The 115871-nt window shown below is 42.4% G+C and overlaps 4 protein-coding genes across 7 annotated transcripts; 1 reads left to right on the forward strand and 3 right to left on the reverse strand.

Moving 5' to 3' along the window:
- The first annotated feature begins 30116 nt into the window (after positions 1-30116).
- Positions 30117-39654, forward strand: dph5 (diphthamide biosynthesis 5). 3 transcript variants are annotated; one of them, XM_090235327.1, is made up of 7 exons: positions 30117-30290; positions 31698-31822; positions 34387-34495; positions 35872-35992; positions 37703-37742; positions 38966-39069; positions 39147-39654. In XM_090235327.1, exons 2-7 carry the CDS (start codon positions 31740-31742, stop codon positions 39380-39382), a joined length of 693 nt encoding a protein of 230 aa, XP_090091453.1. In that variant the 5' UTR covers positions 30117-30290; positions 31698-31739; the 3' UTR covers positions 39383-39654. The 3 variants fall into 3 exon arrangements, with proteins under 3 accessions (XP_090091453.1, XP_090091454.1, XP_021459118.3); XM_021603443.3 differs by lacking the exon at positions 30117-30290 and adding an exon at positions 30497-31226; XM_090235328.1 differs by lacking the exon at positions 31698-31822 and having other exon boundaries at positions 30128-30290.
- A 531-nt stretch (positions 39655-40185) lies between these two features.
- Positions 40186-67711, reverse strand: LOC110524101 (zinc transporter 7). Its single transcript, XM_021603442.3, has 11 exons — positions 67476-67711; positions 66795-66896; positions 66147-66260; positions 63011-63098; positions 62678-62810; positions 58735-58923; positions 57903-57950; positions 54336-54471; positions 43222-43312; positions 42956-43105; positions 40186-41597 (listed from the first exon to the last, which is right to left on the reverse strand). The coding sequence occupies exons 1-11, from the start codon at positions 67553-67555 to the stop codon at positions 41550-41552; spliced, it is 1179 nt and encodes a 392-aa protein (XP_021459117.2). The 5' UTR covers positions 67556-67711; the 3' UTR covers positions 40186-41549.
- A 22852-nt stretch (positions 67712-90563) lies between these two features.
- LOC100136253 (vascular cell adhesion molecule-like protein) lies at positions 90564-99330 on the reverse strand. 2 transcript variants are annotated; one of them, XM_090233546.1, is made up of 10 exons: positions 98992-99330; positions 98355-98630; positions 97718-98008; positions 97236-97496; positions 96725-97000; positions 95404-95673; positions 94134-94445; positions 93479-93754; positions 92600-92860; positions 90564-92295 (listed from the first exon to the last, which is right to left on the reverse strand). In XM_090233546.1, exons 1-10 carry the CDS (start codon positions 99032-99034, stop codon positions 92135-92137), a joined length of 2427 nt encoding a protein of 808 aa, XP_090089672.1. In that variant the 5' UTR covers positions 99035-99330; the 3' UTR covers positions 90564-92134.
- A 13301-nt stretch (positions 99331-112631) lies between these two features.
- Positions 112632-115188, reverse strand: LOC110524105 (G protein-coupled receptor 88). Its single transcript, XM_021603451.3, has one exon. The coding sequence runs from the start codon at positions 114060-114062 to the stop codon at positions 113016-113018; it is 1047 nt and encodes a 348-aa protein (XP_021459126.2). The 5' UTR covers positions 114063-115188; the 3' UTR covers positions 112632-113015.
- Positions 115189-115871: the final 683 nt, after the last annotated feature.

Consider the following 115871-nt stretch of genomic DNA (forward strand, 5'->3'; position numbering starts at 1 on the left):
CTTTTACAAACAAAGATAAATGCAGAGTGAAAAAAACTTAGGCTATCAATTTTGTCATGTTGACGTAAATATACAGTGCATTCGGAAAGTATTCACATTGGCGATTTTAGCATGTACATCTTGGTGGGGCAAACACTTTTTTTTAAAATTCGGAGCATGCCAGCAAAGCCACTACACAACACAACACTAAACAATACATTAATTGCACTATAACGGTGAAAGCCAGTGCCCACAAAATGTTAGGGCCTACATAAAGGAGTCCCAACAGCAGTCCCAACACCTTAGCACTGCTTCACCTGGCTATCAGCCAATTCCTTGTCTAGCTGCGAAACAGTTCATTCAGCATCATTTACATTTACTTATAAGAGGCAATCCGTAATTTCGATTAAGACATTAATGAGCGAGCTAGGACAGATGTAGTCAATATAACTATTTGTTCAGCACTTCAGAACATTTCAGAACATGTGCCGTTCTTACAGTGTTCTCCCTGTACACCAAGTCAGAACCGTACGATAAATAAAGGGGGCATATAAGTAGACAATAAAAGCGCCTACAATATTCGCTGATTACATTTCTCTAAAACAGGTTATAGGCCACATGTGCACCACCAAGTCAGAACAGTAGGCAAAATTAAGAAGGGAAAATAGACCAAATTATGAGGGTGAGGCAGATGTGCTACTAACAGCTTACTACACCACATACACTTAGTAGTACTTTCTTAGCTACAGTATACATAGCTCCCTGGCATATTACATAGTTTATGCAGCAGCATACAAGACATTTTTGGACTCACCTTGTTGTGCTATCCACACTTGAACAGGAAGGTGGTGCGGCAGTCCTTCGTGGGCAAATTTTGTGATCAAACCTTGTCATCAAAGTCTGGCATTCTCTGGATTTATGGTGCTTTCAAGACAACTGGGAACTCAGAAAAAAACAAGGTTGAATCATGATGACGTCAGTGATCTTCAGGTAGTAGCTTTAGAAAGAGGCCCAAGTTTCCAACCTACAATTCCGAGTTGGATGACCGTTCATAACGTATTTTCCTAGTCGGAGCTAATTTTTTCCCGAATTCCCAGTTGTCTTGAACTCACTGAAGTCAGATTTCCCAATTCCAAGTTAACAGTTGTTTTGAGTGCGGCAGAAATCATTCTGGATTGACAGCATGGTCAATGTTGAATGTTTATAATTTTAAGATTGGAAAAGAGACCCTTAAACCCAGACTTTGGACCACACAGCCACTCCACTGAATAGCAGGCTAGTGATGGCTTTGCAATGCTTGCAGTTATCCACTGATTCCTTCCAAAGCACTCATTGTTGAATTTGCGATTTCCAACTTGTTGTGTAATGTTTATGGCCAATGAGCACCGACACATTTGATCTATAATTTCTCTTCATTGTTTTTCTTCATGTGATTAAAAAGGATTTGCCAGTAGATTGTCGACTTGATACATGATGATGACTGCTGGCTAAGATTTTGAAAGTATTATGTTGACATGATCAGTCTAATCAAAGCTACTGTAGATATAACTTTATTTGACTTCCTTTTATCTGTGGCCAATGACCTTGAGCTTTCTTGGATGGGCACTTCTAATATAACTCTATGGCAGCACCCAAGGGGCATGAATTTTCCAGCTCTACCCTTAGATTTGGCAGTAACGTAGTGTCCCCATGAGTGACAGAACACTTAGCCAATCACGGCGCAACTAGAGAACATTACCAACTCCGTATTTTCCGCTGGCTGCCCCACCACCACAGAAAACCCTGAGCTAGGCTGAAACACCTGCAGTTTGGAGCTGCCTTACTCAAGAAAGCAAAAAAGAGACCATGTCTGTATGCGAACTGATGTGACACGTATTAACGCCAAAATAACATGGAAAAGAGGCAACCCCCCCCCAAAAAAAATATATACACTATATTACATTTTTTGGGAAGATTTTTTGGGGCTCAAACAGGCCCTAAATGATGGGTCGCCACTGAGTATTCAGAACATTTGACTCTTTACACATTTTGTTACGTTACAGCCTTATTCTGATATTGTTTTTTTTAAATCCCTCATCAATCTACACACAATACCCCATAATGACAAAGCAAAAACTGTTTTTTAGACATTTTTGATAGTTTCCTACAAAAAAATTTTACTAAAAAAAAAAGACATTTACATAAGTATTCAGACCCTTTAGTCAGTACTTTGTTGAAGCACCCTTGACAGTGATTACAGCTTTGAATCTTCTTGGGTATGACGCTTCAAGCTTGGCACACCTGTATTTTGGGAGTTTCTCTCATTCTTCTCTGCAGATCCTCTCAATTTCTGTCAGGTTGGAGGGGAGCATTGCAGCACAACTATTTACAGGTCTCCCCAGAGATATTAGATCGGGTTAAAGTCCGGCACTCCTGCTTTGTCTTGGCTGTCTGCTTAGGGTTGTTGTCCTGTTGGAAGGTGAACCTTCACCCCAGTCTGAGGTCCTGAGCTCAGACTGGGGTGAAGCTGGTTTTCATCAAGGATCTCTCTGTACTTTGCTCCGTTCATCTTTGCCTCGATCCTAGTCTCCCATGACGTTTCCACCACAATACTTTGCGGTAGGGATGGTGCCCGGTTTCCTACAGACGTGATACTTGGCATTCAGACCAAATAGTTCAATCTTAGTTTCATCAGACCAGAGAATCTTGTTTCTCATGGTCAGAGTCTTTAGGTGACTTTTGGAAAACTGAAAGCAGGCTTTCATGTGCCTTTTATTGAGGAGTGGCTTCCATCTGCCCACTCTACCATTAAGGCCTGATTGGTGGAGTGCTGCAGAGATGGTTGTCCTTCTGGAAGGTTCTCCCGTCTCTATAGAGAAACTCTAGAGCTTTGTCAGATTGATCATCAGGTTCTTGGTCACCTCACTGACCAAGGCCCTTCTCCCCAGATTGCTCAGTTTGGCCGTACGGCAAGCTCTAGGAAGAGTCTTGGTGGTTCCAAACTTCTTCCATTTAAAACAGATGGAGGCCACTGTGTTCTTGGGGACCTTCAATGCTGCAGACATTTTTTGTACTCTTCCCCAGATCTGTGCCTCGACACAATCCTGTCTCGGTGCTCTACACACAATTCCTTTGACCTCATGGCTTGGGTTTTGCTCTGACATGCACTGTCAACTGTGGAACCTTATATAGACAGGTGTGTGCCTTTCCAAATCATGTTCAATCAATTGAATTTACCACAGGTGGACTGCAATCAAGTTGTATAAACATCTCAAGTATAATCAATGGAAACAGGATGCAGCTGAGCTGTCTCATTGCAAATGGTCTGAATACTTATGTAAATAAAGTATTTCTGTTTTAATACATTTGCAAAAATGTCAAAAAAATCTGTTTTCGCTTTGTCATTATGTGGTATTGTGTGTACATTGCTGAGGAAAATGTTTAATTCAATCAATTTTTGAATAAGGCTGTAACGTAACAAAATGTGGAAAAAGTCAAGGGGTCTGAATACTTTCTGAAGGCACTGTATATCTCTAATTTTAAGTTTTGTTGAATCTTTAGTAGTAAATATTGAATCTTTAGTGTTAAGTAGGTTATACATTTCACAATATTTCTTACAGAATATTTTTTAGAATAGACACACACACACACACACACACACACACACACACACACACACACACACACACACGCACAAAGTGTAAGCAGAGTACAGCCTGAGCTATGTCGACAGCTGGCCTTGGCTTTCCTGGGAAACAGGTGCCCGGTGAGACTAACCTTTCAGACTGAGTCGGACGTTAAAGTGTATATTGTGTATGGCGGTGATTGACAGTAGGGTAATAATAACAGTATGTAAATACAGCCAATTTCTTTTTTATGAGAGGCGGGGGGTTCCATTGTAAGAGTGTTGCATTGTATTTCTTTCAACAAGGCCTCAAATGTCACATTCATAAACCGGGGAGATGTTTATGGTCTTCAAGTTCTTTTCAGCCCGGGTGAGAACAATGCAAGAGCTGTCGACCAGCTGAGGTGTCTTCAGGATGAGAGCAAAAAAAACAAACCTATTGAACAATAACAACAACTGCCCTTTCATATGGTGTGTCCTGCACTTTGAGGGGCACAAAGCTGTTACTGGTTGTAGTACAGTATTTCTGCTCTTTTTCCAATAGAAATTTGTACAATGACTGTTTTCACAGCTGGACCTTGTGTTTTGTGTGAGAATGAGAAGAGAACAACGGAGAACGTGCGCAAACGTATTGTCTCCTGTATCACCGCCATTCTCCATTAGCAGGCACTCTACAACATGCCATGTTTAATAGAATGGCAACACTGTGAAATGACACTTAACGGTATGTCTCACACATCGGAAAGAATTCTTAACTGATCAGATCATGCTTGTTCTGTCAATGAAAAAAACAGATTTCTATCTGAACGTTGTTTCCCCCTAGTAGTTCTTGCAACAAAACGTTTTTTCACCTCCACTATCTTTCTGTCCCCTTAATCCTATCTACCAGACCGGAATCAATTTGTACATTAGGCTAGATGACAGATGACAAATCATTTTACAAAATACCCATGCGTTGCTCTGGGTTCAGTGCTATGACCTCTGCTGTTCTACAGTATGTTACCTCTTGGAAATGTAATACTCAAAAATGTCTCCAAATACCCTTTCAGTTGATACAATGACAACCTTATTAGTGCACTTTGGTATACAGATATCTTGCCTCTTGCTTAACCCAAATATATAGAATGGCTAAACAATTACTACCTCATTTTAGATATCCCACTGTCTTTTACGATCACATTTTATCTCTTGATCTCCCACATAATCTAGATTCTAGATTTTTCCACCTTCCGGCTCAGGCAGGACCTGGAAACAATGTCAGCTGAGACAACTAGAATCCATCTCTTCCAGATTAGGTTTGCACTATGTATGGAGATGGGAAAAGAACTCGACCAAAAATTGGACAGGAACTTTTGGATTCTCTTGTTGTTTTGTCTAGCTGTAACATTTTTGATCCTCAAAAATGTTGTGCTTCAGAAAGTATTCACACCCCTTGACTTGTCCCATATTATGTTGTGTTACAGCCTGAATTTAAAATGTATAACATTTTGATTTTGTGACTGATCAACACACAATAAACCAACATTTCAAAGTGGAATTAAGTTTTTAGAAATTTGTACAAATGAATAAAAAAATAAAAATATGAAATGTCTTGAATTAATAAGTATGGCAAGCCTTTGTTATGGCAAGTCTAAATAACTACAGGAGAAGAAATGTGCTTAACAAGTCAGATAATGGGCTAACTATGTATGCAATTTAATGCAATTTTATTTTATTTTTTTCTTGGGTCCAAACAGGGAACAAAACAACAAAAAATACATAATATACAGTACATAACACCACATAATACAATCCACAATACAATACAAAATATATAAAAATGTCTGTCTCCTCACAGTCCCCGACGCGTTCTTTTATCTGGTTTTTTTTTATCTGGTTTTATTGCTACCTTGAGTTACCTGGGGTGGCAGAGAGTTCCATGGACAGTGCCTTCAGAAAGAATTCACGCCCCTTGACTTTTTCCACATTTTGTTGTGTTCAATTTTTTATTTATTACATTGAGATTTTTTTGGCACTGGCCCAATAATACCCAATAATGTCAAAGGGAATTTTGATTTTTTACATGTTTTAAAATAAATTAATAATGAAGGGCTGAAATATCAAGTCAATAAGTATTCAACCCCTTTGTTATGGCAAGCCTAAATAAGTTCAGGACAAAACATTAGCTTAACAAGTAACATAATACGTTGTATGGACTCACTCTGTGTGAAATAATAGTGTTTAACATGATTTTTGAAGGACTACCTCATCTTTGTACCCCACACATACAATTATCTGTTAGGTCCCTCAGTCGAGCAGTGAATTTCTAACACAGATTCAACAACAAAGGCCAGGGAGATTTTCCAGATGGGTAAAAATACAAAAAGAAGACACTGAATATCCCTTTGAGCATGGTGAAGTTATTAATTACAATACCCTTTGGATGGTGTCTCAATACACCAAGTCACAACAAAGATACAGGTGCCCTTCCGAACTCAGTTGCTGGAAAGGAAGGAAACCGCTCAGGGATTGGCCATGAGGCCAATGGTGACTTTAAACCAGTTACGGAGTTTAATGGCTGTGATAACAGACTTCTGGATGGATCAAAAACATTGTGGTTATGCCACAATACTAACTGTACAGAATACAACTATTCCAAAACATGCATCCTGTTTGCAATAAGGCACTAAAGTAATGCTGCAAAAAATGTGGCAAAGCAATTAACTGTTTGTCCTGAATACAAAGTGTAATGTTTGGGGCAAATCCAATACAACACATTACAGGTAGTGGGTAAGAGCATTGGGCCAATAACCGAAAGGCAAATCCAATACAACATATTACTGAGGACAACTCTCCATATTTTCAAGCATAGTGGTGGTTGCATCATGTTATGGGTTTTCTTGTAATCTTTTAAGATTCTTTTTTTTTCAGCTTTAAAAAATAAACAAATGGAGTTAAGTACAGGCAAAATCATAGAGGAAAACCTGGTTCAGTTTGCTTTCCACCAGACAATGGGAGATGAATTCACCTTTCAGCAGGACAATAACCTAAAACGCAAGGCGAAATATACACTGGAGTTACTTACCAAGACAACATTGAATGTTCCTCAGTTTTGACTTAAATCATTCGGAACAATCAACTACCAACTTGAAATAAACTTTTTTTCAAGAATAATGGGCAAATATTGTTCAATTTGCGAAGGTCTTTAATTGCTGCCAAATGGGATTCTAAAATATATTGAGTCAGGGGGTGTCACGCCCTGACCATAGTAAGCTGTTTTTTCTCTGTGTTGGTTGGGGCGTGATAGTGTCTAGGGTGGGTCATCTAGGGTTTTTTGTATGTCTATGTTGGCCTGATATGGTTCCCAATCAGAGAGAGCTGTTTATCGTTGTCTCTGATTGGGGATCATATTTAGGTAGCCATTTCCCTTTTATGTTTTGGGATCTTGTCTACAGATAGTTGCCTGTGTGGCACCAGCAGCTTCATGTTTCATATGTGCTTGTTTGTTTTGTTTAGCTGAGTATCGGTTTATTAAAAATATGTGGAACTCAACTCACTTGGTCTATTCATTACGACGAGCGTGACAGGGGGTTGAATACTTATCTAATCAAAATATATATTGTTTTATTTTCCATTAATTAATAATGTTTGGAACATTTAAGATAGCAAATTTCAATTTACAAAAAAAACAGACATTTTCGTATTTTGAGCTTCTAGTCATGAAATCTATGCAGCCTACTCAATCACTTTTTATAGCTACTGTTTACAGGCCTCCTGGGCCATATACAGCATCCTCACTGAGTTCCCTGAATTCCTATTGGACCTTGGAGTCACACGTTTTTGGTGACTTTAATATTTACATGGAAAAGTCCACAGACACACTCCAAAAGGCTTTCGGAGCCATCATCGACTCAGTGGGTTTTGTCCAACATGTCTCCAGACCTACTCACTGCCACAGTCATACTCTGGACCTAGTTTTGTTCCGTGGAATAAATGTTGTGAATCTTAATGTTTTTCCACATAATCCTGGACTATCGGACCACCATTTTATTATGTTTGCAATCGCAAGAAATAATCTGCTCAGACCCCAACCAAGGATCATCAAAAGCCGTGCTATTAATTCTCGGACAACCCAAAGATTCCTAGATGCCCTTCCAGACTCCCTCCCCCTACCCAAGGACGTCAGAGTACAAAAATCAGTTAACCACCTAACTGAGGAACTCAATTTAACCTTGGGCAATACCGTAGATGCAGTCGCACCCCTAAAAACAAAAAACATTTGTCATAAGAAACTAGCTCCTTGGTATACAGAAAATACCCAAGCTCTGAAGGAAGCATCCAGAAAATTGGAACGGAAATGGTGCTACACCAAACTGGAAGCCTTCCGACTAGCTTGGAAAGACAGTACCGTGCAGTATCGAAGAGCCCTCACTTCTGCTTGACCATCCTATTTTTCCAACTTAATTGAGGAAAATAAGAACAATCCAAAATTTATTTTTGATACTGTCGCAAAGCTAACTAAAAAGCAGCATTCGCTAAGAGAGGATAGCTTTCACTTCAGCAGTGATAAATTCATTAACTTCTTTGAGGAAAAGATCATGATCATTAGAAAGCAAATTACGGACTCCTCTTGAAATCTGCGTATTCCTCCAAAGCTCAGTTGTCCTGAGTCTGCACAACTCTGCCAGGACCTAGGATCAAGGGAGACACTCATGTTTTTTAATACTATATCTCTTGACACATTGATGAAAATAATCATGGCCTCTAAACCTTCAAGCTGCATACTGGAACCTATTCCAACTAAACTACTGAAAGAGCTGCTTCCTGAGATTGGTCGTCCTATGTTGAACATAATAAACAGCTCTCTATCCCCTGGATGTGTACCAAACTCACTTAAATTGGCAGTAATAAAGCCTATCTTGAAAAAGTCAAACCGTGACCCAGAAACTATTAAAAAAAACTATCGGCCTATATTGAGTCTCCCATTCCTCAACCAAATTGTATAAAAAGCTGTTGCACAGCAACTCACTGCCTTCCTGAAGACAAACAATGTACAAAAAACGCTTCAGTCGGGTTTTAGACCCCATCATAGCACTGAGACTACACTTGTGAAGGTGGTAAATTACTTTTTAATGGCGTCAGACCTAGGGTCTGCATCTATCCTCGTGCTCCTAGAACTTAGCGCTGCTTTTGATACCATCAATCACCACATTCTTTTTGAGAGATTGGAAACCCAAATTGGTGCACACGGACAAGTTCTGGCATGGTTTAGATCTTATCTATCGGAAAGATATCAGTTTGTCTCTGTGGATGGTTTGTTCTCTGACAAATCAACTGTAAATTTCGGTGTTCCTCAAGGCTTCGTTTTAGGACCACTATTGTTTTCACTGTATATTTTACCTCTTAGTGATGTCATTGGGAAACATAATGTTAACTTTCACTGCTATGCAGACGATACACAGCTGTACATTTCGATGAAACAAGGTGAAGCCCCAAAATGTCCTATCCTGGAAGCCTGTGTTTCAGACATAAGGAAGTGGATGGCGGCAAATGCGGACAAAATAGAGATGCTAGTTCTAGGTCCCAAGAAACAAAGAGATCTGCTGTTGAATCTTGATGGTTGTACATTCGTCTCAAATAAAACTGTAAAAGACCTCGGCATTACTCTGGACCCTGATCTCTCTTTTGATGAACATATCAAGACTGTTTCAAGGACAGCTTTTTTCCATCTACAGTTGAAGTCGGAAGTTTACATACACCTTAGCCAAATACATTTAAACTCAGTTTTTTAACAATTCCTGACATTTAATCCTAGTAAATATTCCCTGTTTTAGGTCAGGTTGGATCATCACTTTATTTTAAGAATGTGAAATGTCAGAATAATAGCAGAGAGAGTGATTTATTTCAGCTTTTATTTCTTTCATCACATTCCCAGTGGGTCAGAAGTTTACATGCACTCAATTAGTATTTGGTAGCATTGCCTTTAAATTGTTTAACTTGGGTTAAACGTTTCTGGTAGCCTTTTACAAACTTCCCACAATAAATTGGGCCATTCCTCCTGACAGAGATGGTGTAACTGAGTCAGGATTGTAGGATCCTTGCTCGCACATGCTTTTTCAGTTCTGCCCACACATTTTTCATAGGATTGAGGTCAGGGCTTTGTGATGGCCACTCCAATATCTTGACTTTGTTGTCCTTAAGCCATTTTGCCACAGCGTTGGAAGTATGCTTGGGGTCATTGTCCATTTGGAAGACCCATTTGCGACCAAGCTTTAACTTCTTGACTGATGTCTTGAGATGTTGCTTCAATATATCCACATAATTGTACTTCCTCATGATGCCATCTATTTTGTGAAGTGCACCAGTCCCTCCTGCAGCAAAGCACCCCCACAACATGATGCTGCCATCCCCGTGCTTCACGGTTGGGATGGTGTTCTTCGGCATGCAAGCCTCCCCCTTTTTGCTCCAAACAAACATAACGATTGTCATTATGGCCAAACAGTTCTATTTGTGTTTCATCAGACCAGAGGACATTTCTCCCCAAAGTACGATCTTTGTCCACATGTGCAGTTGCAAACCGTAGTCTGGCTTTTTTTGTGGCGGTTTTTGAGCAGTGGCTTCTTCCATGCTGAGCGACCTTTCAGGTTAAGTCGATATAGGACTAATTTAACTGTGGATATAGATACTTTTGTACCTGTTTCCTCCAGCATCTTCACAAGGTCCTTTGCTGGGATTGATTTGCACTTCTTGCACCAAAGTACGTTCATCTCTAGGAGACATAATGCGTCTCCTTCTTGAGCGGTATGACGGCTGCGTGGTCCATGGTGTTTATACTTGCGTACTATTGTTTGTACAGATGAACGTGGTACCTTCAGGCGTTTGGAAATTGCTCCCAAAGATGAACCAGACTCGTGGAGGTCTAAAAAAAAGTCTGAGGTCTTGGCTGATTTCCCCATGATGTCAAGCAAAGTGGCACTGAGTTTGAAGGTAGGCCTTGAAATACATCCACAGGTACACGTCCAATTGACTCAATGATGTCAATTAGCCTATCAGAAGCTTCTAAAGCCATAACATCATTTTCTGGAAATTTCCAAACTGTTTAGGCACAGTCAAGTTAGTGTATGTAAACTTCTGACCCACTGGAATTGTGGTACAGTGAATTATAAGTGAAATAATCTGTCTGTAAACAATTGTTGGAAAAATGACTTGTGTCATGTACCGACTTGCCAAAACTATAGTTTGTTAACAAGACATTTGTGGAGTGGTTGAAAAACGTGTTTTAAGGACTCTGACCTAAGTGTATGTAAACTTCCGACTTCAACAGTACGTAACATTGCAATAACCAGGAACGTTCTGTCCAAAAATGATGCAGAAAAATTAATCCATGCTATTGTCACTTCTAGGTTAGACTACTGCAATGCTCTACTTTCCGGCTACCTGAATAAAGCAATAAATAAACTTCAGTTAGTGCTAAACACTGCTGCTAGAATCTTGACTAGAAACAAAAAATTTGATCACATTACTCCAGTGCTAGCCTCTCAACACTGGCTTCCTGTTAAGGCTAGGGCTGATTTCAAGGTTTTATTGCTAACCTACAAAGCATTACATGGGCTTGCTCCTACCTATCTCTCTGATTTGGTCCTGCCGTACATACCTACACGTACGCTACGGTCACAAGACGCAGGTCTCCTTATTGTCCCTAGAATTTCTAAGCAAACAACTGGAGGGAGGGCTTTCTCCTATAGAGCTCCATTTGTATGGAATGGTCTGCCTATCCATGTGAGAGACGCAGACTCGGTCTCAACCTTTAAGTCTTTATTGAAGACTCATCTCTTCAGTAGGTCCTATGATTGAGTGTAGTCTGGCCCAGGAGTGTGAAGGTGAATGGAAAGGCACTGGAGAAACAAACTGCCCTTACTTTTTCTGCCTGGCTGGTTCCCTTCTCTCCACTGGAATTTTCTGCCTCTGACCCTATTACAGGGGCTGAGTCACTGGCTTACTGGTGCTCTTCCATGCCATCCCTATGAGGGGTGCGTCACTTGAGTGGGTTGAGTCACTGACGTGATCTTCCTGTCCGGGCTGGCACCCCCTCTTGTTTTGTGCCGTGGGGGAGATCTTCGTGGGCTATCTCGGCCTTGTCTCAGGATGGTAGGTTGGTGGTTAGAGACTTCCCTCTAGTGGTGTGGGGGCTGTGCTTTGGGAAAATTGGTGGGGTTATATCCTGCCTGTTTGGCCCTGTCCGGGGGTATCGTCGGACGGGGTCACAGTGTCTCCCAACCCCTCCTGTCTCAGCCTCCAGTATTTATGCTGCAATAGTTTGTGTCGGGGGGCTGGGGTCAGTCTGTTATATCTGGAGTATTTCTCCTGTCTTATCCAGTATCCTGTGTGAATTTAAGTATGCTCTCTCTAATTCTCTCTCTCTTTTTCTTCCTTCCTTCCTTCCTTCCTTCCTTCCTTCCTTCCTTCCTTCCTTCCTTCCTTCCTTCCTTCCTTCCTTCCTTCCTTCCTTCCTTCTTTCCTTCCTTCCTTCCTTCCTTCCTTCCTTCCTTCCTTCCTTCCTTCCTTCCTTCCTTCCTTTCTTTCTCTCTCTCTCTCGGAAGACCTGAGCCCTAGGACCATGCCTCAGGACTACCTGGCCTGATGACTCCTTGCTGTCCCCAGTCCACCTGGTCATGCTGCTGCTCCAGTTTCAACTGTTCTGCCTGCAGCTATGGAACCCTGACCTGTTCACGAGATGTGCAACCTGTCCCAGACCTGCTGTTTTCAACTCTCTAGAGACAGCAGGAGCGGTAGAGATTCTCTGAATGGTAAGCTATAAAAAGCCAACTGACAATTACTCCTGAGGTGCTGACCTGTTGCACCCTCTACAACCACTGTGATTATTATTATTTGACACTGCTGGTCATCTATGAACATTTGAACATCTTGGCCATGTTCTGTTATAATCTCCACCCAGCACAGCCAGAAGAGGACAGGCCACCCCTCATAGCCTGGTTCCTCTCTAGGTTTCTTCCTAGGTTCTGGCCTTTCTAGGGAGTTTTTCATAGCCACCGTGCTTCTACACCTGCATTGCTTGCTGTTTGGGGTTATAGGCTGGGTTTCTGTACAGCACATTGTGACATCAGCTGATGTAAGAAGGGCTTTATAAATACATTTGTTTGATTGATTGATTGATTGATTGGTGTGCAGGGCCGGATTAAGAAATCATAGGACCCGGGGCTTTGTTTAAAAAAAAATAGAGAACGGGCTCTTGTGGTTGGATAAAAATGTTAAATAAAAACTTGGGCCCAGCCCCTGACTCACACAATTTACCAGTAACATGTATTTATTATTTTTAATTAATCAGTTACACAATCAAGACAGGGCCCCCAGTTACCCACGTGTGTTCCCTGCCTCCTCCCCCCATCTGAAGATTAGCGGAGCGGTAGCAGCAGGCTGTCTACACTCATTGAGAGCGGTTTTCTGAATCCTCCTGTGGTTGGCAGTGTTCATTAAAAAATAAAATATATACAGTTTCCAGTCAAAAGTTTGGACATACCTACTGATTCAAAGGTTTTCCTTGATTTTTACTATGTTCTACTTTGTAGAATAATAGTGAAGACATAAAACTATGAAATAATACATATGGAATCATGTAGTAGCCAAAGTGTTAAACAAATCAAAATATATTTTATATTTGAGATTCTTCAAAGCAGCCACCCTTTGCCTTGATGACAGCTTTGCACACTCTAGGCATTCTCTCAACCAGCTTCACGAGGTAGTCACCTGGAATGTATTTCAATTAACAGTTGTGCCTTGTTAAAAGTAAATTTTCTGAATTTCTTTCCTTCTAAATGCGTTCGAGCTAACCAGTTGTCTTGTGACAAGATAGCTGTATACAGAAGATATCCCTTTTTGGTAAAAGACCAAGTCCATATTATGGCAAGAACAGCTCAAATAAGCAAATAGCAATGACAGTCCATCATTACTTTGTGAAATAAAGGTCAGTCAATCTGGAAAATTTCAAGAGCGTTGAAAGTTTCTTCAAGTGCAGTCGCAAAAAATATCAAGCACTATGATGAAATTGGCTGTCATGAGGACCGCCACAGGAAAGAAAGACCCAAAGTTATCTCTGCTGCAGAGGATAAGTTCATTAGAGTTAACTGCACCTGAGATTGCAGCCCAAATAAATGCTTCACAGAGTTCAAGTAACAGACACATCTCAACATCAACTGTTCAGAGGAGAATGCGTGAATCAGGGCTAAAGGACACCAATAATAAGAAGAGACTTACTTGGGCCAATAAACACCAGCAATTGACATTAGACTGGTGGAATCTGTCCTTTGTGAGATGCAGAGCAGGTGAACGGAGGATCTCCGCATGTGTGGTTCCCACCGTGAAGCATGGAGGAGGTGGGATGGTGTGGGGGTGCTTTGCTGTTGACACTGTCAGTGATTTATTTAGAATTCAAGGCACACTTAACCAGCATGGCTACAACAGCATTCTGCAGTGATATGCCATCCCATCTGGTTTGCGCTTGTGGGACTATAATTTGTTTTTCAACAGGCCAATGACCCAAAACACACCTCCAGGCTGTGTAAAGGCTATTGACCAAGAAGGAGAGTGATGGAGTGCTGCATCAGATGACCTGGGCTCCAAAATCACCCGACCTCAACCCAATTGAGATGGTTTGGGATGAGTTGGACCGCAGAGTGAAGGAAAAGCAGCCAAAAAGTGCTCAGCATATGTGGGAACTCCTTCAAGACTATTGGAAAAACATTATTCATGAAGCTGGTTGAAAGAATGCCAAGAGTTTGCAAAGCTGTCATCAAGGCAAAGGGTAGCTACTGTGAAGAATCTCAAATATATGTTCATTTGTTTAACCCTTTTTTGGTTACTACATGATTCCATACGTGTTATTTCATAATTTTGATGTCTAAACTATTATTCTACAATGTAGAAAATAGTAAATAATAAAGAAAAATCCTTGAATGAGTAGGCGTGTCCAAACTCTTATCTTGTACAGTACATTTCCTTATTTATGTTTTTGCTGCCTCTTGGGCCCCCCACGGGCCTTGGCCCAGGGGCTTTAGCTTCGGTAAACCCCTGCATTAATCCAGCCCTCGGGGTGGGAATACTTCTGAAGGCACTGTACCTGCAAATACCTGCAGTATTTGGCAGCTAGAGAAACAGGTTCACAAGTGCTCAAAGGAAACAATGGACTTTCTAAGAGGATTTTCCATGAAAACACAAGTCAATCCTAGACGTTTGTGCTCAAAGTTTGCTTATACTGTACAGTATTTATGCAACAAGTTACACGACTGTCAGGAAAGGAGTGTGGAGAGCGTAATGAGAATGACAGTAGTGACGAGAGATGAAGGGAAGGAGATAGTGGGAAAGAGAGGGAGAAGAGGAGGACCAGCACTTCTTTGTTAGCCTCAACAGAACGATCCCCAATTACTGCACAAAGGGGGCTCATTCAAGCCCCATGGTCTTGAACACTGGGGCTTTGCATTTGTAATGAGTGCTCCAGTGAATGCTAAGAATACCCCGAGAGAAGGAGATGGCCATTCAACTGGGTTGCACCTACACACTGGGGCCTCTGCTCTGCTCCAGCACAACCATACTGGCTCATTTACCACATAGGGCCAGATTTACTAGATGCTTTTTGTCACTGCAAGGTTTGCACGTTGGCTAGTTGAAGCTTTTAAATCAATCTGAATCTTTTTTAACTTGGTTTTACGTTTCCACGTTTCTTTTACTCCTCATATACTTCTGTAGTTGGGAATTTTGTGTGGCCTCGAAAACATTTCCAAGTGCCCCATACTGTAGAGTTGTCCTTTTGTTTTCAGGAGATCCAGGTCTAGAAACATCTGGTCATAACATTTAAAAACCCTACTAAGGGATGTATGATTGGATGCTATTATTCAACAGCAGATACATTGAGTAAGGCTACAGAGAAGTTATGACCTTAGCTACCTCTGTCATATTCACCTTCCTGCACTTTATTCTCCTCTATCCCTCATCTTTTTGCCCAGAGAACATCCGACTGTTACCAAAAGTCATATTTCGGATGTCACATTTCACAATTGCAAACTCACCTCTTCAACTTTTCTGAGTTGGTGTGTAATACATGGGATAGGTACAGTGAAATATGTTATTTTACAGGGTCAGTCATAGTAGCACGATGCCCTTGGAGCAAATTCGGCGTAAAGTGCCTTGTTCAAGGGCACATGGGTAGACTTTCACCTTGTCAGCTCAGGTATTCGAACCAGCAACTTTCGGTTACTGGCTGAATTTTTTTAGGAAGGATGTGTGTATCGCTTTGGGGTGCTGAGGACACACTAGTGACAGGAAGCCTGGATGTCACCAGGAAATGAGCCATTCTCGCCTGTGCATCCCATTTCTGAAAACAAATTGAATTCTTCTCGCAGTGTCAGGGTTGCAATCGCAGAGTTGTTTTCTCCTGTTAGTCATCCACACAGTGAACAGCTATGTCAGCTCTCACATTGACCTTCCATTGTTTGTACGTTGGTTTTATCCGTCGTTAGGATATGTGTTGTTGTTATGATATGTGTGTAAGTACCTTTCCAAGTCCAACAATTACGTCTCCGCTGAAACATGACTATCCTGCCACGACAATCTTGCTTGTCAGCTCAGTCAGTGTGACGCAATTGGGAGAAATAATCGTTGTCTCATGCTTCACTCGGTTGAATTCCCCATACACGTCAGACTAATTAATAATACATTGTGAAGTCCGAGACAAAAAATGTTGTCTACATGGCTCCAGTGACAAACGTCAACTGTGCTCTTCTTCTACACTAATTCCAATCGTACAATACCACCTCTCCACCGTGTGAGCCTTGGGGGTTGTTGAGGGCATCGGGGGCTATGGAAACAGACCAGTTTCCAAAAAAAGACATTCTTGACAATTCCCCTGACATGTCTGGTTCACAGTCAGCAACAACAACCTGATATAGGGGACTGGTGACTTCCCCACTGTAAGCCGTGGGAGAGGTCTGACTGCAGCCAGTGAATGAAACAAATCACTTCATGCCCAGATTGGAGCATAGGAACACAAGGCAGCCAGTCCGCTGTTTATTTCCTTAAGTGGATTTAACTCTTTATTACTCTATTTGTTGTGGGTGCTGCTGTTTATATGGGTTGCGTTCAGTTTGTGTACTGCGTTATGCTCTCAGTCGAGCTGCAAAATTTGGTTATACTAATACTAATTTTGTTATACTGCACTACACAGGTAGCTGGTGGCACCTTGATGGGGAGGACGGGCTCATTGTAATGGCTGGAACGCAATTAATGGAATGGTATCAAACACATGGTTTCCATATGCTTTAATTCCATTCCATTCACTCCATTCCAGCCATTGTTGTCACAAAGTGCTAATACAGAAACCAAACCTAAAACACCAAACAGCAAGCAATGCAGATGTAGAAGCACGGTGGCTAGGAAAAACTCCCTAGAAAAGCAGGAACCTAGGAAGAAACCTAGAGAAGAACCTGTGCTGGGTGGAGATTATAAGAGTACATGATTATTAAGGCCAGATCATTCTTCAAGATGTTCATAGATGACCAGCAGGTTTGAATAATAATCACAGTGGTTGTGAGGGTGAACATGTCAGGGTTCAATGGCCACAGGCAAAACAGCAGAAACTGGATCAGCAGCACGACCAGGTGGACTGGGGACAGCCAGGAGTCAACAGGTCAAGTAGTCCTGAGGCATGGTCCTAGGGCTCAAGTTGAGAGAGAGAAAGAGAGAAAGAGAGCGAAATTCTTTAAGTACACACAGGACACCAGAAAAGATAGGAGAATTTCACCAGATAGGATAGACTGACCCTAGCCCCCCGGCACATAGACTATTGCAGCATAGATACTGGAGGCTGAGACGGGGGTGGTCGGGGGACACTGTGGCCCTGTCTGACGATACACCTGGACAGGGCCAACCAGGCAGGATATAACCCCAACCACTTTGCCAAAGCACAAACCCCACACCAACAGACCACCAACTTACTACCATGAGACATGTCTGAGTATAGCCCACGAAGATCTCTTCCACCACACAAGCCCAAGGGGGCACAGAACGGGACAGGAAGAACATGTCAGTGGCTCAACTCACTCAAGTCAAGTAGTATTTTTTTTTTAAAGCCTTGCATAATGTGACACACTCCTCCTACGGACAGTATGGAAGAGCACTCAGCCCCAGCAATAGAGTCAGAGGCAGAGAATCCCATTGGAGAGATGGGAGCCAGCCAGGTATACATAGCAAGGGCGGATCATCACTCCAGTGCCTTGCCATTCACCTTCGTATTCCTGAGCCAGACTACACTCAATCATAAGACCTACTGAAGTGATGAGTCTTCAGTAAAGACTTAAAGGTTGAGACCAAGTCTGCGTATCTCCTATGGATAGGCAAACCATTCCATAAAAATTGAGCTCTATAGGAGAAAGCCCTGCCTCCAGCTATTTGCTTAGGAATTCAAGGGACAATAAGGATGCCTGCATCTTGTGACCGTAGCGTACGTGTAGGTATGTACGGCAGGACCAAATCAGAGCGATAGATAGGAGCAAGTCCATGTTATGCTTTGTAGGTTAGCAGTAAAACCTTGAAATCAGCCTTAGCCTTCACAGGATACCAGTGTTGAGAGGCTAGCACTGGAGTTATATGATAATTATAGCAGCAGTATTTAGTACTAACTGAAGTTTATTTTGTGGTTTATCCGGGTAGCCGGAGAGTAGAGCATTGCAGCAGTCTGATCTAGAAGTGACAAAAGCATGGATTAGCTTCTGCATAATTTTTGCACAAAAAAAATCTGATTTTGGCAATGTTACGAAGATGGAAAAAAGCTGTCATTGAAACAGTCTTGATATGTTCGTCAAAAGAGAGATCAGGGTCCAGAGTAACGCCGAGGTCCTTCACAGTTTTATTTAAGACGACTGTACAACCATCAAGATTAATTGTCAGATCAAACAGCAGATCTCTTTGTTTCTTGGGACCTAGAACTAGCATCTCTATTTTGTCCGAGTTTAAAAGTAAAACATTTGCCGCCATCCACTTCCTTATGTCTGAAACACAGACTTCCAGGGTAGGCAATTTCAGAGTTTCACTATGTTTCATCGAAATATACAGCTGTGTGCCGTCAGCATTGCAGTGAAAGTTGACATTGTGTGTCCGAATTACATCACCAAGAGGTAGAATATATAGTGAAAGCAATATAGTGGTTCTACAACAGAACCTTGAGGAACACCGATATTTACAATTGATTTGTCATAGGACACACCATCCACAGAGACTAACTGATATAATTCTGACAGATAAGATTTAAACCAGGCAAGATCTTGTCCGTGTAGACCAATTAGGCTTTCCAATCTCTCCAAAAGAATGTGGTGACCGATGGTGTCAAAGGCGGCACTAAGGTCTAGAACCACGAGGACAGATGCAGGGCCTTGGTCTGAAGCCTTAAAAGGTAATTTACCACCTTCACGAGTGCAGTCTCAGCAGTATGATTGGGTCTAAAACCAGATTGGAGCGTTTCATATATATTATTTGTCTTCTTGAAGGCAGTGAGTTGCTGAGCAACAGAGGGATCACATAGAAATGTATGCAATAATTTAATTGTAAGTGGCTTTGGATAAAAGCATCTACCAAGTGGCATATATTATATTAACATGGTAAAATACAGTAAGATAGGGAACTTATTTCAATTCAATTTTTTAAATTCGCTACATTCAAAAACTTACATATTCCCCACTCTCTTTTAGTTCACACTACCTTACTTTTTCTATACATCTTTCCCCATCCCCCTCTGCCTACCATTATTTTTGGCATACAATACAAGTTGCTTCTTTACTCTGAAAGCCCCCCTCTATGCTGGGTTAAAGTTCATTTAACCAAGGAGCTGAGGACTGGGAAATAGTTAGTTTGTGTGTGGGAGGAGGACACTCACCACAGTACCGTCCAACCGTATTGCCCCTTACTGCAGGGACAATTTGCTACTGGCTGACTGGACTCAAACAAAATGGAAGAGAAAAGGGACCAGGGGACAAAGAGAGACGCCAGTGGAAGCTGGCACTCCTCCCCATGGCAAGCTTAATCACCTCACAGAGGAGCACAGAATGCCATTACATAATCAGCCACTAAAACAACAACCACTGCCATTAATTGGGCTGCAATTTAAAGTTTGGGGAGGAGTGTCCCAGAGATTAAGCTTGGCTGTTTTCCACTTAAAGGGTTAATCAGAGAGACATACATGTGCAATAGTAGGTGAATTACAGAGAGCTGATAGTTTGATAAGCCTAGATACCCAATATTATAGTGAGAAAGGGAGAAGTGTCACACTTCAAAAGTTTATCATATCATCTACCCATTTTGTAATCAAAAACTTTTCAGGTACAATTATATGGGGAGACAAAGGAATACATCTAATATACCCTAATATACTTCATAAGGAAACGATCAATAGATCTAATGTACTTCATAAGGAAAATATCAATAGATCTAATGTACTTCATAAGGAAAATATCAATAGATCTAATATACTTCATAAAGAAAATATCAATAGAGCTAATGTACTTCTTAAAGGAAATATCAATAGATCAAATATACTTCATTAGGAAAATATCAATAGATCTAATATACTTCATAAGGAAAAGATCAATAGATCTAATGTACTTCATAAGGAAATTATCAATACATCTAATGTACTTCATAAGGAAAATATCAATACATCTAATGTACTTCATTAGGAAAAGATAAATAGGAATGTCAGAGGATGTGAGCTGAGACGCATCAAAAGACCTACTCTTAATAGAAAAATAAAACCTTGACCCAGACATTTGGGCCATAAACTTTAGCTTCAATTAAACCATCAGCTTCATTTGTTAAAATACTGTACATAAACAGGGCATTCAATGTTGAGTGTCCAAGGAGCAGAACTCCAACCCCCCCCCCCCATTTTCCCACACCGCATGTGTGAAGTAAATTCTCATTAAGAACCTAATTGTTTTCAGATGCTGGCCTGGCTGAGTTTCCCTGGAAACGTCTGGGAGTAGGCTGGCGTGGCAGGCAGTGTTGGAATGGGCAGAGGGAGAAAGAGAGAGATCCGGGCATGGTGCAAATCCCATTTCCAGGGTTCAGTGAGCCCATTTTGCCACGCACAATGTCCACCGACGGGCTCTTTTTGGCCCTTTACAAATGGCAAGGAAGAATCACTGGCAAGCCCTTGGATAAGTCATTTTCTTTCATTTATATTATAAAATATATTTAATTAATCAACTTTAGGGTTAGGGTTATACTCTTTGAAATAAAACCAATTATTCTGGTGCCATACTGGAAACAAAGTAACAACAAAATGGAATAAAATAAAACATGTTTGAATTAACTTTATTTCCATGTAGAAGGACCCATGAGCACCAACATGTGAAGTTCATATAAGCATGTCAAAGTGGGTGTCAAATGACATGGATTTCTTGTCAAACAGATGGAAAATGAATCTTAAAAATCATCTACTAGAAAACGTCTTAAAAGATATTAGAAATACATCAAACACAATAATGTTGAAGACCCTCGCCAACTAATATCAACATTTATATTTAGTTTAAATCAATAAAAGTTCTGCTTTCTGTATGTTTAAGAAACACTTCTGTTACCAAAAATTTTAAGATATTTTCTCATTTCTCTCCCTCATGAGGGGGATAACAAAAGTTCACAGAAGTAACAAGTAAAGGTAGACCTATCAACACCATACCTACTGTGAAGCATGGGGGTGGAAACATCATGCTTTGGGGCTGTTTTTCTGCAAAGGGACCAGGACGACTGATCCGTGTAAAGGAAAAATGAATGGGGCCATGTATCGTGAGATTTTGAGTGAAAACTTCCTTCCATCAGCAAAGGCATTGAAGATGAAATGTGTCTGGGTCTTTCAGCATGACAATGATCCCAAACACACCGCCCGTGCAACGAAGGAATGGCTTCGTAAGAAGCATTTCAAGGTCCTGGAGTGGCCTAGCCAGTCTCCAGATCTCAACCCCATAGAAAATCTTTGGAGGGAGTTGAAAGTCCGTGTTGCCCAGCAACAGCCCCAAAACATCACTGCTCTAGATGAGATCTGCATGGAGGAATGGGCCAAAATACCAGCAACAGTGTGTGAAAACCTTGTGAAGACTTACAGAAAACGTTTGACCTCTGTTATTGCCAATAAAGGGTATATAACAAAGTATTGAGATAAACTTTTGTTATTAACCAAATACTTATTTAATTTGAAAATAAATTCATTAAAAATTCTACAATGTGATTTTCTGGATTTTTTATCCTAATTTTGTCTGTCATAGTTGAAGTGTACCTATGATGAAAATTACAGGCCTCTCTCATCTTTTTAAGTGGGAGAACTTGCACAATTGGTGGCTGACTAAATACATTTTTGCCCCACTTTATATATTTTTTCACCTATATTTAACCAGGTAGACCAGTTGAGAACAAGTTCTCATTTACAACTGCGACCTGGCCAAGATAGGGCAAAGCAGTGTGACACAAACAACACAGAGTTACACATGGGATAATCAAACGTACAGTCAATAACGCAATAGAAAAGTCTATATACAGTGTGTGCAAATGTAGTAAGAGTTAGGGAGGTAAGGCAATAAATAGGCCATAGTGGCGAAATAATTACGATTTAGCAATTAAACACTGGAGTGATAGATGTGCAGAAGATGAATGTGCAAGTAGAGATACTGGGGTGCAAAGGAGCAAAAACAATATGGGGATGAGGCAGTTGAGTGGGCTATTTACAGATGGGCTATGTACAGGTGCATCGATCGGTAAGCTGCTCTGACAGCTGATGCTTAAAGTTAGTGAGGGAGATATAAGTCTCCAGCTTCAGTGATTTTTGGCAGCAGAGAACTGAAAGGAAAGGCGGCCAAAGGAGGAGTTGGATTTGGGGGTGACCAGTGAAATATACCTGCTGGAGCGTGTGCTATGGGTGGTGCTGCTATGGTGACCAGTGAGCTGAGATAAGGCAGGGTTTTACCTAGCAAAGACTTATAGATGACCTGGAGCCAGTGGGTTTGGCAAAGAATATGAAGCGAGGGCCAGCCAACGAGAGCATACAGGTCGCAGTGGTGGGTAGTATATGGGGCTTTGGTGACAAAACGGATGGCACTGTGATAGACTACATCATATTTGCTGAGTAGAGTGTTGGAGGCTATTTTGTAAATGACATCGCCGAAGTCAAGGATCGGTAGGATAGTCAGTTTTACGAGGGTATGTTTGGCAGCATGAGTGAAGGATGCTTTGTTGCGAAATAGGAAGCCGGATCTAGATTCAATTTGGGATTAGAGATGCTTAATGTGAGTCTGGAAGGAGAGTTTACAGTCTAACCAGACACCTAGGTATTTGTAGTTGCCCGTAAATTCTAAGTCAGAACCATCCAGAGTAGTGATGCTAGACGGGCGGACGAGTGTGGGCAGCGATCGGTTGAAGAGTATGCATTTAGTTTTGCTTGCATTTAAGAGCAGTTGGAGGCCACGGAAGGAGTGTTGTATGGCATTGAAGCTCGTCCAAAGAAGGGCCAGATGTATACAGAATGGTGTTGTCATGACGTTGGCCTGGGGGTAGGTTTATGACAGTCATAAATACCTCTCCCCCCTTTTTTCTCTCTCTACCTTACTGATGTGACATTTGATAAACCTTTGGTTAACATAGAGACTCTGGGAACATCAGAAGGTGGGGGGAAATGAACTATATTCTGGTAATCCGACCAATTGAACATATGCGGTCGTACTTAATGAATATGATGTCAGTTCGATTGTCATCTGAGACATTCTCATCAATGATAGGATGACATAAACTCTACAGTGGAAAGTCTACACATTGTAGTAATCGGATTCACATGGAATTGTTGTTCAATTTAAATGTTTGAATATAAAATGATTGGTGAAGAGATTAAATGTAATTTTCGCTTCCAAATGAGAGATTTGGGTTTTCATAAGATTAGGGCTTTGCTCAATCAGTGGCCCGCCCCTGTGAAGAGACATGGGTTATAAAACTTTTCAAACACACCCTTCTCACTCCACTATATAAAGCCTTGAAGAAAATGTAACCTCCTGTTCCGAGGATGTGAGGATGACGGTCCGATGTCAAAATGGTTCAGATAATAACTACAGAACGAAGCCAACCTCAGCGTGAGCTTTGGTTGTGAATGGTATGAACTTTGAACTCTTATTAAATACAGAAGGGATACCTCCTAGCCGTTGAGTTAGCAACAGCAGCTGCAAATGTGGGCTAGGAAAGAACAGACAGAGTATCCCGTCTACCACACAATGACGTTACTACAACGTATTCAATTTACCAGCAGAGACATTCTTCAAAGGACACGGCTTTTCATCTACCACCAACCTACCGAAGCGCAGCTCAGAGTAAATATGTATTGCATTTTCCTTTTCCAAATGGGCGGTAATTTGGAATGCATAAGATACTATATTTACAATAGAGACATCGCTTCTCCCTTCGTTCCTCAGTCTTCCCGCTCTTTCACTCAAACCCTTTTCTTTGGGTAGCCAGCTGTCATATCTGTTCCGCCCGCTAGGGACGTTTTCCTTTATGACGAAATGTGTAATGAATGTATAATTAATTCTGTGTATATGTAATTCTGTGTGATTAGTTAGGTATTTAGTAAATAAATAATTAAACCCAATTTTGTATTGCTGATTCAACTTGTTAGCCAGGGTTCGTGAAGATAACCAAGAATGTACAACTTTCAGATGAGACTGAAATAAGGTGACGATTAATATTGACTGCTATTGATGTAAAATATGACTAGGTCTTTAAGAGTTTATTTGGAAGATAACTGCTCTATAAATATTATTTTGTGGTGCCCCGACTTTCTAGTTAATTACATTTACATGATTAGCTCAATCAGGTAATATTAATTACAGAGAAAGGATTTTATAGAATAGCATGTCATATCACTTAATCCGGCATAGCCAAAGAATCACCAGGAGCAAGAGCGACATCATTGATGTATACAGAGAAAAGAGTCAGCCCAAGAATTGAACCCTGTGAAACCCCCATAGAGACTGCCATAGGTCCGGACAACAGGCCCACCGATTTGACACTCTGAACTCTATCTGAGAAGTAGTTGGTGAAGCAGTCGAGGCAGTAATTTCAGAAACCAAGGCTGTTGAGTCTGCCGATAAGAATGTGGTGATTTACAGATTTGAAAGCCTTGGCCAGGTCAATGAATACGGCTGCATTGTATTGTCTTTTATCGATTGTGGCTATGATATCGTTCAGGACGTTGAGCATGGCTGAGGTTCACCCATGACCAGCTCGGAAACCATATTGCATAGCGGAGAAGGTACAGTGGGATTCGAAATGGTCTGTGATCTGTTGGGTTAACTTGGCTTTCGAAGACTTTAGAAAGGCAGAGTAGTATAGATATGGGTCTGTAACAGTTTGGGTCTAGAGTGTCATCCCCTTTGAAGAGGGGGATGACCGTGGCAGCTTTCCAATCTTTAGGGACCTCAGACAATATGAAAGAGAGGTTGAACAGGCTAGTAATAGGGGTTGCAACAATTGTGGCGGATAATTTTTAGAAAGAGAGGATCCAGATTGTCTAGCCCAGCTGATATGTAGGGGTCCAGATTTTGCAGCTCTTTCATAACATCAGCTATCTGGATTTGGGTGAAGGAGAAATGGGGAGGCTTGGGAAAGTAGCTGTGGGGGGGTGCAGAGCTGTTGACCGGGTTAGGGATAGCCAGGTGGAAAGCATGGCCAGCCGTAGAAAAATGCTTATTGAAATTCTCGATTATCGTAGATTTATCGGTGGTGACAGTGTTTCCTAGCCTCAGTGCAGTGGGCAGCTGGGAGGAGGTGCTCTTATTCTCCATGGACTTTACAGTGTCCCAGATCTTTTTGGAGTTTGTGCTACAGGATGCAAATTTCTGTTTGAAAAAGCTAGCCTTTGCTTTCCTAACTGCCTGTGTATATTGGTTCCTAACTTCCCTGAAAGTTGCATATCACGGGGGCTACTCGATGCTAATGCAGTACGCCACAGGATGTTTTTGTGCTGGTCAAGGGCAGTCAGGTCTGGAGTGAACCAAGGGCTATATCTGTTCTTAGTTTTTTTTTTTTTTTAATGGGGCATGCTTATTTCAGTGGTGAGGAAAGCACTTTAAATAATAACCAGGCATCCTCTACTGACGGAATGAGGTCAATATCCTTCCAGGATACCTGAGCCAGGTCGATTAGAAAGGCCTGCTCGCTGAAGTGTTTTAGGGAGAGTTTGACAGTGATGAGGGGTGGTTGTTTGACCGCGGACCCATTACGGACGCAGGCAATGAGGCAATGATCGCTGAGATCCTATTTGAAGAGAGCAGAGTTGTATTTAAAGGGCAGGTTGGTCAGGATGATATCTATGAGGGTGCCCATGTTTACAGATTTAGGGTTGTTGCTGGTAGGTTCCTTGATAGTTTGTGTGAGATTGAGGGCATCTAGCTTAGATTGTAGGACGGCCGGGGTGTTAAGCATATCCCAGTTTAGGTCACCTAACAGTACAAACTCTGAAGATAAATGGGGGGAAATTAATTCACATATGGTGTCTAGGGCACAGCTGGGGGCTGAGGGGGGTCTATAACAAGCGGCAACAGTGAGAGACTTATTACTAGAAAGGCAGATTTTTTCAAGTAGAAGCTCTTACTATTTGGGCACAGACCTGGATAGCATGGAAGAACTCTACAGGCTATCTCTGCAGTAGATTGCAACTCCACCCCCTTTGGCAGTTTTATCTTGGCGGAAAATGTTGTAGTTGGGGATGGAAAATTCAGAATTTTTGGTGGCCTTCCTAAGCCAGGATTCAGACACGGCTAGGACATCAGGGTTGGCAGAGTGTTCTAAAGCAGTGAATAAAACAAACTTAGGGAGGAGGCTTCAGATGTTAACATGCATGAAACCAAGGCTTTTACGGTTACAGAAGTCAACAAATGATAGCGCCTGGGGTATAGGAGGGGATCTAGGGGCTACAGGGCCTGGGTTAACCTCTACATCACCAGAGGAACCGAGGAGAAGTAGGATAAGGGTACGGCTAAAGGCTATAAGAACTGGTCGTCTAGTGCGTTGGGGACAGAGAATGAAAGGAGCAGATTTCTGGGCGTGGTTGAATAGATTCAAGGCATAATGTACAGACAAGGGTAAGGTAGGATGTGAGTACAGTGGAGGTAAACCTAGGCGTTGAATGACGATGAGAGAGGTTTCGTCTCTAGAGGGACAAGTTAAGCCAGGTGAGGTCTCTGCATGTGTGTGGGGTGGGACGAAAGAGCTATCTAAGGCATTTTGAGCGGGACTGAAGGCTCTACGGTGAAATAAAACAGTAAAAACTAGCCAAGACAGCAGTAGACAAGGCATATTGACATTAGAGAGAGGCATAAAGCAATCACAGGTGTTGATCGGGAGAGCTAAGACAACAACGGGTAAATGGCGATGTTATTGAAACAGTCCAGGGGGAATCAGCTGTGGAGCCGAGTGATCATAGGGTCAAAAGAGCAGCAGTAGGTGAGTCAGAGTGCTGTTCGGTAGTCACTACTACACTAGAGCGAGCAGGTGACACAGTGTTCAGAAAAGCTAGCGGGACGGGGCTAGTAACTGGTTCTTCAGGGACATATGTTACCAAATTGGTAACAGAATTTCCAAGAAACGGTAACAGAATTTCTGCAATTAAATTGGCTACAATGGGAATTCCCAGTAGTCACAAACCACAGTTGGGTCACCTGCTACTGTCCTTCCTCCCTTCCACTGACATAATGTTATGTTCAGCTCATAACTATTTTCTTTCTCTTTCTGTCATCTGGTGGTCAAAGCAAGAGTGTGAAAAGTCTGGACAACCCCTCCCTCTCTCTCTCTTTTCTCTCTCTCTCCAATTAATGACACCTCTCCCCACTCTTTCCATTTACCAAAACAAGCATCCTCACCCACTGAGCAACGACCGACACCGGAAGTCCATGGACGTTGAAAAGAAGTAGACATTTTGTCAGTCCGCCCTGGCCTTGAATTGAATGCCCACAGACGCTGTTTTTCGGTCCGTTTCGGACAAGCCTTGTTTCATTGTCCACAGACGTCTGGACCGGCATTCACCTGGCCCAAACATAGACGTTCATGATTGGTTCAGATTTGGTCCGGTCCGAAGTTCAGTTCAGTACAGAACAGTACAGAGAAGTAGAGTATGGTTCAGTACGCAGTAGAGCACACTAGACTCGAGTACACGAATGTACTGTAGTGAACTCTATTGCACTGTACTGAGCTCTACTGTGCTGGACTTTGATGTGTAAACCTGTGAAACATGAACATCTATGATTGGTTCAGATTTAGTCCAGTCTTGGTTGTGGAGCTCAATAAATAATAGCCAGTGTGTAGAAAAATACCCAAAATACCTTTATGTATCCATTTAGGGTACATCACCATGAAAGGAATGACATTCATATGCATAATTATGCAATTCCGTTACCAGAACTATGTTACCAGTGTAAATCCTCTTCACTTACTGTAGTTGAATAACCATAAGAGATTTCTTTCTAACTCAAGGCTTCATGTCATAGCTGACACACACATTTTTTTCTGCAGACATCTTTGAATCTTAATCTCTTAGTTAGGAGCAGATATTTAACAAAGTTCTTGGAAAATGTGGTCACATAAAAAAACTGGAGGAAGATTTTACCGACATTGCAAACTTTGTATTTGCACAGTTCTTCCAGTAAATGTGTTTTTGTGTCAAATTTTCGGTGAATTTTTTTCAAAAGTAGTGCATAAATCAATGTTTTTTGTTTGGCATACATTTTAAATCCGCTATTGTGGAATTGCCCTTTATTTAAAGAGAATAAAATATTGACAACCATGTTTCAATTAGTAACTTATCAAACCTCATGAAGAAACAGATCATTTGATACGCTATTCAAATAATAACCTTTTGCCAAGTGGTTCAGTGGTGGAGAGTGGACAAGATGGTTAATATGTCTTAGACTTATGTGTTCCAATTCTTTCAACTCTCACTTCAATTGGTGTTGAAGACCACCTTGGTCTTGAAAGATGTACATTTGGATACGTGTCCTCAGCAAAACAATGCCTGCTGATAATTTCCTTTAGGCGGGTGCTCATTTAATTTCCAACACAGAACTCTTCCCCAGACAATTCTGCTAATACTTTCTATTTGTTTTTGCACACCATGGCAGGCTATCAGCTCTAGACAATCTTTCCAGTCCGTTGTACAGTATGTCTGCCCTCTGTTGCACTTCCTCTTTTACCCACAGCTCCCTCGACAGGTAGGATTAGAGCCATTAGCAATCTCATATCAGATTTCATATCTGTCTTGAAATTATTATAAAAGTAGCCTTAATTACCTCTAGCTCCTCTTGGTATCAGTGATATCACACTCTGATCTTGTGAGAGAGAACTTCTGTTTATTGAAATTTTCATCACTTTCATGGATTATGTGTTAGCTGAAACTCTGACAAATGAGTACAAGACTCCAGGTTTAATAGGTGAGAGGAAAAGGCATGTCTTATTTTGTTTTGTTTTCTGTAGGTGATGGTGGGAGGGAAGAGGAGGAAACACACACACACACACACACACACACACACATACACACACACACACACACACACACACATACACACACACACACACACACACACACACACACACACACACACACACACACACACACACACACACATACACACACACACACACACACACACACACACACACACACACATACACACACACACACACATACACACACACACACACACACACACATACACACACACACACACACACACACATACACACACACACACACACACACACACACACACACACACACACACACACACACACACATACACACACACACACACACACACACACACACACACACACACACACACACACACACACACACACACATACACACACACACACACACACACACACACACACACACACACACACACACACTGCTTCCCCATCTCAGCACAATGGCAGTGCCTCCCTCACACTGTCCATTCGAAGCAGTTCTTTGAAAGAGCTGTAGAGACAAGCAGAGGCCCACAAAGCCCCTCACTGTTGGCCTCTACCCTCAAACCCTAACTATAAATCAAAGTTCCCATTGCCCAAGTTCTCCATTTGGTGACAAAATGCTGCATATTTCTGAACATTATATTGATATAATGAAACCTGGTCAGATAATGTTGAATACATTATTGAAGGGAAGGAAGTTGTTTAACAGATGTCTACTCCACATTATCTTGGCAACTTTGTGAACAATGTACACTGATGAGGTAATAAACTGCACTCAAAACCAGGCCTTCACATTAATGCATTTTGGTGCTAAAACACCCACATTCCTTCCCATTAACATGCAAGTGCTTGGGTATTGCCCAAACCAGCTCCATGAAAAGTGTTGCTCCCTGTGGATTGTTTTAAAATACATGTAACGAATCAGCTAGAATCAAAACTCTAAACGCATTCCATTCAGATTAGAGAAACTGTGGGGTCGAGTTCCGGGGCAATGCCTGTAACCTTGACAACAGTATCCATTCAATAAACAGGACAATCAGCGCAAAACACAACCCCATGATCTCCTCTGCCTAAATAAATACTGATAGGGAGTCTAGTAAATGCGTAGAAAGAGTGACATTAGACAGTGAAAATGTGTGTTGGTGAACTGTGATGGCATGCCCTCTGCATTGTGAGTATGATCTTCATGCTTAATTTTTTTAAATGTGTCTTTATTTAACCTTTATTTAACTAGACAAGTCAGGTAAGAACAAATTCTTATTTTACAATGAGGCCTACCCCGGCCAAACCCTCCCCTAACCCGGACGACGCTGGGACAATTGTGCGCCGCCCTACGGGACTCCCGATCACGGACGTTGTGATAAAGCCAGGGTCTGTAGTGACGCCTCTAGCACTTAGAGGCAGTGCATTAGAACGCTGCGCCACTCGGGAACATGCACTTAACTATGCAATCACATTATGATTTTATATATTTTTTCACTTTTACTTTGTAAAAACGTTAAAGTCACAAGGAAATTGAAAAAAAGTCCAACTTTATAAATAATCCGAAAGTAGCCTACCTGATGCTCCACCCACGAATGCACTCCCACTGTTCTAATACCGGGCTGGAACGGACCCACATTGCAGGAAGACATGCAACTGTGTCGTAAAATCATGAGTATTTTGCGTCAAGACGTATGTGAAATCGTATAGTGTTTACACGTGCGTTTAGTGACAAGTGGATTCAAGTTCCAAACTGTAGTAGCGGCGTATATTCACGAGGGAATCTGATAATAAATGCAAGCGTATTCTAGGTACCAGTTTAGATATGTTATGTCATAACTAACGGAACATTTTAAAACGGCCGCGGTCTGTTTTCTGCTAGGTTTAGCAATTAGCTAGCCTTAGCCAGCTATTAAGACAGTTGTGATGACGTGTGGTGTTAGCCACCAATATAGCTAACTCATAAAAAGTGTGGTATTTCTACGTTGCAATGCTGTACTTTATTGGGCTTGGGTTGGGAGATGCAAAGGACATCACCGTAAAGGGGTTAGAAATTGTAAAGCAATGCAGTCGTGTCTACTTGGAAGCCTACACGTCCATATTGACAGTTGGGAAAGATGCATTGGTAGGTTGAATATTATGTAGCACTATGGCATGCATATGGTGAAATTGTGCATGTCTGTGCTACAACAATCCCTCCCATTTCGAAGTCGGCACTGATGCAGTCCAGAGCATGTGATAAAACTGCATCAGGGTACAATACCTCTTGAAGTGCGTGTTGTCTTTGCTTCTAGTTAAAGATATTATAGACTTTTCCATGACATTAAAGTTGCATTAGTTGAAATGACCAATGAGTGGCTGGAAATCGTATAGACTGTGTGGCGTTGACACTTCCTACTCATGGTGTTTTCTTAAAATTGAGTAAAAGTCACATGTTCTCAAGTTTATAGACAGTGCACGTTCATTAAACAGAGCTCAAGCTGGCAGGATGGAGATCAAGGTTTTATCGTTGCCACCAGATAAAGTCCATCCACCGTTTTTAAAGCAAGTTCAAAAGGCAGTATGTGCCGTGAATAAGTGTGATCTATGACCTTAGGAGGAGTACTATGGACGGGAGCTGATACTGGCCGACAGAGACATGGTGGAACAGGAGGCTGATGAGATCCTGAAAGGGGCTGACGTCAGTGATGTGGCATTTCTTGTGGTGGGAGATCCATTTGGGTAATTGATTAATGTACTTGTTTTTCATGCTTGAAAAGTAATTCATTACGTATGACTATTACTGGCAGGCTAGTTTTAAAAGATGTTGCCGTGAACAATAGAAGTGCAGGCCCTTGCTAACCACTGCTCCAATAGGATTGAAGGACTTCTGGGAGGTCGTAAGGCGCATAGGAATGCGATACAAATCGGTAACACTTCACACAAAGTTTTGTTCATGACGCGTCATAACAATGTCATAAGCGGCATCGTAAAGTGTCCTAACACATGACACGTGACCTTTATTTTATGAATGCTTATGACAGCTGGAATGAGCTATATATTTATTTGCATTATGACAGGTGTGTGTGATTGATCAGACACGCTAAGGAGAGATCTCCATCTGTTAAGTTCATGATTACCTCCACTGACGCACACACGTCATATCACTTCCCCTGTTTGCACTGCTCTAATGTATGTACAGTGTGATAATGAGTGAGGTGTTATATCACACATACTGTACACGCACCTTAGTAAGTATGTCATGAAAATGAAAGTCCCAACCCATTTTGAGGGAGTGTATACAACAACAATTACAAACAGGATTGATGGATGATAACGTCATTAACAAACCGGTTGATAAAATGTCATTACAAACAGGTTGAAATAATGTCATTACAGACAGGTTGATAAAACGTCATTACAGACAGGTTGAAATAACGTCATTACAGACAGGTTGATAAAACGTCATTACAGACAGGTTGATAAAACGTCATTACAGACAGGTTGATAAAACGTCATTACAGACAGGTTGATAAAACGTCATTACAGACAGGTTGATAAAACGTCATTACAGACAGGTTGATAAAACGTCATTACAGACCGGTTGATAAAACGTCATTACAGACCGGTTGAAATAACGTCATCACAGACAGGATTGAAAATAACGTCATCACAAACAGGTTGAAATAACGTCATTACAGACAGGTTGATAAAACGTCATTACAAACAGGTTGAAATAACGTCATTACAAACAGGTTGAAATAACGTCATTACAAACAGGTTGAAATAACGTCATTACAAACAGGTTGAAAATAACGTCATTACAGACAGGTTGATAAAACGTCATTACAAACAGGTTGAAATAACGTCATTACAAACAGGTTGAAATAACGTCATTACAAACAGGTTGAAATAACGTCATTACAAACAGGTTGAAAATAACGTCATTACAGACAGGTTGATAAAACGTCATTACAAACAGGTTGAAATAACGTCATTACAGACAGGTTGAAATAACGTCATTACAGACAGGTTGATATCTGGTTGAAATGACAGCGTTGCATTCAGTTTTTCTCTGAGGGAGGCACACAAGTAGGAATGAGTAAATCAGTAAGACATAGCCCTATCTGATTAGGGAGTACCATTGTAAACAACGCTCATCAATACCACTCACTCACTCCTTAATTTCGCTATTTGAGTTGTAAACAAATGGATAGGCTACATTTTTTTTGACATTTACAAAACATGGTTTCATTAAATCAATAACTAAAGAGAACCCTGAACCTTCAGTGGAGAATGTTGCTTTGGTGATCACACTGTTTTTCTTCTTTGCCATTTGAAAGCCTGCTGGAAGTTGATGCTTGTCATCATTTGAACAACATCCCTTGCCGCAAAAATATTGAAAGTCTCATGACCTTGGTATGCTTCAGTCCGCAATGACTATCATCTGCAGTTTCCATTTGCTTCCCATACAAATGGAAACTGAACTAATTGCTACAAAAATACTATCTCACAAAATCGTTTGGTATGACATCGATGCTCAACGGAGCACCACATGATTAAGAAAAGTGTTTTTGCAGCTATATGCTCTCTGAGCCGGTGGGGAAACGTTCTGCGGAGGGAGTAGTTGGACCAAACTGCTATGTGAACACTGCAACGTCTCTGGAAAGAGCCACTCATTCATTGTACTGCACTCCCATTTGCTAGCGCTACTAATAGTGCTTAACGGGCATGGGGGTGGCAGGTAGCCTAGTGGTTAGAGCGTTGGACTAGTAACCGAAAAGGTTCTAAGATCAAATCCCCAAGCTGACAAGGTAAAAATCTGTCATTCTGCCCCTGAACAAGGCAGTTAACCCACTGTTCCTAGGCCATCATTGAAAATAAAAACTTGTTTTTAACTGACTTGCCTAGTTAAATCAAAGATTTATTTTTTTAAATGGTGAAGAATGTTTTGGCTCTGCTCTTTTTCCATCCAAAACCACTGACCAGGAGGAGGGGAGGTTCAGTCAAATTCTCCACTCTACATCACGGTCACGATTTGCTCCAAGAAATGTTGGGATTTAATAAAGTTAATGACATCTAAAACCAAGGATTCGGTTTGGGGCCAAGTGTGGCCTTTGAAATAAATAAATCAGGCAGTCGAATAATGACCATAACCATCCTTACTGTAGCAAATTGCCAGTTGGTTTGGAATGGAAATGGAGCAGCAATGTGACATTTTTGGTCAAAGCTTGGACTTTGTTGTCAGGTTTCTAAAGGCAGCATCATGCCATGTTCTTAACACTTGATGTATCTTTTCCTTATAGCGCCACCACCCACAGTGACTTGGTCCTGAGAGCAGTGAATGCTGGGATACAATACAGGGTCATCCATAACGCCTCTATCATGAACGCAGTTGGATGCTGCGGCCTCCAGGTACGTCCACTTGAAGTCCTATTGGAAACCGAAACACACAGATTAGCAGAAACGTTGTCTACTTTGCTATATATATATACAAAAAAAAGAGCTTATAACATCTGGTCTTCAATGCCCCATCATCTTAACCATTCTGTAGCAACGTCCTATGAAGGCAATCAAAGAGCATAATTGCCATTGGGAAAGAAAATCCATGTGGAGTCTATGGACTGAAATGGCAGAGCAGCACCAATGTCTTTTAATACACAGCTCAGCCCAGGACATCCATAATGTGGCCTTGCATTGACCTGTCAGGGGGAGCATTGTGAGCATGGGGGCATCCAGCTGTCCCACCCTGCCTCTGATGTGGTGGTGGTGGGGGGGATTAGTGTTGCTAACGTCAGTGTTAGCGCATCAGGGTTGTCATTAGTGGGTAGTGACGCTCCTTTGGGCGTGCATCAGACGCACTAGTTGGAAGTGATCTGGCAACTCAAAGCCACTGCCAGTGAGCAATGACAGGAGAGAAGGAGGCTTTGCTATTCTAATGAAGGACGTGCCCATCACAGGGATCAAGGTTGTGTGTGCTCCCTGCCTGTCAACCTAGTGTGCTTCACCATATCCCTCTGGGGAGGGGTGTTCTATACTATATGTGCCTGTATAATTTACCTTTCAATTGGTTGTGCATTTTAATTGTCTTCCCTGTTACCCTACCAATTTCTTTTTAAATAAAATGACCAACTTGAGTTCAGATGACTGGGAATATGTGGGTGGAGAATTAGCATGTTTTGCCAAACATCAGCATATCAATTTGACATTGGTTTCAAATGAGATTAAAAAATAGATGGCTAAAATGAGGTATTACAATCACTCTCTAACTCAGAATTTTAAATGGTAAGAAATGTTTTAGAAAATACATTCAGACCAGCCGTATCAAGTGTTTTGTCTAGCTCAAGTCAACAGTGTATTGGTCTTGCACTGCAGTGCTCTTGTTAGTGTATTGGGGGAAGGGGGGAGTTAGGTAGGGTCCCAATACATGTTTTGGGTCGCCGTGCTGTATCAAGCATGCCGCGGCTCAGAGTGCCATGTGATTTTTCACACACTGAATAACAGGAAGCACCTTGGGACACTTAGTGCAATCCAGTCTGCTGCAGCAATCACGGCCTGCTCACGAGACATAATTTTGCTCAACACACACACACACACAAATATCAATCGATAAGCTCACAGGAGCTGTCAGCAAGTGAACCAGAACCACAAACTCTTTATTTGAGAAACTGACCATTCACACCCAATGCTGCTGTCCTAAGATACTTTCAATGAACCCTGAGTAGAAGACAAGTCTAACTCTGAGTAGAAGACAAGTCTTAAATCACATTATGTACATTACCTTTGGACAGCTGTACAACTTTGGAGAGACGGTGTCCATTGTGTTCTGGACAGATACGTGGAGACCGGAAAGCTTCTACGATAAAATCAAGAAGAACAGGGACCTGGGGATGCACACACTATGTTTGCTTGGTGAGTCCTACAGTTTCATCTCTTTTAGTAACCAACCATCCAGTGACGCGGTGTCCATATTAGGAGTCAAGTGACTGTCCTAATATGGACCGTGAAAAAAATACAAAGTGGAAAATCTGTACAGAATAGTAGGGCTGAGACGATACCCGTATTGCAATATTTTTTTCCCCATGGCAAAAATTAAAACACAAAGCTGTAAAAACTATTTGGTCATTTAAAAACCAGCTGTTTGTAAAATAGTGTGCTGTAGCTTGGAAAATACATAAATGTGACTCTGGATGACAACATAATGATGTTTGTTCCCAACATTAGGGCCGTTTTCATCAAGAAGTTAAATCCGCTTTGTTTCTTTTGCCACTATACTAACGAGTGTCGCGATACTGGTATCATCCCTACAGAATAGCATACATACAGTATGGCCGTAACCATTATGGACCGCTCACGCTACGTAGTATCATTGGGTCTGGTCATACCCGAGCACATGGTGAGGAAACATGGGAGGTCACATCCGTGCACACGTGTGTCTGAGTGATTCTCCAGGCAGTCCCTCAGAGCTCATATTCTTCCAGACCTACTTCCAGTCAAGGTGCTGGTCTGCCTTCCAGGTGGAGGAAAGGAGCGAGGATATAGTGTGTGTGTGTGTGTGTGCGCCAGCCAGCCAGTCAGTCAGTTCTACACACTTTCATCTCCGGGAGGCTGGGACCAAACAAAGCCCTCATTATGACTGTTTCTACTCCAAGACCTTTTCCCTCCTGCGTGTGTCATCCCCTGGGTGCGTCATCCCCTGGGTGCATATTAAACAGTCCTCAATCACAGTCACAGTAGTAGACTGGGGAGTAGGTTTCGGTAATGGGAAGGCGGCTGTGACTGCAGAGGCAGATGGCCCGAACGCTCATAATTTATGTTTATTTGAGCAAGAGATTTTTTGTTTGGATGCAGAGGGTTGCCCCCCCCCCCCCCACCCCTCACATGGGAGAGCCCTATAATTTGAGGTAATGGATGCTGGTTGAAGCGGAGACGGTTTTGGGTCACACCCTTATTGTCTCTGTGGGCCAAGTTCCCTATGTGTCCCCAGGTGCGGCCCCAGCTGCAGAAGGGTGTGTGCGCTTGTGAGCTCACCGATATGAACCCCACCGATATGAACCCCCATTATTCAATAGTGGATCGGAAAGCCTGGCATTAGCCAAGGCACCTCCACACCCGTGAAGCAAAGGGCACGATTCTAAAAGGATGAAGAACGAGTGCAGACAACAAAAGCAGACGCACGCACAACTCTGATTGGGTCATCTATCATGACTTCCCCAGACAACATGCACGCCATACATCTACATGAGGGAAACCTCATCACTGTAATGAAACTAGCAGGACCATTGTTCCTGTTTGATTAATACTGATTTATAATAATAATAAAAAAATAATAATAATAATGTTTGGGTAAGATTTTGATGGTCTTTGTGTAAGGATTATTGACTGTTCATATTATTCAACAAAATTATGTATGATTATTATTCTAGCGGAGCGTAAAATTTTCCTGAAAATGGAATGGCTTAAAGGTGACCATGGAAGACTTAAAGGGACATTTAGTTCCTCAAGCTGGCCTTGGGTAATTTGTCAAGATGTGTTATTCATGGCCAGTTTGAAGGGAAAAGGAATTGTCCACATCTGTGAAATGGTTCATTACCTCCACAGCCCTCCTTTTTTTGTCCGCAGATATCAAAGTCAAAGAGCAGTCCATGGAGAACCTCATGAGGTAAGTCTCTCCTTTCCCCCTCCTGCGCTGGACTGTCTGGGAGGGGGCCGTCTGATTTATATCTGGTCAGTGGCGTTTCTATCCAGCAGGACTCTGAAACGGAGCAGAGTTGAGGTTTATTGCAGACGTTCACTTAACATACATTTATACTGGCAGCTGGAGACGGGCCAGGCCAGTGAGTCCCAAAAAAAATAATACAGTGGTTTGTTTGACTTGGACACACAATCTGTTGTCAGTGTCGTCTCATTGGGCCAGGAAATACATTTAGTATTTTAATCTCCTGCATGTGTTTTCAGAAAAGATGACATACAACCAGTCCCAAACACGTTGCGTTTGTCTCACACTTGAGAATCAACAGACATGTCTGTTTTGGACACCAATTCATCTCATTCCACACTAATGCGTTACTGTATCATGTATTGGTTTGCAGGAAGGTTGTCAACTCCTCGTTCACTTTGCGGTGTCCTGCAATTATTTTCCCAACAGGAGCCTGCATGGAAGTAGTTTTATATGTGAATCTATAAAAGCTGAAATGGACTTCAGTAATCTGCCATGTAAGGGTTATGTACAGGGGGAAAGTATGGTTTTCATTTAAGACAGAAAAGAGTCTTAATTTCTCCAAGGTTTACTGGTGCATATATATTATTACTAGGAAATGGAATAAACACATGCCCTATGATTTTGGTCAATATTAAAATGTTTGCGCAGTGAGAGATTCATGCCCATACAGTATTAGCCGAAGGAAAAAATACCCCGTCTTTTCCCCCGCAGCCAAGGAATTTAGACACATTTGTGAAGGTTTTCTTTCCAGTAACATAGTTATCAAATAGATCTCTGGCTTGCTTTGTAAGCATTTTATGACTGTAGGAGATTTACACGAGACTCCGTTATTTTAGTTCTGATCTAGCACCAGAACAGCCACAGTGAAACATTGCCAGAATAAAACCTGCTTGATTTCAAAGTGCTGAAAGAGCTGAGAATAGCCCCATCTGAGCTACTCAGCACAGTACTGAATGCTTAGCATAATGGCATGTCCTTTTCTCCTTCCTTTTGAATGGCTCTACTGGTAACAAAGGGGCATGCATTGTCTACACCTGGTTATTAGATTCAGCTTTTATATTCTGAAGAAGTCACCTCCACAGCACTTATAGGTCTGGGCAGTATGAACCCATTGGCATTGCATTACTCCATAAGTAACGTCCTCGTTTATTTTTCTTGTAAAGGGGCCGTAAGATTTATGAACCGCCCAGGTTTATGACCGTGAGCCAGGCGGCTGAGCAGCTCCTGGAGATTGTACAAAACAGGAGGGAGCGGGGAGATGACCTGGGTGAGTTGCTATCATGTTGAATTGAATGATGTGACAATGTGAAAGAAAAAACACTAATTGCCTCGCTCTCCATCTAGCCATCAGCGAGGAGACCATATGTGTGGGTCTGGCCAGGGTGGGAGCAGAGGACCAGGTCATCCGCGCGGGGACACTCCGCCAACTGGCGTCATGTGACCTGGGCAGCCCGCTGCATTCCATGATCGTGACGGGTCACCTGCACCCGCTGGAGGTAGACATGTTGCGTTTGTCAGCTGCCACCCCCGACGCACTGCAGGACCTCCGAATGACCGACAGCTCAACGTACACCTCCTAATGCACACATACTGCCTCAAGAATGACTCTCAGGATCTCCAAACGACCTAGCACACAAAGTTCCACACACGAACACAGGACCATGTGTCATATAGGCCTGCTAACTTCTGTTGACTTGACACGCCTAGCCGCTGACCGATACCAACACACCAGTAGAGTTATGTATTTAAACGTTCCATCCCAGGTAATCCAGTATTTCCCACCAGAACTGTCATTCTAAAGCATGAAAATTCAAGCCATACATTAAAGACATTGTATTTAACTTTCAGCAAATAGGTTTGCATCATTTGAAATGTTTTTTTCTGACATGCACTGAACTATAGGACCTTATGTAGACAGGTGTGCCTTAATCATGTAGAAACAGGATGCACCGGAGCTCAATTGAGGGTCTGAACATGTAAATAAGGGATAGTTTTTTCTTTGTCATTAATGGGGTAGTGTAGATTAAGAACAAGGCTGTAATGTGAAAGGGAAGGGGTTTGAATGCTTTTTAATGGGCAATCCATTACTTTTGCTTCCCTAAAAAGAAAAAAATCCCTCATCCCCCATGCTTTAGCTGAAATCACAACGCTAGCTGGCTATGGCATCAAAATGTTATTACCATGATTGAAGAGGTAACGGAGTCAGATTAGTGTCTTGGTAAAAAAATTAAGCCGTCCTGTAATTATGTTTTGTATTCTTGGAAAATGAAGTGCAATCTTCTGGTATGCGCAGCACTACTGCCAGAAAGTCAACCTGGACCCCTATCTGGGCCTGTGAAACCAGAATTAAGAGTTTAACATATTTCTTACATAGACCAAAGCATATATTTCACTGATTTATTAATACTGATGTGCTTAAATGACACTTAGAATTCATCATCTAGTTCCTGAGTTGGATAGTTTTTAAAAGGCGGCGGCAACTCCCTTACACTATCTGGAGGAGGAAAGGGCTCGTATCGCTGAAGTTCAGCTTTTGAAATGTAAAAAAGGTCATTTCCAATTGAGCCGAAATATGCAGCGTTGACCGTGAATGCAGTCTCTGCTAAAGCTGAATAGCTGTAGCTCTTCAGTGCTACAGATAGTCGAGCCCTACTTGATATGCAACAATTTAATGACATTGTCAAAAATAAAAATGTACAGATAAGAAATCGTGGATGACAGCGCAAACTGAGCAAAAGACATTTAAAAATGTGCGCCACCTTCTCTCGAATAAACATTGATGTACAATCTGTGCCAAACCATCAAAATTTCAACCTCTGCCAGTAATGAGAGAAATTAAATTATATGCAGTAAAATCATTTATTACATTTCAAAATAAGAATGGAACTGGCCAACTGCACACTTGGCCCATTACATTAAAGTAAGACCAATGAGGGCAATGAAATCATGGGTTTTAGGCTTACATCGGTTTTAACCATCCTCTTTGACAAGGTCGTAAGCAGCTGTTCAAGGTTCAAATAAAACCACTGTGTGCCGTCCAGGGAATTATGACAATATTCCCTTAGGAAAAATACCATGACAACCCTCAAAGGGATGCTGGATCAAGGGGTTGGAATAACAAGACCCATGTTGGTCATCTGATTCCTTTTGGGTCTGGAGGGACATGATTCCAGTCCATGATTTGGTGAAAAAGGCACTTAAGAAACCCAGAATGACAGTTGAACGGCTCAAGTGTGCAAAGTGCAACTAAATGGCCAAACGGAATATGCCCCATGTTAATTGTGTGTGACTCATATGGACGTATAAAAATAGACTATCTATGAATCTTACATGGTTGCAGGGCTTAACACGAATGTCCATTGAAGTGTACTTTAACGCAGACAATAGTTACAAATTAATTAAAATCCCATCTTAAAATGGAGAGGGGGGGGAATGATAAAACCAAAATAGGTCTCTGACATTAAGATACACACTTCCTAAACAGTAGAATGGGTGGAAGTGGGTGTGTGCAAAGTTCTCGTTTTCCCCGCAGACGGCGCATCATAATTGGCAAGTTTTGGTTTCCCCCATTTTCTTGTGTCCTCTCAAGAGTCAGTGTACTTGTCCTGTAGCTGCTTCCGTCTTGGTCCTTGGTTTGTGATGGACTTTAAAACCCAGAGAGATGCGGGGTTTAGGGGGGAAAGGGTGGGGAGGAAACCCCACAGCAGCACAGAGGCTTTGGTCCCAGGGAGATACGAGGAACGAGTCCTACATCGTCGCCACTTCTATCTGGACATACAGTTGCCGTACTCCAGCCTGTGGACAAGTACAATGGAGAAAACCAGTCACGATTTGCTTCAACACCTGTCACAACAGTGAAGATGGTTCATTTAATGTCTGACATTTCTGTGGCCTGTCATTACCTAGTACAGGTGTAATGTAATTCTAATGATAATGATGGTCTAGTGGTAATGGCAGAGCTCTTTGTTTCTCAAACCTTCCACCTGGACTTGAATAGACCGATTGTCTGTCCATAAACCATCGTTTAGGCTGCCGACCAGTTGGCGGTTATTTAAGTGATAATGCCCTCGAAGCCGGTGTTTGGAGGATGTGCCAATATATCGTCCAAACACCGGCTTCAAGGGCATTATCACTTTTATACAACGGGTTACCAACATGTTTTCATTAACATTATTTTATTCATCCAGCCACAAGATATAGTCCCAACACATCTATGGTTGCTACCCAAGCCCGCTGGTCATTTGTTCTATTGGTTCGGTTGTCAGAGACGTGACCAAGTCGTTCAGTCTTTGTTCTTTATCTATGGATGCGACCCAGTAGTCTGTTCTAAATGTTCCATTGCCATATTGGCTGGCAACGTTCTTATCCCTTGCTTGCTTGCTAGCTAGGCAACTACGGCTAACTTCCAGTCACGTCAAAAGAATAACAGTAGCTGTTTTCTAGTGACATTTATTTGGATACATCCATAACAATGAGCTAATGAGGCGCGATTTCACCTGGCATAGAAAATGTGCTCTCTCGTCAGGACACTGTTGTTCAAAGGAGCTAGCCAACAACACAATCACTTCAAACACTGAAGCTGTAAAGACTGCAAACTAGCTGCACTTCGTTTCATTTTTACCTTTTTTCAATTTACATTTCTTTGTTTATATATATCCATAAAAATGATGCCAGCTGATTCATGATTTTGACTGGCTGAGAAACGCTGTCTTCCCGTCCAGACCCCTACATGTTACTATGGGACAGCTGGAGATCGAATATTGAAACAATGTTGCAAATGTCAGACAGCAAGGTTTATACAAAACTCTGCTGTTGAAAACTAAATGTTAGTTTTAGAAATGTGAGAATGTCTAGATGGTTTTTAGTGGAGATCAAGTTTATATGGCTGGGCTGATGAGACAGTGAATTGCACAGTCAGATGGAACAGAGTAAATAGGCATCATCGATTTAGCCAGTGGTAACTTGTAGAATAGACAACTGGAATGCGCTTTTAACCAATCATTATTCAGGATTAGACCCACCCATTGCATAATAATTACACATGTTCCAATGTTAGTGATTTTGTGGTTTCCCATCAGCTGCAGGCTAATCAGTGTGTGTATTTGTAGGAGAATGACCGTCTGACATTACAAAAGGATGGGTTCCTCTCCTACCTGTGTGAAAATGTTGTGCGTTTGGCTTAGAATCCATTTGCTGTCAGCGTCAGGTGCAATTAGCAGCTTGACTGTGCCAATGTAGACATCTGTGCATAGGGTCCAGAAGTGAGGCTCCTGCAGATTGTACACACCCTGCAACTGCTGCACCTGCAAACACACACAGTTCACACCTAGATTTATATGACCATTTCCCCTTGTTAAACATTTAACATGTTCAGCATTGACGTGAGGGTATGGTTGAGGCATGGTTGTGCAGCACTTACCCTCTGGTAGCATTCTGGCAGGGCATTGTCCAGAGAGGGCGGAGTTCGCTGCATCAGAATCCCAATGGACTCCCTCAACAAAGGCACTACACTGTGGCACAGAGGGTAAGGGAGAAAAATAGCGTGACTTACTTCCCCAACGTTTTCCTGTCAACACTGGCAGACCCAGGGCCAAGGCATGCCACATCTGGCCAAAGTGATATTGTGCTTCTGGGGCACAAGTCACACTGAACAATATGAACCCTGGACAATGACAGCTTGCTTGGTTAGGCATGTAGGTGGTAGCCTAGGTACCAGTCTTTGGCTAATCCACTCCCTGTACTCCATGTCATGTGCCAAAGAAAATGTCCTTTCTGCCATCTTCAAATATGAACATTAATGAGCTCTAGAGCTCATAATCACAACGATTATGCAAATATTGGAACCGTCACTTTTTTTCTTCCCCCACACATTGCAATATATATATATATATATATATATATATATATATATATATATATATATATATATATATATATATATATATATATATATATATATATATATATATATATATATATATATATATATATATATATATATATATATATATATATATATATATATATATATATATATATATTTTTTTTTTAAAGAGAAATGCAATGGCTGCCGCAGTGCAATTTAGAAGTACCCCAAAAACCCGCGACCAATACATTTTCACCCGTTTTCAAAGTAGCCCAATTTACAGGAAAATTTCAGACGCATGGCCTTGAACACGATACTGAAAAGAGGTGAAATAACAATTCAAAAGAACATGTAAACCTGTTATTAAATAGAGAGCCAATGGCAATGTAGGACATGTGGGTTAAGCATGACATGCTAGTGAAATCTCCCCACATCTAAAACCATCAGAAGTCCCTCTGATTCAAAGGAGCATGAAAAACCTATTACAGTCAGCTACACTAGGATGGTTACCTTAAACAAAATGGTGTGGGTTTAGTAGACAGGGGAGGCCGAAACTACTCTACATTGTCATTTAAAAAATAATAATAAATGTAATAAAATGAATGAAACCGACAAGTAGCTACGTTTCTATCCAATTGGCGACAGATTTTTATGCGAATATTCAAAATTCTGCATTTCCCTTTGCTTACGGAAAACCGTATCAAGCGAAGGGTTTGAGCGCTGCGCGAGTGGAAATTTGAAATGGAAGTTCTGGAACTCCCTTGCATGCTTCGGTTATTGGGAAAAGTCCACAATGAAACGTTTGCATATGTTGACCATCAAGTGGCCTATTGATTTATGTCATTATAGGCTACCGTAGCCTACCATTTGATACAATAAAATGTTGAAATGACAAAATCTCTGGGGTTATTGCAAATCAATGTGCCACTTATGTAGCTTAACTGCAGCTAGCAAATATTTTGTAAATATCGTATGACTTCATTTTGTTGTTGTAGCGTTGTGTTATGCAATTATTAATGGCCAAGTTTAGTTAATTAAATTGGAAGTTATCAATTGTGATCATGGTCAAAGCTCTATAGCAATTGCTGATCAGCTGATAGAAAGCGTCAGCTTAGGCTACAGGTAAGAAATCAAATTAAAATTTAAAAAAGACAAGCATTGGCCTATTCAGTTCATATCCATATTATTAATATTTGATTCAACGATTGAAAAATGACACCATCCTCAGTAGCCTATTCCAGCAGGTTATTGGGCAACACAAGCACTTGTCCAGGCTACTGTAGACCATGTTTCTAGCTATGCAAAATAGAATTAATCATAAACCCAGATTTAGCCATTTGAAATGACAAGTCAATCGTGCAAATAGGCCATTTATAAAACGGGTTGTAGTCTTCACATCTGGCTCATAATGATGGCACAATTGCGATCCTCTGTCCAAATTTCATCACTCAAAACTCTCCTGTCGGATTTATATATAGTTATGCGAAAAGGGATTATTTAAAATGTTAGCAGTCAAACGAGTTAAAATGACATCCACTGGTGGAAAATGATCTGCCAAGTTTAATAAAGATAAATTATCTTCTCTCCCGGCTTATTCAAATTCCTTTTACATGACGTTAGCTCACAATAATTATTATATTGATGACAGAGTTTTGCTTCTTATGTTGATATTCCTTAATTCGCTCGATAACGTTATGGGGAAAGGATTTGTAGAAATATGACAACTCCTCTCGCTGTGCATCCATTTTTTGGGGCTAGTTTTTCAAGAACCTTGTGGGCAGATTGAGTGGTGATTGTGCTAGAAATTTGGGATAGACCTGGCAAACCCAGTCTTCACGTTGGTATCCGGTTGCTAAGAAACCGTATTTGCCCAGACAATCCTGTCAAAAGTTGCTAGCTCAGTGTAAATACATACTGCAATTAGAACCACAAAATATCTTATTTTGAGGCTTAAAATCTAAAACAACGTGCCTAGCTAACAGCTAAATGTTTGTTTTTGACTTTGTTAATTCTTTATCAATGACAAGGAGTGGCAAGCTTGCCAAAGGGATTGGTACTCAAGACTATGCAGGTAGGGCCATACCATACAGAATTGGAAGTCACAGAAGCTGCTTTCAGTGAGCAGGAATACTGCACTGCAGACCCTAGCTGGCTGCAGCCGAGACTACTAGCATAGTTGAACAATGACTTCATGAGGCTGGACAGTGCCACGTCAGCCATTCTTGATCCTTCCTTTTGTCTCCTCGCAACCATCTCGCGGCCACAGTTTTAAAAGAATCCCATTGCATGTCCCGCCTAACCCCTATACCAAAGCCACAAGGCCGACCACCACAGCATATGTGAGCCATCAGAGGGTTTGGCAGCTTTCCCCGTTCCCAAAACCCCACTCACTCCCCGTCATTATCCCTGAATCCCCTACACCCCACCAGAAGCCCCACTCAGTCCATGTCAACGTGGGCGAAACTTTCCCTTTGCTCTTCCTCCACGTCTACAGTCTTCCTTGCACTACATGCTAGTAGCACACTACACTAACCAGCTCGTCGGCATTCTTCTTCTACATTCTTCAGCGTTGCCTTTGAGTCTTAAGGGTCCGGTCGAAATGTAGCCAACGTTCCCCTACCGAACGTGTTAATATGAAATCAAAGACTTGATTATGGCCGACGGGAAAAGAGAACCTTTGAAGAAATTTTTAAAAAGTCACACATTGACTCCTTATTTATGACATGTATTCCACAATTATAACAGCCATGAACTTTTTGTTTTGACTGTCATTTTGTAATAACTTAAACGACAACCATTTTCTCAAAACGGTCTTTGAATTGAAGCTAAATAAACAAATGGGAAAGAGATTTGTTTACGTCGGTCTGTTCTTTAAGACAAGATTTTCCATGGGCTGCTTCTCAATACACTGATATCACCCTTCTGTATCTGCAGTGAAACGTGACAGCGCTAGAGCAGTGTTTGTCAGACCATGAGACATCACGAAAATGTCTGTAGTATCCAAACGGTTATGACCACTATTGAAAGGTGTCTCTCCCCATTTTGCTCTAGGAAACCCACAAGCCTCGTCTGAAAGTCCCTGGTACCAGTTTTTTTTTTTTTTTAAATGAATGGAAGTATATATGGAGATATTTTAGACATTTAAACTAAGGGGATAAATACATTTCCTGATCTTTCTTATATATCACAGACACGTCAAAACAAACTTCCTTTAGATGTTTTTTGAAACCATCTATTGTTCCATGTAGTGAATTTGTTAGCAATTTCCAAACGCCTGAAGGTACCACGTTCATCTGTACAAACAATAGTACGCAAGTATAAACACCATGGGACCACGCAGCCGCCATACCGCTCGGGAAGGAGACGCTTTCTGTCTTCTAGAGATGAACGTATTTTGGTGGGAAATGTGCAAATCAATCCCAGAACAGCAGCAAAGGACCTTGTGAAGATGCTGGAGGAAACAGGTACAAAAGTATCTATATCCACAGTGAAATGAGTCCTATATCAACATAACCTGAAAGGCCGCTCAGCAAGGAAGAAGCCACTGCTCCAAAACCGCCATAAAAAATCCAGACTACGGTTTGCAACTGCAAATGGGGACAAAGATCATACTTTTTGGAGAAATGTCCTCTGGTCTGATGAAACAAGAATAGAACTGTTTGGCCACAATGACCATCATTATGTTTGGAGGAAAAAGGGGGATGCTTGCAAGCTAAAGAGCAGCATCCCAACCATGAAGCACGGGGGTGGCAGCATCATGTTGTGGAGGCGCTTTGCTGCAGGAGGAACTGGTGCACTTCACAAAATAGATGGCATCATGAGGAAGTAAAATTGTGAATATATTGAAGCAACATCAAGACATCAGTCAGGAAGTTAAAGCTTGGTCGCAAATGGGTCTTCCAAATGGACAATGACCCAAAGCATACTTCCAAAGTTGTGGCAAAATGGCTTAAGGACAACAACGCCCTGACCTCAATTCTATAGAACATTTGTGGGCAAAACTGAAAAAGCATGTGCGAGCAAGGAAGCCTACAAACCTGACTTAGTTACACCAGCTCTGTCAGGAGGAATGGGCCCAACTTATTGTGGAAAGCTACCTGACACGTTGGACCCAAGTGAAAACATTTTAAAGGCAATACAACCAAATACTAATTGAGTGCATGTAAACTTCTGACCCACTGGGAATGTGATGAAATAAACAAAAGCTGAAATAAAATCACTAATCATTATTCTGACATTTCACATTCTTAAAATAAAGTGGTGATCCTAACTGACCCAAGACAGGGAATTTTTACTGGGATTAAATGTATTTGGCTAAGGTGTATGTAAACTTCAACTGTATATATAATTTTTTAGATACCTTAAAAAGGAGTCTTTCTATTCAAAATCAAATAGCTAAATAATCCTTGGTATGACCATCTTAAAACAATTCCATATGTTAGCTTAGAACCCCCCCAATCTAGAGGGTTAAACAGGGGGATTTTGATATGTTAAAATTCGATTTCCGCAGGGAAATGTAAGGCCAATGTCTAAAAATATTTGGTAATAAGTGGAAGGAAAGGCATCTTGTGAAATGCCAGTGACTTCCTCTTCCCCAGTTGACTAGTTACGATTATGAAGGTATGGGCAGCAATTAGAGAAGCTTTTATTTGTGCCAGCCTGACATTAACAGTAGCCAAATGAGGAGCCGTTAAGTGATCCATCCATTTCCTGACTGTTCAGCACTCCTGGCCAGTAAACGCTGTGGTAACACACTTAACAATTCAGCACACAGAAGCATTTTGTGTAATACGTGTGGTGTACTGAACCATGTACTGTATGCTACTGTGGAAGCAGCCAATAACCAACAGTATAGAATCTCAGAGTCAGGAGCTTGTGTCTTTGTTTTGCTCCCTGATTTGATTAATGAAAATATTGAATACATACTGGTAAATTATAGAAACATTCTATAATATTTTCCAGAATGCAATACTGTCTTCAATCACGAAGTTGCATTGAATCAAAAACCAACTAGTAGCTGAAGGATGGGACTAAAAACAAAATATAACTATTGTAAAATGTATAAGCTAGAAGTAAAAGCCTGTGTTGTTGTCCATTAGTTTACTTCATATGAATTCAACATTTTTATTAGGGATGCACAATATAGTCGATGAACATATCGGAATTGGTCGATATTAGCTAAAAATGCCAACATCGGTATCAGCCGATGTCTAGTTTAACGCCGATATGGAAAACCGATGTCAAATCTGACGTGCATACCTATATAACGTACAGGTACATGACATAATGACGCCACATAAAATGATGCGCTATGCGTGCAATACAGCATTCCTAAACTAGCCCATGTAAGCTGTGTGGATCGAGAGCGGTCATTTGAAAGTAACACAATTTCAGCGAGACGAAATCCATTAAAGCCAAGAATAGAATTCATTGCCCTTGACAATCAACTGTTTTGACGCCGACTGGTTGAGCACCGGTACACACTACCAAGTGATCTATTTTTCAGATGTTGCCCTACCGGAGTTACAGTAATACCGTCACTACTATTAGCTTCACGACATATACTATGGAACGCCGTTTGGGTCTTTGTGTGTCAAAAAAATATACTTAACCCTGTTGCCCAAAGCTAACGTTACAGCTATATAGTTAGCTAGCTAACTATAGCTACTGAAAACAGATGATGTCGTTTTGCTATGTTTTTGGGGAACAATATTGTTTGCATCCATGAGCGAGCTAGCTTTTTTTATGACCAGCACTGTAGGTGCGAGACAACTTTACCAGCATCATAGCATACGTATCGATGAAGCGTTTTCGCTCCTCCCTTGTACTTGACTGAAGAATTAAGACCACTAATTGGTAAGAAACTCCCCTCACCTGGTTGTCTCGGTCTTAATTGAAAAGAAAAAACCCCAGAAGACACTAGGCCCTCCATGGAATGCATTTGAGTCCCCCGATTTCGAGCTTTGAACCAAGACTCAAAGCGCCAATGTGTAACATCCCTGGTATTGGCATCTTGGAAACCAATTCGCCAAACCTTTTCTCACCAATTAGTGGACGTCTAACAAGTACAGGATCTTCAGCAAGGCACACAATAAATCAACCACTAAGTACTATCGATATAAGCAGTCATTCAATAACAGTAGCAAGAGCAGTATAGAGGCCTAAACCCCTCAGTCAAGGGTGATTTACCACCAAAAAAAAAAAGAATAAAGTGGGAACATCGCACTCACCAGGCAACCAATACTAAACAGTAGGCAACATTTGACTCATACTGACGTTACTGCATGATGAGGTTGAAGCAAATCCCATTTCTTCCCAATGGGGAAAATAATGCTCTTCCAATGAGGGGCTGCCAAAGTGTCAACACTGTTCTGGAATTCCCCAAGTTGTAAAGAGGGGGAGTCAGACCCACATTCTTCAAGGCCTTGGCGCGAACAGTCTTGGAGTTGAACAATGAAGCAAAACTATGGAAGCTCCACCACGACAAGACCAGAAGAAAATTAAGCCTACATCCACCCGTTCTGAATGAAAGCATATGTTCATCATGAGAACATCTAAAAAAGGACACAGACCTGCCATGGATAACATGGGTTGAGAAGTCAGAAAACCGTTTAAGATGGATACATAAATCTCAGACGCATGGCCTTGAACACGATACTGAAAAGAGGTGAAATAACAATTCAAAAGAACATGTAAACCTGTTATTAAATAGAGAGCCAATGGCAATGTAGGACATGTGGGTTAAGCATGACATGCTAGTGAAATCTCCCCACATCTAAAACCATCAGAAGTCCCTCTGATTCAAAGGAGCATGAAAAACCTATTATTACAGTCAGCTACACTAGGATGGTTACCTTAAACAAAATGGTGTGGGTTTAGTAGACAGGGGAGGCCGAAACTACTCTACATTGTCATTAAAAAATAATAAGAAATGTAATAAAATGAATGAAACTGACAAGTAGCTACGTTTCTATCCAATTGGCGACAGATTTTTATGCGAATATTAAAAATTCTGCATTAAAAATAAATAAACTCTTAAAATAAATTTGTTTTATCGCATTTTCAACTCTACCAATGGTTTTATCAAACTTGAACGATAATATAGCAAATTTGCCCAGTCTTGTTTTGACGCATGCTCTCGAGAAGTTCGCTGATAAAGTGGACAGGTTATATGATGAGATATGGATAAGAGCAATAATTGTATTTGCTAATTGGCAGCCAAGCACCGATCATCATCATTAATTTTACCAACAGGATCCCACCACGTCGAATGAACAAATGGCGTGTCGACATTTATGGAATTGTACAGACATGTCCTGTTTCCATCAGCCCTGTTGTGAAGTTTTTTTTTTACGCGTCAGGTAATTCATCTGCATTAGATAGTTGGATGAAAACCTGGTTATTGTCAAGAATTGCCGAAAGTAGTGTCAACTTTCTGCCCTTTCCATCTTTCAACTCAAGGAAACGTGACAGCATTAAAGAGGGTACACTGAAAACACAAGGCCCTCCCCATCAGAAAAGGGAGGGCTTTCACAGTGGTTATGTGGAGGAAGGGCTCATTACCTAACCTCAAGCCCTCACCTTCATTACCAGCCAACACGATGGCTCTTCTGCCAAGTCTAGTTCATGAAAGGCAATACCTCAAGGGAATGATGTAACAGAGGTCAAAGGTAAGAGTACACTATGACTAATTATGTACGAGTTTGGAAGTGATGAATTGTATTTATTTTTTTATTTTTTTAAATGCTTCAACGTCAAGCCTTCAATAATTGGGTCAAAATAAACAGCATTCAAGTTAACGCATAGCACTCACCCGTTATATGTAATCAATGTACTTTTGTATGGCACCTGGGTATGTACTGTTCAAACATCTAACAATGAGTTGCCACACTAAAGCCAATTCATCTTAGCACACCGTCGTCTCTAACATCCTTCCAATAGTTATCCTCATTTCAAATGAGCCAAATCACTGTCCCAAAAGGCCTTGATTAGTACTCGTATTTACATAGTGTCCTAATTTATTCACGCCTACCTTATCTGGTTTCCAGGCTTTCACCTGGGAGTCATTACCCAGCCTTTTCCTCCAGCAGGGAGGGAGGAGCCTCAGCCGGGCTCTTGGTCCCAGCAGCAGAGTCCCACATAAGGCCACAGCTAACCCACAGCCCCACAGAGAGAGCCAAGGGGCCCGCAGGGGCCTCTAACCACCTCTCTCCACTCTCTAATCACAGGCTGCACAGACTGTTCCATCTGTCCACAGCCAACCCAGATATTCCCCCTTTGGTGCGAGGCCAGCAGCCACCAGGCCTTGACCGAGGCACACAAAGAAACACACTGGGACGGCCCAAGGCAAACACACACGTGCAAAGGGTCTGTGCTTGGTTCTGTAGTTTTTGCAAGCTGCAAAGGTTTCTTCCAAGTATGGCTGTTCAGGGAGGATGGGAAAACTGCACCCCCCCCCCCCCTTAATAGTCCTCCTGCCTCCAAATGTGGTCAATGTCAGCAAAATAAAATAAAACAAAACATGGTCAACCAGCTGAGGTTCAGGGAGCACACACACTGACTTCCATTTCTCCAAACAACCTACTGTCCTTCTGCCGGTCCAATAACAGAGATAGAACTACGGTCCATTTCACTGGGTAATCAAATAGAAAAATTATATCTGTAGGCCAATATTGTTTGAATCTTGAATCCCACAAATGGATGATGGCAATTCCAGAACGGTGGGGAATATACTTCAAGTAATTACACAACTCTTTCATTTAGCGTTGTTCTGGAATAAATCCAGCACTCATTGCAGTGCTAAAGGTTTTTATCAAGATATCACAATACGAGGTCCCAAAATAACTTCACACAGAACTTACTAACAGGAAGGTGATTACACTCAAAACAAAAACAAATATTCACGACAAAAACAACACGCATCAAGGCCCGTGGAAATTAATCTCCGATCCCGCACAACCATCTGGGTGGGGTCCAACAAAATGTCCACAAAGGGGAAATGTTTTCCAATCCCTGTTTGACTACTCTCTCGCTCTCCATTTTTTCCCTGTCCAGCCGCTTAACAAAAACAAGAAGTACAAACATTCTGAAAATAATAGCCAAATACCAGCCGCGGATTAGGTGGTTTTACAACGTTGGAGGTTAGTTGTATGTTTTTCGCTACTTATTTTGGGGCTCACATCTGCTTCATTATTTTATTTGCTCCTCTCCCTCTTCATTCTTCCCTCACTTGTTCCATTTCGCACCTGTATTGAAATGGCTCTTTTACGAGCCTCGCTCGGTTCCAAGATGGAATGCAACATGCTGTAGAATAAGCCTAGGTGGGTTCGTTTGTTCTCATTGTCCAACATGTGAACTGTTAATTTCTTTGCCTTTCAGATGGCTATCGAGAAAAACTTGAGGAAAAATGCTTAAGTCTCAAGGACAAAACCCCACTCAGGCAGATCAAGAAAAGGGGGAGAAAGCCACACTAAAAAGGATGGCTTTGTTCACACATATTTAAAACGGAACCGTCACAGATCACGACCACATTCCAGAGAGGAGGAAAGAAAAGGCTCAAAGACAGAGATGGCGAACAAGTTTACCAGAGAGGCTTTACTCACTGAGTTTACATTTGCATAATGGGGCCCTCTCCCCAACCACTTTGTCACTACTGTACGACTAACAGAGGACAGTGAAGAATTGAGAAAAACATGAGCAGGAGAGCCACTAAGAACTAAATACCAGTTTAAGTTTACTGGTTGCTGAAACTTCCTGAAGCTTGACGTAAATCATGAGCATATTTACTAAAGCTCCCTAAGTCAGATGTAGGCTACACAGAACATTCAAATCAATGCTGGGCATTATTTAGTGTAGAGAGCATGACTCTTACACTGCATAAAAAGTCTACTTGGCAACATCTTGGCAGTAAACGTTTGAAGAATGCTACAAAGCAGGACGGAGCATGATTTCTGGGATGCCATATGTTCTGGGAGCCACAAAGACTCCACCCCACTGTACATGTCCTGTAATTCTGCACTTTACAGTGGTGTTGGCAGCGTTTGAGAAAGATTAACAGTGGCCAATTTGAAGTGGTGAGACAACATGCCCGAATGCATGCTTGCCTTCTCTGTCGTTTCATCTTGTTCTGCAGCACCAGGAGAAGTGGGTCTACGGTGGAGACTGACCCACCCTTAAAGACATTTAGCTGAATAGCAGAATACCAATACTCATCATCATGGGAGAAGCCAGTGTGCAATATTCCCTGGGTTCAGCACTACATGTGGAGCGTTCAATAGATGGGGATTCTTGTGAAATTGCTCTGGTGTTCGGTTGTTATGTTGGCAAGGCAAAAACAAAGTGAGGTAAAAAAATATCTATTGGGGTGCTTAATGAAGTGGCTGCACCAGTGCAGAAATCAAACAAAGGCAATAATGCCTAAAAAGAGAAGTACATTACTGTTTTGAGCTTACTTTGAAGGCATTTTAAATCCATCCTGAAAACAACAGTTCCAAATTGTACTGGTGAAAAATACACAGTAAATCTAGCCCTGAGTGTGTGTGTGTGTGTGTGTGGTACTTTCCTGCAGCAGTGTGACGATGGCCTTCAAGTTTCTCGCTTGCGGGAATATTTGTAGAAATTAGTGTGTGGCCTGTTGGGAATCGTACTACTGTGCGAGGTCAACTGACCTGACTCCGATCAGAATGGAGATGCACATGGAGCAGATGGGGTCAGCGATCATCAGGTCATACTTCTGCATCAGGAGCGCTGAGATGATCACTCCCACACTGCCCAGAGTGTCAGCTACGATATGTAAAAACACCCCTGTAAAACAACATGGGCTGTCTTAAGTATTTCATATCATCCTCATCTACAAATAATTTGTCCCGCAGCAAAACACAATATAGATATATATATATATATATATATATATATATATATATAGTACCAGTCAAAAGTTTACGAACACCTACTCATTCAAGGGTTTTCCTTTAATTTTACTATTTTCTACATTGTAGAATAAGTGAAGACAGCAAAACTATGAAATAACACACATATGGAATCCTGTAGTAACCAAAACAAGTGTTAAACAAATCCAAATGTTTTATTTGAAATTCTTCAAAGTAGCCAACCTTTGCCTTGATGACAGCTTTGCACACTCTTGGCATTCTCTCAACCAGCTTCATGAGCTAGTCACCTGGAATGCATTTCAACTAACAGGTGTGCCTTGTTAAGTACATTTGTGGAATTTCTCTCCTTCTTAATGTGTTTGAGCCAATCAGTTATGCTGTAACAAGGTAGGGGTGGTACACAGAAGATAGCCCTATTTGGTAAAAGACCAAGTCCATATTATTGCAAGGACAGTTCAAATAAGCAAAGATAAAAATGACAGTCCATCATTACTTTAAGGTCAGTCAATCGGGAAAGTTTTTGCGACTACACTTGAAATTATCAAGCGCTATGATGAAACTGGCTCTCATGAGGACCGCCACAGGAAAGGAAGACCCAGAGTTTCCTCTGCTGCAGAGGATAAGTTACCAGCCTCAGACATTTCAGCCCAAATAAATGCTTCAGAGTTTAAATAAGACACATCAACAGTACAGAGGAGACTACGTGAATCAGGCAGAGTGAAGGAAAACAAGTGCTCAGCATATGTGGGAACTACAAGACTGTTGGAAAAGCATTCCAGGTGAAGAGTGCCAAGAGTGTGCAAAGCTGTCATCAAGGCAACGGGTGATTACTTTGAGGAATCTCAAATATATTTAGATTTTTGGGGTTTCTACATGGTTCCATAGGTGTCATTTCATATAGTTGGTCTTCACTATTATTCTACAACGCAGAAAATAGTAAAAATAAACAGTCAAGGCCATGACTAGTATCAGAACAGTATCAGTATATAGAACAGTATATACAGTATCAGAACATTTAAATAGTGGGCAATTACCATTTTTTTTATAACTCCATTTTATCCACTTTTGTTTAGTCCTTCAATTGAAATGCAACATGAATGGAATTCCATTTTGGAGTTTGGCTGGGGTTAGCCTTCGGAAGTTGAGAACTTTTGTGAACTATTGTGTAACACATTCATTGTAGCACAAAATACATTTAAAAAAAAGAGGAAAAAGGCATTTACCAGGTATTTAAAGGAGCACGTCAATAAGAAAAAAATATAATTTGCTACTGTGCCTATAACCTATAATTTGACAAAAGAAATACCAACCAACCTCCTGGGTTCTAGGTTCATAACAATGCCACCCAAAGAAGAGGAAAGGTCCTCAATCAATGGCCAAAAGGGAACAGTGGTTAAGTCACCTTTTGCACTGTCAGCTCCCCCTTCCCCTCTCCTATCCACCTCCTCCATTCTCCAGAGCCCCCTACGCCACCCCAACTTCTGTGTGGGCCCAGTGTTTCCCCTGAGCAGGCCTCCCAAAAGGCCCAGTCGCTCTCCCTCTCTTCATTGCTCTCTATGTGCCGGGTGAAAGGGACAAACTACTTTATCCTTTCAGCCCTTTCCCACAGAAGCCTGGACAAAGGAGTTTAGTGACAGTGCTCCTGGACTCTTTCTCAGATGTAATGGTGCCTTGACATTTCCCCACCAAATTCAAGTTACCAGACCCTTAAAATCTCACACCATTTCAAAGGTTTTTTTGCAGAGATGTTGGAAATACTGTCAAACAGATAGTAGGACTATGTCAAGGCAGCCGTACCCTATCATCTATGCATAACCCCCCCACAGTATTCTTCCCTTGAACTGAATGAAAATGTATCCCTACAATCTCACATACATTATAGCCCATTAAGGAGGTGTCGAATGGTAGTTTACCAAGTCTGACGTGAGGAAATATTTTAAGAAGATCAAAATAGTTTGTGCACAGTCCACATACAGTGCATTCGGAAAGTATTCAGACCCCTTGACTTTACACATTTTGTTAAGGACCAGCCTTATTCTAAAATGGATTACATATCCATTATTCTCAGAAATAATTATTCATGGATTATTCTCAGAAATCTACACACAATACCCCATAATGACAAAGCAAAAAACATGTTTAGATTTTTTTTTACAAATGTATAAAAAACAGAAATACCTTATTTACATAAGTATTCAGATCCTTTTCTATGATACTCGAAATTGAGCTCAAGTGCATCCTGCTTCCATTTGATTGGAGTCCACCTGTGGTAAATTCAATTGATTGGACATCATTTGGAAAGGCACAGAGATGACAGTGATTGTCAGTGCATAAACCAAGCCATGAGTTAGAAGGAATTGTCCGTAGAGCTCTGAGACAGGATTGTGTCAAGGCACAGATCTGGGGATGGGTACCAAAACATTTATGCAGCATTGAAGGTCCGCAAGAACATAGTGGCCTCCATCATTCTTAAATGGAAGAGGTTTGGAACCACCAAGACTCTTCCTAGAGCTGGCCGCCCGGCCAAACTGAGCAACAGGGCGGGAGAGAATGGCTTGGTAAGGGAGGTGACCAAGAACCCGATGGTCACTCTGACAGAGCTCTAGAGTTCTTCTGTGGAGATGGGAGAACCTTCCAGAAGGACAACCATCTCTGCAGCACTTTATGGCCTTTATGGTAGAGTGGCCAGACGGAAGCCACTCCTCAGTAAGACAGCCCACTTGGAGTTTGGCAAAAAGGCACCTCTTTGGCCTGAATGCCAAGCGTGACGTCTGGAGTAAACCTGGCACCACCCCTACGGTGAAGCATGGTGGTGGCAGCGTCATGCTGTGGGGATGTTTTTCAGCGGCAGGGACTGAGACACTAGTCAGGATCGAAGTAAAGATGAACGGAGCAAAGTACAAAGAGATCCTAGATGAAAACCTGCTCCAGAGCGCTCGGGACCTCAGACTGAGGTGAAGATTCACCTTACAACAGGACAGCGACCCTAAGCACAAAGCCAAAACACATGAGGATCTGCAGAGAAGAATGGTACAAACTCCCCAAATACAGGTGTGCCAAGCTTGTAGCGTCATACCCAAGAAGACTCGAGGCTGTAATCGCTGCCAAAGGTGCTTCAACAAAGTGCTGAGTAAAGAGTCTGAATACTTATGTTAATGGATTATAAAAAATAAAAAAATTATAAACACAAATAAACTGTTTTTACTTTGTCATTATGGGATAGTGTGTACAAATTGATGAGGGAAAATATATATTTTTAAATCAATTTTAGAATAAGGCTGTAAGGTGAACAAAGACGAGTAAAAAGCTGCATCAAATTAGTCAAGTCATTTCAATGTTCAGTACCTTGCAAAATCTGTTTGCTGGAGCCCTTCCCTGGCGTGTGCAGTTCATCTGAAATAAAATACAATTCATGCATTAATTAAATACAGCAGACAATTAGTATTGACTATAGAAAACAGGGTAAACCACAAATGAGATTTACAACAGCCTTTCAACTACCTGGATAGGTTAATCTAGACTTCTGCTGGGACACAACGAAAGGGGAGTGAAGTGTTGCCACATATGCTTAAAGCTCCAGCTCACATATCAAGTTCTAGCAAATACTAAATTGTGTGAATAGCAATAGACAACAGTAGAGCGAACAGTCAAGAATTGCATAGTGAACATTCAGGCCTAATAAACTAATCCCCCTGCCCCGACATCAATGAGTCCCCTTGAGCAGACAGCATCAGCAGTGTGGCAATAGCGCCACCTAGTGTTTTAGGCAAGGTGGAATTTTGCACATTTGGGCAACTTATCCAGTGTGTGCAGAGCTTTAAAAAAATATATATATATATATTTTTTTTTTAAAAGGCATCAACACAGACCCAGCTAGGAATTGATTTGGGATTGGACTGCTAAAGCAAACACACAGAAGCAGAAAACAAATTTAAAATGGGCTTCAATAAAATCACCAACAACTGTGACAAAAAAACAATTTTTGGGAAATTGTTGCCAGTTGCCACAAATCATACACTGCACATTCACTCTCCTCAAATGGTTTTGCGTATTTACCTAAATGAAGATTTTAAAACATTGGATGCCACTGAAATAACTACCAATTCTAGAACAAAAGTATTCTCTCATACTGCATTACAGGCATTTGGTTCTGTGCTAGGAAGTGCTGTTGCCTTACCATGGCAGTGGGGCTCCTTGTGGGAGTGGCTGTGCCCATGTCCGTGGCTGTGCCCTCCGTGGCTGTGCCCGTGTCCATCTCCATGGCTGTGCTCGTGCCCATCTCCATGTTTGGACTCGTGCCCATGACCCCCATGGCTGTGTCCGTGACCTGCATTGCCATTGAACAGAGAGTGGCTGTGGCTGTGACCTGCAAAAGACCGTAAAACACACATTACACCTACAAATACATTTGTGTTGTCAGTTCCATTGAACATAAAAAGGCGAATGACTAATAATTTGGTCTTGGTGTTTAGGGTCTATTAGGGGGTGCGCCCTACTTGAGGAATGTGTTCTGTAAAAAGCACTCAATGTTTGGAGAGGTGCCGACTATGGGAAAGTACAGTGGGAAAGTATTCCGACGCCTTGACTTTTCACATTGTTACGTTACAGCCTCTTTTTTTAATTTTTTATTCCTCAATCTACACACAATACCCCATAAAGACAAAGCATAAACAGGTTTTTAGAAATATTTGCAAAATACAAAACTGAATTATCACACACACATATCCAGACCCCTTTACTCAGTACTTTGAAGCACCTTTGGCAGCGATAACAGCCGTGAGTAGGACGGTATACGCTTGGCACACCTGTACTTGGGGAGTTTCTCCCATTCTTTCTCCACAGACCCTCTCAAGCTCTGCCAGGTTGGATGAGGCACAGATATTTTCTCTCCAGAGATGTTTGATCGGGCTCTGGCTCGGCCACTCAAGGACATTGAGACTTGTCCTGAAGCCACTCCTGTGTTGTCTTGGCTGTGTGTCGCACCAGCCTGAGGTCCTGAGCACTTTGGAGCAGGTTTTCATCAAAGATCTCAGTACTTTGCTCCGTTCATCTTTCCCTCGATCCTGACTGATCTCCCAGTCCCTGCTGCTGAAAAACATCCCCACAGCATGATGCTGCCACCACCATGCTTCACCCTAGTGATGGTGCCAGGTTTCCTCCAGATGTGATGCTTGGGTATTCAGGCCAATCAGGTCAATCTTGGTTTCATCAGACCAGTGAAGCTTGTTTCTCATGGTCAGAGTCCTTTATTAGGTGCTTTCTGGTAAACTCCAAGCGGGCTGTCATGTGCCTATTACTGAGGAGTGGCTTCCGTCTGCCCAGTCTACCATTAAGGCCTGATTAGTGGAGTGCTGCAGAGATGGTTGTCCTTCTGGAAGGTTCTCCCATCTCCAGAGGAACCCTGGAGCTCTGTCAGAGTGACCATCGGGTTCTGGTCACCTCACTGACCAAGGCCCTTCTCCCCAGATTGCTCAGTTTGGCCGTACGGCCAGCTCTAGGAAGAGTCTTGGTGGTTCCAAACTTCTCCATTTAAAAAAGATGGAGGCCACTGTGTTCTTGGGGACCTTCAATTGTGCAAACATTTTTTGGTACCCTTCCCCAGATCTGTGCCTCGACACAATCCTGTCTCAGAGCTCTATGGACAACTCCTTTGGCCTCATGGCTTGGTTTTTGTGCTGACATGAACTGTCAACTTATATAGACAGGTGTATGCCTTTCCAAAACATGTTCAATCAATTGAATTTACCACGTGTACTCCAAATCAAGTTGTAGAAACATCTCAACCATGATCAATGGAAACAGGATGAGCTCAATTTCAAGTCTCATAGCAAAGGGTATGAATACTTAAGTAAATAATGTTTCGTTTTATTTAATTTTTTATAAATTAACTAAAAACAAATCTAAAAACCTGTTTTTGCTTTGTTTTGTGGTATTGTGTGTAGATTGATGACAAACTTTTTTTTATTGAATCTATTTTAGATTAAGGCTGTAACGTAAGAATGTGGAAAAAGGGAAGGGGTCTGAACACTTTCCAAATGCACTGTATAATTTCTAAAAAAATAAAGTTGCACACTTTGTCCCCACCAATTTAATGGGTAAACCTTAACCGTTAGGTTTACCCATTCAATTGTTGAGAGCATATATAGCTAATCAAACTGACCAAAGCCACACTATAGGCAGAGCAGAGTCAATCTCCCCTGACAGACAGAAGAGCAAACCACGAAAGGTGGAGCTGAGGTGAGCACAAGCAGCAGCAATGACGTTTGCAGAATGGTGAACTAAATTAAACGGCCATTGCAGAGGAGTGTTTGTCATCTTCGACTGGATGCGAAGCTCAGCAGACTGAGCTGCATATCATGTGCTGCAGCTTTAAGTCGGGTGCAGGTAGTGCGACTCAATTTCCTGCCATAACTAAACTCAGTAAAAAATAAATAATTAAAAACACGTCACTTTCTTAGGACCCTGATAATTCATAAAAATCCAAATAACTTCACAGATCTCTATTGTAAAGGGTTTAAACACTGTTTCGCATGCTTGTTCAATGAACCATAACAATTAATGAACATGCACCTGTGGAACGGTCGTTAAGACACTAACAGCTTACAGACGGTAGGCAATTAAGGTCACAGTTATGAAAACATAGGACACTAAAGAGATGTGGCCAGGGCAATAAATTGCAATGTCTGTACAGTGAGACACCTAATACAGCGCTACAGTGAGATGGGATGGACAGCTGATCGTCCTCGCAGTGGCAGACCATGTGTAACACCTGCACAGGATCGGTACATCCGAACATCACACCTGCAGGACAGGTACAGGATGGCAACAACAACTGCCAGAGTTACACCAGGAACACAATCCCTCCATCAGTGTTCAGACTGCCCGCAATAGGCTGAGAGAGGCTGGACTGAGGGCTTGTACGCCTGTTGTAAGGCAGGTCCTCAGACGTCATCAGCAACAACATCGCCTATGGGCACAAACCCACTGTCGCTGGACCAGACAGGACTGTCTCACCGGGGGTGAGGGTCGGATTCCCGTTTATCGTTGAAGGAATGAGCGTTACACCGAGTCCTGTACTCTGGAGTGGGATCGATTTGGAGGTGGATTGTCCGTCAAGGTCTGGGACGGTGTGTCACAGCATCATCGGACTGAGCTTGTTGTCATTGCAAGTAATCTCAACGCTGTGCGTTACAGGGAATACATCCTCCTCCCTCATGTGGTACCCTTCCTGCAGGCTCATCCTTACATGACCCTCCAGCATGACAATACCACCAGCCATATTCCTCGTTCTGTGCGTGATTTCCTGCAAGACAGGAATGTCTGTTCTGCCATGGCCAGCGAAGAGCCCGGATCGCAACCCTATTGAGCACGTCTGGGACCTGTTGGATCGGAGGGTGAGGGCTAGGGCCATTCCCCCCAGAAATGTTCGGGAACTTGCAGGTGCCTTGGTAGAAGAGTGGGGTAACATCTCACAGCAAGAACCTGCAAATCTGGTGCAGTTCATGAGGAGGAGATGCACTGCAGTACTTAATGCAGCTGGTGGCCACACCAGATGCCGACTGTTACTTTTGATTTTGACCCCCCTTTGTTCAGGGACACATTATTCCATTTCTATTAGTCACATGTCTGTGGAACTTGTTCAGGTTATGTCTCAGTTATTTAATCTAGTTATGTTCATACAAATATTTACACATGTTAAGTTTGGAGAAAATAAACGCAGTTGACAGTGAGAGGACGTCTCTTTTTTTGCTGAGTTTAGTATCGCGCCACATATGAGGCAAGCTATTAGAGTGTTTGAAAAGTGTACAGTGACTGGTGACTTAAGAGCAGAAAGGGGTTAGGCAGTGTGCCTGAGGGAATTTGAGAGAACAACTTGGGGGACCACCAAGTAAAGGAACTTTAGGGGACACAAGTGAAGGGTGCATGAGTTGAATCAACTCATGGCTCCACCCCAACACTATATGCTTTTAGGCCTAGCATAGAAGCAGTACAGGGACTATCAGGAAAGCGTGGAGTGACCACTTGCGAGAGAATGAAGATGAGGAAAACATGGAGTGATATGGTAGATGTGTAAAGTGACTACGGGGAGAGAGAGAGCGCGTGCGATGTCCTCATCTTACCTTCATCCCCTCCGTGAGAGTGGCCGTGGCCCCCGTGCTGGAACACAAAGATGCCCACCAGGTTCACCAGCAGCCCAGCGACAGACACGGGGAGCAGACGATCGTGATTCACGTGTGGCGGCTCCAAAAACCTCTGTCAGATGCAGCAGGAGACAAGACCAGTCAAATCAACATCGTTATTGAGAATTGGCCATCTTAAATAAAATGTGACAATATTGTTGAATCACAGGTGCTTAGACAATATAAGACAAGGCCTATCAAAATCATTCAAATCAATGTTCTTTTCAATATGTGAAATACTCCTAATCAAACCCATTGTGTTCTGAGGCATACCTCTACGCCTTCTGAGAAAATGAAGAAGGCGGTGAAGATGAGGAACAGGCCATTCACAAACCCTGCCAACACCTCCGCCCTCACATATCTGAAAACAGAAAGGGAAGTACAGTACACACAGGTCAACAAGAGGCTAATCAATGTGACTTAAAAACAGCGGGAGCTATTTCAGTGCCAACAGAAATTGTATTTGAATTCCATAATTTTGTATTAGGATATTGAATTTGAATGTAATATTTTTTTAAAACGTGTAATGCACAAATGAAATCATTTCATTCATAAATTGATAGTATTTGATTTGAAACTGAAATGAATTATTGCAGAGTTAAATGTAATTGAATATTCAAATTCAATATTTATATATTCAGTTTCAATATGGTAGATATTGCATTAATTGTGTATCAAGTTCACAAACTATAATTTCAAGTTAATCAGATTCAAAACCAGAGAGAACATCCTGGTACCTTGCCAACCAGGAAAGGCAGAGGAGAACAGAGGATTAAACTCTACAGTAAACAGGAGCTTCTGGTGGTTTCTAAAGCCAATGTGGCATGTTGAATACATTTTCTGCCTATGAATTTGGCGCTAACGTCCCAACTATTTTGGCTAATGGTTCACAAAAAAAATAAGATAGATAACTGTTACACTCCCTATCGTCAAACATCTCATTCCATAATCATGGGCATTAATATGGAGTTGGTCCCCCTTTTGCTGCCATAGCAGCCTCCACTTTTCTGGGAAGGCTTTCCACTAGATGTTGGAACATTGGTCTGGGGACTTGCTTCCATTCAGCCACAAGAGCATCAGTGAGGTTGGGTACTGATGTTGGGGGATTAGGCCTGGCTCGCAGTCGGCGTTCCAATTCATCCCAAAGGTCTTTGATGGGGTTGAGGTCAGGGATCAGTTCAGGCCAGTCAAGTTCTTCCACATCGATCTCGACAAACCATTTCTGTATGGACCTTGCTTTGCACACAGGGGCATTGTCATGCTGAAACAGGAAAGGGCCTTCCCCAAACTGGTGCAACAATGTTTGAAGCACAAAATGTCATTGTATGCTGTAGCTCTAAGATTTCCCGATTTCCTAGCCCGAACCATGAAATACAGCCCCAGACCATGATTCATCCACCAAACTTTACAGTATGCACTATGCAGTCGGGCAGAGAGTGTTCTCCTGGCATCCACCAAACCCAGATTTGTCTGTCGGACTGCCAGACGGTAAAGCGTGATTCATCACTCCAGAGAATGCATTTCCACAATGGAAACCCATTTCATGAAGCTCCCGACGAACAGTTCTTGTGCCGACGTTGCTTCCAGAGGCAGTTTGGAACTCGGTAGTGAGCGTTGAAACCTGAGGAAAGACTATTTTTACATGCTAAGCGCTTCAGTGAGTTTGTGTGCCCTACCACTTCGCGGCTGAGCAGTTGTTGCTCCTAGACGCTTCCACTTCACAATAACAGCACAGTTGACCGGGGCAGTTCTAGCAGGGCAGAAATTTCACAGGCCAATGTTTTTCTATGGAGATTGCATGGCTGTGTGATTTTATACACCCATCAGCAACATGTGGCTGAAATAGCCAAATCTACAAATTTGAAGTGGTGTCCACATCCTTCGCATATATCGTGTAGATTTAAGTCTCCATCAAGGGTCATCATTATATGTGACTGACTGGGTTAAGACTGTTGGCCTGCTGAACTAAAGCCTAGGCATTAGTCCTGTGACTTGGATGGTCTCTTCAAGGAAGTCAAAGGGGGGTGAAGTGTAACACAAGTGGTTCGGTGACAACGCTCATGTGATGAGTGACTTGTCTGAGACCTGAAAAGTTGCATTGTCTGGCGCTCAGGATACCTGGGCCAGAACCCCATTAGTAAAACAAGTCTTCAGGTCTCAGGCAAGGTTGCTCATCACATGCATAGATCACCAAACCACCTCTGTTGCAATCATTAAAATGGAGGGCACAGATCCTTATGCCGCCGTTTGCCACGGAAAATGGTAGGCCTGATTTCGAACCCAGACAGTTTGGTGCCGTGATCTCTGAATAGGAGGTCAAAGGGCGGTGAAATGTGACCGAGGTGGTCCGATGAACCACGCTCTTTTGAGGAGTAACCTTGCTGCAGACATGTGTTAGCTTCCTGAGTTCCTCCCCATGGGCTTTATCTAAGTGGATCGGCACAGTCTTGTGACATATAGGAGACATGGTTCAAACCCAGTCAGTCACAAGAGCAAAATGAAATAGGACGTAGAAAGGCTATGACAGGGTTATTTAAATATATTCTTATGGAGGTCCAACTTGTGGCACGTCCTTCTAACGTGTCCTACGCGGCCTGTGATCAGCATCCATGTCCAATGCGCGTCCATGTCCAAGAGCGTTAGCTTCAGGAATGGGGTCATAATAGCTTATAGCCAAAACGGTTCAAACATTAGAGGCAAATTCATTGGAAAAAAATATTCAACATGCAACATTGGCTTCAGAAACTTTACCACAGACAGAGGAGAACAGATAGCTTTTGACTACCTTTCCTGTCTGGAAAAGTACCAGGCTTACATCTCTGGTTTTTTAATCTGAATTTAGAGAACTGAAAGCCTCCGAGAAGCTGAATATATTAAATATTGATCAACTTGAAATTATAGTTTGTAAACTTGATACACAGACAATGAATTCAATATCTACCATATTGTAACTGAAAATAAAAAAAATCAATTCAATTTGACATTCTATTGAACATTCAATGCAATATTCATTCAATTCAGTATCAAATCATGAAATACAAGGTCAATTAGGACTTCAACGATTCCATTTGTGCATTACAAATTCAAAATCCTAATTCAGAATTATAGAACCTAAATACAATTTCAGTTTGAACTGAAATCACTCCATACAGGTGCAACACCTTTGCTACATTAGTAGCAATACACACATCCAAATATGTACTAAAGGTGCAGATTTTTGCAATCACCAGCAGGATTGGCAACCCTGGATATCAATAAAGGCATAAGATCAAAAATACAGGTAATCATGCACGCTTGGTAAGACGTCACAAACTTCAAAATGTAAACATTAGCAGAGACTCCTTAGCAGTGCTGGAGGCGGCGTTACCTTTGCTAGTGAAGCTACAGTCTACATTGACTGCATACGTACCCATATGAGAATGAGTCATTCGACCTCCACCTGGAAATCACAGAGGCTGCAAGTCCGGCTAAAAGTGCAGTGCAGTCAAAGAACATGTGAAAGGAATCTGATATCAAACCTAAACTGAGAGCATATACACACACACACAACAACAACAAAAAACTTGTTAGACTGGACTGTCTCCCGCACCAGATATCCTCCCCAAGCTTTGCAATTGCCGTGGGTAAAAGTTACACTAAAACAAAGTTTTTTTAATGAATGACTAAGTTATGGCTGATAGAACTAATATGTGCAGTAATGTTTTAATTGGCTAGTTACTTGTCTATGGGAACACATGGATTTTATAACAGTGACATTTTAACCCCAGCAGCTGGTTCCAGGCAACAATTTGAACACATGTTGCAGATAGGATGTCCTGGCAGAAATCCATGCATAAAATACAGCTATCAAGATGGATAGCCATTTCAAAACACATAACCAGGGAATAACATGTGTCTAGCTAGATGTTATAATGTAGTTTGTGGTGCAGTCCCACTGATGGGCGCCAGTGCAAGCAACGGGCATTGTTGGTACAACGCTTGCTTAGACATACGTGGCACATCCTGATATAAGAGTTGCGTTTTTTAGGCTTTTCCCGTCGAATGATACGGAACTTACCTGTTACTCCATATGCCGTACGATAATTCAACAAAAGCAAATGACAGATTCAGACAGAGAAAGAAAAACAAATTGCGTGATGTTTTATCAGATAGGATTGATCTGGGGGAAAAAAAAGAAATTTCACTGAGTTAGTCGCAGCTAGCGCGAGTTATCAACCAAGCCAACGTCACCTAACTAACGTTTGCTAGCTTGCGCTCATCAAAACAGTAGAGCCAGTTAAGAATGAGAAGTAGCTACCTATGTCAAATGTGCAAAATTGCATCAATTTCCTGAACACGCATGTTGACCGCACACAAATATTTAATACTATACAACCCCCCCCTCTCCCTCCCTCCCTCCCTCCCTAGGCTAGCTAAGTAAGTCGGGAAGTAACGAACTTCCATTCGTGCATCTGAAGCTAACTGGCTATCTAGACAGCTAACTTAGCCTTATGTTTGTCTATGGAGCTAACTAACAAATATCTATTTGGTCAGCAACCAAGGTGGATGGTCCCATACCCCTAGCAAGCTGTTTTTGGTAGCTAACGTTAGCTAGGTAACTACAGCATAATATTTTGCATCATGTTTTTCACATCTGAATTAAACTAGCCAGTGAGCATAGAATCAAAATAGCTAGCTAACAAGCTAATTAAGACCTAACAAAAATACATCAAGAACACAAACAAATATGACAATTTACCTGAACCATCCTGAAATCTTGGCGAGGAGGTTGAATTTGGGTGGCTTGTACTCGTCGTCTTTTATAGATAATGGTAACATTTTAGCAGTCCCTCCCAGGTTGTGCCAAGCTAGCTAGCTAAATACTGCTGGTTTGAGCTGGAACCACCAACTCAGCTCTCAGCCAATACATCCGATCAATAGAGGGCGCTTGCACTACCAAAACATGCAATACATGTTATAGGGACTGTACTGCCTGCCTACAGCTATGGTTCAAGTGGTTTTCAGACAGATTCTCAAATAAAGCCAATGAATGGTATGTTGGTGTATGGATATAGTAGGCAATCCTATATTCTGGGGTTCCCATATGGAGGTCCAAGGGCCCCCAGAGTTCTCATTAATGTGCTAAGAACCCCCTATCAGATATGGTATTTGGTATTTTATTAGGATCCACAATCCTTTGTATTTTATCTAAGGTCATGGAAAAGATTATGTTCGAGCAGATTAATATTAGCAGATATTTCCTTACATAACCTACTATATGAGCTCCAATCTGGCTTTAGGAAATCCCATACAACCAATACTTGCCTACTATATCTAACTGACTACATCAGGAAGGAAGAAGATGGAGGGAACTTTTGTGGTATGGTTATGTTAGATCTCCAAAAGGCGCTTGATGCAGTGGATCATGAGATTCTGTTTAATCAAACTAAGAGCCATGGGCTTTAATAACGTCTCAGTAAAATGGGTTAGCTCTTATCTGCAAGAAAGAAAGATGGTGAATGTGGATGAGATCCTGTCTAAAACCCAAATCTTGAACTGCGGAAAATCCCAAGGGAGTGTGCTGGGTTCACTTTTCTTTTTGTTGAATATAAATGATTTGAAATCTGCCTGTACCTGTGACCTTTTCCTCTATGCAGATGATTCTCTGCTGTTGGTTTCCCACAAAGACAAAAATGTGGTTGAGAAAGACCTCAGTGCTGAACTTCGGAATGTCAGTAAATGGCAATAAGCTGTCACTTCCCCTTGGAAAGTCCATCTTGTTCGGCTCCAAAGTGAAACTGAGGAAATACCCTGATTTTAAGGTGGTAGTAGATGACTTAGTGCTCACAGTAAAGTACTGTTAATTATCTTGGATGTGTGCTAGTGTAACCTATGTAAAATGGCGTGCTACTTAGCGGTGGTGCGCGCTAATAGCGTTTCAATCGGTGACGTGACTCGCTCTGAGGCCTTGAAGTAGTGGTTCCCCTTGCAGAGCTGCGGCTTTTGTGGCGAGATGGTTAACAATGCTTCCAGGGTGGCTGTTGTTGATGTGTGGAGAGGGTCCCTGGTTCGAGCCCAGGTTGGGGTGAGGAGAGGGGCGGAAGCTGCTATACTGTTACACTAGATAACCATCTGACAGAAGAGAGCACGGCACAAAAAAATTATCTCCAAAGTGGAACATAAAATTTGGTTTCTGGCAAGAACCTCCAAATATCTGGATAATAATGCAATGGTGGCATTGGCAGGGGCTCTTGTTCAGTGCCACTTCAACTATGCGTGCTCTTCCTGGTACAATAGTGCCCCACAGATAATACAAAATCAATTGCAGACATCTCAGAACAAATTAGTCAGGATAACTCTTAAACTTCCAGCACGTATTAATCTTGACCATTCCCACTTTGAAAGCCTTAGATTGCTCCAAAGTGGAACGAGAGAGTCTCTCAGACTAAATTGTCTTGTCCATAAGATTGTCCACAGGACGGTCCTCATGTAACTCCTTTAACTTGGTGAAACTGAAAGAGTGAAACTGACATTGTTAATTTTAGATTTAATAGTGGTATGGGGAAATTAAAAACAATTTAAACTCAGCTACCATTCTTTGGAATGGTCTTCCAAATAATAGCTTCAAGTTCTCGCTGAAAAAATTGCTAAACAGTAGCATGTCTCAAAAGTGAGCAGTAAGATTATAGTGCGTGGCTGAGAAGGAAATACCCGGGATAGCATATAGTCTGCCTTTTGGTGCCTATTGTGTGTCATATTGTGATTGTCTTGTATATAGTAGGTATTGGTTGTTTTATATATTAAGGGTATGTGAGACAATGGAGATGAAACAAACAACAATTCTGTCTGTCATTGTCTGTTGCAACTACAACTGCCGCCTAAACTTGCTGCATCCCTCGTCCCCCTTCCGAAAGGACCACAATGGTAATAAGCTTTTAAGCGTTGTGTTATCCTTGATGATTTTCTTAAATTGAATGTGGAGGCGTCACTGGCTGGAGCACCCTTATGTACAGTATGTATTGAAAAAATTGACTAATAAATTAAATCCATCAATGAAAACTGTTGCAAAAGCAGCAGCTACTCTTCCTGGGGCCCACACAAAACATGACCTAATACAGCACATTAATAGACAAGAACAGCTCAAGGACAGAACTACATACATTACATAAAAAAACGGCACAAATAGCCTACATATCAATACATACACACAGAATATCCCAGGGACCCCCGTCAGATTCTGTTCCCCAGAGTGTTTCGTTGTAATATAAGGCTTTGTGCCCCGTCATATAGATATGGTTCCACCATCACATCAAATCAAATCAAATTGTATTGGTCACATACACATGGTTAGCAGATGTTATTGCGAGTGTATCGAAATGCAAGTTCTGACAGTGCAACAATAGCTAACAAGTAATATCTATCAATTCCACAACAAATACCTAATACACACAAATCTAAGTAAAGTAATGGAATGAGAATGTATAAATATATGAATAAGCAATGTGTCACGTTCTGACCTTAGTTCTTTTGTTATGTCTTTGTTTTAGTATGGTCAGAGCGTGAGTTGGGTGGGTTGTCTATGTTCTTTTTTCTATGATTTGGGATTTCTGTGTTTGGCCTGGTATGGTTCTCAATTAGAGGCAGCTGTCAATCGTTGTCCCTGATTGAGAACCATACTTAGGTAGCCTGGTTTCTCTTTTGAGTTGTGTGTGCTTATTTCCTGTTTAGTGTTTTTGTCTTTCACCTTACGGGACTGTTCGTTTGTTATTTATTGTTTTGTTCAGTGTTCTAGTATGTCCTTAAAGCTATGAACACTTACCACACTGCGCATTAGTCCTCCTCTCTTTCTCCCAACGACGAACGTTACAGAAGCACCCACCACCAAAGGACCAAGCAGCGTGGTAACGGGCAGCAGTAGCGATCTCAGGACTCCTGGACATGGGAGGAGATTCTGGACGGCAAGGGACCCTGGGCACAGGCTGGAGAGTATCGCCGCCCCAAGGCAGAGCTGGAGGCAGCGAAAGCCGAGAGGCGGTGGTATGAAGAGGCAGCACGGCAGCGCAGTTGGAAGCCCGAGAGGCAGCCCCAAAAATGGATTGGGGGGTGGCACACGGAGAGTGTGACTAAGTCAGGTAGAAGACCTGAGCCAACTCCCCGTGCTTACCGTGGTGGAGAGAAAGGGACCGGGCAGGCACCGTGTTGGCGGGGCTAGAGTGGGCATCGAGCCAGGTGCCATGAATGCCGGCTCAGCGCATCTTGTCTCCAGTGTGTCTCCTCGGGCCGGGGTACATGGCACTAGCCCTACGCATGGTGTCCCCGGTTCGCCAGCACAGCCCAGTGCGGGCTATTCCACCTCGCCGCACTGGCCTGGCTACAGGGAGCATTCAGCCAGGTAGGGTTGGGCAGGCTCGGTGCTCGAGACCTCCAGTGCGCCTTCACGGTCTGGTCTATCCGGTGCCACCTCCACGCACCAGCCCTCCGGTGGCAGCGCCCCGCAACAGGCTGTCTCTCCGTCTCCTCTCTACAGGTGCTCCCGTCTGCCCAGTGCTGCCAGAGTCTTCCTCCTGCCCAGCGCTGCCAGAGTCTTCCTCCTTCTCAGCGCTGCCAGAGTCTCCCGCCTGTCCTGAGCCGCCGGAGTCTCCCGCCTATCCTGAGCCGCCGGAGTCTCCCGCCTGTCCTGAGCCGCCGGAGTCTCCCGCCTGTCCTGAGCCGCCGGAGTCTCCCGCCTGTCCTGAGCCGCCGGAGTCTCCCGCCTGTCCTGAGCCGCCTTAGTCTCCCGCCTGTTCTGAGCCGCCGGAGTCTCCCGCCTGTCCTGAGCCGCCGGAGTCTCCCGCCTGTCCTGAGCCGCCGGAGTCTCCCGCCTGTCCTGAGCCGCCGGAGTCTCCCGCCTGTCCTGAGCCGCCGGAGTCTCCCGCCCGTCCTGAGCCCCGGAGTCTCCCGCCTGTCCTGAGCCGCCGGAGCCGCCCGTCTGTCCTGAGCCGCCGGAGCCGCTGGTCAGCTGCCGGAGTCTCCCGCCTGTCCGGTGCTGCTGGAATATCCCGTCCGTCCGGTGCTGCCGGAATCTCCCATCTATTCGGACCCGTGGCTAGGGTCCCCAGTCCGGCGGCGAGGCCACGGAGGCGGTTAAAGAGGCGCAGAAAGACTATGGTGGAGTGGGGTCCACGTCCCGCGCCAGAGCCACCACCGCGGACAGACACCCACCCAGACGCCCTCCCCCCTATAGGTTCAGGTTTTGCGGCCGGAGCCCGCACCTTTGGGGGGGGGGGGGGTACTGTCACGTTCTGACTTTAGTTATTTTGTTATGTCTTTGTTTTAGTATGGTCAGGGCGTGAGTTGGGTGGGTTGTCTATGTTCTTTTTTCTATGATTTGGGATTTCTGTGTTTGGCCTGGTATGGTTCTCAATTAGAGGCAGCTGTCAATCGTTGTCCCTGATTGAGAACTATACTTAGGTAGCCTGGTTTAACTTTTGAGTTATGGGTGCTTACTATACTATTTTGTATAGTGTTTTTTTGTCTTTCACCTTACGGGACTGTTCATTTTGTTATTTATTGTTTTGTTCAGTGTTCTAGTACGTCATTAAAGGCTATGAACACTTACCACGCTGTGCATTGGTCCTCCTCTCTTTCTCCCAACGACGAACGTTACAGAACACTTACCACGCTGCGCATTGGTCCTCCTCTCTTTCTCCCAACGACGAACGTTACAGAACACTTACCACGCTGCGCATTGGTCCTCCTCTCTTTCTCCCAACGACGAACGTTACAGAACACTTACCACGCTGCGCATTGGTCCTCCTCTCTTTCTCCCAACGACGAACGTTACAGAACACTTACCACGCTGCGCATTGGTCCTCCTCTCTTTCTCCCAACGACGAACGTTACACAATGTCAGAGCGCATAGGCTAAGATGCAATTGATAGTATCGAAAACAGTATATACATATGAGATGAGTAATGCAAGATATGTTAACATTATTAAAGGGGCATTATTAAAGTGACTAGTGTTCCATTTATTAAAGTGGCCAAGGATTTCAAGTCTGTATGTCGGCAGCAGCCTCTCTGTGCTAGGGATGGCTGTTAAACAGTCTGATGGCCTTGAGATAGAAGCTGTTTTTCAGTCTCTTGGTCCCAGCATTGATGCACCTGTACTGACCCCATCAGATCAGCCTACAGTCCATTACCCTAAGCAGGTTACGTTGCCCTGATTGCACAATAGTGCTTACAAATAAAGTCATTACAAAAGGTTTTTATGATTTATTCAACAAAATAATGTATTTGTTGTAATATAAATGAAACACAAAAACATGCTAATGGAAGCCTATCGGCATAATGCAAATCTTTTGAAAATAAGGTTTTAAATATAACAACGTTTTCTTGGTTCCTCGTTTAAAAATATAGTAAGGAAAGTTGACATAATTGCAACTTAGCTCACAGTTTGCCTTTATAGGAAAAACATATAGGCTACCCCGTGTCATTTTTTTCATACTCTAGTAGAAAACTGAAAAGAATTGCAATTTTAACAGCTTTTGTTATGATCAGAAATGTATTCAAATGAACCCCTCAATAATGTCATGCACTTTTGTTAAACTTTAGACTGAGTTTGGTAAAAAAGGAAGGTACAACCGGCAACATGGAGAATCTGCCAATGTATTCCTCTTTTTGACCACTAGATACCCCCCAAGCTCTGGATAAGCAAGCTGGACCTCAATGCTGATGGTATGAAATCTACATTTCTGTGTAGGCTGTTGAATAACATAAATAAAAGTCAGTACGTAGTTTTAGAAAACATAATTAAGATAATACTATACATAACTATACATAATTGGACTGCAAACACTACAAAACATTGATTCTTCCACTGTGAGAATAGTGCTGCACGTGCTGGCCCACTGGGCACAGATGTCAATTCAACATCTATTCCAAGTTGGTTCAACGTAATTCCATTGAAATGATGTGGAAACAACGTTGATTCAACCAGTATGTGCTGAGTGGGGGTGAGCATATGGGGGTCTATAACTGAACCATAGGCACTCTGAGCCATTTCCTGCTCTTCTGGATTTTATTACAAAAGAATACTGCATGAATCCCAGTGAGGATACCACAGTATGGCAATAAGGGCATCCTGGGAAATAACCATCATCTCAAGTTTGATAGCTTCCTGTGCTTAAAGAAAGATCAAATGAAATTCCTCTCCTCCATGTTTCACACCAACAGTATTACCCTCCTTTGCCAAAAGAAGGATTATGTCTGTGCTATATATGTTATATGCTATTCAATGTAGTTGTCATGGACAATGCATTCATTATGTCTGTCTGCTGAATTAAATGAGAAGAAATGGGGGAAAGTGGACCAGTCGGTGACAAAGAGACACTTCACAAACATAAGAGCTGTTGGATTCTGAGATAATGAACCAACAAGCGTAGGTAATGATGAGAAACTGGGCGTAAGGACTGAATATCAAACAGTTGAAAAAAGCGATGTTTGTGAACATAAAAACTGTACTTCCAGAGGGGACATGTTTCCATGGTAACTGTGTCTGTTGATCCAAATAGGCACAATTATCTTGTTGCCTGAGTTACTAAGAACCAGACAGGCACAATAAGTGTCAGCACTGATAAAATCCAAGTACTGATTGGTACAAAAAACAGGCAGGGTGCCTAAAAAGCTAAACACACACGACCATCTCGCAAATTGCCACTAACATAATGTTGGCTGTTTTAACAGGATTTATTTAGTCAAGCAATTGTTTTTCTGTCTGATTTTTGTACATTTTTTGTTCAAGTATGCCAGTTCAAGTATGGGGACTGGCAATGGTTGTGACGTTGCAGTGCCATGAGTTTGTTACCCATGCCCCCCAAAAAATCACTTAATGCCAACCCTTTATTTAGCCTCTGAAATTGTGATCCTTATTCAACTGTTGGTACACTTAAGCCCAAGCAGGAAATAAGTGACAATATCTTTAAATGCGTATGTCTTTCATTCAATGACTTCATGAATATGTATTACGACAATATGATAACAAGTGCTTTGTTTGGAAAAAAATAACACGTAAATCGTGACTGGCAATGAATGGCTAACCTATGTTCTTCTGGTCTCATGAACATGAAGTGGTCTGCAAAACAACAAGCCACTTGATCTTGTCTAACACATAAAACAGGGACAAATCCCTGTTTTATGTCTGCAGAATAACAGATGCTCCTCAAATGTACAAATGTACATGAGGTTATTTTGTAAAAGATCCTGTCACACTGGTTCTGCATGTCATCTGACATGAATGCATATTATCTAAGGGAGACTAGCATGGCTCTTGTGCTGCCTAAATAGGTACTAGTCTGTTTCCGCATAAGCCAATTGTATTCTATTGCTCAAGTTCTATAATCTGAAAATAAATGTGCCTTTTTCAAAACAACCATACAAGTTTCGCTATCATACTACTGTGTGTGGGATGTAACATCACGTGGCTTAACCAACCTTGCCAAGATTCCTTTTCGGCCCTTGTGTCCATGGTACGAGCTATGTGTTTAACATCTTGCATTGTGCATTATTGCAAAATACTTAGTAAATGTAGTGTACAGCACAGTATAGAGTTGGATAGAGAACTGGAGTGTCCTCCTGTTGAGAAATGGCCCAGATCTGATGTTTTTATTATCAGACCACCATCACATAGTTCATCTTTCCAAAGGCAAGTCTGACTAGCACAACTGTGTTTGCCTTGGCACTTCTCCAGCAACCAGACACTGGGTCAGAGTGTAAGTCAGCCTGGTTTTAGTTTGCACACATCCATTTCTAATAAGACCTGAAGAATGTGAGTCTCTTCCTTTACAAAGATGGTGAAAATCACAATCTAAACCATCAGTTATAGAAACCACCTCTTTTGTGCTGAAATCGTTTTTTGTGCTTGTGATAAGTTGGCATACATAAGCATGCATGTCAAATTTGTATTAGTGAATTAATGAGATCTAGTTGCCTGTCCTATAGTGATCTTAAAAGGCATGCATTGATGTCCATTTGACCAAATGTTTAGTTCCCTTGTTTACAGGGAGAAGCATACACAGGGACTTCTGGGTCATCACAAATTATGCAGCATGTTGTTCTCCAAGAGCATAGAACACAAAGTACGGTACATAGATTTCTGCTTAAGTAAGCATGCAAGTCTTGGCCAAGCATTTCATTCATCATTGCTTCAACTACTTTAACCAAGGCAGGAACATGGCAAAGCAAAGTTTCCATTCAATGGGTCAAGCTGGTACTTCCGCCTAAAAGGCTCGGTTCCACCGGAGATAGCTCCTTAATCAACCCATCTGCAGCAGGCAACAGGAAAGCAAGCATAACTTCGGTGTCACTTTGAATACTCATGTGACCTCTGTATCCTGGCCATGTTGTTATTTAGAGACATAAGTGCTTGCTTTCCTCATTGATTTTCATGAGGAACTTACTTGGAACTTCAAACATGGGGTTCCTGCATGGGTCAGCAAGCTTTGGTTAGGCCTCAGTGATCTGGGGGAGGGCAGGGGGAACATGCAAGAGGGAACATGAGCACATGGGTAATTGGAAAAAATTAACACTCTTCCTCCCTTTTACTCCCTTACATTTGTCTCCCATGACACATTTTTAGACATTTACTAATTAATAATAATGGTTGTTTTAGAAGTGCACTCACACAAAGAGCAAACTGGCGAGCATTGTCATGAAATATTACAAGTCAATTGTAAGGCAGTGCCGGCTCAGCCAATAAGCGACATAAGCAGTTATTATTCTTTTTGGGAACTCAGTAGGGGTCTCAACTTACTGTAGAGGAATTAGAATCCGCAAAAGATGCAATTTTGAAATTTGGTAGTGCATCAGTAGTTCTCCTCTTGTTATGTCAGTCACTGACAGTCAGTCAAATATCCCATGTCAGCCAAAATGTTTTGATTGCTAGGTAAATTAGTCTAACCAGCTATTTAAAGTTTGTAGTAATCATGGCCAATTTACTGACTGGGCACAAAGGGCACCTGCCCAATGGCCCTGACCTCTATGGGGCCACCATTGATTTTGTTAGTCACTCAGAGATCATATGAACATGGAATAAGTCATGGGAAAATGTGTAGAATTGCAGGAAATTAGCTTTAAAACTGCAACATTTTCTCTGCACCCCATGGCAAAATCCCGAAACGGGGACAGTTGTTGCTAACGTGCGCTAATGTGACTAGATTGATGTTGTATACAACAGCCAACTTTCCGGGACATAGACATGTCTTATATGGGCAGAAAGCTTAAATTCTTGTTAATCTAACTGCAGTGTCCAAAGAACAGTAGCTATTACAGTGGAAAAAAACATGCTATTGTTAGAGGAGAGTGCACAACAACAACACATTTTTTTAGCACAGCAACTGGTCTGATACATTCACCTCTGAAGGTAAATAATGTACTTACATTCAGTAATGTTGCTCTGGTTTGTCATCCTGAGGGCCCCAGAGATAAAATGTAGCATAGTTTTGTTTGATAAAATCTATTTTTATGTTCAATGTAGGAACTGGGGTCTACAGAAAGTTAGTGTATAAGCTAATGATCCATCATGTATGACATTCCTGGGAGTGTGTAAACTTACATTTTTCATTACCATAGCATTATTGTATGTTCTCTATAGCTATTGTACTTGAAAATGTATCAATTGACCAATTCGGCACATTTGGGCAAAATCCTGGCAGACTTGATACAAAATATTGTGCAGTAATGTAATTGTAATTGTAAATGTAATTCTTCACTGGATCAGTCTGAAACTTTGCACACACACTGCTGCAATCTGGTGGCCAAACTGTAAATTACACCTAGACTCCTATGTGAAAGTATGGCCTTTCTCTTGCATTTCAAAGATAATGGAACAAAAAATAAAATAAAACGCATCTTTTACCAGATATAATGTGTTATATTCTCCTACAAACTTCAAAGTATTTCCTTTAAAATGGTTTCAAGAATATGGATATTCTTGCTTCAGGTCCTGAGCTACAGGCAGTTAGATTTTAGTATGTCATTTTATGCAGAAACTGGAAAAAGGGTACGATCCTTAAGAGGTTTTAAACGGGAACATTTCTCTGCACCCCTTGGCAAAATATTTAGAATTACAGCAAATTAGCTTTAAAACGTATTTTCCTTAAATTTTTAGATTTGTGTGTATTGTATTGAATTGTTAGACACTACTGCACTGTTGGAGCCAGGAACAAAAGCATTTCGCTACACCCGCAATAATATCTGCTAAATATGTGTATGAGACCAATCAAATTTGATTTGATTTGAACTATAATATCTTCTCTCTGTCCCCATGGTAGAATGTGTTGAATCGCAGTTGATGAACTTTAAAGCTGCACATTTTTCTCTCCACTGCCAAACCTTGCTTAGAGCCCCCAAAAGGCTGCTTGCTCTGTTGTAATGTATGCTGTAAGTATAAACTATGAGGAATTCTCATCCAGTCTTGTCGTGCAAACAACACAAACAAGAATCCAAATCAGGTGTGCTGGAGTGGAGAGCGACAACCCAAACCCAGACGACATTCCCCCCTGGCAACAGGGGTTCAAGCTCTGTCTTGGCCATTCTATCTGTTTCTCAATTCTCTCCTGTCTACTTTCCCGATGTCCTGTCTGACAAAATGAATACAAATATGAAAGGAGGTCAGAAAACCAGATCCCCTTTACAAAGAAGGGGGGGGAAGATAGTTAAAAGCCGGTGTTTTGTTTTAATCAACAGAACATAATACACGGGGGAAAATGTGCTGGCACTACAGATATGTTATTCAGATAATCATTGTGTTGGAGCCCAACAGTTAAATTAGCCCTCCACGTGAAACATAGCCTGGTCCCAGATATTGTTGTGTTATCTTGCCAACTCCTATAGTCATTGGCAATACAGCAAAATAAGATCTGGGATCAGGCTGTATGAAACGACCCTGGGTCAACCAACATCTGCTGAATCATGGGGTCCCCTCCCCATAAAATTATTGAAGTGATAATCAACAACAACAAAAAACTCTAGACAGCAGCTTCAGTTCGTCTAAGCAAAACAGCAAAGACTTGTGCCTCCCGTTCCAGAGGCCAGGAAATACCCCCAGCACAAATCATTGTCCCCATGTCAAAGATGGGCGAACATCTGCAGAACATCCTTCTTTGGTCTTACATAATTTACACAATTTCTTCACGACAAGGTTAACGGTCATTGGGATCCAGTATGAAACTTCAACACAACTCAAGGCTCCCCACAGGAAAGCTCTTTAAAACGGAAAAGCACTTCAAGTGTTAGCCGCAAGAGATTTATCTCCTTTAATTGCCTCGGTAGATGAATAGTCTGAAGCAGCATAAGTTGTCCAGTTCATTCCCCTTTAATACCACTATCCACCATGTCACAGGACAGTGAAGCAAGAGGAGCAGCTCATGTGCTTCACCATGTACAGAAGTGACATTGACTCTTATTCAATTAGAATCTGCCATTGTTTTTATATTAATTTTATCATGCCTATTTATGAGTGCCAACTTAATCACCTGTGCTGTGTGTTGGTTTTACTTGGCTTGAACTTAGTTCATGACATTCTCACCTGTGAAATGGAATTACATGAACTGTTTGTTTGATTGCATGGTGTGCTGTGATCCCCTAGATTGGCATAGACTACGTTGACTTGAGACAGTTGTTGCCAATTCCTTATCACCCCCCCCCCCCCCCAAACGAATTGCTAAACATTCCTCAGAACTAGAGTCAAAAGGAACATACCGTCAGGACGCCATTCAGACCGGGGGAACCTCTCGACCGACAGACGTCCACCTCGTTGCTGCTGCATGCCTACTCTGGTAAAAATATACAAATCTACCGGTCGCTATAGCACTACTAAAGGAAAGCACTTGTTTCAAACGTGTGAGTGTGACTCCAATTGTTGACCAGTACATGCGAGAGACAACACCCAACACTACAACCCAGCAGGCCTGGCGTAGAGCGAGAGACAACACCCAACACTACAACCCAGCAGGCCTGGCGTAGAGCGAGAGACAACACCCAACACTACAACCCAGCAGGCCTGGCGTAGAGCGAGAGACAACACCCAACACTACAACCCAGCAGGCCTGGCGTAGAGCGAGAGACAACACCCAACACTACAACCCAGCAGGCCTGACGCACCTGCGAGAGACAACACCCAACACTACAACCCAGCAGGCCTGGCGTAGAGCGAGAGACAACACCCAACACTACAACCCAGCAGGCCTGGCGTAGAGCGAGAGACAACACCCAACACTACAACCCAGCAGGCCTGACGCACCTGCGAGAGACAACACCCAACACTGCAACCCAGCAGGCCTGACGCACCTGCGAGAGACAACACCCAACACTACAACCCAGCAGGCCTGGCGTAGAGCGAGAGACAACACCCAACACTACAACCCAGCAGGCCTGGCGTAGAGCGAGAGACAACACCCAACACTACAACCCAGCAGGCCTGGCGTAGAGCGAGAGACAACACCCAACACTACAACCCAGCAGGCCTGGCGTAGAGCAAGAGACAACACCCAACACTACAACCCAGCAGGCCTGACGCACCTGCGAGAGACAACACCCAACACTGCAACCCAGCAGGCCTGGCGTAGAGCGAGAGACAACACCCAACACTACAACCCAGCAGGCCTAGCATAGAGCGAGAGACAACACCCAACACTACAACCCAGCAGGCCTGGCGTAGAGCGAGAGACAACACCCAACACTACAACCCAGCAGGCCTGACGCACCTGCGAGAGACAACACCCAACACTACAACCCAGCAGGCCTGGCGTAGAGCGAGAGACAACACCCAACACTACAACCCAGCAGGCCTGACGCACCTGCGAGAGACAACACCCAACACTACAACCCAGCAGGCCTGGCGTAGAGCGAGAGACAACACCCAACACTACAACCCAGCAGGCCTGACGCACCTGCGAGAGACAACACCCAACACTACAACCCAGCAGGCCTGGTGTAGAGCGAGAGACAACACCCAACACTACAACCCAGCAGGCCTGGCGTAGAGCGAGAGACAACACCCAACACTACAACCCAGCAGGCCTGACGCACCTGCGAGAGACAACACCCAACACTGCAACCCAGCAGGCCTGACGCACCTGCGAGAGACAACACCCAACACTACAACCCAGCAGGCCTGGCGTAGAGCGAGAGACAACACCCAACACTACAACCCAGCAGGCCTGGCGTAGAGCGAGAGACAACACCCAACACTACAACCCAGCAGGCCTGGCGTAGAGCGAGAGACAACACCCAACACTACAACCCAGCAGGCCTGACACACCTGCGAGAGACAACACCCAACACTACAACCCAGCAGGCCTGGCGTAGAGCGAGAGACAACACCCAACACTACAACCCAGCAGGCCTGGCGTAGAGCGAGAGACAACACCCAACACTACAACCCAGCAGGCCTGACGCACCTGCGAGAGACAACACCCAACACTACAACCCAGCAGGCCTGGCGTAGAGCGAGAGACAACACCCAACACTACAACCCAGCAGGCCTGGCGTAGAGCGAGAGACAACACCCAACACTACAACCCAGCAGGCCTGGCGTAGAGCGAGAGACAACACCCAACACTACAACCCAGCAGGCCTGGCGTAGAGCGAGAGACTGCCCAGCAGAAGCCACCGACAACCGAACCTGCCATTGAAGACCGAACCTGCCATCAACTAGTCATCAACTAACGACCGCTGCTTGGGAGGAACAGCCGATTCCTGCTCAGGTAGAGCCAAACGAACAAACCCTGGTTGGGAAGGGTCGAACAAATGAACCCTGCTCGGAAAGAGTAGGACGAACATTGACCATCTCTCCATGAGTAAATCAACTGCTGTGTTAGTTTCCCCGGTGCTCATAGCCCTAAATCCCAGCCTTTTTAAATGTTTTTAATTGGGCTGTAGTGATACTCTGGATGGACATTGTTGTACTTTGGACTGTCTCTGTGGTTGTTTGCTGGGAGATTTTAGAACTCTGCTTGTGACACGTGTAACTAAAGTACATGTTCTGTTAGCTAAACTCCATTGACTTTATCATAGCTAATTTTGTAAATCTGATTATCTATTTTGAAAAAGTCATTTCTGGAACTCTTAGAGTAAGGCTGACCCTAGACTGGCCAAGTGCATTCTTGAACAACACCACTATCAATGCCCGCCCCACATGCCCAACCTTTTCGTGGCTGTTTATTTACCACCACAGACAGATGCTGGCACTAAGAACGCACTCAGTCAGCTGTATAAGGAAATAAGCAAACAGGAAACCACTCAACCAGAGGCGGCGCTCCTAGTGGCCGGAGACTTTAATGCAGGGAAACTTAAATCAGTTCTACCTAATTTCTATCAACACATCTGCCACTCTGATCCTCAACACTGGAGCCCCCCAGGGGTGCGTGCTCAGTCCCCTCCTGTATTCCCTGTTCACCCACGAATGCATGGCCAGGCACGACTCCAACACCATCATTACGTTTGCAGACGACACAACAGGGGCAGGCCTGATCACCGACAACGACGAGACAGCCTATAAGGAGGAGGTCAGAGACGAGGACGTGTGGTGCCAGAATAACAACCTATCCCTCAACGTAACCAAGACTAAGGAGATTATTGTGGACTACAGGAAAAGGAGGACCAAGCATGCCCCCATTCTCATCGACGGGGCTGTAGTGGAGCAGGTTGAGAGCTTCAAGTTCCTTGGTGTCCACATCACCAACAAAATAGAATGGTCCAAACACACCAAGATAGTCGTGAAGAGGGCACGACAAAGTGCCCAGGAAACTAAAAAGATTTTGCATTGGTCCTGAGATCCTCAAAAGGTTCTACAGCTGCAACATCGAGAGCATGGTTGCATCACTGCCTGGTACGGCATTTGCTCGGCCTCCGACCTCAAGGCACTACAGAGGGTAGTGCATACGGCCCAGTACATCACCGGGGCTAAGCTTCCTGCCATCCAGGACTTCCACACCAGGCGGTGCCAGAGGAAGGCCCTAAAAATTGTTAAAGACCCCAACCACCCCAGTCATAGACTGTTCTCTCTACTACCGCATGGCAAGCGGTACCGGAGTGCCAAGTCTAGGACAAAAAGGCTTCTCAATAGTTTTTACCCCCGAGCCATAAGACTCCTGAACAAGTAATCAAATGGTTACCCGGACTATTTGAACTCTGTGCCCCCCCAACCCTTCTTTTACGCTGCTGCTACTCTCTGTTTATCATATATGCATAGTCACTTTAACTATACATTCATGTACATACTACCTCAATTGGCCCGACCAACCAGTGCTCCCGCACATTGGCTAACCGGGCTATCACCCACCACCCGCCAACCCCTCTTTTACGCTACTGCTACTCTCTGTTCATCATATACTGTCACACCCTGACCTTAGAGAGATGTTTTATTCCTCTATTTGGTTAGGTCAGGGTGTGATGTGGGGTGGGTATTCTATGTTCTATTTTCCATGTTTTGTATTTCTTTTTTTTTGGCCGGGTATGGTTCTCAATCAGGGACAGCTGTCCATCGTTGTCTCTGACTGGGAACCATACTTAGGCGGCCCTTTTTCCCACCTGTGATTGTGGGTAGTTAACTTTGTTTGTGGCACTTAGCCCTGTTGAACTTCACGGTTGTTTTCTGGTTTTGTTGGCGACATTCATCCTAAATAAAAGGAATATGTACGCTCACTACGCTGCGCTTTGGTCTAGTTCTTTCGACGGCCGTGACATATAAGCATAGTCACTTTAACCATATCTACATGTACTGTGCATACTACCTCAATCAGCCCGTCTAACCGGTGTCTGCATGTAGCCTTGTTACTTTTATAGCTTCGCTACTGTTATTTTTCACTGTGTTTTTACTGCTGTTTTTATTTTGCACTATTGGTTAGAGCCTGTAAGTAAGCATTTCACTGCAAGGTCTACACCTGTTGTATTAGGCGCACGTGACAAATAAACTTTGATTTGATTTCATGTGTTCACCCATTTTATGTTGTGCTGTAGCGAGAACCTAATACAAATACAGCTATGTACTATGAGGAGAACAATCTCTGACAAATCAATTATATTTATTTCCAAAATCGTTCTATGTGCTTTTTAAATCCTTATTCAGGAATAAGTACAGGGCTGCTTACATCGGAAACCAATAAAAGTACACTCAAATCAAATCAAATGTATTTATATAGCCCTTCGTACATCAGCTGATATCTCAAAGTGCTGTACAGAAACCCAACCTAAAACCCCAAACAGCAAGTAATGCAGGTGTAGAAACACGGTGGCTAGGAAAAACTCCCTAGAAAGGCTAAAACCTAGGAAGAAACCTAGAGAGGAACCAGGCTATGTGGGGTGGCCAGTCCTCTTCTGGCTGTGCCGGGTGGAGATTATAACAGAACATGGCCAAGATGTTCAAATGTTCATAAATGATCAGTATGGTCAAATAATAATAATCACAGGCAGAACAGTTGAAACTGGAGCAGCAGCACGGCCAGGTGGACTGGGGACAGCAAGGAGTCACCATGTCAGGTAGTCCTGAGGCATGGTCCTAGGGCTCAGGTCCTCTGAGAGAGAGAAAGAAAGAGAGAAAGAGAGAATTAGAGCAAGCATACTTAACCAGTTTTAGAAATGATTGTAAATCCCCCCCCCCCCCACCAAAAGAAACAGAAATGTCAAATTTACATAAGCATTCAGACCCTTTACTCAGTACTTTGCTGAAGCACCTTTGGCAGCGATTACAGCCTTGAGTCTTCTTGGGTATGACGCTACAAGCTTGGCATGTCTGTATTCTCGTATTATTTTCTGCAAATCCTCTCAAGCCCTGTCAGGTTGGATGGAGAAGGTCGCTGCACAGCTGTTTTCAGGTCTCTCCAGAGATGTTAGATCGGGTTCAAGTCCAGGCTCTGGCTGGGACACTCAAGAACATTCAAAGTCTTGTCCCGAAGCCACTCCTGCGTTATTTTGGCTGTGTGCTTAGGGTCGTTGTCCTGTTGGAAGGTGAACCTTCGCCCCAGTCTGAGGTCCTGAGAGCTCTGGAGCAGGTTTTTATAAAGGATCTCTCTGTACTTTGCTCCGTTCATCTTTCCCTCGATCCTGATTAGTCTCCCAGTCCATGTCACTGAAAAACATCCCCAAAGCATGATGCTTCCCCCACCATACTTCACCGTAGGTATGGTGCCAGGTTTCCTCCAAACTTGACACTTGGCATTCAGGCCAAAGAGTTCAATCTTGATTTCATCAGACCAGAGAATCTTGTTTCTCATGGTCTGAGTCCGTTAGGTGCCTTTTGACGAACACCAAGCGGGCTGTATTTGTATTTATTATGGATCCCCATTAGTTCCTGCCAAAGCAGCAGCTACTCTTCCTGGGGTCCAGCAAAATGAAGGCAGTTTATACAATTTTAAAAACATTACAATACATTCACAACACACTGTGTGCCCTCGGGCCCCTACTCCACCACTACCACATATCTACAGTACTAAGTCCATGTGTATGTATAGTGCGTATGTTATCATGTATGTGTGTCTGTGTGTCTGTGTGTGTGTGTGTGTGTGTGTGTGTGTGTGTGTGTATGTGTATGTGTGTGTGTGTGTGTGTGTGTGTGTGTGTGTGTGTGTGTGTGTGTGTGTGTGTGTGTGTGTGTGTGTGTGTGTGTGTGTGTGTGTGTGTGCCAATGTTTGTGTTGCTTCACAGTTCCCGCTGTTCCATAAAGTGTTTTTTTAATCTGTTTTTTAAATCTAATTTTACTGCTTGCGTCAGTTACTTGATGTGGAATAGAGTTCCATGTAGTCATGGCTCTATGTAGTACTGAGTGCCTCCCATAATCTGTTCTGGACTGTGAAGAGACCTCTTGTGGCATGTCTTGTGGGTTATGCATGCGGTGTCCGAGCTGTGTGCCAGTAGTTTAGACAGACAGCTCGGTGCATTCAACATGTCAATACCTCTCATAAAAGAAAGTAGCAATGAAGTCAATCTCTCCTCCACTTTCAGCCAGGAGAGATTGACATGCATATTATTAATATTAGCTCTCTGTGTACATCCAAGAGCCAGCCGTGCTGCCCTGTTCTGAGCCAATTGCAATTTTCACAAGTCCTTTTTTGTGGCACCTGACCACACGACTGAACAGTAGTCAAGGTGCGACAAAACCAGGGCCTGTAGGACCTGCCTTGTTGATAGTGTTGTTAAGAAGGCCGAGCATCGCTTTATTATATACAGACTTCTCCCCATCTTAGCTACTACTGCATCAATATGTTTGGACAGTTTACAATCTAGAGTTACTCCAAGCAGTTTAGTCATCTCAACTTGCTCAATCTCCACATTATTAAATACAAGATTTGTCATGTGCCTATTACTGATGAGTGGCTTCCGTCTGGCCACTATTCCATTATGACCGGATTGGTGGAGGGCTGCAGAGATGGTTGCCCTTCTGGATGATTCTCCCATCTCCACAGAGGAAATCTGGAGCTCTGTCAGAGTCATCATCAGGTTCTTGGTAACCTCTCTGACCAAGGCCCTTCTCCCCCGATTGCTCAGTTTGGCTGGGCAGACAGCTCTAGGAAGAGTCTTGGTGGTTCCAAACTTCTTCCATTTAAGAATGATGGAGGTCCCTGTGTTCTTGGGAACCTTCAATGCTGCAGACATTTTTTGGTACCCTTGCCAAGATCTGTGCCTCGACACAATCCTGTCTCTGAGCTCTACGGACAATTCCTTCGACCTCATGGCTTGGTTTTTGCTCTGACATGCACTGCTAACTGTGGGACCTTATATAGACAGGTGTATGCCTTTCCAAATCATGTCCAATAATTGAATTTACCACAGTTGGACTCCAATCAAGTTGTATAAACATCTCAAGGAAGATCAAAGGAAACAGGATGCTCCTGAGCTCAATTTCAAGTCTCATAGCAGAGGATCTGAATACGTATGGAAATAAGGTATTTCTGTTTTTATTTTTACTACATTTGCAAAAATGTCTAAAAACTTGGTTTCACTTTGTCTTTATGGGGTATTGTGTGTAGAATTTTTTAAAATCAATTGTTGAGTAAGGCTGTAACGTAACGAAGTGTGGGAAATGTTAAGGGGTCTGAATACTTTCCAAATGCACTGTATACGGAATACAAATGCAACCATTTCAAGGATTTTAGTGAGTTACAGTTCATATAAGGAAATCAGTTAATTGAAATAAATGTGTTAATCGCTAATCTATGGGCATAGGCCCACCCACTTGGGAACCAGGCCCAGCCAATCAGAATGTGTTCTTCCCCAGACAGAAATACTCCTCAGTTTCATCAGCTGTCCAGGTGGCTGGTCTCAGACAATCCTGCAGATGAAGATGCTGGATGTGGAGGTCCTAGGCTGGCGTGGTTACACGTGGTCTGCGGTTGTGAGGCCATTTGGAAGTACTGCCAAATTCTCTAAAACGACATTGGATGCGGTTTATGTTAAATAAATGAACATTCAGTTCTCTAGCAACAGCTCTGGTGGGCATTCCTACAGTCAGCATGCCAATTGCATGGTACGTCAAAACCTGAGACATCCATGGCATTGTGTTGTGTGACAAAGCTGCACATTTTAGAGTGGCCTTTTATTGTCCCCAGCACAAGGTGCACCTGTGTAATGACCATGCTGTTTAATCAGCTTCTTGATATGCCACACCTGTCAGGTGGATGGATTATCTTGGCAAAGGAGAAATGCTCACTAACAGGGATGCAAACAAATGTGTGCACAACATTTGAGAGAAATACGCTTTTTGTGCACATGGAACATTTTTGGGATCTTTTATTTCAGCTCATGAAACATGGGAACACTTTACATGATACATATATTTGTTTGTTCAGTATAAATCAAGAGCAGTGTTTTCTACCCCATGAATGTCAACAGAAAATGTATCTCAATGGAGCCGCTTGCAAACACAAACTCATTCCACAGAAGGACTTTGCTGGTTATTTTCACATTCAGCAACAGCACTGCATTACTATCCCATACTCTTTGGATCCCAAAATAGGCCTACAGCCAAGGAGCTCCTCTTCACACCTAAAATGGTGCTCCGCTCCAATGGGTACATTTGGAAGACCGCAGTGGCCTGGAGAAACCTTGTCTCTTACTTTGCCACCTCTCTTAAGAAGGACCTCAATGTTCCATTTGCACCTCCCCTACTCTCTCACACATCTTTGTCCTCTGGGTATTAACAACCCTGACACCCCTCTTTCCTTCTGGAGCCAGGCTTTGGGACTGTTTCCATGGTGACTAGCCATTATGGAGGAAAGGGAAAAGAGAATCAATAGACAATGTGCTGAAGAAAGAAGCTGGGAACATGATACAGGCTTGTTACAGCAGTAACGCTTGGCCCTCATTAATCCGCCTTCGTTTGTTTTCCCTATTAAGCGCATTGAGAACGACTATCAGTGTCTATGGGGGCTCAATATGCGCTTGATTCAAGACGTCAATGGCCATCTTTAAGGACAGAACATGGAAGCTCATGGACACTAACGATGTTGGAACTCAATGATTCACCAGTTTAGCTTTGTGTGACACATCCCCAGCCTACTAGGGGCTCTATTCAATCTGTATCACTAAAGTGTTACAGATTGCGTGATAGAAATGTAAATGTAATTTCCAATTCAGCCAACATGTGCAGCATTTACTGTGAATGCAGTCTCCGCTAACGCGGGAACATTGCCTTTACGTTTTCAGCACATTTCAATCATGCTGTAAAGCTGAACTGCCGTGATATGGATTGAATAGAGCCCTAGGTATCAGGTCAATTTCAGGAAAATAGAGCTCTTTGGTGGGTGTAGAGTCTAAATGAGAATGCACTGACAGCAACCCCATACCTACTGTAAAATATGGTGGTTGATCTTTGATGTTATGGGGCTATTTTGCTTCCACTAGTCCTGGGGCCCTTGTAGAGGTCAATGGAATCATTAACTTTACCAAAATGCAAGAACGTTTCAGTCAAAAACCTGGTTGCCTCTGCCAGGAGGCTGAAACTTGGCCGCAAGTGGATCTTCCAGCAACATAATAACCCCAAGCACACATCAAAATAAATGGTTAATTGGCCGCAAAATCAACATTTTACAATGGCCATCTCAGCCTTCGGACTTGAACCCCATTGAAAACCTGTGGTTTGAATTGAAGAGGGCCGTCCATACGCACAGACTAAGGATATCAAGGATCTGGAAGGATTCTGTATGGAGGAATGGTCTAAGATCCCACCAACTCATAAACGTCTCAGTGCTGTTATCCTCCAAGGTGAGGTATTAAAAGATATTGAAAACAGGGGTGTCAATCATTTTGACCCCTGACTTTTTCAGAAAACAAAATATTATTTGTTAAACCAAATCTCTATCTCTGAGTAATTGTATTAGTATATAATAATATAATTTCAAACATTTTTGGAACATACAATATAGCTAAGGTTTTTATTATTTATTTTATACAGTCATTAATGCTCAGCTTTATCAAGGGTGTCAATAATTTCAGACTGTACACTTCTAATATCCGTTCATTATTGACCTGTGACAATTTTCAAGTAGGTTATCTTGTTGTCTGACTAGCTAGCCAAAAGGAATGAATCACAAGGCTGCAAGCCTGTAGCTAGCCACTGCCAGCCGTAGCTAACGGTTTGTCCACATGTTTTTAGTAAACCAAGTGCTTGTAACACCCAAATAGGCCATTGTGATTTTAGTCCCATGACGAAAGTTTCCAGTTAGCTACATCATTGTATTTAAACCAGGGACTTGTGTATCCACCATGATGACACAATGACACTTACACAAGTCCTCTGGATTACATTTGTAACTTTTCTGAATTTAAACTCTTATTGTACTAGTAACCTAACCAAAGGTAGGAACTGTAGGCAGGAGCGTAGCTGAAATGGATTCAATAGGGTTGGTTGTTGGAAAAGTTGAACTAAAAATATTTTTTTCCATTCGTTTTCAAATCAGTTTTTCTCTCGCGTTAAAATAATTGTTTTCTTTTGATATCATTGTTTTTGTTTAAAATTCTATACATTTTTCTTTCATTTTTTTCTATAGATTTATTTAACTTTTCCTCAAATTCTTTTTTTTTTAATACTTAAAGATGCAATCCTGGCTCTTAAGCAAAATAAATGTGTAACATATAGTACAAATTGCATTCTTAACATATTATGTGAATTGCAAAAAAAAACATTTATAATAATTTGCAGAAAGTAACATATCAGACAAAATTGATAACATAGTACACAATTTGATGACATAGCACACAACAAATGGGGATCCCTTTTGGCTCGTGAGCACCACTTTCAAAATTACTGGCTGAAATTATACAAGCGTTCAAGAGTGCATCTTTAAGGTGTGAAATTGAACCCATACCTAGGACTCTCTGCACTGTAAGCCAAGTGGGTCTCTTTTCATTAGCTTTTCACTATGTAATTGAGAAACTCAATGTTCCCTGTAACTAAGAATAGATACTTGAATGAAAAGAGGTTGAGTTTTTCCCAAAGCTGTGGTCTATTCAGTACATTGGTTAAGACATCGATTTGAGTTCATAGTCAAACAATTTTATTCCCACAACCAGCATGCACAAGGCATATAACCTTGATCAATCTGTTACTGACTTGAATTTCAATGTTTCATATCCACTTGCCCTTCTCCATCCTCACCTTGGATTGCAAGTGGGGAGACAATCACAAAAGTGAGGAAAGAGAGTTTCGCTCTAACTAGTCACAGCACCCATAGTACTACTTCCAGGAACTGAAAGTGAAATTCATGCTGAACATGCTGACTCACACAAAAGCCCCCATTAATTATCTTCACTTCCCCTGGCTTTTTCCACCGCAACAGGAGATCCCAAAACCCAAAGCTACTATTTCAATTAACAGCTTTTAGTTATGGAAATAAATATTTATTAATAATGAAACAAACTTACATTCAAACACAATTCACAGAAAACAGGGAAAAACTTTTCACCGCTTCAATAGTGATTACGAACAGTCATAAACAAAACAAATTAAGTTATATACAGGCTTTGATTTTTTTTAAAAACAGCTTTTTAAACACGTACCAAACCGGCTCTCATATCCCACAAAATTTAAGTAAATGGTGGGGAACAAAAATACCCCACACACATTGCAACCTCTCCACACATACAAACACTTCTAATAAGGGTAGCCCACATTAGAGACCTAAATAACAGTCAAAACAACGAGGCAAATACGTGTTGCTTTCATATTGTATTACATTACCACAACACTGTCTATTCCTTTCCTTGGGAAACCATAGTGTCGTTTCTGACACACATCATACTGATATAGTTCAAAGTTCATATATACAATGTCAATACATTGTATTCACTTTTTTTTAAGTTCAATTTCTTATCACTGCTAATTTCATTGTATGATTTAGTTTGAAGAAATGTAACATATTGCATTCATCCTACTGTTGTGACACTTAGACATCAATGGGTTTAAATGAAAGCTGCCAAGAAATTATAATGGAGCAAATTACAGTGAGATGCAGTTTGATTATTACACCTATTACAGTTTTTTTGCGTAGGTTTCTATAGAAATGGGAACCTAAGGCCCAACGGATATACACCGTAAAACACAAACATACACACTAAGTCAATGTTTGACACATACACACATATCCAGAAGACCCAACATCCAACCACAAAGGTGCGTCTCTATTTCTTACCCTGTTCTAGTAACTTCCAAAGGTCATAAGGCCTTGTCCCCTGTCCTTTGACTGAGGCCGTGTCTACACTGGACACTTACATGCGACTTCTGCTATCAGAATACGAAGATCGCATTGAAAAGACGGGTCTAGGCGCACAAAAGTTGCTTTGTGGTCTGATTGTGTTCAGATCGAGAGGCACCTCAAAAATCCTAGCCAACTACCTAATATTTAGACAAATTATTTTTTGTTTGACTAGAGATATGGTAACCCATTTGCAATCCCTTTAGCATTGCTTGTTAGCTTGCTGTCTAGCTACAGAGGTTAGCTGAGTAGTTAGCTACTGCCATCACTTATTGTGTATTATCATATTTAGCCTATTCCACCGTTTGTAGACTGCATACTTGCATTTGAATATAGCGCGGGAAAAGGGTATCTGTGGACACAATGGGGACGCAGTAGACACATTTAAATGTAGGTGCAGATGCATGACATGTTCGGAATTCCATGGTCAGAACTCTATGATCAGAATACTAAAGCTGCATGAACTGTCAAGACTAGACACGGCCAAAGGCCTGGACACGGGACAATGGGCAAGGTTCTCGTCTGTAGGCCAGGAGTTCACTCCAGGTGAGTCTGTCCCTTGGTATGTCTTTACATCATGAGTGTCAAAGTCATTTTGCCTGAAGAACCATTTTTAGACAGTACATGTTCATGTTGGTAGCACAAGTGGGGGCCGTAATCTGGCTCCCGGGCCACAGGTTTTAGACTCCTCTAGTCTATGCAGTGCTGGGCTTACACTTGGCCAGCTCATAGGAGCCCTTCCTCCTGGCTCTCCTAAGATTGTCCAGGACTAGGACTGTGGTGGTCACCATCATTCCCACGCAGACAGCAGGAATGACTATCTGGTTCCAGTCAGGTGAAGGACTGGAATGCTTCTCTGTAGGCAAAGGGAAGATGGGAAGAACAGGGAGATAGTGAGGACGAGGCATATTGGCCAAAAATTGCATTTTATGTTTTCACAGCTTTCGAGTCCTCTCAAATGACACCGGTGTTTGTTATGGGTGGATGGAATTTTCTTGACTTTTTAAAGCTTCACTTCACTGTTCTCAAATTCCACTGTTGTTTGTTTTGGGGAGAAAGCGATATCTCCGTTCTCCCTGTTTCCAATTTCTCAGTTGAACGTGGGGTTCAAAGCTGTGAAGGGAAATAAAGAGCTCTCTACACTAAACCATTTCACTCACCCATGACGTTAATGCTGAAGATCTTAGTCTCGTAGCCCAGGTCATTGGTCACATTCACCTGGTATAGGCCTGTATCTTTGGGCGTAAGGTTCACCAGCAGGAAGTTCCCATCCGGGGAGTAGAGCTCTGTGCCATTGTCCAGTTTTCTCAAAACCACCACAGGTGGGGGGAAGCTAACAGAGCGACAGCATACAGTGACATTTTGGCCCTCCTGAACCTCAGTGGACGGATAGACCAGGACTGTTGTATTCCTAGGAGGTGCTGGACAAAAGTGAAATAGAACACACCTGAACACTGAGGGAAGACAATGCCTTGAGAAAACAAATGTAAAACAAACATGAATATGGTGCAGTGCAGTTACAGTGCAAAATACTGTAAGACATTCAGTCTTTTGGCAGTTTGCAACACAACATAACATTACCGTCCGCTATAAAGTAGATAGCTGAGCAAAATGTGTGAAATTACTGACGGCAATGTGTGAAATGTCAATGAGACAAGCTCTATAGAACCATTATCTAGAATTACGTTATGTCATTTCATGTTGTTGAGTTCCTGTGCAGTGTTAAGTGTCATACGAGTGTCTTGTGGCATGGTGTGACAACACTACAGCCGATGGCTAACTTAAACATCATGTTCTTAGATACCGACAGCTGTGACATGACAAGGAAAAGGCCACGCTCCAACCCACGAGAGCAAACAATACTAAACAGGAAGTGAAAACAAAAAGGGTCTGTCGGCGTAGAGAACAGTACCTTAATTAAAGAACCAAAAAAAAACGAACTGGGGTTAGGGAAAGTTTCCTGTTGTTGCCAGTACGAATGCATGGTAGTGAACTAAAAGAAGAATGTGGTGTGTGCGTTCCGGAAGCCTGGCACCCACCTTTAACTGTAACGTGTGTGCTAGCTTTCTGGCTGCCGTGCTCATTGAAGGCCTCACACTGGTAGAGAGCAGAGTCTGCTAGCAGGGCAGAGGAGAGGGTGAAGGAGGTGGAGGAGCCGTTGTGGGACTGGAGCTTTACATCCTGGTCCTCAGAGAGTCTCCTCAGCACCATCCATCCCACTGGAGCGCCGTCCGACAGGCAGGACACCGTCACGCTCTCCCCTTCCTTCACCTCACTGGCTGGGCTCACTGTGATGGTGGTTCCCCTGGGGGCATCTGCACAGGAATTATCAGACTCAGTTTAGGTTTATAAAAACACATATAGGTTATAAGGCTTCCAAAACCTGCACGACACAACCGCCATTAACACCTCAAGGACTGAAGTTCGGCATGACAGATTGCCTAAATTGAAAGCTCCAAGGGCAGTGTGTGGACACCCTAGGGTAAATACAAGTGATTTAAGCAATCAACTGTTCATGGTCCTCTATTCAGAACACAATGGGTGGATCAGGTGTGTTATGATGCTGGGGTGGAACAAAGGCCTGCACCACCCTGCGGCTCTCGAGGACCATCAAGAAACGTATCCACCCAATGGCCAAGGGCATCAACAATTCATGATTTGAGCTCGACTTCAATAATCTGTACAACCACTTACAGTGGAGCTCCAGTACAGTCACCGTTTTCCTCTCTCTCCGACTTTGATGGACCACGTCCATCTGAAGACCGACTCTGCAGGTGATCCGCCTCCCCTGGTCCTCCGGTTCCACCGAAAAAGATAACGTTGACGTCACATTCTGGAGCTCACTGGAGTACCGACCCACGCCGGAGTGCAGCTCCGTTTCCCCATCGAGCCATTGAATCTGCACGTGACTGGCTGGGTAGACATCGGCTACAGAACAATATAAGGTGGCCTCCCCGTCTTCCAGAAAGGGTCCCGGGTTCTCGATGATAGGGTCCAAGGGGAAAGCTGGGAGAGAGAAATGGGTAGAGGAAAATATCAACACGTGGCTAAAAGCACATGAGACCAGATAGCGCTGTGAGAGACTTAGTCAGTCATGTTAAAAGGGTAGACTCTTCACTTTGGAGGTTTAAAGATGGGGTGTTTCAGATTGTGACGTGCCGATATGGGGAACTGACACTTTTCCATAGGATAGCAGATTTTTAAAGAGACTGAGAGTAAGGAAGGCATTAATCAGCACAATTTGTGGAACAGCCCTTTCCATAGAATCATGTGAGTCAGGGGTTTAGAACGCACTAACGCTTATACCCACTTTAATACAATGACAACACTTCCGCGAAACTCGACATTTCACCGAATTTGAGAATTTGAGAAGTCTTCAGTGACCCTGGAGTACTTTTATCATTATTCACTTTATGTAATCTCTCTCCCACATTGAACCAGACTACTGATACCAGTGCATTCCGGCAAAAAAAAAAAACTGGACTTCTGCCCATGTTGCGTGGGAGAGCAGCATGGTTTCGAGTGATCATTCAGGCTTTAAGTCTTAAGTTCGGTTTCATAAGAGGATGCTTATTCTTCCAACCTCCTACAAAGGGTCACTGTACTCTTTCCAAGTCAGTGAAGTGAACCGAAGCATTACCCCACACCAAGCAAAACAGTTGCTATATCTACATAAACCTTTAGAATGTATTGTGCCACGCCTTGGTACCACTGAACAAGTGTCAGGCAAATTACAAACAACCCCAATTAACTTTATTTTCATCTGGACATTTCTAAACAAAATGTAATAAATTATATCAAACTGGCATTGGACTTCTGTAAAAAGTGGCCAATGACAAGCACATTTATGTGATTTATTTCTACGCACATTTCTTTCTTCCTTCTCATAACATACAAACTCAAAGTAAATACATTGAACTAAACAAAGCCAAGTCATCTTTCTCAAGATGTATAGTATACCCACAGAAGACCTTGACCTCTGCTTGCTTGGACTTGATGACAGAGCCACACTTGGCCTCACAGGTGTAGGCTTGCTCATGGGCCAGCCCAAGTGGGCCCAGGTGGAGCTGGGAGAGGGAGTCCTGGTTGAGTGCGTGGCTGTGGACGGGCATGTCCAGCATGCTCCTCCAGGAGAAGGCTGGCTGGGGACAGCCCGAAGCCAGGCAGGAGAGCACCAGTTTGGATCCCATCTCAGCCATCACCCCCGATACCATCTCCACCTCCAGGGGATACGCTGAGAGAAAAGAACCACCGGAGAAAGGATAGATGACTCCTCTGCTCAATTCAGTTGAATAGAAATCAAGTTCAATTGGATTCTGCGCCATTTCAGTTCAATTCAGTTCAGTTAATTCAATTCAATTAAAACCAATTCACTATCCGGCAAGAAAATCTCTTAGCGAAATCAAATCTAGCCTCAACTTAATCCACAACAGAAAAAACAAAGCAAACATAAGAGTATATTAAAAAGAGTCAAGCTACATCACAAAGGCAGGTAAGCATTATAGAAATCGGTAAAACAATGAACATTTAGCATTGAGCCCTCTACTCCACACGATCATGACCATTATTATAATCTTTACCATCGACTACTTCATACCGGTAATGGTTTTAATTATTACTCTGAGTAATAATAATAATCATTATATAATAATAATAATTATCTCCTGTATTCAAACCCACTCATGTCATCGAACCCGGAGGTGGGAAACACATGCAATCCACATTGGAGTCCCTCGAACGTCTGTATGCATGTGAACAGAACATTGACTATTTCTGTTATCTGGGGTGTCACTTTTCTAGGGCTCTTGTACACAGAAGAAGCTTGGTGACTCAATGGCTTGGTGACTCAAACACTCAGTTTGCTCTCCCCAGGGAAATTGGGTTTCAGTGCGTTGACTAAGACACATTTCCACCTTTTCCTCAGGACATGTCTCTTACGTGATTTATCTGAACATTGTTATAGTTCAACTGAAGGAGTATTTTTTGCAGCACAACAGTACAGCTTCAGGTTACACTTTACATTTAAATGTATTATGCGGTTACATGGGTGTAATTAGGCCTACATGTAATTAACTCTAACTATACTGGCAATGATTTTGAAACATCATTATTCCAGTTTCCATGATTAGAATCCAGCCATTGTTTCATGTACAATGCTACAATTATGTAATTATAATGTGGTTACCAAAGTCGTTACAATAACTACTGCACAAAGCCTAAGGTCAACTTATGATTTCGCCAGAATCCACCATGTTACCTAAATATACATTTTAAAAAAATCTCACCTTCAACGGAGAGCAAGGTGCTGACTTTCTGGCTGCCGTGCTCATTGAAGGCCTCGCACTGGTAGAGAGCAGAGTCTGCTAGCAGGGCAGAGGAGAGGGTGAAGGAGGTGGAGGAGCCGTTGCTGGACTGAAGAGCTACATCCTGGTCCTCAGAGAGTCTCCTCAGCACCATCCGTCCCACCGGAGCTCCGTCTGACAGGCAAGACACCGTCACGTTCTCCCCTTCTTTCACCTTACTGGCTGGGCTTACTTTGATGGAGGTGTTTGTTGGGGGAGCTACCAGAGGGGAAGGTCATCAAGGATACATAACATAAGACAGAAGTTTAGATCGCTAATTAAGAGGTTGTTTTAATGAGATTGCTCCCCCAAACAGACTTTTTAGACAAAGCTATAAAGATGATTCCTTACTATTACACTATCATAGAGTGACACCAAACAGAACTTATTCAAAATACAAGACCAAGGAGAAATTCATTTTCATTTTTAGAAATTCAGGTAGTTATTATCCTACCTTCAACAATGACGTTCACGCTGGCTGTGATGTTTCCAATGGTGTTGCTTGCCACACACTCATATTGACCAGAATCCACCAGTGTCATCTCTGTAAGGACAAGCTCCTCGCTCTGCCCTACTATGACAGCCTGTCCGTGTGGACCAATGGTCTTCCACTGTATCTCTGGTCTGGGGTTCCCTTCAGCATGGCACATCAATGTGGGACTGGAACCAACTCTCACAACAGTCAACTCAGATATTGACGTAATCTGTGGTGCATCTGAAAAAATATATATATGAATGATGTTGTTGTTGTTGTAGGCCTCAATTGTGAACTATGGATGACATTTGGTCGTTGCAGAATAACTGCCTAAACAACACTGACTTTAAGATCAGTGCTTATATGGGTAATTTGATATTAATCATATAACGTCAACCATGCTTCAATCTATCACTAGCAACTTCCCTTTGCCTAACAGTTACGCTGCAGTAGTAACTTACAAAGCACTGTGAGAGAAACAGAGGTTTCCTTGGTCTTCTCATCATCAGGCACACCCTCCTGATCGTGAGTGGCTCTGCATGTGATGCTCGTCTGTTTGTCCTCGGGGGTGGGCGTGAACGTGTAGGTGGACACAACAGACTCTGCATCTGTCTGGAGCATGCTGTCTCCTCGCAGCCACTCAAGCCTCAGGTGCTCTGCAGGATAAGCGTCTGTCACCTCACATGTCAGAGTGTTGGTCTGGCCCAAGAGAAGTCGGTCATGGCCTGATATGACAGGGGCCTCTGGAAATGCTGGAATATCAAATTGCGATCTTATTGCATGCAGCTGCACATGTTTGAAATTCAAATTCAAAGGCCTACTTTAAACATGTACATTTAAAACTGATTCAATTGGACTGATTTAATTCAGTAAATACTTTACAATACATTGCATGATTATTAAAGCATTAATAAACTATTTATGAATAAATTAGAATTTCATGTATTAGCATTTAAGCATGATAAGCATTACAATTCATAAGCATTCAGAATATTTATAACAATGAATAAAGAACCTATAAGCATGTATTATACATTTCTATTGGCTTATAACAATGGCTGATGATGGCTTATTCTGAATTAAGTTGATTGGACGTACAGTATACTTTGACAACCGCACGCTGTTGTTTGGTCGATTCTCCGCAACTGCCTTTGCAGAGAAGTGTGTCATCGTGTGCTGTCGACACAGGGTCAAAGACCGCCACTGATTCCGACCCGGAGGTGTGTATTTTCGCAAACACTGGCTTGTCCTCCAGCAAAGCCCAGGAGATGGTAACCTTTTCATTGCAATCCTTCACCGAGCATTGCAGCTCATGCCTATCACCGACTTTCAAAAGTGCATTCTTTGGTTTCAGCTCCATATGAAATGCAAATGCTGAAATGAAAAAAATAACAATGAATTAGAGTTCACATTCATGATTACTGACATATTTCAAAACTATAAAGTAGGGTAAGGAAACTTCATGATCGTTTATTATTATTTGTATTCAATTTGAATTCTAGGTTATAAGCCTATTAGTAAACTATCATATTTCGCCAACTACGGCTGCATTTAAATATGTACACATCGTTAAGTACAATGCTGACATTTTCAGATGAGTTTACATCCCAAGGCTACCCACAATCCTATTAAAATGCCATACACTTCCACACAGTAGGCTACCTACAGTACATAGCTTGAAGGCATGTCACATTGATTGTGAAGTGTTAATGATAAAAATAGAATCACTGCTTACCTGTTACTGGTAGTATCAATACCCATAACAGAATGAGATACATTTTTGTGTTGGATAGGCTGAATTAAAAAAAACTGTAAGGAACTGATTTGAGCTAGACTGTAACTTCCCTTGGTCCTGCTATGCTATGTGGGGATGATGGGTCTGGTCAGCCCAGAGTCCAGAGTCTGTGGATTTATAATTTGGAATAGGGAGGGATACCAACAGGGTAAAAAAATAAAAATTTAACACACCCCCTTACAATTCCAAGTATGTCACAGAGGAAGTACCCCACTCCTGGCCTCTCATTGCGTGGCCTTTAGTCAGTCTCTCTCTCCTGTGGTTGTGAATAACAACCCCCTCTGCTGGTTTAAATCAAACTCAAGATGGTTTCCTTAAAGGTCCAATGCAGCAGTTGTAATCTCAATATCTGAATCATTTCTGGGTAACAATTAAGTGCCTTACTGTGATTATTTTCAACAAAAAATGGTCAAATAGAAACAAATATTGCTTCTTATAAAAGAGCAATTTCTCAAAACAAATTCTAGGACTGTCTGGGAGTGTTCTGAGTGGGGAGGGGAAAACTGAAAAGTAGCTGTTATTGGAAGAGAGGTTTGTTAATTAGTTAATTAGTTCATATTGGTCTGTTAACCTTTTTACCACATGGTGACATCACCGTGAAAGGACAAACCTCTATTCCACCACAGCAGGCTGAAATTTCAGACGGCCTTTTCAAACAGCTCTTACACTTAAAGGGGCATTATCATCATTTTCTGAATTTACTAGTGCTATTCCAACCTCATAGTGTGGAAATATCTACAGTTGAAGTCGGAAGTTTACATACACCTTAGCCAAATACATTTAAACTCAGGTTTTCACAATTCCTGACATTTAATCCTAGTAAAAATTCCCTGTCTTAGGTCAGGTAGGATCACCACTTTATTTTAAGAATGTGAAATGTCAGAATAATAGTAGAGAGAATAATTTATTTCAGCTATTATTTCTTTCATCACATTCCCAAGGGGTCAGAAGTTTACATACACTCAATTAGTATTTGGTAGCATTGTCTTTAAATTGTTTAACTTGGGTCAAACGTTTCAGGTAGCCTTCCACAAGCTCCCCACAATAAGTTGGGTGAATTTTGGCCCATTCCTCCTGACAGAGCTGGTGTAACTGAGTCAGGTTTGTAGGCCTCCTTGCTCGCACACGCTTTTTCAGTTTTGCCCACAAATCTTCTATAGGATTGAAGTCAGGGCTTTGTGATGGCCACTCCAAAACCTTGACTTTGTTGTTTTTAAGCCATTTTGCCACAACTTTGGAAGTATGCTTGTGGTCATTGTCCATTTGGAAGACCCATTTGTGACCAAGCTTTAACTTCCTGACTGATGTCTTGAGATGTTGCTTCAATATATCCACATAATTTTACTTCCTCACGATGCCATCTATTTTGTGAAGTGCACCAGTCCCTCCTGCAGCAAAGCACCCACACAACATGATGCTGCCACTCCCATGCTTCACGGTTGGGATGGTGCTCTTCAGCTTGCAAGCCTCCCCCTTTTTCCTCCAAACATAACGATGGTCATTGTGGCCAAACAGTTCTATTCTTGTTTCATCAGACCAGAGGACATTTCTCCAAAAAGTACAATCTTTGTCACCATGTGCAGTTGCAAACCGTAGTCTGTCTTTTTCATCCTTTGCTGTTGTTCTGGGATTGATTTGCACTTTTCACACCAAAGTATGTTCATCTCTAGGAGACAGAATGCGTCTCCTTCCTGAGTGGTATGACAGCTGCGTGGTCCCATGGTGTTTATACTTGTGTACTACTGTTTGTACAGATGAATGTGGTACCTTCAGGTGTTTGGAAATTTCTCCCAAGGATGAGCCAGACCTTTGGAGGTGATAATGATGTCAATTGGCCTATCAGAAGCTTCTAAAGTCATGGCATCATTCTCTGGAATTTTACAAGCTGTTTTAAAGGCACAGTCAACTAGAGTTTGTTAACAAGAAATTTGTGGAGTGGTTGAAAAACGCAATTTAATGACTCCAACCTAAGTGTATGTAAACTTCTGACTTCAACTGTATAAAACACAGGAAAAACACATGTTTGACTGCACTGGACCTTTGAAAACATGTAATGAAATTATCTTTTAGCTGAGGAGAATCACATTTAAGATCCCTTTGAAAATCATAGGCATGCTGTGCTAATTAAAGTATATATGTTCCAAACATGAACTATATGGATTTATTATTTTATCTTTGCCTGCTTGTCTGTCTGTCATATACAAGACACATCTTTTGTTAAAGTCAATCTCCATTAGCCTAAACACATCAAAGTATACCACACCCATAGTTATAGAAATGGAATGTATTTCTATGACCAAACCAATGCATTTGAGGACAAAGACACATATGTGACAAGAGCAGCATGCTCTCCAGACTGTAGTCCTCTCCCACATATGCATGGCCTTGATTGTGAACATGTAACAGGTTCCATTGCAGACCCATTCATGGTGCTGAAGAGACCACATGAAGCCGGTCAGTCCTTGTCCCGTGAGGAGGCAGGAGAACATGACATATGATCAATCCACTTCACTCTGCCACTGAAATACTGTGACCTGGAAAGGAAGCTGTTCATGTGGTCACAGTGAAACAAACAATCAATAGGACAACCTTGGACATCTAGATGTGTGCGTTTCAAATAAAACAAGGCATATTAGGGAAGAGTAGTGGTTGATATTTTATTATTTGATATCCAGAGGCCTTCAAATTCAATGGAACAGAGTTGGACCTCCAGATCCAGACAGATCCAGACTTGCATAGACACATCAGAAATGGTGAGCACAAGGCATATTAGGGAAGAGTTTGAATCATGTGTAAATCATTGAATATCTCTCTGTCCTCACCCACACCAGCCAAAATGGGACAAACGTGTTACCAACAGTAATATAACACACACACAATACCAAAACAAGGAATACTTTATACTGTACATAGTGTACATTTTTTCAAAGATCATATTCTGATGTAGCATAAACATTATATTTAGTCAATTACAACTATCCTCAAAAGAGCTTAGGTTGAAAGAAAATGTATTATGAGGGAACTCTATTTAACACAAGTACCATCATAGTTCAGTTAAATGTTCTGGAAATACTGTTAATCTACGTGATATAAAACAGAACCATTCACCAACTTGATTAAACTTCCTCATCTCAACCCCCCTATTTCTAAATATAGGCTAAAGTGCGCTTTCATTTTGACAAATCAGAGTTATGCAACCGGGACAGCATCAGAGGAAAGTCCAAGCATATTGTATCAGAGTAATGACTATTAGTGTTCCGTGGGTCAAGCGACAATGGAATTTGCTCTGAACCCTGTGGTTCTATCAACAAATAGCTGTCCTCACAGTCATAATGTGATGCAGTGGTGTCTGATACTGCCAAGATTCTGTCTCATTTCACACCAATGGTTGTTTTGATGAATAAGAAAGAGTTTAAGTAATACTTGGTTTTTGCTGTTATAGAATCATCCCACTGGGGAAAAAAACAGGTTGAATCAATGTTGTTTTCATGTAATTTCAACTGAAAATATCTATGTGAGGACATTGAATCAACATGGAAAATGTATTGGATTTGCAAAAAGTCAATGTAAGGGCATTGTCTTTTTTTCACTGAACTATTAACCAAAATCCAATGACATGGTGAAATGTTTTGTTGATTTCATGTTGAATTCATGTTGTTGACAACTCAACCAAATGTAAAAACTACACGCTGAACTGACGTCTGTGCCCAGTGGGTAGTTTATACAAAACTATACTGAACAAAAATATAAATGCAACAACATGTAGTGTTGGTCCCATGTTTATTGAGCTGAAATAAAAGTTCCCAGAAATTTCACGCTGGTATAAAGGATTTGGAGACAGGCGCAGGAATACATCATCTGGGTTTTTAATACACCCTAAACAAACACATATACAAAACACTGGGATGTACCCAAGCAAAGAGCAAGGGTAAACCTTGTAGAACGACAAGGGACGAGACCCGTAATACACGCAGCACAAAACACGCAGCACAGGCTGAGACAACGCATAGGTGCTCACACCACCAACGGACATGGGAACAATAATCCCCAGCCCAATGGGGAAACAAAGGGCACATTTACACAAACACAATCAGTGAGGAATTGGAACCAGGTGTGCGTAATGACACCTTCAGTACAGCCTAGAAGGCTGGTGACGTCGACCTCCGGAACTGGTGAACAGAATGAGCAGCAGTACCGTGGGGGATCCGTGACAATACATTTGCCATACACACAAAAATCTTATTTCTCTCAAATTTTGGGCACACATTTATTTACATCCCTGTTAATGAGCATTTCTCCTTTGCCAAGAGAATCCATCCACCTGATAGGTGTAGCATATCAAGTATCTGATTAAACAGCATGATCATTACACAGGTGCATCTTGTGCTGGGGACAGTAAAAGGCCACTCTAAAATGTGCAGTTATGTCACACAACACATGCCAATTGGCATGCTGACTTGCAGGAATGTCCACCAGAGTTGTCAGCGAATTGAATGTTAATTTTCTCTACCATCAGCTGCCTCCAACCTCATTTTAGAGAATTTGGCAGTACATCCAACAGGCCTCACAGCCGCAGACCACGCTTAACCACGCCATCCCAGGACCTCCACATCCGGCATCTTCACCTGCGGGATCGTCTGATGAAACTGTGGGTTTGCACAACCAAACGATTTTGGCACAAACTGTCAGAAACCGTCTCAGTGAAGCTTATCCGCATGCTCGTAATCCTCACCAGGGTCTTGACCTGACTGCAGGTCGGCGTCGTAACCGACTTCAGTGGGCAAATGCCCACCTTCAATGGCCACTGGAACACTGGAGAAGAGTGCTCTTCATGGATGAATCCCATTTTCAACTGTAGATCAAATATTATTGGTCACATTCACGTGTTTAGCAGATGTTATTGTGGGTGTAGCAAAATGCTTGTGCTTCTAGTTCCGACAGTGCAGCAATATCTAACAATTTCTCAACATATACCCAATACACACAAATGGAATTAAGAATATATAAATATGGACGAGCAATGTCAGAGTGGCATAGACTAAGATACAGTAGAAAAGTATAGAATACAGTATATTCATATGAGATGAGTAATGCAAGATATGTAAACATTATGAAAGTGACATTATTAAAGTGACTAGTTTACCATTTTTTAAAGTGGCCAACTATTTCAAGTTTGTGTATATAGACAGCAGCCTCTCTGTGCTAGTGATGGCTATTTAACAGTCTGATGGCCTTGAGAATCTATTTTTCAGTCTCTCTGTCCCAGATTTGATGCACCTGTATTGACCTCGCCTTCTGGATGATAATGGGGGTGAATAGGCAGTGGCTCGGGTGGTTGTTGTCCTTGATGATCCTTTGGCCTTCCTGTGACATTAGGTGCTGTAGGTGTCCTGGAGGGCAGGAAGTTTGCCCCCGTGATGCGTTGTGCAGACCGCACCACCCTCTGGAGAGCCCTGCGGTTGTGGGCGGTGCAGTTGCTGTACCAGGCGGTGATACAGCCTGACAGGATGCTCTCAATTGTGCATCTGTAAAAGTTTGAGGGTTTTAGGTGATAAGCCAAATTCCTTCAGCCTCCTGAGATCGAAGAGGCACTGTTGCGCCTTCACCACACCATGTGTGTGGGTGGACCATTTCAGTTTGTCAGCAATATGTACCCCGAGGAACTTAAAACGTTCCACCTTCTGCTGTTTGCTAAATTCCATGATCATCTCCTTTGTTTTGTTGACGTTGAGTGAGAGGTTGTTTTCCTGGCACTACACTCCCAGATTCCTCACCTCCTCCATGTAGGCTTTATCATTGTTGTTGGTAATCAAGCCTACTACTGTTGTGTCGTATGCAAACTTGATGAATGAGTTGGAGGCGTGCTTGGCCACGCATTCATGCGTGACCAGGGAGTACAGGAAGGGGCTGAGCATGCACCCTTGTGGGGCCCCAGTTTTGAGGATCAGCTAAGTGGAGGTGTTGTTTCCTACCTTCACCACCGGATGGCGGCCCGTCAGGAAGTCCAAGTACCAATTGCACAGGGTGGGGTTCAGATCCAGGGCCTCAAGCTTAATGATGAGCATGGAGGGTACTATGGTGTTGAATGCTGAGCTTTCGTCAATGAACAGCATTCCTACATAGGTATTTCTCTTGTCCAGATGGGATAGGGCAGTGTGCAGGCGATTGCATTGTCTGTGGACCTGTTGAGGCGGTAAGCAAATTGAAGTGGGTCTAGGGTGGCAGGTAGGGTGTAGGTAATATGATCCTTCACTAGTCTCTCAAAGCACTTCATGATTACAGAAGTGAGTGCTACGGGGCGATAGTCATTTAATTCAGTTACCTTTGCATTCTTGGGTACAGGAACAATGGTGGCCATCTTGAAGCATGTGGGGAGAACAGACTGGGATAGGGAGAGATTGAATATGTCAGTAAACACACCAGCCAGCTGGTCTGTGCATGCTCTGAGGACGCGGCTAGGGATACCATCTGGGCCGGCAGCCTTTCGTGGGTTGACACGTTTAAATGTCTTACTCAGGTCGGCCACGGAAAAGGAGAGCCCACTGTCCTTGGTAGTGGGCCACGTCGGTGGCACTGTAACTATCCTCAAATGCCCTGGCAAGGAACGTGTTTAGCTTGTCCGGAAGCAAGACGTCGGTGTCCGTGACGTGGCTGGTTTTCCCTTTGTAGTCTGTGATTGTCTGTAGACCCTCCTGCCTTTTGCACCCAATGTATATAGATTCTTTTTTCCCCCTACTATGTTATTGACTTGTTTATTGTTTACTCCGTGTGTAACTCTGTGTTGTCTGTTCACACTGCTATGCTTTATCTTGGCCAGGTCGCAGTTGCAAATGAGAACTTGTTCTCAACTAGCCTACCTGGTTAAATAAAGGTGAAATAAAATAAAATAAAAATATGTCTCATGTCTGAGCCATGGAATTGCGACTCCACTTTGTCTCTATACTGACGTTTTGCCTGTTTGATTGCCTTGCGAAGGGAATAACTACTCTGTTTGTATTCTGCCATATTCCCAGTCATCTTGCCATGGTTAAATGCGGTGGTTTGCGCATTCAGTTTTGCGCAAATGCTGCCATCTATCCACGGTTTCTGGTTAGGGTAGGTTTTAAGTCACTGTGGGTACAACATCTCCTATACACTTCCTGATAAACTCACTCACCATCTCAGTGTTTACATCAATACTATTTTCAGAAGCTACCTGGAACATATCCACGTGATCAAAACCATCTTGAAGCGTGGATTCCGTTTGGTCAGACCAGCATTGAATAGTCCTTAGCACGGGTACTTCCTGTTTGAGTTTCTAACTATAGGAAGGGAGGAGCAAAATGGAGTTGTCAGATTTGCCAAAAGGAGGGCGGGGGAGGGCCTTGTATGCATCCTGGAAGTTGGAGTAACAGTGGTCGAGTGTTTTAGCAGCGCGAGTACTACAGTTGATATGCTGATAGAATTTAGGCAGCCTTTTCCTCAAAATATGCTTTGTTAAAATCCCCAGCTACAATAAATGCAGCCTCAGGATATGTGGGTTCCAGTTTGCATAAAGTCCAGTAAAGTTCCTCGAGGGCCGTCGTGGTATCGGCTTAAGGGAGGATACACGGCAGAAACTATAACCAAAGAAAATTATCTTGGGAGATAATACGGATGGCATTTGATTGTGAGGTATTCTAGGTTGGGTGAATAAAAGGACTTGAGTTCCTGTATGTTATCACAACTACACCATGAGCCGTTGATCATGAAACATACACCCCCGCCCTCTTCCCGGAGAGATATTTATTCCTGTCGGTGTGATGAGAATCCAGATGGCTGGACAGACTCCAACAGTATATCCTGAGAAAGCAGTGTTTCCGTGAAACAGAGCATGTTACAATCCCTGATACTCGGAAGCGGTGGGTGGTGTGCGCGCCTCCTAAGTCGGACCAAAAGACTGCTCCGAGTACCTCTCCTTCACCAACATTGTTCTGGGTCGGCCTCTGGTATCAGTTCAATTGCCCCGAGTGGTGCGAACAAAGGATCCGCTTCGGGAAAGTCATATTCCTGGTCATAATGCTGGTAGTACTGGTAGTGCTGGTGAGTTACCGCCGCTCTGATATCCAATAGTTCTTCCCAGCTGTATGTAATAACATACAATTTTATGGGCTAGCAATGTAAGAAATAATACATAAAAAACAAAATACTGCAAAGTTTCCTAAGAACTAAAAGCGAGGCAGCCCTCTCTGTCGGTCCCATTTTTAGATATCGGGCAGATGGCAGACGGGTGGGCGAGCATGGGGTTATGGTATGGGCAGGCATAAGCTACGGACAACGAACACAATTGCATTTTATTTTATTTTATTTTATTTTTAAGGCCCATTGTCGTGCCCTTTATCCACCGCCATCACCTCATGTTTCAGCATGATTGTCACGACTCTGACCGAAGGTGGCTCCCCTTCCCGTTCGGGTGGCGCTTGGCGGTCGTCGTCCTACTAGCTGCCACTGATTATTTCCTCCCCCTCCTTGTGTGTCTATTGAGTGCACCTGTTTTGAGTTGGGTATAATTAGTGATGCTTTATTAGTCAGCCGGCCCGCCTGGTTCCTTGTGCGGGATTAATTATTGTGACCCGTTTTGTGTAAACTTGTGTGCACGTCTGTGGGTTACGTGTTTTCCCATTTCGTGGGTTTTGCTGGACAGTTTAAGTCCCCCTGTTTGGGGCGTTTGTTTTGGTTATACGCCCTGTGTTTTCGTGGGGTTGGCTTATGTTCGCCGTTTTTGTGCATTAAAGTAGCACTCCCCTGAACTCTCTGCTTCCTGCGCCTGACTTCTCACCCACTACACTCAGAACGTTACAATGATAATGTATGGCCCCATGTGGCAAAGATCTGCACACAATTCCTGGAAGCTGAAAATGTCCCAGTTCTTCCATGGCCTGCATATTCACCAGACATCTCACCCATTGAGCAATCTTAGGATGCTCTGGACCGATGTGTACGACAGCGTGTTCTAGTTCCCGCCAATATCCAGCAACTTCGTACAGCCATTGAAGAGGAGTGGGACAACATTCCACAGGCAAAAATCAACAGCCTGATCAACTCTATGAGAAGGAGATGTGTCACGCTGCATGAGGCAAATGGTGGTCACACCAGATACTGACTGGTTTTCCGATTTAAAAAAAAAGATATGTGACAAACAGATGCATATCTGTATTATTTCAATTGACTGATTTGTTTATATGAACTGTAACTCAGTAAAATCTTTGAAATTGTTGCATGATGCGTTTATATTTTTGTGTATAAATAACAAAACACTGGCAGCTAAATGTACAGTTGGTCATCTGGTAGAAAAGACACTTTGATCTCTTGCTACTTGGTAGGAAACAACTGAAAGGAAAAGGGCACCTTGAATATCCTGCTTCTGAGAAAGTCTCTTCCTTCAAAGTTTGTGCATCTGGATCACTCTTCATACATCCATGTGCCTATAATATTCTTGCTTTGAAACATATACAAATATAAGAAGTGTGTTTGGGTGGGGGGGGCACCTATCATACTTGCAAAAGATATGAACGAGCATTAAAGTAAAACCCATGCGCAAGTTGTCGTAGACTGAGTTTTAATTACTTCTGTTGAAAACAAGCAGCAATAACCATTACATTTAGTCAGTCCATTAATTTCATGAAAAATATGTAATTTATTTCATAACAGCTTGTTATCATTAAACTAGACACTAATATCAATATGGACAATACCATACAGACCAAAAAACATTTCCTTTAATTAATGAAGCTGGGCATCTGAAAAGAACTTCAGTCGTTAGTCGTGCAGACCATTGCAATATCTATTGTTTCTTAGAACAACTAAACAAACAAATTGCTTCCTGGCACACTCTTCCACCCACAGTGGTTGGTAACCATATACACTACACGGCCAAGTGTATGTGAACACCCCTTCAAATTAGTGGATTCGGCTATTTCAGCCACACCCGTTGCTGACAGGTGTATAAAATCGAGCACACAGCCATGCAATCTTCAAAGATAAACATTGGCAGTAGAATGGACCGTACTGAAGAGCTCAGTGTCTTTCAACGTGGCACCATCACAGGATGCCACCTTTCCAACATGTCAGCTCATCAAATTTCTGCTGCCCTGTTCAACTGTAAGTGCTGTTATTGTGAAGTGGAAACATCTAGGAGCAACAACGGCTCAGTCGCGAAGTGGTAGGCCACACAAGCTCACAGAACGGTACCGCGGAGTGCTGAAGTGCGTAAAAATTGTCTGTCTTCGGTTGCAACACTCACTACCGAGTTCCAAATTGCCTCTCGAAGCAAAGTCAGTGCAAGAACTGTTCGTCGGGAGCTTCATGAAATGGGTTTCCATGGCCATGCAGCCGCACACAAGCCTAAGATCACCATGCGCAACGCCAAGCGTCGGCTGGAGTGGTGTAAAGCTCTCCGCCATTGGACTCTGAAGCAGTGGAAACGTGTTCTCTGGAGTGATGAATCACGCTTCACCATCTGGCAGTCCAACAAACTAATCTGGGTTTGGTAGATGCCAGCTACCTGGCCGAATGCAAAGTGCCAACTGTAAAGTTTAATGGAGGAGGAATAATGGTCTGGGTCTTTTTCATGGTTCAGGCTCCTTAATTCCAGTGCAGGGAAATCTTAACACTACAGCATAAAATGACATTCTAGACAATTATGTGCTTCCAACTTTGTGGCAACAGTTTGAGAAAGGCCCTTTCCTGTTTCAGCATGACAATGCCCCCGTGCAGAAAGCGAGGTCCATACAGAAATTGTTTGTTGAGATTGGCCTAATCGCCCAACATCAGTGCCCGACCTCACCAATGCTCATGGCTGAACGGAAGCAAGTCCCTGCAGCAATGTTCCAACATCTAGTGGAAAGCCTTCCCAGAAGAGTGGAGACTGTTATAGCAGCAAAGGGGGACCAACTTCATATTAATGCCCATGATTTTGGAATGAGGTTTTCGACAAACGGGTGTCCACATACTTTTGTGTAGTAAAATAACTAGGATTAGACTTATGTACTTTCAGTATTAGCCTATATACATTGCTTATTACAAGCATAGCTGACCATTGTAGGCAAAATTTAGTTTTTCCACATTTTTATATCATATCGCACAGCTGATGAATCGAACACTGTAAAAGAATGGCAACCTTTGATCAGTGTTATTTCCTGATCGGTGGCGATCAGTGCCTTTTAAGATGATTGAGGATTATATTTTTTTAATGAGCATGGCCATATTTCTATTACAGCATATTGGATGACTGTCATTCATATTCCATTCACCCAGCTCAATGTTTCATCGATAGGTTTAGGCTACATGTACCCATCATGAGGTTGCTACAACCTAGCCAATGAATGAAAGTTTACAACGTAGGTGCAAATGTTGAGACAATTTTGAGTAATGAAGGTGACCGTGTTACATTCAATACCACCTTGTACACTCTTGCCTGCATCTAGCTGATCTAGGGTGTAATCATTAGTCCAACAGTTGCAAACAAGAGTTTATATTTTACAAATTCAGGTATGTTAATCCTCGTTTCATTGTTTGAGCCGGTTGTTTGAGTAGGCTAAACTAGTTAGCTGCATTTGCTAGCTAAGTGAGAGTTTAAACACAAAAATACAATCAAATATAGCTAGCTCTCTGTCTCTCTTTTATACATTTTGGAAGAAATTAATGTTCAAAACGGTTTTCTTTTTCTCTCTCTTTGAGTCAACTACTCACCACAGTCTATGCACTGCAGTGCTAGCTAGCTGTAGCTTCTGCTTTCAGTACTAGATTCATTCTCTGATCCTTTGATTGGGTGGACAATATGTCAGTTCATGCTGCAAGAGCTCTGATAGGTTGTAGGACGTCCTCTGGAAATTGTCATAATTACATAATTACTGTTTCCTAGTTTTTGTATTGAAGTCAATGTACCCAGAGGACAGAAGCTAGCTGTCCTCCAGCTACACCATGGTGTTAACCTACAGAGTGCTGCTGAGGTTACTATAGACCTTATTAATTGTGTTTTAATAAATGATTTGTTGACATGTGAACATATTTAGTATAGTTTTATCTAAAAAGGATAACTTTTAAAGTTTCACAATTTTTATGAAATTCACTGAGGATGGTCCTCCCCCTCCTCCTCTCAGGAGCCTCCACTGTTCCTGACAGTTGCTGTTTGAAAATACATTGAGTATACAAAACAAGTTTGGATTTCCCTCTTGGTTGGGTTACGGCAGAGTCCAAGGGAGATGCTTTCTTCTGAGGGATGGATGAATGCTCTTTACTCCAACAATATCTTGTACAAGTGTATAACAACAGTCTAGAATTTACACTGCTCTTTCTGTGACAGACGGACCAGGTGAAAGCTATGATCCCTTATTGACACTTGTTAAATCTACTTCAAATCAGTGTAGATGAAGGGGGAGACAGGTTAAAGAAGGATTCTAAAGCCTGGAGACAATTGGGACATGGATTATGTGTGTGTGCCATTCAGAGGGTGAACAGGCAAGACAAAAGATTTATGGGGGTATGGTAGTATGTTCCGGGCGCACTGGTTTGAGTCTGTCAAGAACTGCAACGCTGCTGGGTTTTTCCACGCTCAACAGTTTCCCATGTGTATCAAGAATTGCCTACCACCCAAAGCACATCCAGCCAACTTGACACAACTGTGGGAAGCATTGGAGTAAACAAGGGACAGCATCCCTGTGGAACGCTTTCAACACCTTGTAGAGTCCATGCCACAATGAATTGAGTCTGTTCTGTGAGCAAAAAGGGGTGGAATTCGATATTAGAAAGGTGATCCTAATGTTTTGTACACTGTGTACAATCTACACAGGAGCTTCTAATCATCAGGTTTGCAAGGCAGCAAATACAGCATGACAATATACTGGTGGCTACTTTGTACCTTGTACAGAGGCATTAAAAAGTGGCTGTTTGTAATCATGGCCTCTTTGGGTAGTATCATATCTGGGATCCTGGTACAGACGTGTACTGCTTGGCTTTGGGGTGCATGTCCGACAAGCAGGTCAGGTTCAGCTGAACCAGTAGGAAATGGTCTGCAACGGGTAGGCCTGGATACCCGTGTTCGCTGATCCATCTAAAAAGAGCATAAACTGTGAAAAACATCATAAGTGATATGGATGCATATACCTGTCAAAATGCTATCATTTTAAAATGCAAATTGTAAAATGACTCATCAAAAGATGCAGTCGTTCAACGACCGTTAGGGATATTATTTCCAATACCGTCATCAGATGAGGCATGCATAAGCTTAACGATGTTGCACCCCTGGATGTTTGCACTGATTAAAGTAGTAAGTAGTTGTACAGTCACGGTGTGCCTCCAGTGTCATCTCTTCCTTGACTCGGACAACACGTTCTTGGCCACACACTGGTAAAACTATTGAAACCAGCCTGTGACGGTTCCATTTTTGTGTTGGTGACAATTCGGGGCAAGTGATTCCCTTTTCTCCCACCGTCAATGGTAAATTGGGGGGTGGCCATCCATGCTGCTCATAGATGAAAAAGCACTGATGGTGACCTCAGGTGCATCTGGACACACAAGGACACTGCACCTAGTCAAGCGTAATAGCCAAACGTGACTAAATGTTTTTTGCACTTTAATTTTCAGCTTTATTAAAATGAACACATAAGCGGATTTACAATTTGCATAAAGGCTTATTACAACCATGGTCCATAAAAAAAATGTATATAGAAAAATACATGAATATAAACAAAAACGAATTTGATACCAAATGAATACATAGTTTGTAAAACATTGTGAGAGTGTTCTTCTGGTTGACCTACAATTTATTGCATAATGGCACTACATAATAATAATAATAATAATAATACCTTAACAGCATCACTAATATTTTACAATGCTGAGCAACCAATAGCGTCATTTTGAGTTGAGTTGCCAGGTAAGCTTTCTAAAACACTGTAGGGATGGATCCTTACAGGGGACCAATGTCATTGCAGTTCAGATGCTGTTCAATTTATCTCAGCCAAAAATGCCCTTCTACTGTTTTGTCTCGGCAGAAGGTGAGATATTGTATTAATTGTGATGGGCTCAACCCCAACTGTAGACCCTCTCCAAAATTCTCCCTTGAGCACGGATCTGAAAGATTTTCTAAACTCCTCGTTCTTCCAAGTGTAGAGAAATGGGTTTGTAACAAAGAGAGTGCAGAAAAACATCCAAGAACAAGTCCTTAGTGCCAATGGCACTGTGGTAAAAAGTGCTATTGATAACACCCAGAAAAGAGGCTGTGTAGTGAGTATGAATATGAAACACACTGCCAACACGTAGAACCCCAAACGTTTGTCCTTTCTGGGGAACGAATATGGAAGGTTATTTACTATAGGAAAATGTAATATGCTGACCCTCTTCACACTGATCTGCACCCTTCGAAAGATTTTTAAATAGCAATACAGAACAACCATTGTCTGACCAATAATAGTCAACGCCAGGGTACCAGCTGCAAATGGGTCAGAGAAAATGGGCTTCCCTCCTTTGAGCAGTGATGCTGCGGAAGCCGGGAGATATGAGCATCCTTCCTGTGGGTACCGTAAAGATGTGATCCAGGGTAAAATAAATCCCAGCGCCGAAAGCCACGAAGCGCTTATCATCCATTCTGTGCGTCTTTTTTGGTAGATTGACAGATAGGTCACTGGTGATTTGGTAATCAACACGTATCGGTTGACGGCGATCAGGGAATGGGAGAGAAGAGAGACAGTGATGCCGAGAAATAAGAGCGCATCTTTGAAGGCTTGGTACCCAGTCGGGAAAGGGCTTCCAGAATAAATTCCCACCGCCTCGTGCGGCATCCAAAATGCGCACACCAACAGGTCGGCTATACAGCCGTTCACAATAAACGCATTGCTAGCCGTCCGAAGTTTCTTAAATGTCACGACCAGGTAGACAACCAAAAGGTTTAAAATGGTCCCAAACAGGCACATGAGAGAATAGAGTGTCGCAAGACTGATTTTGGCATCGTGTCCCACATCGCAGTCTGCCAGTTGCGCCGAGTCGTTTTGCATGTTGGAAGAATCAAATGTTTTTCATACGAAAAAACGGTAAGGAGTCATTTTGCAATCTTGTTGATGTTAGTCTGTTCTCCCTCAGTGGAAATTAGTTTCCATATTGAGGCAGCAGGCAGTTGCATTGAGCGCCTGTGGTGATGCTGCAGACACCAGATCAACAAAGACGTATGAGAAGACTGGAGGAGAGCAGGTTCATGATAACACCTACTCTAAACATCTAGCCTACTGCATGTGGCGTGTTAATAAAGATTGAATGATTTCCATGTGTTATTTCCAATAATTATGATGGAAATGCAAATCGGCCTATATCATACACTAAAAGGAATATAGCATAGGCTATCCTACTAAACTTGAATAAAGGAAAATCCATAATATGTTATTATATAGGAGTTAAGAGTCATAAAACCAATGCATCCACAGAGAATGGCTGGCTGCCTGACATTTAATGTGATGGGAGTCAGAGAAGCCTTTTGAATATCTAGCCAAAACATCCATTTGTTGAAAAAGAATATATTCTTAAATATAATACAGAGATTGACAGTTTTCTGTAATCCCTTTTTATCAATAGGCCTACAATATTAGTAACATGTCTTTCCACCAACACCAAGGCACCAACACCATTCAACCAATTGCAGATTGGCCATTTCCAAAAAGCGTTTTGGAGAGTGTTTGATTTGATACAGCAGGATGTCCAGGAAGGAGGCCGAGGGGAGTTTACACTCGATTCAGAAATGGGCATAACCTGTTCAGTTGATAGCAAACCTGGCTGAGAATTCATTCAGTGCACAAAAATCAGACAGACCCGAATACCTAACTCTCCGTCCATACTGGACTAACTGCTGTGCAAATCTAATACACTTTTGAAAGCAAAAAAATTTGAAATACACCATTTGCCAGATTGAATCGCAGCCTATATAACAGGCAGGAAATGTGAACACCACCGTTTTAATAGATCATTGGTGGGTGTATACAAAGCCAAAACCCATACCAGTCAATGGCATTCCTCTTATTATCCACCATGACTGCAGCATTTCATTAGCAACAAGACATATGAAAGAGAATCAACACGGCCTGGATTGGAACAAACTGAAATGCAAAGACCCCCATGCATTTGGATCCGTTTTAAAATGATTCAACAAAGGGTTTCGAACCATACTGTAGCTCACACAGTACTGTACACAAAACTTTGTATAAAAACACAAAATCCTACTGTAGTGTACATTATAGGTTACACCTTACACAATCTCCAATGGCTGACTTAGAGCAAATTATGTTCTCTAAAAATAATAAAATAAAAACAACCAACAGTCCTATTATGTGTACTTCATAGAGGTACCCCCTGTATATAGCCTCCCTAGTGTTATTGTGTTGCAACTTAATACTTTTTCTATTAAAAAATATATAATAAAATGTTACTTCAGTTTATTTTAGTAAATACTTTAACACTTTTCTCTCCCTTAACTGCATTGTTAGGGCTTATAAGTGAGCATTTCACTCTATTCAGTGTTTGTGACAAATACTCACTATAGCTCTTTACAAAAACAATAAACCCATTTTATTAAAGGGAGAAAAGTAGAGAGAAAACAAGAAATAACAAGAAAAGTCAATTTCACAGTTTTTTTTGTTATGTAATCAAAACAGGGCTGTTTGGCACCAAGCTATGAAGCTGTGAAAAACTAAATGTCATTAGCAATTCAAACACGTGCAGAATTCATTACTGACTTGTCCCTTTATATATAGACTGTGCTCACAGACACACACAGGAGTACCAATTGGTTAAAGGACAGGCAGAAACAAAACGTGGTT

Source organism: Oncorhynchus mykiss, chromosome 5, assembly GCF_057628025.1.
Source record: "Oncorhynchus mykiss isolate SJ-2025 chromosome 5, ASM5762802v1, whole genome shotgun sequence".
Classification (NCBI taxonomy): Eukaryota; Metazoa; Chordata; class Actinopteri; order Salmoniformes; family Salmonidae; genus Oncorhynchus; species Oncorhynchus mykiss.

Excerpts from the sequence above, each read along its gene's own strand:
- dph5 (XM_021603443.3), top strand. The coding sequence starts at position 31,092 with ATGCTGTACTTTATTGGGCTTGGGTTGGGAGATGCAAAGGACATCACC. Across the intron at positions 35,993-37,702 it reads GCACACACTATGTTTGCTTG|ATATCAAAGTCAAAGAGCAG; the intron begins GTGAGTCCTACA and ends TTTTGTCCGCAG. Across the intron at positions 37,743-38,965 it reads TCCATGGAGAACCTCATGAG|GGGCCGTAAGATTTATGAAC; the intron begins GTAAGTCTCTCC and ends TTTCTTGTAAAG.
- LOC100136253 (XM_090233546.1), bottom strand. The coding sequence starts at position 99,034 with ATGTATCTCATTCTGTTATGGGTATTGATACTACCAGTAACAG. Across the intron at positions 97,497-97,717 it reads TGTTTCTCTCACAGTGCTTT|ATGCACCACAGATTACGTCA; the intron begins GTAAGTTACTAC and ends ATATTTTTTCAG. Across the intron at positions 92,861-93,478 it reads CACACACGTTACAGTTAAAG|CACCTCCTAGGAATACAACA; the intron begins GTGGGTGCCAGG and ends ACTTTTGTCCAG.
- LOC110524101 (XM_021603442.3), bottom strand. The coding sequence starts at position 67,555 with ATGTTACCATTATCTATAAAAGACGACGAGTACAAGCCACCCAAATTC. Across the intron at positions 62,811-63,010 it reads TTTTCTCAGAAGGCGTAGAG|AGGTTTTTGGAGCCGCCACA; the intron begins GTATGCCTCAGA and ends TGCATCTGACAG. Across the intron at positions 41,598-42,955 it reads CGCACAACATTTTCACACAG|GCTGGAGTACGGCAACTGTA; the intron begins GTAGGAGAGGAA and ends ACTTGTCCACAG.
- LOC110524105 (XM_021603451.3), bottom strand. The coding sequence starts at position 114,062 with ATGCAAAACGACTCGGCGCAACTGGCAGACTGCGATGTGGGACACGAT.